The 144,179-nt window shown below is 38.7% G+C and overlaps 4 protein-coding genes and 3 long non-coding RNA genes across 12 annotated transcripts; 4 read left to right on the top strand and 3 right to left on the bottom strand.

Annotated features, from left to right (window-relative positions):
• Nucleotides 1-24,748: 24,748 nt before the first annotated feature.
• Nucleotides 24,749-27,341, bottom strand: LOC145554200 (uncharacterized). Of its 2 annotated transcripts, XM_081613696.1 has the most exons (6): nt 27,205-27,341; nt 27,069-27,119; nt 26,672-26,995; nt 25,469-25,522; nt 25,295-25,383; nt 24,749-24,963 (listed from the first exon to the last, which is right to left on the bottom strand). In XM_081613696.1, exons 1-6 carry the CDS (start codon nt 27,248-27,250, stop codon nt 24,946-24,948), a joined length of 582 nt encoding a protein of 193 aa, XP_081469822.1. In that variant the 5' UTR covers nt 27,251-27,341; the 3' UTR covers nt 24,749-24,945. The 2 variants fall into 2 exon arrangements, 1 of the variants encoding a protein (XP_081469822.1); XR_014090232.1 differs by having other exon boundaries at nt 25,220-25,383; nt 26,672-27,119.
• Nucleotides 27,342-28,068: 727 nt separating this feature from the next.
• Nucleotides 28,069-29,889, bottom strand: LOC145554206 (uncharacterized). Its single transcript, XR_014090237.1, has 3 exons — nt 29,248-29,889; nt 28,655-28,769; nt 28,069-28,560 (listed from the first exon to the last, which is right to left on the bottom strand). It is a non-coding gene; the product is annotated as an uncharacterized LOC145554206 (long non-coding RNA).
• A 16,823-nt stretch (nt 29,890-46,712) lies between these two features.
• LOC145554201 (uncharacterized) lies at nt 46,713-51,244 on the top strand. 3 transcript variants are annotated; one of them, XM_081613697.1, is made up of 6 exons: nt 46,713-48,722; nt 48,803-48,835; nt 48,932-48,952; nt 50,565-50,642; nt 50,771-50,839; nt 51,037-51,244. In XM_081613697.1, exons 1-6 carry the CDS (start codon nt 48,716-48,718, stop codon nt 51,237-51,239), a joined length of 411 nt encoding a protein of 136 aa, XP_081469823.1. In that variant the 5' UTR covers nt 46,713-48,715; the 3' UTR covers nt 51,240-51,244. The 3 variants fall into 3 exon arrangements, with proteins under 3 accessions (XP_081469823.1, XP_081469824.1, XP_081469825.1); XM_081613698.1 differs by lacking the exon at nt 48,803-48,835; XM_081613699.1 differs by lacking the exon at nt 50,771-50,839.
• Nucleotides 51,245-84,195: 32,951 nt separating this feature from the next.
• Nucleotides 84,196-100,652, top strand: LOC145554203 (NACHT, LRR and PYD domains-containing protein 3-like). The gene is given in 10 exon segments (XM_081613700.1): nt 84,196-84,309; nt 84,463-84,573; nt 87,011-87,089; nt 87,250-87,478; nt 87,623-88,227; nt 88,229-89,412; nt 89,860-90,480; nt 99,537-99,583; nt 99,731-99,813; nt 99,816-100,652. Coding segments are annotated over 10 exon segments (3,489 nt in total). The 5' UTR covers nt 84,196-84,220; the 3' UTR covers nt 100,257-100,652.
• A 5,911-nt stretch (nt 100,653-106,563) lies between these two features.
• Nucleotides 106,564-109,977, bottom strand: LOC145554208 (uncharacterized). Of its 2 annotated transcripts, XR_014090240.1 has the most exons (4): nt 109,887-109,977; nt 109,524-109,604; nt 109,280-109,342; nt 106,564-109,112 (listed from the first exon to the last, which is right to left on the bottom strand). It is a non-coding gene; the product is annotated as an uncharacterized LOC145554208 (long non-coding RNA). The 2 variants fall into 2 exon arrangements; XR_014090239.1 differs by lacking the exon at nt 109,887-109,977 and having other exon boundaries at nt 109,524-109,613.
• Nucleotides 109,978-110,573: 596 nt separating this feature from the next.
• Nucleotides 110,574-123,785, top strand: LOC145554194 (uncharacterized). The gene is made up of 8 exons (XM_081613691.1): nt 110,574-110,707; nt 121,047-121,174; nt 121,299-121,742; nt 121,841-122,054; nt 122,223-122,443; nt 122,857-123,001; nt 123,145-123,254; nt 123,350-123,785. Exons 1-8 carry the CDS (start codon nt 110,647-110,649, stop codon nt 123,659-123,661), a joined length of 1,635 nt encoding a protein of 544 aa, XP_081469817.1. The 5' UTR covers nt 110,574-110,646; the 3' UTR covers nt 123,662-123,785.
• Nucleotides 111,297-120,924, top strand: LOC145554205 (uncharacterized). Of its 2 annotated transcripts, XR_014090236.1 has the most exons (3): nt 111,297-111,522; nt 111,555-111,992; nt 118,279-120,924. It is a non-coding gene; the product is annotated as an uncharacterized LOC145554205 (long non-coding RNA). The 2 variants fall into 2 exon arrangements; XR_014090235.1 differs by having other exon boundaries at nt 111,297-111,992.
• Nucleotides 123,786-144,179: the final 20,394 nt, after the last annotated feature.

Raw genomic sequence — 144,179 nt, 5'->3', positions numbered from 1 at the left:
GGCCATGCCTTATGAAGGATCTGACAGAGTTTGAAGCCGATTGTAACCCGTGTTAATTTAACAAACATAAATTATAGCCTGTAATACACTACATTGCCGATAGGTGGCAGTAAATGGTTTCAAGTAGTCTAAAACTACCTTGATATGCTGCAGGATATAGACTAGAATAACCAGAAGAAGAAACGGAAAAAACAGTTTTGTGGTCATTTTATTGACAAAACTCTGTTTTATTTTCAATATTTTTCAATAATTAGTTTCATCGATGGTTGATTTTTGATTCCCGTGTACCCGGACCCGGAAGAACTTTGTTTTTGATATTACATTTATTTGTTTTCTTGATGCGAATCTCCGGTGAGTTCTGTGCTATAATTAGCTTCGTTAGCTATTGATTAGCCACAGTATTTTGCTGTTATGTATTAAAGTTATATTGTAATTTCATTTTATAGTTTAATGTTGAAAGAAAAAAAACAAACAATCGGAGATACTTGTTCATGGGCAAGAATGCATGTTCTTCACATGATATTTTGTATGTGAATTAGCAATGCTTACGGCTAACTCAGAAAGGCTATTCTGCTAATATTGCGCCTTTTTTTCTTTGGAATACTGATACTGATGAAGTATCTTGTGGCAGTGAGTTATTTATTCCACTGTACGGGATTGAAGAATGCTAGAAAAAGATGTCAATTCAGTGAATATTAGGTTGTGATGTTTTGTTGAGCTAAAAGACAAAATTGGTTATCGCAGCTGGAAATCATTTTATCTACATGGAGTGAAAGACAGACTTTCACTGAAGTGATTTAGAATGGTGTATCACACTATAGTAAAATACATTTCTGCTATATGCAGGTTGTTTTTTTTGTTGAGAGACATCGCGTGAAGAACGGCGAGCCAGGATCCAAAAGAGCAGATTGACATTGTGACTACTACGACGTCAAAGAAGAACCTTCTTCTGTTCCACTTGATCGGTGGGATTGCACATATTAACACTACCCGGGTAGCTACCACATAACATTCAGATCTGAAAACTGAACTGAACTGAAAACAAATGAAAGGAAAGACTTTTGAACTTGACTGACTTGACTTAGGACGACTATTTGGTTCTGTTTCATTATTGTCAAAATGTGTAATAAATGTATTTGTTCAACACATTGTTTCCCTTGCTCCTCCTGAGTTGAACCTAATTCTGATGCGCTATCTAATTGTAAAGATTCAAAGTCACTGATTCCCTTGTCACAGGTGACTTAACCAGATAAGTACAAAGTCTTACAAAGTGGCGAGCCAGCCAGGAGGAGCAGTTGAAAAGGGGAAGATACTATGTGAAGTACTTTTAGGTGTTTTGTTTTGTCAGATGTAAAGTACTATCTAATCCATATTTTGTAAGTCTAAAATACCCCCCCCCCAAAAAAAAAAATGGATCTTGTCCAGTATTATGGGATTGATGTAACGAGAGCCATCAGTGTAAATGGAGTCACTGAAACAGATTCTAACCGTGATATTAGGGCTTCCTTCACAAAATATGGAGCAGTAACCAGAATCCTCAGAGTGCAGAACACAGAAGGGGAAGGGGCAGAATCTGCCATTTTAGAGTTTGGCTCACAAACATCCCTGACTAATGTTGGGTCACATTTCCCTAGTGAAATAGAGAATGTTGCCAACCCAGATGTGAAGTGGTATGTAACTTGCCTTAGCATACCTGAATCCGATCAGAATTTGAGCCATGATCCACCTCTGAACGACTCAAGTGACGACACGGACGACAGTTCTTCTGACAGCAGTACCACTCCTCTAATAAAACGCACAAAGCCCATTTTTGTGCTTAATGAAAACTGCGCTTCTCCTCCACCCCCTAAATCAAACAGTTCTCAGACTGACGCGGTTAAAAGAAAGGCTGAGCCAAAACTGACCGGCGATGTAACTAACCCACCTGAAATTCAGCGAATTGTGGTGGAACATGTTATAAGGAATGACGCTGTCCCCTCCCAGAGCCAGTCCAAATGGCTACGTCCATTCTCAGGAAGAGTACCAAAACCTCCAGGCGAAGCAGATTATGAAACATGGGGCCTGCATGTTGAGCTACTGTTAAATGATGGCACTTCAGACGATGTGACCCGGAGAAAAATACTGGAAAGTTTGCTCCCTCCAGCATCTGACGTTGTGAAACAACTTGGTTACTCAGCGCACCCAAGAGAATATGTAAAACTGCTTGATGCTGCTTACGGCCTTGTGGAGGATGGTGAGGAAATATTTGCTAAGTTCCTGAGCACAAACCAAAATCCAGGTGAGAAGGCATCTGAATATCTACAGAGGCTACAGGGTCTTTTGAGCACTGCTATTAAAAGAAATGGTGTGAATGCAGCAGATGCAAATCGTCACCTCTTGAAACAATTTAAAAGAGGATGTTGGGATCCCAATTTGATCTTGCAATTAGAAATAAACAAAGAAGCGATGCATGACTTTGCTGAACTCCTGTTGCAGATACGCACCGAAGAAGATAAGCGATCCTCTAAGCTCGACAGAATGCATCGTCATTTTGGGTCTTCCAAGGCAAAGCCCATTGCAAATGTCAACTCTCTTCATGACCTGACACCTCCTTGTCCTGAACCCGATTCTGAAGTTTTACAGGCATACATCTCTGAGACTGAGAAGTTAAGGAAACAGGTGGTTGGGTTGCAATTACAGCTCTCCACAAAACCCTCCAAAAAGCAGAGGAAAAAAGAACAGAAGGCTGCTGAAAAAAACCAGGAACTGCCAACAGCAGAAAGCCAAGTTCAGCAAGTTGCACGGCAGTTTTCAGAAAGACCTCAGCCTAAAGCTTGGTTCTGTTTTAGGTGTGGCGAAGATGGGCACATAGCAAGGAACTGTGAAAACCCCATTAACAAAGCTGCTGTTGATCAGAAATACAAAGAACTGAAGGCTAAACAAGAAGAATGGAAGAGTAAGCACACCAGTCAGTCGTTAAACTGGAACAGGTTCCAGTAATGGGACATACTGGAACCAGAAATATTCCAAAGAGTCCCACACCCAAAGAACATTGTCAAAATAACTGTCAACATGGTGGAAACCGCCAAGCCCAGCTACCAGGTGGATTAGTTGGCTCAAGATCTGCTGTGGATTTATCAATTGGAAAAATAAAGCACACCTGCCTCATTGATTCTGGGTCGCAAGTTACCACCATCTCAAAATCCTTCCAGGAGACTCACTTGTCTTCATATCCCCTCTTTTCCTTGGATAACCTCCTCGAAGTAGAAGGAGCTGCGGGTCAAATCGTTCCCTATTTGGGGTATATTGAGATCGACATCACTTTTCCTCAGAGTTTCACAGGTGAGGAAAAACTAGTCACAGTCCTAGCTCTAATTGTTCCAGACAACAGAGCCAATTCAGAAATTCCAGTCCTGATTGGAACAAATGCTCTGGATATTTTGTATGAAGACTTCAGTGAGCATATAAATATCCCTGAGGACTGTACTTATGTTTCCCTCATTAGGCAACTTCAAGCCATCTACAAGAAAAAGACAAGACAGAAAAACTATGTGAGGTCTGTCAAGACACAGGGAAAAAATAAGATCATCCTTCCAGCAGGTAAAAAACTCACATTAGATGGTCGTGTGAGAAATGTCCCTGCAGAGCAAGGCGCTATACTCTTAGTAGAGCCTGTCAACCAACGAAGTTTACCAAGCGGTGTGATACTCTGCAGCTACATCATGTCAAGTCCACGACAGACTTCATTTAAAGTCCCCATCCTTCTGAAAAATGAGACTAACCATGACATAGTTGTTCCAGCTCATCAAGTCTTGGCAAAAGTCTCTTTTCCCTCGTCAGTCTCTTCTCCTGTTCCTACCTCTAACAATAAAGGGGGAGAAGAACCTGAAGGACAAATAGGCAGTATTGCCAAATGTTGTACTGCTTATGAAGTGACTCAAAGTGAACACATTCAGTTTGACTTTGCTGATTCTCCACTTTCGGAGGAATGGAAAACTAGGATTTCAAATACTCTTAATTCCATCCCTGAAGTTTTTGCCAGAGGAGAACTTGATTTTGGACACACAACCGCAGTGAAACACAAGATTCGACTTTCTGATCCGACACCTTTTAAGCACAGACCACGACCTATTCATCCATCTGATTATGAAGCTGTGCGCCTTCATTTAAAACAACTATACGACAGCAACATTATCAGGGAGTCTGAAAGCCCATTTGCTTCACCAATTGTGGTCGTGAAGAAAAAAAATGGACAGATCCGCCTTTGTGTGGACTATAGGAAGTTGAACAGCCAGACTATTAAGGATGCATATGCCCTACCAAACATAGAAGAGGCATTTGCTACACTTACAGGATCCAAGTGGTTTTCTGTAATGGATTTAAAGTCAGGCTACTACCAAGTGGAAGTTGATGAGGATGATAAACATAAGACTGCCTTTGTCACACCTATGGGTTTTTGGGAGTTCAATAGGATGCCACAGGGAGTGACTAATGCTCCAAGTACATTTCAACGCCTGATGGAGAAATGTATGGCCTCCATGAACCTCAAAGAGGTCTTAGTTTTTTTGGATGATCTCATAGTCTTCTCTGATAGCCTTGAGGAACATGAACAAAGACTTTTGAAAGTCTTAAATAGGCTGAAGGAGTTTGGCCTCAAACTGTCTCCAGAAAAATGTCATTTTTTCCAAAAGTCAGTGAGATATTTAGGGCACATAGTGTCAGAAGAGGGAGTACAAACTGACCCTGATAAGATCTCGGCACTCACTACGTGGCCCAAACCCCTCAACATATCTGAGCTAAAATCCTTTCTGGGGTTTACAGGGTACTACCGTAGATTCATTAAGGATTATGCAAAGATTGCAAAACCTCTAAATGATTTAACAGCTGGCTTAGGTCCAGTTAGAAAACCAAAACATAACAGACTAAAGTCAGACTGTGACTGGAACCGACCCTTTAAGGAAAAGTGGACTTCTCTATGTGATGAGGCATTTGACACCCTAATACAAAAGCTAACAACTGCACCAATACTTGGATTTGCTAATCCATGTAAACCATATATTCTACACACAGATGCTAGTTTACATGGCCTTGGTGCTGCTTTGTATCAAGAAGATGGAGGTCGGTTGAGGGTCATCGCATATGCCAGCAGAGGGCTGTCAAACTGTGAAAGAAGGTACCCCACCCACAAACTGGAGTTTCTAGCATTAAAGTGGGCGATTACCGACAAGTTTGCTGATTATTTACACGGTGTTGACTTCACTGTCATGACGGATAACAATCCGTTGACTTATGTTTTGACATCTGCAAAACTTGATGCAACAGGGCATCGGTGGCTAGCTGCCTTATCCAACTTCACTTTCAACATTCAGTACCGTGCTGGTAGAAGAAATCAGGATGCAGATGGACTATCCAGACGCCCACATGTCCTTGTAGAAGTTGATGACAGTGCAGCTGCTGAAGATGAAAGGATTAAGCAGTTCATTGACAAGTTTAGAAGGAATGAAGACATCATATCCTTTCCTGTAGAGGCTGTGCAGGCTGTATGTGAGAAACATCAAGTGAACAGCAACTTATCTGTTACGGTGGAGTGTTTAGCAATTGATGCACATGCAATTCCAGCTGAATTTATTGATGCTGACATCACAGGATCTAGTACTCTTCCAAAGATGTCACAGCAAGACTGGGCAGCAGAGCAGAGAGAAGATTTTGCTGTCAGCAGAGTCATAGATCTTGTCAGTACAGGAAAACGCCTCTCCTACAGACTGAGACAGAAAGAAGAAAGGCAAGTCCAGCTAATGCTGAAAGTTCAAGATCAGTTGTCCTTAATTGACAATGTTCTGTACAGGAAGCGCATATATCAGGGTCAATCCATTTTCCAGCTGGTTCTCCCTGAGAGATACAGACAGATTGCCTTTGAAAGTCTCCACAATGATGTTGGTCATTTGGGAATTGAAAGGACTATGGATCTCCTGCAATCCCGGTTCTATTGGCCAAGGATGTGGCTAGATGTTGAACAGAAGATCAGACAGTGTGAAAGATGTGTGCGCCGCAAAGCCAGAGCTGAGAAAACAGCACAGCTTGTTAACATCAAAACAAGCAGGCCACTTGAGCTAGTATGTATGGACTACCTGTCTCTTGAACCTGATAGTCGAGGGACAAAGAGCATACTAGTAATCACAGATCATTTCACAAAGTTCTCTGTTGCAGTGCCTACTCCTGACCAGAAAGAGAAAACCATAGCAAAGGCTTTGTGGGACAAGTTCATTGTATATTATGGTCTACCAGAACGACTGCATAGTGACCAAGGTCGCAATTTTGAATCAGCGGTCATTAAAAGTCTGTGCCAGATGTTGGGCATAAAAAAGACGAGAACAACCCCATACCACCCACGTGGAAACCCCGTAGAGAGGTTCAACCGCACTCTACTAGGGATGCTGGGGACTCTTCAAGAAGATGACAAGGTCAAATGGCGTGATCATGTGCAGCCATTAGTCCATGCTTACAATTGCACTAAAAACGACACAACTGGGTATTCTCCTTATCAGCTTATGTTCGGGAGGCAGCCCAACCTACCGATCGATGTGGCATTTGGACTAATTCGTCAAGGAAGAGACACAGTCACTCACAATGAATATGTGACGAGACTTAAAGAAACTCTCCAAGAAAGTTACAAACTTGCTGTAGAGCACAGTCACAAAACTGCTCAGCGCAATAAGGCCAGATATGACCTCAAAGTTAGAGAGTCAATTTTGGAAGAAGGAGATCATGTGCTTATACGAAATGTAGGGATCCAAGGAAAGCACAAGCTTGCAGATAGGTGGAGCAAAGCTGTATACAAGGTTGTGAAGCATGTCAATGACTCACCTGTGTATGTTGTTGTTCCCCTCAACTCTGATGGTCCTGAGAAAACTCTCCATCGAGACATGCTTTTGCCTTGTGGGTTTCTGTCGTCCTCTCTACTGGAAGATTCCTCATTTCAAGATGATGTGGACAAGCCCAAGTTAGCTCCAATTCAGGGTCCATCATTGTCAGAAGATGGAGAAATACTCCTGGCAGACTGTGATGATGGTTCATGTCGTGATTTTTGGCCAGTGATTCACGAGGAAGTCACTTACCCGCCTTTCACTACCGTGCATGAAATTCCCATCTCCAATGATCAAGGCTCAGCAGACCACAATACCAAACTTGGCTGCTCGAGTTTGAATCCTTACGCAGATGTTTTTGCGCCAGTACAAGCTGAATCAAGGAAAGAGCAAACTCCAACTGAACCTGTTGGGTTACAACTTGAGGAAACTGCCACGGATCAAACGAATAACTATCCTGAGGCTGAAATTCACCCACTTGAAGAAAAGCGGGATTTGGAAGCTAACTTTCAACCTGTAAACGACAATCCACATTCTGAGATTGAAGTTCAGAGTAGGGACACAGCGCTGGATGTGCAAATGAACACTGAAAAGGTGGATGTGGAGGAAAATGACAATGTTGATGTCGACGATGAAGCAAGAATGCAAAAAATGAACCTTGAAGAGAAAGAGGGAGAGAACGTTATGTCCGAAGTAAGGCGATCAGAGAGAAAGAGGTCAGAACCAAACCGATTAATGTACAAGACTCTAGGAAATCCACTATCCTTAGTGATGCATTCTATTCTAAGCAGTCTTGACATGGTTGTCACTCAAGCACTAGATTCAGTTACTCCCCCAGTTTTCGGAAATCTGACCGCCATTTGAATAGATTCCTGTCATGCGAGGATGCATGCCACGTCAGGGAGGGAGGGATGTAACCCGTGTTAATTTAACAAACATAAATTATAGCCTGTAATACACTACATTGCCGATAGGTGGCAGTAAATGGTTTCAAGTAGTCTAAAACTACCTTGATATGCTGCAGGATATAGACTAGAATAACCAGAAGAAGAAACGGAAAAAAATGTTTTGTGGTCATTTTATTGACAAAACTCTGTTTTATTTTCAATATTTTTCAATAATTAGTTTCATCGATGGTTGATTTTTGATTCCCGTGTACCCGGACCCGGAAGAACTTTGTTTTTGATATTACATTTATTTGTTTTCTTGATGCGAATCTCCGGTGAGTTCTGTGCTATAATTAGCTTCGTTAGCTATTGATTAGCCACAGTATTTTGCTGTTATGTATTAAAAGTTATATTGTAATTTTTCATTTTATAGTTTAATGTTGAAAGAAAAAAAACAAACAATCGGAGATACTTGTTCATGGGCAAGAATGCATGTTCTCCACATGATATTTTGTATGTGAATTAGCAATGCTTACGGCTAACTCAGAAAGGCTATTCTGCTAATATTGCGCCTTTTTTTTCTTTGGAATACTGATACTGATGAAGTATCTAGTGGCAGTGAGTTATTTATTCCACTGTACGGGATTGAAGAATGCTAGAAAAAGATGTCAATTCAGTGAATATTAGGTTGTGATGTTTTGTTGAGCTAAAAGACAAAATTGGTTATCGCAGCTGGAAATCATTTTATCTACATGGAGTGAAAGACAGACTTTCACTGAAGTGATTTAGAATGGTGTATCACACTATAGTAAAATACATTTCTGCTATATGCAGGTTGTTTTTTTTTGTTGAGAGACATCGCGTGAAGAACGGCGAGCCAGGATCCAAAAGAGCAGATTGACATTGTGACTACTACGACGTCAAAGAAGAACCTTCTTCTGTTCCACTTGATCGGTGGGATTGCACATATTAACACTACCCGGGTAGCTACCACATAACATTCAGATCTGAAAACTGAACTGAACTGAAAACAAATGAAAGGAAAGACTTTTGAACTTGACTGACTTGACTTAGGACGACTATTTGGTTCTGTTTCATTATTGTCAAAATGTGTAATAAATGTATTTGTTCAACACATTGTTTCCCTTGCTCCTCCTGAGTTGAACCTAATTCTGATGCGCTATCTAATTGTAAAGATTCAAAGTCACTGATTCCTTTGTCACAGGTGACTTAACCAGATAAGTACAAAGTCTTACACTCACAAATTTGATAACTTTGAATCGGCCATGCCTTATGAACAATCTCACCGAGTTTGAAGCCGATCGATCGAAATCCCTAGGAGGAGTTCGATCAAATGCGACGTCTGTAAACGGCCAAAATGGGCTCAAAATCGGAACTTCAATCCAAAATGGCCGACTTCCTAGGATAGTTGCACTATGACATTAATTGTAAATTCAGAGTGTCTTGGGGAGCTCTACAACTGTACCGAATTTCAAGTCTCTACGATAAAGTAAGTGAATAGAAAAGGGTCTTTTGAAAGTTGCTAGGGGGCGCCCTTGAGCCGTTTCTTGTGCGATTTTTTCGAGGACCTTAAAATACGTAAATTTTCACCGGGCACTATGCGGCCGCCAAGTTTGGTGAGTTTTTGAATATGATAAAGCCCCCAAAAAGCCAATTTATTTTGCGGAAGAATAATAATTTACAGCACGATTTCAATAGGCCTTCGCAGCGCTTAGCTGCTCGGGCCTAATAATAAACAGCACGATTACAATAGGCCTTCGCAGCGCTTAGCTGCTCGGGCCTAATAATTTACAGCACGATTACAACAATAGGCCTTCGCAGCGCTTAGCTGCTCGGGCCTAATAATTTACAGCACGATTACAATAGGCCTTCGCAGCGCTTAGCTGCTCGGGCCTAATAATTTACAGCACGATTACAATAGGCCTTCGCAGCGCTTAGCTGCTCGGGCCTAATAATTTACAGCACGATTACAACAATAGGCCTTCGCAGCGCTTAGCTGCTCGGGCCTAATAATTTACAGCACGATTACAATAGGCCTTCGCAGCGCTTAGCTGCTCGGGCCTAATAATTTACAGCACGATTACAATAGGCCTTCGCAGCGCTTAGCTGCTCGGGCCTAATTCGCAGCGCTTAGCTGCTCGGGCCTAATAATAATAATTTACAGCACGATTACAATAGGCCTTCGCAGCGCTTAGCTGCTCGGCCTAATGAAATGAAATGGTAAGAAAAGCTTAGAAGTAATGAATATGGAAAGACACAGAACATACAACTAACACTAAACAGCAAACCAATAAATCAGGATCAAGGCAGCACAGTCAAAATTTACTGGTTTGAATGAACTATGATGAGGAAACAAGTAAAAATGCTTTCTAAGTAAAATGTAATAGTAATAAAGTTTAATCATATCAGTCTCTCTATAGCGAGACCTATCAACGTCAAATCAGTTTATACGTGTGTCCAGATGTTGAGCCAGCGCAGCTCGATGGGAAACCCCGACAGGCCAGCGAGGCTTCAGTGGCGTTTCAGCTGTAAATTGGTCCACCAATCGTGGAAGGCGCCCGCAGTCTCACATCCTGGCACACCCAGAAAGGATTGGACTTCATTCTGCAACACAAAAAACACAACAAAAAGGGAAATCAATGGATTATATAAAGAAAATTAAAGTGAAGGAAAGCATCTATTTTTGTCACTAGATACTAGTACTGCCCTTAAACTCTGGAAAGCTGGAGCTCCACGGTCGTCTTTCGGTTCTGGGAAACCATCTGATAGGCAGGTGGGGTTCTATTGGTACCACTGCTCTTCTCTATGTTGGAGGTGATGCACTGAACAGCCAAGGACCTCAGGCAGGGAGCAGCAGCATCCACAGGTGATGAGGAGAGCAAGGAGGACGATTCTTTCAGATTGTGCATCATCATGTTTTTTCTTTCTTCTCTTTTTTAAAGCTGCTCCTTGAAGCTGAAGATCAGGTAGTTTTTAAAAAAATATATATACTAAGCCAATAGAGCATCAATAAATCAATGACATTTGTTATTTAAGTTCTCCTCTTAATAATAGTTAAATAAATGCTTAAACTAAGTAACATTTCAACCTTCAGAAATAGCTTTGCCTGTTTTAAGTGTTGGATATTCACAGGATCAGACAAAATCAGAAACAAACAAAAATCATGTAAAGATCAGATTATAAAATGTGCAAAACTGCCCACAGTCATGTTTTATCAAAGGAATATCATTAGAAATGTGTATAAATTATCCCTAATAGAAACTTTACCAGAAAATTTAAACCATATATAAATGTTTTACTTTTGTTATTTTAATCAAGTTCAATCAAATAGTCCTCATTTAATAAGAAGTAACCCGCTATACTAAAGGCTTGTAACATATTGTCAATAGTGTGAAAAGTTAATGATACGTGTTAATTTAAGATCCTTTGTAATATATTCCATTCATGTCATAAAAGATAACCCTGTTTTGTCTCAAACCAAAAACTGTAAATTATGATTATGAGAAATGTTTAGACATTTTAGACAGACCTTGAATCAATAGTTACATATTGCACTAGATCTTTAGCTTAATTCTGTCAATCTGTTTGACCCGCTTTAAGCAGTTCCATAATTGCTCATTTGTAAATCCCAATTTAGACCAATTTACTTTGAATCTTCGTATTTTTCTTCTCATTTTAAAACCTCATGTAATTAGCCTGTTTTTTGTTTTTTTGCTTGTTTTTTTTTACAAGAATAAAGTTAACCCTGTCACTCCATATTAAAGTGACTTTATGGTTTTAAATTCCAAAAGTTCAACACTTTTATCTTTTGAATAATTTGTTCTTTCGAAACCCTTCTATAAAATATTTATTTAACTGAATTACCCTCTTTTGTAGTGTTTATCATATTTATCAATGTTTTTGGCAGTTTTGGGGAGAAATTTGATACAACTAGATTTATTAAATTATATAATTTTCAGGTTAGACCTTTCTGCATTACTTGGTTAAACAAATTATTTTGAATTATAGCCAGAGAGAAGCAAACAATTTATTCCCTGTTTTAAACATCTCTATTTTGTAGAAATCTATTTGACACATGACATCATTGTTAATTTTAATGTATTCAATTCAGAATATTCAGTATTACTTTAGAAACTCATTTGAATAGTTAAAACATTTGTGAATTTTGATTTAACCTCTTATATTTTGCTGAAGCCCAAAACTGAAACATTTCTCAATAGATCAGATTAACTCACAATTTGTAGATTAGATTAATTCCATGCATCTTCCTGTTTCTGTATTGAAACACTGTTTAGTGTTTTGGTACAGAAACTCCTAAGAAACCCACTCAAATCATTTAGCCCACATTTCTTTCATTGCTAACTATAACAGTTGGGTTTAATTTAAACAGGGTGTTTACACCTCAGTGAAAGAATTGAATATTTGATTGACAATATGTGCAGTAAACCCATCATTTGATTCAGTAATTTTCTGAAGAGTAATTTTCCTAAGATTTGAAATGGATTCAAATAAACTTAAATCAAAACTTGAGATACTAGTCCTCATATTTGTAGCCACTGTAATTTGAGCCAAATAGATTTTAGACTATTCTTTTTTGTATTTGAAGTGTGGCTGGTTGTGTTTTTGTAAATTAGGAAATTAACATTTTTTACCGTACTTTTATCCTTTTTCAATCGTTGTCATGCTGGAGGAGAAAAACACATTAGCCAGATGTTGGACAATCAGAGTTATAATCATTCAAGCAAACAAAATATTTCTGTAACCTGCAGAGAGTTCTAACACCCTGCTGCATCAAGCCTTCACTTGTACCGTTAAACGTATCCTGGGGGTCATATAGCAGAGGTCAGAATGAAAAGACAGTAGACCATGAATGTGCTGTAAATTAAACTAAGGTGAGAAAAAGTGGCATCACACAACTCGAAAATTCAAGAAAAACCATTAAAAACTACCAAGTTTTGTTGGCAGCCATTTTGTCTCCAACCTGTAGACTCAGTGGAATCTCAGGGGCCCCGGAGTCCAAACCACATGACCAGAGACGTACAACCCAGGACCAACCATGGCAACAGACAAGCAGGACCGCCTCTGAGTCTCAGGATGACTTTACATGTGATGTTCCATTTGCCCCATCAGAAGCTGTTCAGGGCAGCATTCAGTCCCGCTGTGCAGAAAAATCTGGACAAAGTGTGTGGCCCCCCTTGAGAGAGCGAGGGAGAGACGGAGAGATACAGCATATCATTGTTTTCAAACCTCCATATCACGTCGGGCAGAATCCGGTGGTCTTTTCTGCCATAGGAGACCCTCACAAATCACGCCTGGGTCTCGTCCTGTAGCCAGGTGTGTCCTCAGAGATCACAGTCAAACATCCAATGCGAGATCCTGCAAGCTGCAATTCGTCCTCATGTGACAACAGGAAAAATCCAACCTCACTGACCTCTGTAGAAGCTGTAGGAATCGTCCAAAAGGTCTTTGCCCTCAAACAGCAGTCCAGTAGAAGTTGGTACAGTTCATAGGTGTAGAAAGTGCAAATGTCCAAGTCAGCACAGCTAAGAACAGCAGAGGGCTGATGCCTTTTCTCCTCGCATGGCCCTGAACCCGCAAAACCCGGCCCCCATGGTCCCCGTCAGACCACAGGAAGCAGAACTGCTAGAGTAAAAACAAAGTAAATTAAGAAAATAAAAGTGTGTGCCCCCTTTTGCTCACATAATTATAAATTAACTGTCTTTTCTGTAGCTTGTGATGTAGATGAAGAGTTGCCTCTTTTTTTGTTTCTTTTCTTTTGTTTCAGCCAGGCTCAGGGTCACTGGAGCGGCTCAGATAACGTCCACTGCCTCAGTCTGAGCTCAAAAGATAAAATAGAAATGCATTAAGATGATTCACCCTCGGATGTTTCAGAATTAACCGGTTGTAGAACCAACTCCTTTCAAAAATCAAACTAAGAAATTATTAAACATTTTTGACAAAATTTAGTATTTCCAGCTTCATACACTTTTCATCTATTGGTTATTCAAATGCATATGTAAAATAATTAATTCAATATTGTACAATTTTACACAAAAGCATCCTTGTGATATTGCCACACTTTAAGACAACCAGTTAAATTTCCTTAATAATTTAGGTCAAAAGAAAACTGTAATCAGTTATTCTTTATTCCATTAATGAAAATATTACCATTATCCTGATATTTTTCAAAACTGCTGAGTGTTGTATTTATGTATTGTTTTCTTTTTAGAATTAAAAAATTGTTCATATTTTGTCAGAATTTTTCTCCATGTCCCCTTTGGGGCTCCGTAGAATTTAAAGTACTTTTAACCAAAATGTTTTCAATTATAACAATTAAATCCAACTGTAACTTTATACAATTAAAATTAGAGGTGATGCAGGAAACCCATCAATCTGAAAATAAACATGGCATAGATATTGATTGAAGCTATTCAATTTTATATAACCAATTGTTAATTTAGTAAGAGCTTCTCTATAACTCTGTATTTCAGTCATGCAGGAAGGCCCAGTATAAGAGCTCATTAAATGAACTCACAATATACCAATGTCAAATGAATACATTCATAATTAACCGTATCTTTAAACCAACTAGGAATTAGTCTATTTCTTCTCCACCCCCTGTTGATATAATTTAAAAATTTGAAAGCGATTTTGCATTTACTTTTCTCCAAAACAAAAATTTTACAGGATTTCACAAGTTTTTCAAATCATCTATCTAGAATTGAAAGTAGACTATCAGATGTGCTAAATGTAAAGTTTTATCAGAAATGTTTTATCTTTATTAAGTTTTATGTTTATCTTTTACCATTTCCCCCTTTTGTTTTCGTATGTAAATGGAAAACAAACATTTCTGACAACATTTCTATTGTTCTCAGAAATATTTTTCAGAGATTCTTTTTCTGTACATATTTCTAAAATGTCCAACTGAAACTGTACTGCAAAGGCCAAAAGTTTTATTATTTTAAAGAGTTCAGATCAGAATTTGGATTGCTTTCCTAAAAGGCCGTGTCAATGTTTATTTTGAACTGACAAAAGAAAAATTAATCAGATTTTTCTTTTGTGGCAGAGGAGAAAAAAATGTAGACAAATATTGTGCAGTACTGTAAGATGTCATTGCGTTTCAAATCAAATGTTCTGTTGGACTTGAATTTATGCATCAATTCAATCAAAATTTAAGGCACACAAGTGTTGTGAGCCCATTGTTGTCCAATCAGTTTGTTTTTACATAATCAATCATATCCACTTTAGAAGTTTCATCATATCCAATTTGTGCCTTTCTACCAAGACATGCATGTGTTTCGAAAGCAGCAGTTAGTTAGTAAGTTAGTTAGTTTTGTTATTAGAATATAAAAACAACAATCATATTGATAAAAATGAAAAGAAAATAAAACACGTCAAACTAAATGAAACAGTCTCGTAATAAATGCTATCTGGTTTTAAACCAAAGCTGAAATGTGATTACTCCTTTTCAAACATATTATTTCCCACTTTGAAGTGAGGTAACCGAATTATTTAGATTTAGAATCATTAATTGTCTTTGAGACAAGAATATGTTGCAACCAATGTAATTGAATCTAGAGCTGTTTCATAATCACCCTTTGAATCAAACACATACTCATATTTATTTACCAATTCAGTTCCCTCTTTATGTATTTTAAGGTGACCAAGTTTCAAATGAAAAGAAATCCTGTTTTTGATAAGATAATATATATATATATATATATATATATATATATATATATATATAATATATATATATATATATATATATATATATATATTCATTTAATCGCTGAATAAGTAAAAGTTGAACGTATGAACACAGAGCATGGTCATTGCTCATTGATTTCGTCTCCTGTCATGGTGGCAAACATGGCAGTGGGAGGGAGGATGAAAACAGTCATGATGCTCATTCTGCTTGGTTACTTGTTGCGCCGTTGGACAGTGTTCATAGTTGAACGTTATTTACCGTTAATTGCGATGTTTCAGTTGTGGTTTCTGACATGGGCAACCGCCCAGGGCGTTATTTTTCTAGGGATAGCAGGAGACCTCTTCGGATTGTAGCACAGCGATGAAAGCAAAACAGAATGAAGTGAGTTTTAATTGATACTGGTTAAATTCATTTCAGCTCTTAAGTATTTAATATCTAGGTGTTTTTATGGGAATGTGGATCTTTCAGATCAATCTGAAAACCAATTTTGATAGGTAAACTTAATGTTATTGTGTCATTTAGCGCGGGGTGCTGGTCTTGGGTTCGATGGTCTTGACTACAACTCTGCTACATGGCTCCTTGGTTGCATGTCCTCCACCTCGCCTGCACCTTCTTTACATCCCCTTTCAGTTGGATTTCTTTCTAAATAAATGTGACTAATGAAGTTCATGCTATGTTAAGAGACAAAATGTTTCCATCCCTGAAATTATGATTCATAGAATCACATATCTTAGTCTAAACTGTTACAGAGAATAAACACAATAAGAACATGTTTAATCTGTGGTAGTGTTAATTAAAATGGCACATTTCTGATGTATTAAAATTAAATACGATCGGCACACTTAATGATATTAGCGACTGGGTAATGCATTCAGCGAGTACTTTTACTTTTAGTACTTAAGTAAATTTTTTGAGTACTTTCTCCACCACTGCATGCGGGACACTTTCAGGTCGTTTGCCCGTTCAGACTGCATAACACATACAGGTCGCATTTACTGGCAGTGTGAACAGCTCGGCAAAAAAATCGGAATTGGGTCACTTCAGGCTGCAGTGCGAACGCACCCTAATGTGGTAAAAATATGACTTTGAAAAAAAAATGAACATAAATAAAAATAATTGCTGTTATTTTTTATAATGTAATGAATGATTTGTAGACAGATTCAAGTTTTACTTGTTACATTTACTCTTAATCAGTTAATATATTATTCCAGTGTCTTGTGATAAATAACTATGTGCTGAAGGTCAGTGTGAGGTCAGGGATGTCTGAGTCCAGGTGAAGGTTCGTTCCTAAAAAGTAATTTTGTGCTTCAGCTAGAAAACAGACATTTCACCTGCAGCTAAAGAGGGAAGAGCTGAACAGAGTCTAGGGAAAAGTTATTGTGTGATGATTTGTTATTGGTAATTGCTAATTAGTTATTGTATTTGGTCTCTGGATGATGTTCTGAGATCCCAAAGATATATCTTTGTATCCTTGTATTCAATAAATCAGACTAATTTTACCTCACTGACTCTTTGTGCTGCTTTAATCCTTTGCATAAGGATGTAGGGGAGATTTACTGATCTTAACAGTTTGGTGTTTCCTCCCGGTTCCTGTGAAGGATTTATGGATTTGCAGTCCTGATCACTGCAGATTCACCTCTGAGGGTCGACCCGATAAATCAGGAGAGCAGAAACCTGTTGCAGTTGAAACTAATTCTGCAGGTTGAGCTCAATAAAGCAAGAGTTTTTGTATCTGAAGCAAGCGTCGTTCCTGAATTCAGAGTAATATAAGCCCCATATAAACCTGTATTGCCTTTATTATAAGCCTTATATAAGGCTTTTAATTTTTTGCAGCTCCAGATAGATTAGTTTTTTGGTCCAATATGGCTCTTTCAACAGTTTGGGTTGCCAACCCCTGTGGCGACCCCCACCGCACTCAGACTTTGTTGCTGAGCCTGTGGGCCGCTGGGTTGGAGAATCGGGGAGATGAGAACCCCCGAGCTTTATTCTGGGACAAAAAGCCCTGAAATGTACTGAAGAGAAAACCCCCAGAGAAACAGAGAACAACAAATCTAGCAGTAAGCATGCTAGACCTTCAAAAGCAGCCCTGTGGCTGCAGCTGGATGTCAATGAACTGATCAGTGCGGAGTGCTTTCATTGTTCATTAGTTGGTTTGTGTGTTAAATATGAAGGGGAGTGGAATTGAAAGATGTATAATGAAGGGTGGGGCCCAGGACAGTGGAAAACCTGGGAGAGCAAATCCAAGTTTCGGTCAATAAATAAAAAAGATAAAACAAAATAAATACAGAAAAGAAATGGCTTACTAGAAGGAACGGAGAAAAGAAAACCGATCTGCCTGGTTTGATGATGCTGTGAGAAGAAACACTGCAAAGAGACAAAACTGGAAAATCTGCTTCTAGCACTCCGTGTCTTCCTGCATGCTCACTCCTCCGCCTCCAGCTCTCAGACTGGAATGTTTCCCACCACAGAGGAATGCTGCATGTTAGCTCACCTCCCATTGTGATGGATATCAACCTTGTAGGGTGTGAACTCAACAACATAACACTCCTACAGCTCCTTTATCACCGGCTGGTGACGGTACGAAACATCATCATGATTATTAATACAAAATAATAACCATGTAAACAGTGACATGTAGAATATTGAGTAATCACACTCAAATTATCATAAATATTAGCTTGTATGAATGAGGGATTTATTTGTAGATGTGATTTTCCATAATGACATATAACACTTTTAAAGAAACCAATTGTTAGGTCTAAAACCTTACATTTGTTCACCAATCTGCAATAAAGAGACACAGACAAATATGAGCTGTATACTTGCAAGGAGAGTTGCTCGGAGACTGCTCAGTTACAATCCTCCAACCCAACTCTGAAGCAGTCTCCGCTCTCCAGGCTTTTTATTTAGTTTAGGAACGCCCTAGTTACATGAGGTTCAGTTACTAAAGGGGGTAGGGGGAAACACACCAACTGAAACCTATTCAAGCTTGCTTCATATCGCACAATGAACTCCTAACATAATATTCTATAGGAAACGGTCTGAGGGGTCAGAGGGGAAACGACCCCCTCTGCATTTCTCCTTTTCAGCGCTGTTGCAGATTCACTTGAGGGTGCGATCAATGCTGACAGTTGTCTCCTCCAGTCACGAGCAGTTTGTTGCTGTCAGTTATCTCCTTAAGTCACGCGCAATCAGTTTCTGTAAAACAGCATAGTCTACACAAGAAGTTCTAAATACACACACACTTATAAAGATGAGATAAATTATATACATTTATTCCAACATTTCCCTCCTGTTTATCCATCTTTAATGAACAGAATTTTATCAATACCCTATTACTTTTTCCAATTTTCAACAGGGAAATCATATACTGCATCAAAATGTTACACTCAGAGTTTAAAAGCCTGTGTCATTATCATTTGGATCAGGATACAGATTAGGAAAATGGAGCGACAGGTCCTCCTCGTCTCCCTCATCCTCATCGTCTCGGTTGGGGGCCTCATCAGTGGGAAGAAGTGCATAAACCTGTTCCTTCATGGGTGTAATGGCAGTAGTTATCAATCTGTTTAATAGAGCTCGCAGACAAGGAATACAACAACATCCACACAATGTGAGTATAGCTGCGAATACAGCAATAGACAGTAAAACAGAAGTCACCAAGTTTTTTTATTTTCCAAACACATCAGCCCATGCATCCCACATTTCAGTGTCAACTCCAGAATGGTCTTTCATTTTGCCATTTAGGGCCCTTAAGCCGTCCAGCGCTTTAGTGAGACTCCGCCCTTTCTGCTAGAATCATGTCTACGGCAATTCTGTTCTGGAAAGCCATTAGAGAGGTAGCTGACAGTTGCTCATGCACGGCTCCAAATCCTTCTGCAGTTTTATTACCAAGACTCTGAACATTATAGTGGATGTAGTTGATTCTGTCTACATTTTTGTTAATTGTACACCACCAGCAAAGTGTTGCTCGAAACCTGCCATTACCTGGTTGACTAGTTTATACTCATCTGGAACTCCCCGTGGTACCCCAATGCTGTCAATATAAGTGGGATCATTAGGATCTTTATTTAAACTGCATTTCATTTTAGTTTGCCATTTCTCTGGCAAAACACTTTGTGTATTTGCAATTAGTTCTTACTGAGACTGGTAAAAGGAGTGTCACTAAGGCACATCTTCCTGTGGTATTAAAACATCTCCCCACTCATTTGTTCTGGTGTTATATGTGGTAGGGTCTAAGTAGAAATCTGTATCTTTATATTCGCCTGGATCACGTTTCCAGTATCGCAGAGTTGCGAAAGGAATCGTTACTACTCCCTGGACTCTAGTGGAGTTATAGCACAGATAAATCTCTCTCTCCCAGTCTGCTTGGCTGAATTTTTTTCCACATGGATGGGCTGGTTTTACGTTGTGTGTCACTGTGCCAGTTCCATCTAGACCAGCGTCTTGTGCTAAGCAGGATATTCCTATCCATGTCATTATGATCAGAGATGCTCCTATCACTAGGAGTACTTTATTTAGTTTTGTCAACATTTTCAGGATTTGGTCATTTTCCTAAGGGTCTCTCGGCAGAGTTGTGGGCTATCTTCACCGGTTTGAGACAACTGTATACTAAAAATACAGTTCCCTTTGTACCTCGGGCTTCCCTCTGGAGACCAGTGAAAACTTCCTAATTCAACTTGTCAAATTATTTTATCTGTATTCTATTCTGTTTTAACTTGGCTGTCATTAAGAATACAAAAAAGTAAAATCACTAATACACAGAGTGCCACTGTAATGCACCAACAAATGATTGCAAAGGTAATTTTACTCATCTTTCATTATTACTAGTTTACAATGTGTTAAATGTATCCAAGTATTCCTTTCAGCTATTTTTAAAGCTGCTCTACAAAAATATTTTTATTTTTTTTTAAAAATAAGATTTAAATCCATATGTAGTAATATGGTTATTTACCAATCCTACCATAAAATGGTTATTTACCAATCCTACCATCCCTCCTGTTGAGACATGTGTATTACCATGACTCAATATTGCTGCCCATTTGTATAAGTTTTTTGGTAGGATAGGTTTCCCTTCAGGTCAGATATAGGTTCCGTCTTTATTTGTTGCACCTTTTTTCAACCATAAATATTTTTCTTGTTTTGGAGCTTGCTCTTGCATGTCTCTCAAGGTTTCTGTTGTCAATTGTTCTCCTGTTGCCCATAATATTTCTAGTTCTCCCATTGCTGCTTCTTTTGCTGTTTTATCAGCAAAAGCGTTTCCTAGTGAGATTTTGTCAGTACCTGAAGTGTGTGCAGTACATTTGCATATTGCGAGACGTTTTGGTAATTGTACTGCTTTTATTAATTCTTTTAACAATTCAGCATGTGTTGCTGGTTTTCCTGTTGAGGTAACCATGCCTCTGTTTTTCCAATACTGTGCAAAGGTATGTGGCGTCGCGAATGCATATTGACTGTCAGTGTATGTTGTCATTTCCTGTCCTTTTGTCAGTTTACAGGGTTCAGTTAAAGCCACAAGTTCTGCTGCTTGTGCAGAATAGTTCTGAGGCAATGATGCAGCTTTTAATACTTTTGTGGCTGTTACTACTGCATATCAAGTTCTAGTTTTTCCTAAAGAGTCTTTCTTTGATGACCCATCTACATACAACACTATGCCTGTCTCTAGAGGTGTGTCAGTGAGGTCTGGTCTACATTTTGCATTTTCTGTCTTGCTTCTTAGCTTTTCGACGCAGGCTTGAGACTAGAGACGCATCTCTATTTTTAAATGTTGTTGTGAGAGTGGGTTGACATGCAGGACAAATGTCTAGCTGGTGACAAAAATGTCATGTTTGTTTGCAATAGCAGAGCAGAAACTGCATGTGGAACTCTCAAAGTTAAATTGTGAAACAACACTATTTCAGCACTGCTTGTTACAGCTAGTGACGCAGCCACCACAGCTCTGATGCAGGGTGGTTGGGCGCACGTTACGGGGTCTAATTTTGTAGAGTAATATGCTATAGGTTTCATTTTATCTCCATGCATCTGTGTCAGCACTGATGTCATAAATTTGTTTTTACAGTCTACCATTTGTATGAAAAGTTTCTTGTAGTCTGGTAGTGCTAACGTTCCACTATTCACTAGTGCTTGTTTCAATGTACAAAAAGCCGCTTCTGCTTCTGGTGTCCATTTTAATTTGTCTGACATTTTTAGTTCCAGAGTGTATATTAATGCACTCAGTGGCGCAGTTATTTCTGCATAATTTGGTACCCAGCTTCTACAGTAATTTGTCAGCCCTAAAAATGACATAATTTGTTTCTTTGTTTGAGGTTTAGGTGCTTGCAGAATAGCTATTTTTCCGTCTTGTACCACTGTTCTTCCTCCCGCGGTAAGTTGATGTCCTAAATATTTTACCGCATCCCTGCAGTATTGCAGTTTATTTTTACTGACTTTATGTCCTTCTTGGCATAAGTGTATTAAAAGTGCCTTAGTATCAATTTGACAGCTTTCCTCATCTTTTTGCTGCTATTAATATATCGTCCACATACAGCAGTATTTGACTTCCTCTTGGAGGTTCAAAGGTGGACAGACTTGCTGACATCACTTGTGAATATATAGTTGGGCTTTCACAATACCCTTGAGGCAGTCTGGTATATGTGTATCTTTTTCCTTCAAAAGTGAAGGCAAACCAAAACTGACTGTCTTTATGTACAGGTATAGAAAAGAATGCATTACTAATATCCACCACTGTGAAATATTTTGCTTCTGGGTCCATAGAGTTTAATAAGGTGTGTGGATCCGGTACACAGGGTGCTCTTTGGATCACAGCCTCATTTACAGCTTGTAAATCTTGAACCATTCTCCATCCTATTGAGGGTGGTGCCTTTCTAACTGGAAATATAGGTGTGTTGCAGGGTGAGTCAGGACATTCTATCAATACTCCCGCTTGTAGCAGATCCTGAATTACAGGTCTGATTCCCTCCTGTGCATCTGGTTTCAGGGGGTATTGTCTCATTCTTGGTCTATATTCTGTTTTTGGTCTTATTATGACAGGGTTAGCATTTTTTATTAGTCCCACATCAGATGATCCTTTGGACCATAGTTGTTCAGGTATATTTTGCAGAAGAGTTTCCTCTTCTTCTGTTAACATCAAATGTCAGTCTTGTTCTGGATCTATGTGTGTTCCAGCTTGAACTGTCGTAGTCCAGAACAAGGCTTTCCTGGTTAAATCTGTGGACTGGCTATACCAGGTGTTTACTCCCGTTTCCCTCCAGTCTCTTGCTTTTTCTCCCCTTTCAACCATTTTTCCCAATGATGCCCATGTCTCATTTTTCTTTTTAAATAGGGAGTTGTGTGGTGTCCAGATCATTTTATATAATGACTGTAACTCATCTGGCAGAATTACTGCTGCAGCTGATGTGTTTGTCATATTTGAATAGATATATGAGATAGTTATTTTTACTGGGGTTATTTTTCTAAGTTTGTCTGCATAAGATTGATCTGGACCTGGAGCGTTTTTATACCACATGGTTAAATGTAGGTCATCTGAATTTATGCTATCCTGGATTTCTCTGATAGCTTGTTTTCCTTCGTTAAGGAGTGAGGTTCCAACAGAAGTGGGTGGTTTGTTTGGCACATCCAGGGTGTAATAATAATGCACCGGACCTGTGCCCTGTACTACCATTAGATCCTGTAGACTTTCATGTCTTCTCATCACCCTCATTCCCTCGGGCGTTGGAACTAAGGCTAGGCCTAAAGCTACCAAGCCATCTCTGCCCAGTAAATTTACTGGACAGTCAGGTAATACTAACATCCTCATCTGGCATCCTTCTCCCTCAGGATCCATTACCCAGACGGGCTGTGTTTCTGGTATATGTTTCAGTGCTCCCTGTGCTGCTCTTACTAGCACTAGGTTTGGGCCTGCTTTCATTCCTGGGATTATTTTCTGAATGGTTGTTCTGCATGCTCCTGTGTCACATAAGAATGTGACTTTTTGTCCTCTGATTATTAAAGTAACTTCTGGTCTATATTTTTCTTGGAAGAATAATTCTTCTAGGTTTAGAATTTCATCTGGTTCTAGTTTTATGTTTGAAGTTTCTTTTTCTAGTCATGCAAAATTTTCTTCTCTAGGTCTCCCTGGCCTGCAATCTTTGGAAATGTGGCCCTCTTTTCCACAGGTCCAACAGACTCTTTGTCCTCCTTGGGACCAGGAATGCCTTCTACAGCTTTCCTTATGTCTTCTTGGGTCCATGTTCTGTAAACCCTGATAATCTGAGGTTGTCTGTTTTGTCCATCACCCTGGCCTGCCAGGGGATTGGATAATTCAATTAGTGGGTATATTTGTACCTCATCACTAGTGCTCTGTAGGACTGGGATAGTGGGTGAACTGGGTGAAAGCAGTCCCCCAACTCCACTCACTAGCCTTTTGGACCAATTTCCTACCGTTCCCTTAGATCGAGTCTGTTTTGGGGACCCCACTGTGAGACAATAGTCTGGTGGCGGCGCAGAGGGCACTCCTCCTACAGCTCCTTCCTCTGGGCAGGAGGGTTTTGTATTTGTTGCATTAGGGCTGAATAAGGCCCAGAATATTCATTATCCTCCTTTCTATTAAACTATTTCACTTTCTTCCTTATTTTCCTCCTGCCTAAGTTTTTCTTTTCTTTATTTTTACATTTAGTTTTTATCCTCTGTTGTAGCTCTTTTATTCCGGTAGTGCTCAATTTACCGTTAAACTCATAATTTTTTATCCAATAACAAAGTGGTTCTACTGCTGTCGGATCCTCCTTCTCTACTGCTTTCCAATCTTTACACGAGAATTCTTCCAACAATTTTTGTTTTTGTTTGCTTTGTCCCTTTCCCATTTTGAACTAAATTTAGTCCAGTGTGGTTTTAACACCTGGTGTGTTCTAAACACTGGAAAATTTCAACAGGATGGTGATAAATAGATTGTGGTAAAACTCACTTCAACTCAGAGAGCGGAGTTTTCTTGTCTACAAACATCCACAAAATCTCACCATTTGTTTCCCGTTGTTTTGGTATAAAACTGTTTATCTAGTGATAATCAGTTTTCATTTACTCACACACTTTCACACTTTTAAGTAGGACGTTCCCGCCCTTCACGGAATTTAACTACCTAGTAGAGGACTCCGCCGTCCTTTAGCAGGGGACGCCGCCGTCCCACACAGAATTTAACTAACTATTATAGTTAGAGGAGTCTGCCCTCCCGCGGACTTTAACTGGTTTTATTTTATTTTATTCTCTTCATTTTATTTTTTTTAATTTTATTTTATTTTTTAATTATATACTGGTTTTTAATTTGAGTTCTACTCACAGTTTGTCGTGTCTCGGGAATCCGTCAACCCTCGGATCCCAGTCCGCGAGAGACGACCAGTCCCGGAAAGGGTCTTAATGCTGTAGCCACAGACTTATCCTGGATCTCTCTCGCCCGCTGGAATCGTCAGGTATCTTGGACTCCGGCTCGAAGGACCAAGTAAATGTTAGGTCTAAAACCTTACATTTGTTCACCAATCTGCAATAAAGAGACCCAGACAAATATGAGCTGAATACTTGCAAGGAGAGTTGCTCGGAGACTGCTCAGTTACAATCCTCCAACCCAACTCTGAAGCAGTCTCCGCTCTCCAGGCTTTTTATTTAGTTTAGGAACGCCCTAGTTACATGAGGTTCAGTTACTAAATGGGGTAGAGGGAAACACACCAACTGAAACCTATTCAAGCTTGCGTCATATCGCACATATCGCAGAAATAAGGTACACCTTTAACAATCACCTTTTACATTGCAGGAAATAACCGTATCAAAATCTGACTTGCTTCAAGAAGAGTTGTGGCTCTGGCTTTATTAACCCGATCTAGACGACGTGTCCGGATTCTTCTCCCACTCCTGGAACGAAAGCTGCCACTGGCTGGGGCTTGATTTATGAACAGCAAAGCCTCTGAAAAAGATAGAAAATAGAAATAATTTTTTTTATATCTATAGTTGATAAAGAAGTTGAAGAAAAATAATACGGTAGAATGTACCTGAAATTAATTCATCAGCGAGATAAGCTCTGTCCCGTGTTCGTGGAGATATGGCTGTAAAACAGAAGTAATACCATTCTTATTACATTCTAGGTAATGGTATATTATTATTTTTATACAGGTTGAAAAATTAAATAAATTTACAGGTGTTATGCCCAGAAAAGCACGCCTGCACAAATTTGCATCCCCTGTCGCGGGAGCGCGTATCGCTCTAAGCTCTCGCATATTGACGAGGAAACAGATAAAAATATGACCGAAGAGGAAATTTTAAAGATAATTGTAACATTAACATAATAGCTCAAAAGCATTACAACAGAGACAATATTTGAGGGGAATAGAGAAGGGATGCATATTGTGGCAGGCTCAAAATCTATATTGCCAAAACATGCATCCCTGTGCTAATTGGGGGAAATAAAGAGCTGAAATGATTTAATCTCTTCTACGTAATGACTCTTGTTCTCTGAGCTAATGCTATAAGTTTCATATCAACAAGACGAATGCTAATATTTTCAGGCTCATAAATTAAGTTGCATTTCCTCCTACATTAACAGACTAGAAGTGAAGCATGATATAAAATGTTCTACATAATGGTTCTCTGTTGTAATGCTTTTGAGCTGTTATGGTATCAAAAGACAAAGCAGAGAATTTCAAACCATTTGCGGAGAACGTTTACAACACATAGACTGAAAAAAAAGTTCGACTCATTGTGTCAATAAAAGTGTAAAAACCGTATTTATTTCAAATAATTTGCGAAATAAAACCCACCGTATTAGGGATTACACGGTTGAGAAACGTGATAATGTTACAATTATCTTTAAAATTTCCTCTTCGGTCATATTTTTATCCGTTTCCTCGTCAATATGCGAGAGCTTAGAGCGATGCGCGCTCCCGCGACAGGGGATGCAAATTTGGGCAGGCGGGCTTTTCTGGGCATAACACCGTCGGTTGCACTAGGGCAGGGGTGTCAAACTCCAGTCCTCAAGGGCCGCTGTCCTGCAGTGTTTAAATGTGCCACAGGTACAAAACACTGGAATGAAATGACTTAATTACATCCTCTTTGTGTAGATACGTTCTCCAGAGCCTTGCTAATGACATAATTATTCTATTCAGGTGTGGTGCAGCAGAGGCACATCTAAAAGTTGCAGGACACCGGCCCTCGAGGACTGGAGTTTGACACCCCTGCACTAGGGCGTGAGCTAGCACCGTTAGCAGCGTTGCGATGCCTGGTAGCCCCTGGAGCAATCCGTTGTCTGTCGGTAGCGGGGTGTGTGTTACCCCCGCTAGCTGCGTTGCGATGCGGGGTACGCACTGGAGAGCGCCGCTGTCCGTTGTCGGTTCTGGAACGAACGCGCTGTTGAGCAGGCAGGAAGTTGTCTTCTGAGTCATAGACGGTAACCGTGGTGCTGAGAGGAGTGTTTGTTAGCTTGCTAAGAACTCGCCCCTGAAGGCTTGATCTACTTAGTGACAGGCGGTTCCTGGGTTGAACTCCCGTCTCATCCTCGGTAACAGCCCGCTTGTCTGGTAAATCTATATATTATAATTATTAGTTATCTTATTTAAGAGCTTGTTAAAAAGTAAAATAGAATACAGATATACTGACTGGAGAGAAATTGGGTTAGGAAGGCATCATCCGGTACCTCTGCGGGTGTATCTGTAGACAAATTATGACATGTGATTGTAACATCCAAACACCCCCTGCTTTAAGAAAGAAAGAAAAAAAATGTTCAGCTACTTACCGTTGCTGAATATATCGTTGAACTGGGAATCAGAAAGCACTGCCATTATTTAGATTTTTTTCTTAGAGTGAAAATAAAATAAAAGAAGACAATTAAAACTCAAATGTATCTTCAGCAGGATCTCGTTGGTAATCTCACACTGCAAAAAGTCCCCTTTCAAAAACAAGAAAAAAAGTACAAAAATAAGGTACAATTTTCTTAAAATAAGAAAAATTATCTGCCAACAGAACAAGAAAATTTATCTTGTCAAGATTTTCTAAAACAAGAAAAAATATCTAACCAAGATAAACCTACAATATCTTAAAATTAGTGTATTTTACTTAAAACAAGCCAATTTTACTTATACGAGTAAGATATATTATCTTAAGAAAAATTATCTCAAGTAAAGACAATGTTACTCGACACTGAATTTCTTGAAATAGCGTAAAATTTCTTATTTGAAGAAAAATGTTCTATGTATTAAGAAAATAAATCTCATATATTCTATTTGTATTAGTAAAATTGGCTTGTTTTAAGTACAAATACACTAATTTTAAGATATTGTAGGTTTATCTTGGTTAGATATTTTTTCTTGTTTTAGAAAATCTTGACAAGATAAATTTTCTTGTTCTGTTGGCAGATAATTTTCTTATTTTAAGAAAATTATACCCTATTTTTGTACTTTTTTTCTTGTTTTTGAAAGGGGACTTTTTGCAGTGATAAACCTAAATCTAGTTTATTTTTATTGTTGCATAGAATTAAAATATATATTTTGTCATAGCCTTACTCAAGGTTCTTATGCTAAGACAAAAATACAAAAATTGATCCTGTGAATACTGGAACAAGAGATGTTATTGGCTTGCTGAAATGAAGACATGAGTTCAATTACTTTTAACATATTTATTACGTTTAAGTTTCACATAAGCACAATAAAACATGACTACTGGTCAGAATAAAGTCTGGATGGGCATCTGATTCTGAAACAATCCTGTAAAATGACAGAACAATGAAGATCTGACACATCTGCCGCACTCATAAGATGCCCTAAGAGTCAAGCAAACCAAATTGTCCAAAGCAAAAAAAAATCTTGGGATTAGATGTCAACAATAGGAGCTTCCTCCGCAATGAACTTCTTCCAATAAGCCATAGCCTTTTATATGTGGAAGTCTTGCCTCAGTTATGGACGCTGTTCTCAAGACGTCTGTCAGCAGCACAGAGAGGAGTGGCCCCACACACGGATGCTGAAAGGTGTAGTAGCTGTGATGTCCTCCTTTCAGAAGATCAGGGCAGGCATGGTTCCAATGGCCAGTAGAAAGTTGGTTTCACGATCACCACAGAGCTGAAAAGTGGTCTTGTTTGAAGTTGTTGGGTCATCTGCTAATTGGAGCACAGACAGAAAAACAATCACAAAACAAACCACGTTTTAGGGTCTAATCAGTGTAATGATGAATCAGTATCATAAATTTCTTACCTTGAGAATGTGAAGGATGCCGTCACTTGCATTTCCCAAAGTTTCTTGTAGATGGTGCAATAAGTGATTGGAGATGTGTCTGGCATAGGCTTCACCATGGCAACAGTTTGGTTTACTTGAAAAATAAAACAAGTCTTATTTTAGTTCATGTGCTCAATTACAATATTACATGAATTCAAGATGGCAAGAAAGTTATTTTAATTAAATCAAACAAGGACTACTTAAATTCACTAATTAAAAATAGTGTTTAAAATATCCTGGTAACAGTGTGGAATATCTAACCTTGTAGACTCATTGCATTTAAGTTTTTAAATTACAGCACATAAAACACCCTCAAAGTTAGTGAAATACTAGGCGGAATTGCCCTTTAACCATTTCCCGAATGAGAAGCCACCTTAGCTATGTTAAAAAACGGAAGCTACCAAGAACCCGTGTCGATATTATTTTTAAGCCACAGCTATTGTGGTTAATAACTGTTCAAAGCTCATATTCACAAGAGCGGCTGTTTAACCGCGGATGAAAATTGGCATATCACGACATGCTAACTAGCTTCAGTTAGCTTATCTTAGAAAGACAGACAACTTTAAACTTACCTCTGAGTACAGCAGCTGTAGGGTCTATACACGTAAAAAAGTCCTCCATCTTCATCCATGTCCAACCGAGATTAGAAAATTTGCCAAAAGAAAATCTTATAAAAGTACAGTAGATAAAAGCTTAGTTAGGCTGTTACAACTGAATTAACCGTTAATCAGGGCAGTTAAATGATCTCTGGCGTTGCCGTTAGTGATGTGCGGATTGATACTGAAATATCGATTCTTTCGATACCAGAACTTAATTCTTTAAAATCTATTGTCAGATCCAAGGATCAATACTTTCAACACTTTAGTAATTTGAGATAATGTAGATTAACAAGAGCAAGTTAGAAAGTAACAAAATTATTGAGATCTTGCCTAAATGAAACGTTGTTAATGGGAACTACTTTTTCTTCCGCCTGGTAAGTATGTAATGTGTAAGGACGTAATGCCCAAGCGCAGCGTGCTGCTGACGCTCACTCACTCAGAAATGAACATGTTGACAGATTATAAAAAAAGTGACACGGAGCTATTTCAGCTGCCATTTTATAGTAGTTTTAATAATTAAACAATGATGTACACTGCTAAAAAAAAAATAAAGGGAACACTTAGACACTTAAGTGAACACTTAAGTGTTCCCTTTATTTTTTTGAGCAGTCTATTTAGTAGGGTTATTACTTTACTAATTTAGTTTTTTTAGTTTGCAACTCCATTTTCACATGTTTTGTATATTTCTGCTGAGTTAAAATAGCTTATAGTAAACGAGATTGTTGTCTCAATGTACTTCTGAGTTTAAAATGAGTGCATCAGAGTACATTGTGTTCTTTTTATGAAGCCAAGATATGGATTACATTTATTTTTTATTTAATTAAGAAACAAACTAACTGTCTTTGCACAAAGTATGGGATCTGTATTGCCAATACCAGCTTAAATTTTACTCTGTATTGGATCGGAAAGAAAATCTGTTGTATCGAACATTAATACTATCTCACTGACATTTTGGGCGCTTTCCCATTTGGATTGTATGATGTCATAAAACGGGTTACAAACATGATGAATAAAATATTGTTCAAACTAATATTAGTAACTTATAAAGTAAGAATTTGAAATATAAACCAAAAGTTAAAATATTTATCATGACATTGAGCTAATCAATATTGTTGATTCTAATTTCATTGTGTGGAATACCAGCCATTTCAAATCACACATCAATTGAACTATCATGACATGTCAGTAAGAGCTCCCACATCTTGCATCAAGAAGATTAGATTAAGAAGGTCCATAGCAGATGGAAACATGCCAAGAATTATCTTGATATATAAACTGATATTGTCTCTGAAATTGTTGTGTTAAATGTCAACCGTTTAAATATTAAATTATAATTTCCAGTACACTCTGCCAACTTATACAAGAATATAAGTTCATGTTTTTTTTTTTTTTTCATTGACAATAACACAAAGGATTCCATTTGGACATAGTCTGTTTTAATTATCTGAAGACATTTCATTAAGTATGTGATTTCGCTTTCTGTGCTTGAAATAAGAAATTTTACTTATATAAAATAAGTTCTAGACTTGAAGTTTGATAGGTAAATATTGATATTCTAGATTCTAGCACATATTTACTCATAATAAGTAATATTTTCTTAATATTAAGCTTTTATATCTTACTGAGATAATTAAGTACAAAAACACTTAAAATAAGAAAAATATTCTAACATAAATCCCTCTTGGTGAGAAAAATTATCTTGTCAGAAAGAAAACAAGAAAAATCTCCTTAATTTAAGATATTTAATCTTACTAAGATTTTAGTTTTTGCAGTGGAGGGGGTTCAGTGAAAGAAATGAGAAGCGGAGCATCCATTTTAAACAGGAAAGTTGTTGGGAAACACCCTCCATCTTTTGTCAACCTATTAAATCACATCACATAATGCTTCACCACAGCCTCATGAGCTGTGGATCTGCTAGGAGTGGATTAGCAGTATATCACTGACTGAATTCTACCAATCAGAGCTAAGGAGCCAGCTAGACTGGAGCAATACAGGCAATTTGCCGGCTGTGTACAAACAATCAGATTGACAAAAGGAGCAGGATACAGGTATATAACGGAATTCATTACTGTGTTTTGAGTGAGAATCAGCCTAAAATATTTGTGACAAGTCAAAATAATGTACAAAATAATGTACAAGCCATAAAACTTGCAAGATTTTTTAAAAAATTATGTGACAATTCTATTTAGGAGCTGAGAACCAGCTCACTATTACAAATCACTTTGTAAAAAATAAAGATATAGGAGTATAAGGCTTTATAGTCATGAGGTGGGGGAAAAAAGGATACATGAGTTTTTTCTTTTTTTTAAAAAAAAAGCTTTAACCAACATTCAGTGTCTTGAGTCAATACCTTCTCCCTGAGAACAGAAAGTTTCATGTTTTACGCTGACAGGTTGCTACATATTTTGGTCTGAATTCCACAATTATGAATTTAGCTGCACCATACTCACTAGGAATGATCATGATCTAACCCAGGAAAGAAATCCAGTGCAATATTTTCTGGGTGTGGCCTATTGTCTCAACAGCCCCTCCTGTAATACTTTAAATGATCAGCCCCAAGCCTTGCTTTATCTCAGAATTATGAAACTTGATACATATGTGTATCTTGTCAGGACATCAAAAATGTATCTTGGAGCCATGGTAAAACCCAACAGGAAGTTGGCCAATTTGGATTGAAGTTGCGATTTTGACCCTATTTTGGCGTTTTAAAGCCTACACATTTGAACAAACTCCTCCTAGGGATTTTGATTAGAATGCTGATGAAAAGAACAATGATGACTGTTTAAAAAGATTAGGCTGAATAGCAAATGTACAGGATTGGAATACAGCAGAATTGTTCACTTTTGCTAACTTGTGTATTAAAAAGTTAATTAGAAGGAATTTACATGAATAAATGCTAAATTGTCATGTTGAAAAGCTAAAACCATCAGTAGTGTACAAAAATATTTATTTGTTCAGCTTACTAATAAGGATAGCTGTTAAGAATATAAAATATAAAAATTTCCGAACACTTATGCAACATTTTTACAGCGACCGAACAATGCCATGTGCTTAAGTTATTTGTATTTACAAATAAATAATTCAGCAGTTGTGACTTTATATGTGTAGACATACCATACTGCATTTTAAAGTTTCCAGTCAATCAGGCTTTCCAAATCAGAATTCAGTCTTTAACATGAGTTGGTGTGTGTTTATTGCTTAGCTGTAGAGTTATATTGGGCAAAAGTTCAAGGATTTATGCTACAAAAACTATCTTTGCACAGCTGTAGAGCATTTTTGGTATTAGTCTCACTGACTTTGCTTTATAGCAAGCTGGAATCTTGACAAACTTCTTTCTATTGGCTGCCAAGAGCTGTGCCAATAAAATCAACTGCACCAAGAAATCTATGTGTCTAATTAATTAGGAGCTAATTATCTTGTGCTATCACACAATCCTTAGTAGCATCATGACCAGATTTGATCCCAGCATTTTTAACTTTCTTTGGCTTGTAGGAGGAAGACATTAAACCTGAAAAACATGTATGAGTAGGGGCAAACATGCTAGTTTCACTGTCAAACGCTTTGGCAGATCCATCCATCCATCCATCCATCCATCCATCCATCCATCCATCCATCCATCCATCCATCCATCCATCCATCCATCCATCCATCCATCCATCCATCCATCCATCCATCCATCCATCCATCCATCCATCCATCCATCCATCCATCCATCCATCCAGGTAGCCAGTTCATTACAGGACAACACAAAGATACACAGGACAAACAAAAGCATACTGGTGTCAAAAAGTGATGTAGATTAATCAATTGAACTAACTGTGATGTTTTTGGATTGTGAGGTTGAAGAACTTTGGAAAAAATGGGCATCCTCCTTCCAAGCCATTATGTTACATCTTTAAAAGAAACAAAAGGTTGCAATGGAAATGATGAGTCTTTATTTTTATCTAATAATCTGCTGCAACACAAAGGTCAGCAGACACACTTCTTGTAACTGAAAATCTGTGTACAGAAAATCCTTGTTTTTGTCCACTTAATCCAACCAATTACATCTCCAAGCAGCTGTTTTCCTTCCCACACGCCCACACCGGCTTAAGTGAAAATTTTAATCAGTGTAATGCACTCTCAATGTTTTCTGGCACCTGTGCTGTTCAAGGACACAAGATTAAAGGTATCAGCTTTACCCTGAAGCAAAAAGAAAGCTATGACTTGCTTATCAGGAATTTTCACAAAAAATTATGTAAATTTGTGAACATCCTGTTAGAAATGTCCCACGTTTTATTGTGTACCCAAAATATATAGATTTTGTTACTGAAAAGAAAAATGGAAGAAAAAAGTTAAATTAAAAAACGAGCTGTGGGAAGCACAGCATATCAAGCTATCAAGGATAATGCCTTTCATTCGCTCTACGGCATAGTTACGGCATCTCGGGAAGGGGAATGTTGGCAAGAAGCCATAATTATTGCTCTGCTGCAAAAAGCGGAAGATTCACCTCAAGCTGCGTATTGATTTTCCAAGCGAATAAAACTGAGACACCAACAAGCCAACATCAAAATGTCCAAGAATATAAACATCAATTTACAAGTAAGACTGTGAAAGGAGATGTGTGTGAATTGGTCTCAGGGCGGCAGGTCGCGCTAGACTTTTTTAGTTATCCGTTATCTTGACCAACAACATGTAATATTTTTACCCGTGAAATAACAATCATATTCAAATCGGCTATTGAGCCGCATTTTATGCAGTTTAGTTAATATTCACCATGAATCCAGGTCCCATCACAAATTAAGCAGATAAATTCATCTACATTTTCTCCATGGTGACAAAAACCACTGACTGAGGCCCCAATAAATTTTAATAAATTAAATTGAGCGACTTTACTTAAATTTCCAGCTCTTCAACCGCTGGGGTCTGAATGCACTTCCTCCTGGTTCCCATCTGCAGAAAAATATGCGCTAATTCATCAGTCAGTTGGATCCAAACAGATCAATTGAACTCTATGAGTGTTTTACCCGGCGCGGTCCGGTGTGCGCTTTTACCAGGATATAGTCAGGATATATATATATATATATAAATTTTATTTTTATTTATAATTTATTTATTTATTTTTGCGCGGTTTCGCTTCTCCAAAACGGACAGATGTTTCGTCTGCAGCTCCTCCAGAGCGCCGCTCTCCTGGGTAACTTGCACCAAGAAGACTCCATTTGTTAAATCCGCTGGATGAGTTACTTCCAGCAGTTTTTAATTCTTCACAGCGGCGTAGCCACTTCCGCAGTGGTTGAGCAGCGGACTGCGCATGTTACAGTCTAATTAACTTCTGTATCGTCATTTATTTCCTCAAGATAAACTGCCGGCTCCTCAAATGGATTAACACAACGTTGCATTCTCTTTAGTTTTCTCTGGTCTGTAATGGAGACTTGAATTTAACGCACCATTTTAACCAAAGGTTTTGAATGCGCTAACTAACCAGATGCTACAAAGCGTTATTTAACAATATGAGGTGTTGTTTAATTTATTTTTAACATTGTATTTTCATACATTTATGCTAGGGCTGCCCAAGTCTAGTTTTCTAGAGCTACCAACTGCAACTTTAGATGCGTTCCTTCTCTGAAGCACCTGGATCATTGACTCATTATAAGTTCATTATAATTCTTGGCTGATTTTATGCTCCGTGTGTCAATACAAATTATGATTCATCGATTGGGATTTCCATTCCCAACAGTTGGTAGCAGTGGATGGTTTTGTGTTGACACATGAGCGGAGATTGGACTGGCCGTTCAGGCGTAAACTTTCCGGAACAGTACTATGGTGTAGGGCCCACATGAAAGGTAAGGACATTTGTTCCTTAATATACACCATTGTACTGTTACTCAGGTCTGTATAAATTTCAGTTATCAGCCGTTGTCTGTACTGTAAGCCAGGTTTGTCTAAATTTCATACATTTCTGTTCAAATTGCGTTTCACTGGCCTGTCTACATGTTTAACTGTTCATAGGAGTATAGACAAGAAAAAGTAGATTTAGGTGTGATGAAATAAAGTAGTTTTTAGGTGTGAAGATTTAGGTGTTAAGGTTGGTTGGCTTGCAGTGGGAACTGGCCGTCCCCAGCTTTTCCTGGACGCGGGAAAGGTTAAGGCTAGGTTTTGTCGGTTTTATCCTTGGGGAGTACTGCCCTCGGAAAAGAACTGGATAGCCAATCTGAGACTTATTCAAGAAACACAAAAGTGTTGAGAGGGTCCACCATAGGATAAGAATGAGATAAGGTCGATTGCGATCTGATCCTCTGTAGAGTAATAAATTAGTTAAAAGAGGACAAAAATAGGAGCTGTAAAGCGTGGATCCATTTCTGTGTGTCTGTCAGCTGTGTGTGTAAGCTTCTGCCGCTGAGCAGACGTTATGTGTTTAAATGTACTCTTCTGTTTATTGCAATGTGTTTTGAAACCATGGTCAACATTGGGAAATTATAATCTGTGGGAGGCTTTTGATTTTCTGCTGTGTTTGATTTCCTCGCCGCCGTGCGAGCGAAACTGCAAAGAAAAAGAGAAAAGAGAGAAGAAGTGATTTTTGAGTCTAAATTTTGAGCCTAAACAGATGGAGGGTGAACTTGAAAAGGAAAAAATACGATCCAAAGTGGGGCATCAGGTCATAGATTACACTCTGAGAGCAAATAGAAGCATTAATAACTTATTTGGCAGAGCATGATGAATATCAAAAAACAAAATAAAAAGGAAAGAATACCTGGTGCAGATAAAAGGAGGCGACCTGTTAAATAGACAGCCCTCGGGGTAAATACCAGCTGGAAGGAATAAATGACGCTAAGGAAAAACTGATTGGAACTAAACTAATCCGGCACAATTCATTATTTTCACATGTGGTAAAATTAACTATATGAAAGATGAATGAAATTACATGACAGGTAAAATTATAAACAAAATAAAGTGACATCTAATGTGTTAAAGTTTTTGAAACTCAGCTTAGCTGTAGAGGGGTTTAAATTTAAACTTAATGAAACTTGAAAAATTGAGATTTATAGCAGACTTGAACTTTATCATGGACTAAACAATATTTTCTCTCTTATTATCTTATCATAAACAGGATTTATTTTCATTGGAAACTTGATCACCTTAAAATACATAAAGAGGGAACTGAATTGGTAAATAAATATGAGTATGTGTTTGAGTCAAAGGGTGATTATGAAACAGCTCTAGATTCAATTATGGTTCATTACATTGGTTGCAACATATTCTTGTCTCAAAGACAATTAATGATTATAGATCTAGATAATTTGGTTACCTCACTTCAAAGTGGGAAATAATATGTTAGAAAAGGAGTAATCACATTTCAGCTTTGGTTTAAAACCAGACAGCATTTATTACGAGACTGTTTCATTTAGTTTGACGTGTTTTCTTTTCTTTTCATGTTTTATTAATATTAATGTTGTTTTTATTTTCTAATAACAAAACTAACTAACTTACTAACTGCTGCTTTCGAAACACATGCGTGTCTTGGTAGAAAGGCACAAATTGGATATGATGAAACTTCTAAAGTGGATATGATTGATTATGTAAAAACAAACTAATTGGACAACAACTGCCTCACAACACTTATGTGCCTTACATTTTGATTGAATTGATGCATAAATTCAAGTCCAACAGAACATTTGATTTTAAACGTAATGACATCTCACAGTACTGCACAATATTTGTCTACATTTTTTTTGCTCCTCTGCCACAAAAGAAAATTCTGATCAATTTTTCTTTTGTCAGTTCGAAATAAACATTGACATGGCCTTTTAGGAAAGCAATCCAAATTCTGATCTGAACTCTTTAAAATAATCAAACTTTTGGCCTTTGCAGTACAGTTTCAGTTGGACATTTTAGAAATATGTACAGAAAAAGAATCTCTGAAAAATATTTCTGAGAACAATAGAAATGTTGTTGTCAGAAATGTTTGTTTTCTATTTACATAAGAAAACAAAAGGGGGAAATTGTAAAAGATAAACATAAAACTTAATAATAAAGATGAAACATTTCTGATAAAACTTTACATTCAGAACATCTGATAGTCTACTTTCAATTCTAGATAGATGATTTGGAAAACTTGTGAAACCCTGTAAAATATTTGTTTTGGAGAAAAGTAAATGCAAAATCGCTTTCAAATTTTTAAATTATATCAACAGGGGGTGGAGAAGAAATAGACTAATTCCTAGTCAGTTTAAAGATGTGGTTAATTATGAATTTATTCATTTGACATTGGCAAATTGAGTTATTCACTGAGCTCTTATACTGGGCCTTCCTGCATGACTGAAATACAGAGTTATAGAGAAGCTCTTACTAAATTAACAATCGGTTATATAAAATTGAATAGTGTCAGGTTTAAACCCCTAACATCTGTATGCCCACTGCAAAGGAAGACAGAGACAAGTCAGTTAAGTTTTTACTCGCGAGGAGAGTGCTCAGAGACTGCTTCAGTTACAATCTCCAAACTACACTCTGAAGCATCTCTGCTCTGCCCCGCTCTTTACTAAGTTTAGGCACGCCCTAGTCACACAACCGTTACAACCACTAAAGGGAGGTTGGACCAGTAAAGTTCAAACAACACATCATTTCAAGTTTCTTACAGCAACAGTTCTGCAGAGATAGGGTACGGTTTGTGTGCAAAGAGGCCAAGAGGAGTATTCTGTTCCTCTTATCTCGTGTTGCAGCCTCCCCACCTGAAAGCACCTGCTGTCTCCTCCCACCTCCTCTGCTGGTCTCAGGCCTCTCCAGTCATACCATAGCAAACAACAACTTATACTTTAATAAGTGATAAAACCTAAATACCTATTTTGGGTTAAATGTATTTACACTCTAACAAATCTTGTGGTCTGACGGGGACCATGGGGGCTGGGTTTTGCGGGTTCAGGGCCGTGCAAGGAGAAAAGGCATCAGGCCTCTGCTGTTCTTAGCCACGCCGACTTGGACATTTGCACTTTCTACACATACAAATTGTATCATCTTCTGCTTGACTGCTGATTGAGGGCAAAGACCTTTTGGACGATTCTTACAGCTTCTACAGAGGTCAGTGACGTTGGATTGTTTTTTTCTGTTGTCACATGGGGACGGATTTCAGCTTACAGGATCTCGCATTGGATGTTTGACTGTGATCTCTGAGGAAACACCTGGCACACCTGGCTAAAGGACGAGACCCAGGCGTGATCTCTGAGGGTCTCCTATGGCAGAAAAGACCACCGGATTCTGCCCGACATGAGACGAATGTTTGAAAACAATGACATGCTGTATCTCTCTGTCCCTCCCTCACTTTGTCAAGCGGGGCCACACACTTTGTCCAGATTTTTCTGGTCTGAATGCTGCCCTGAACAGCTTCTGGTGGGGCAAATGGAAGATCATATGTAAAGTCATCCTGAGACTCAGAGGCGGTCCTGCTTGTCTGTTGCCCTGGTTGGTCCTCGGTTCTTCGCCTCTGGTCATGTGGTTTGGGCTCCGGGGCCTCTGCGGTTCCGTTCAATCTACAGGTTGGAGACAAAATGGCTGCCAACAAAACTTGGTAGTTTTTAATGGTTTTTCTTGAATTTTTGAGTTGTGTGATGCCACTTTTTCTCACCTTAGTTTAATTTGCAGCACATTCCTGGTCTACTGCCTTTGCACTCTGACCTCTGCTATTTGACCCCCAGGATAAGTTTAATGGAACAAGTGAAGGCTCGATGCAGCGGAGTGTTAGGACTCTCTGCAGATTACAGAAATATTTTGTTTGCCTGAATGATTATAACGCTGATTGTCCAACATCTGGCTAATGTGTTTTCTCCTGCAGCATGACAATGATTGAAAAAGGATAAAAATACGGTAAAAATTGTTAACTTCCTGATTTACAAAAGCACAAACAGCCACACTTCAAATACAAAAAAGGATAGTCTAAAATCTATTTGGCTCAAATTACAGTGGCTACAAATATGAGGACATAAGTTTTGATTTAAGTTTATTTGAATCCATTTCAAATCTTAGGAAAATTACTCTTCAGAAAATTACTGAACCAAATTATGGGTTTACTGCACATATTGTCAATCAAATATTCAATTCTTTCACTGAGGTGTAAACACCCTGTTCAAATTAAATCCAGCTGTTAAAGTTAGCAATGAAATAAATTTGGGTTAAATGATTTGAGTGAGTTTCTTAGGAGTTTCTGTACCAAAACACTAAACAGTGTTTCAATACAGAAACGGGGAGATGCATGGAGTGAATATAATCTACAAATTGTGAGTTAATCTGATCTATTGAGAAATGTTTCAGTTTTGGGCTTCAGCAAAATATAAGAGGTTAAATCAAAATTCACAAATGTTTTAACTATTCAAATGAGTTTCTAAAGTAATACTGAATATTCTGAATTGAATACATTAAAATTAACAATGATGTCATGTGTCAAATAGATTTCTACAAAATAGAGTTGTTTAAAACAGGGAATAAATTGTTTGCTTCTCCCTGGCTATAATTCAAAATAATTTGTTTAACCAAGTCATGCAGAAAGGTCTAACCTGAAAATTATATAATTTAATAAATCTAGTTGTATCAAATTTCTCCCCAAAACTGCCAAAAACATTGATAAATATGATAAACACTACAAAAGAGGTTAATACAGTCAAATAAATATTTTATAGAAGGGTTTCAAAGAACCAATTTTTCAAAGGATAAAATTGTTGAACTTTTGGGATTTAAAACCATGATGAGAATAAAATAAGTCAGTTAATTATGGGGTGTCAGGGTTAAATTTATTCTTGTAAAAAACAGGCTAATCATTATATAAAGTTTTAAAATGAGTAGAAAAATGTGAAGATTCAAAGTAAATTGGTCTAAATTGGGATTTACAAATGAGCAATTATGGAACTGCTTAAAGCAGCAAACAGATTAAAAAAATAAAAATAAAACTCTAGTTCTAGGTGTAATTATTGATTCAAGGTAATGATGTCTAAACATTTTCATAATCATAATTTACAGTTTTTTGTTTGAGACAAAACAGGGTTGTCTTATGACATAAGTGGAAAATATTACAAAGGATTTTAGTTTAACACAAACTTTTCACACTATTGATAATATTTTACAAGCCTTTAGTATAGTGGGTTACTTCTTATTAAATGAGGACTATTTGATTGAACTTGATTAAAATAACAAAAGCAAAAGATTTATAGATGGTTTAAATTTTCTGGTAAAGTTTCTATTAGGGATAATTCATATATACATTTCAAATGATATTCCTTTGCTAAAACATGACTGTGGGCAGTTTTGCACATTCATTACATAATCTGATCCTTTACATAATTTTTTGTTTGGTTTCGGATTTTGTCTGATCCTATGAATATGGCTACACTTAAAACAAGCAATGCTATTTTTGGGGATTGAAATGTTACTTAATTTAAGCATTTATTTAACTATTATTAAGACGAGAACTTAAATAACAAATGTTATTGATATATTGATGCTCTATTGGTTTAAATAGAGCATTTAAACTCTATTTAAATGCTCTATTTAAATAGACCTGGCTAAAGGAAACGTCCTTTAGCCAGGTGTTTCCTCAGTTGTTGTTGTTATAAAAAAAACAACAACCTGATCTTCAGCTTCAAGGAGCAGCCTTTTTTTAAAAAAGAAAGAAAAAACATTATGAAGATACACAATCTGAAAGAATCTTCCTTGCTCTCCTCATCACCTGTGAATGCTGCTGCTCCCTGCCTGAGGTCCTTGGCTGTTCAGTGCATCACCTCCAACATAGAGAAGAGCAGTGGTACCAATAGAACCCCACCTGCCTATCAGATGGTTTCCCAGAACCAAAAGACGACCGTGGAGCTCCAGCTTTCCAGAGTTTCAGGGCAGTACTAGTATCTAGTGACAAAAATATATGCTTTCCTTCACTTTAATTTAATGATGAGTCTTTATTTTAATCTAATAATCTGCTGCAACACAAAGGTCAGCAGACACACTTCCTGTAACTGAAAATCTGTGTACAGAAAATCCTTGTTTCTGGACACTTAATCCAACCAATTACATCTCCAAGCAGCTGTTTTCCGTCCCACACGCCCACACCGGCTTAAGTGAAAAGGTTAATCAGTGTAATACACTCTCAATGTTTTCTGGTGGTGCACTGTTTCCTAAAACATATTACTAGACCTTCACATCCAGCTGGCATCCAGTTGGCACCTGTGCTGTTCAAGGACACAAGATTAAAGATATCAGCTTTACCCTGAAGCAAAATGAAAGATTGGTCTTCTTTTATATTAAAGTAATTAAACCCGCGTAAACAAACACAGAATAGCTCATGTTACACGAAGAAAACAATGAATATCATAATATCCTCACATTTTTACATTATTATATTTTCATATCAGCCAAATCTGCCAGGTTCAATCAGTTTCTATATTTTATGTTGCACTTTACCTGCTTTGCATGGATCCTTGTAATCGATCACATCCTCTGGGCTGAAGAAAATTGCGCCCGCAGCTTCTGCAGCAGCCAGACAGACGCTCAGACCGCACAGCAGGAGCAGCAAGGCTGGTGCCGAGTCCATCATTACTTCGGACTAAAAGGAGAACGAAGATTGAAAAAGAAAATGGAGTAAAACCTGGAGTTCCTCAGTGGGATTGTTCCCTGCTGCCGCTGACATGCCGCTCCAGGAGTGAATCTGGGCTCAGCGCGTCTAAGTAAATGTTAAATGTCACTTATTTCAGTCAAAGTCCAGGAATGAGTGTAAATGGAAAACACACTTTTATTGCAGTCAAATCCAAAAAACAAAAAGAAAAACAACACAACAACAAAAATAATCAATTAGCTAAACTCAAACATGAAATGCATGTTCAAATCCTGTCTAGAGTCATGAAAGCAGAAAGGCAGGCACGTGCAAAGGGGGGCGGGGGTCTGGGGGTGCTTGAGCACCCGCCCCTCTTGCTACTTGCCCCAAAGTGCCCTTTTGTTCAATTTTTATTTTTATTTTTTTGGTATTATTATTTTCTAAGCCCTCTTCTGACACATAATTACATGTACTAAAATTATTTGTTTTTTGTTAGGTTTTTGTGTACAACATAATAATCCCTCCCATCACCTTGTCAACTTTGACCTTTTGCCCGTCATGCATGACGCAGTTGCCTCTCTGCTTTCCTGCAAAGTTTGATGCAGCTCTGTTTTCCTGAATGGACCATCTTCACCTCCGCTGCAGCAAACAGGCAGCTCTTTTTATAGATTAAAGTCACTAAAAGGTTGCATTGTGCTTTGTTTATATTTTTATCATTATTTATTTATTTATTTATTTTAATTTGTATTGTGTGTTCTTTGACAAATAAAATCCCTCCCACCACCACCACTTAGGGGATTAATATAAACACATAATGCCCAACATCTGTCTTCTGACTTTTATTTCCATTTATTATTGAAGTTAACTTTCTAAGTGCCATTTTAAATAAAATGCATATTTTACAAAAAGGGGGAAAAAGCACTTTTGACATTGTTTCAGAGGGTCTCATTTCCCCACTATGCGTGGAGTCCGCAAATACCGCATCTCTCGCGAGTTTCTTTCTTCACTTCCTGGAAACACAAACCTTCATTCACTAAGATGGCGACTTTGATTATGAGCAGACCTCCCGTGGCGGGTATCACTTTCAAAAATGGTAGAAGGTAAACGGTTTTAAATCTATGATAATTATTTAAGATTTATATACAACACATTTAATCCTTCGAGCACTAGGCTTATTAGACGAGTTTTGTTTTTTGTTTGTGCGTGTGTGTGTGTGCGCACGTGCGCCTTTGACCCTCTAAAGCACCCTACCTATCCCGGACAGACAGTGTAGAGCAGTGGTCTCCAAACTACGGCCCGCGGGCCGGATTCGGCCCGCCTCCGCATTTGGTCCGGCCCCCTGAACAATACCAGAGAGCATTTAGATTTTTTTCATATACCGTATTTTCCGGACTACAAGCCGTTTATATGCGGATTTTTCTTCAACCACCAGGGGGCTCTTTAGCAGGAAGTGAATCATTGGAAGTCTGGTTACTTGCGCGCCAACACTGAGCCCACAAGCAGCAAAATGAGTAAGAAACACATCAGATGTCTTTGGGAAGTTTCTTTGTAAAGGGGAAAAGGCTGAGAGAAGAGAGGAGAATGGATTTATCCAGGACCGGTAGGTGAGTCCAACCCCGCTCTGCGTGACATGCTAATGAGGCAATGAAGCTTCAATCTGCTTTGCCACGTAGAGACCAAGCAGGCTGTACTCAAGCAACACACATCGGGTGTCATTGTCTCTCATCATCAGTGGTGGAGAAAGTACTCAAAACATTTACTTAAGTAAAAGTACAAATACACAGTCAAAAATGTACTTAAGTAAAAGTCAAAGTACCACATTAACATTTTACTTAAGTAAAAGTAAAAAAGTCCTGGGTTTTAAAAATACTTAAGTATTAAAAGTAAAAGTACTCGCTGAATGCATTACCTAATCGCTAATATCATTAAGTGTGCCGATCGTATTTAATTTAAATACATCAGAAATGTGCCATTTTAATGAACACTACCACAGATTAAACATGTTCTTATTGTGTTTATTCTCTGTAACAGTTTAGACTTAGATATGTGATTCTATGAATCATAATTTCAGGGATGGAAACATTTTGTCTCCTGTCCTCACATAGCATGAACTTCTTTAGTCAAATTTTTTTAAAAAAAAATCCAACAGAAAGGGGATGTAAAGAAGGTGGGGGGGGGGGGGGGGTGGAGGACATGCAACCAAGGAGCCATGTAGCAGAGTTGTAGTCAAGACCACCGAACCCAAGACCAGCGCCCCGCGCTAAATGGCACAATAACATTAAGTTTACCTATCAAAATTGGTTTTCAGATTGTTCTGAAAGATCCACATTCCCATAAAAACACCTAGATATTAAATACTTAAGAGCTGAAATGAATTTAACCAGTATCAATTAAAACTCACTTCATTCTGTTTTGCCTTCATCGCTGTGCTACAATCCGCAGAGGTCTCCTGCTATTCCTAGAAAAATAACGCCCTGGGCGGTTGCCCATATTGCCCATGTCAGAACCACAACTGAAACATCGCAATTAACGGTAAATAACATTCAACTATGAACACTGTCCAACGGCGCAACAAGTAACCAAGCAGAAGGAGCACCGTGACTGTTCTCACCCTCCCTCCCACTGCGATGTTTGCCACCATGACAGGAGACGAAATCAATCAATGAGCAATGAGCATGCTCTGTGTTCATACGTTCAACTTTTACTTATTCAGCGATTAAATAAATGTATATATATATATATATATATATATATATATATATATATATATATATATATATATATATATATATATATATATATATATATATATAGCTACCGCAGTGTACACAAGAACAAAGAACGGCTCTAAGTGAAGCTTCAGTCCTTAGGACTTAGTAAAGATCCGTCCAGAAGAATCGGATCGTTCCTGAATGTCATATCACTATATCGCAGACTTTGGTCACAGCGTTGTCCCATATTTGCGACACCTCAGTCAACACCTCCACACAATAATTCAGCGCATGAGTGACTTTTTTTCATCAGATGCAACATGTGTCTCAGTACAGCTAACTTTGCTAGCACAGATCTTACCTTTCTTTAAGCTTTCCTTTTAATGTGACGCTAAAAGTTGGACGAAGTCCCACCGTCTGTGAAAGCGAAGCGCTGCTGATTTTACATGTCGCCATATCTTATGATTTATGCAGCGCTATTATATTATAGACAAACATCTCCTCCCACTCAGAGGATACCACTGCGCATGTCTGGAGCTCCGCGTGCGAGTAAAGGTGGAGGCGATGGGTGACAACTGACACTAAGTCACGTTATTGCTCTGATTTTACGGTGCCACCTTAAGTCCCTGAACTTCACATTTTAAAGGAAAAAAAGAGAAACGCGACTTGGATGTAACGAGTAAGTTTTGTAGAAATGTAGTTTTGTAGAAATGTAGTGAAGTAGAAAGTGCAATATGCAATACACTTCTCCAGGTCTTCATAGCGCGTCCTGTCCGTCTCCTGCCCGATCTCTAGGGGTTCATAGTAACTGCATGGAGTTTGCATGTTCTCCCCATGCATGCGTGGGTTCTCTCCGGGTACTCCGGCTTCCCCCAAAAGTCCAAAAGCATGACTGTTAGGCACCTGATGATCCTACCCATGGGATCACTAATCACATCATTAATCACGTGTTTTGGAGCTGCTTCAGACCAGCCACAGAAGCAGCCACCAGTATTCAGACGCGAGGTCGGAAACTTCTCCACTACACTTTTGAAAATGCAATATGCAATACACTTCTCCAGGACTTCATAGCGAGTCCTGTCGCTCTCCTGCCCGATCTCCAGGGGTTCATAGTAACTGCATGGAGTTTGCATGTTCTCCCCATGCATGCGTGGGTTCTCTCCGGGTACTCCGGCTTCCTCCCAAAGTCCAAAAGCATGACTGTTAGGCACCTGATGATCCTACCCATGGGATCTATGACTAATCACATAATTAGTGATGTGATTAGTAATCACATCACTATATATATATATATATATATATATATATATATATATACAAAAAAGCACAGTGTATGTGCTTTTTTGAGCACATACACTGCTCAAAAAAATAAAGGGAACACTTAAACAACACAATATAACTCCAAGTAAATCAAACTTCTGTGAAATCCAACTGTCCACTTAGGAAGCAACACTGATTGACCACGGGGACCCTCGTCGGCTTCAGTCCTTAGGACTTAGTAAAGATCCGTCCAGAAGAATCGGATCGTTCCTGAATGTCATATCACTATATTGCAGACTTTGGTCACAGCGTTGTCCCATATTTGCGACACCTCAGTCAACACACAATAATTCAGCGCATGAGTGACAACTTTTTTTCATTGCAGATGCAACATGCGTCTCTGTGGACGTCCACAGCGCTTACCTTTCTTTAAGATTTCCTTCCAAGTGACGCTAAAAGTTGGACGAAGTCCCGCCGTCTGTGAAAGCGAAGCGCTGCTGATTTTACATGTCGCCATATCTTATGATTTATGCAGCTATTATCGATTAAACAAACATCTCCTGCCGCTCAGAGGAAACCACTGCGCATGTCTGGAGCTCCGCGTGCGAGTAAAGGTGGAGCCGATGGGTGACAACAGACACTAAGTCACTGTTATTGCTTGGATTTTACGGCGCCACCTTAAATCCCTGAACTTCACATTTTAACTTAAAAAAAGCGCAGCGCGACTTGGATGTAACGAGTAACGCGACAGTTTTGTAGAAATGTAGTGAAGTAGAAAGTACAGATACTTACTGTAAAATGTAGTGGAGTAAAAGTAGAAAGTACCCATTATTAAATCTACTTAAGTAAAGTACAGATACACGAAAACTCTACTTAAGTACAGTAACGAAGTACTTGTACTTCGTTACTTCCCACCACTGCTCATCATTCCCAGATGGGACCGTCTGGTTGCAGAGAAACAAGCTCATTGCTCCCGTTAGTCATTATCGTGAGTTAAAATTTTCACAAAAGTAAAATGTTCGTTTTTTTGGCGCTTCTGTATCTTATTTTAGTGGGATATATAAACGTTACCATAGCGACCAGAGTCGGAGCGTTTGGGCTGCGGTCGAGAGGAGAGGAGTAGAGCTTCGGCCGATTCTCCAAACCTCGGTGACTACAGAGCTGATAAAAGTCCAACAGGTTGGATCGGTTCGTGATCAGCCAAACGGCAGGAACCGATTCCAGTCACGAACATTCCGATTCCAGAGGATAATCCAGTAAAACCCCCAACATTGCGGGAATTTAGAATAACCAAACACGGATGACGATGTAGAAGCAATAGTGATAGTTTGTGGAGTCATTTTAGAGATAAAAGACGTAATAAAAAGAAAAGGCGGTGGATAAAAGACACGGGAGCAGCCGCTCTGTTTGCTGCACTGTGATTTGGAGGTGACTGTTTTTTCATACATTCAGGTAACATTTTTCCTGAATAAACATAATAATGACTTTTTAGATTTAATAATAAACATTTCCACATATCATCTCAGTTGCGCTGTGTCAGCTGTTTGGGATTCCCCTCTGTTCTGACGTCACTGTGCTTTTTGATTGGCTACCTGTCACATTCAGCAGGTTGCATTCTCGTTCCCAGTCAGGGAAAACCCCACAGGCTGCGAGAAAAGGGCCAAGACGACCCAAATAGGTCATATTCAGTATTTAGTGGGAACACCAACATGCAGAAGCCTTATCTGACTGTTCATCCCCCCACCCTCTCTCCACCCGGGCCGCAACAAAATGTCCAAGTCTTGACCAGTCCGCGGTAATAAACAGGTTGGGACCACTGATTTAGCACAGACTAGTAGCAACACGAAGGATCAACACTTTTACTGTTACAGTTACCGTTCGGAAACTACCGTAATCAGTTCAGTTAAATCTAAACTGTTATGACTCAGATTTTGGCTGTCCGCCCCCTCTGTTGCTGCTGCGTCGTTGTGGAAAACCGGCAGAGATATCTGAGGCTTAGATGTGCATGTTTACTGATTTTAAAAAAAACAAAAAGCTTTGGGGTTGTGGCTTATAGTCCGGTGTGACTCATAGTTCGGAAAATACAGACTATGATCCTTCCTGGATTTTTTCTGTGAAGAACCCAGAAAGAATTATTTGATTGTGCTTTCTGGAAAACAATATAGTTTTTACATTTAGGTACTCCTGCAATCGTCTTTTTCTGTTTCATTTTTCTGTTACAAACTGACTCCGGCCCCCCACCAGAGAAGGAAAAAGTTAAGTGGCCCTCACAGGAAAGAGTTTGGGGACCCCTGGTGTAGAGCATAAGCAATTAATCAGAATTTCCTTTCTAGTGGAAGCTACAAACTATAAATGTATTTTACAATACTTAAGCCATTGGTAATTGTAGTGTTTGTATATTATCCATGCATAACCTTAGCATTTATGTTTACCAGGGAAATTTATGTGGAAAACGTGCGGATTTAAAAAAAAAAAGTTTTTTTCCCCACCAGTATGATATGATCAGATTTAAGTACTCCACCAATCGAAATCAATTTAAGTTTAATCAATTTATTGATTTAAATATCTATTTAAATCAATAAATACATATTTAAATATCTATTTAAATCAATAAGACAATCAATAAATATTGATTTAAATAAATCAATATTTGTTGTCAATACTGATTTATTGACAATAAATCAATACAATTATATTGCAATAGATCAGGATCAGTAGAATATTTAATAATTTAATTGTACTCTTACCCAGAACCCCTCAGCATTCTGGGAGATGTAGGCAGAGGGAAGGGTTTCGCCCCTCGTGACTTAAAGAGAACCAACTGCTCACTAGTCATCAATAAAAGCCGAGCTGCTCACAGCTTGAAGCCAGACCTCATAAACACATCTGACTGGCCACCTGGAGTCTCTCCTCTTCATCAATCAAAACCATGTCTCGTGAGTACTAATTTATTTATATATTTATTTTGCAAACAAAATATATAAGATAATTATTTTCTACGAAATTTTGCTTACAGATGAACGTGAAATTTACGCTGATGTTGAAATAAGTACATACAAACCACCTTCTTTTTCTTAACTTGCTTGTCTTGATTTATTTTAATCTTCTTACTTATTTGCCTGGTTTTTTTTAAATTTCATTTCAGAGTCTGAGCCTGAGAACATAGGTATGTTATATTGCATTATGTTTATTTATTATTATTATGTTTATTTATTATTATTATTATTATTATTATTATTATTATTATTATTATTATTATTATTATTATTATTATTATTATTATTATTATTATTATTATTATTATGTTATTAACCCTCAATGGCATAACTTTTTATTTTTTGGGGGAAAAAATATTTTCCTGCAACCTGACACCCCCCCCACCCGGAATCAGATTTGGGTTTGTTGACTCAGGGCAACATTGCACTACTAGGGGTCTAGAAGGGCAAGTTTTCTACAGTGATTATGAGAATTGAAATACAAATCAAACAAAAACTATATTCACAAAAAAACATTTTTTGACAAAAATAAATGACATGGTTCCAACTCACCAAATATAAAATAAACAACTAACTTTCATTACTGAATGGTACATTTGAGCAAATTACTAAAACAAGCATTTGTGTGTTTGTACATGTGTATGTTTGGCAGAGCTAGAACCACTAAGGATGTTGAAATCAGTCTTTTTCCCTATTATATGTTAAACATCAGGAATAAATTGCTTACTGATGTAAAAACAAAGTGTATATCACATTTTTGGCACTTGATTATTGGCGTACCAGGGAATCACAGGTATTATCTGATTATCTCTGGGTTGTAGCTGCCAGACTCACAACAGTGACTCTAGTTAGGGCTGCAGGTTATTTTTGTAAGAGTTTGTAGTTCTGATTCTTTGTTAGAATTTGAGCCAAGCAAAGGATAACATTTCCATCAGCTCCCATATCTGGTAGATTTGGTGGTTGCACAGCTCACCCTGTATAGGTTGTAAGGAACACCATCTACACCAGCAATATAAAGTAGCCTGCAGACCAGTATATTTGGGTTTGGCAGGTGTTGCTTCAGTCTTTGCCTGCCTTGGAATGGGGCCATTTGTTCATTGATGACCAGTTTATCACTCTTTGGGACTGAAGTCAGTTTTGAGGATGAACAAACAATGAAATAATGGTTGTACAGTGGATCCTCATGTTTTCATCAGGAATGACCCCAGCTTATGAACCATGCACCTTTTGTCCATGAAATGACCTTGCATCCATCTCCTATTGCTGTTAGTCAATAATAAAGTAAATAAATTGGCTGTGATAATTATTTTGTAATCAGTTGAATATCATCACATTAGAATAATATTGGCTGAGCAAAAGGGCCCTAACTGCGCAATGCTGCCCTGAGGCAACAAATAAAAAAACACACTTTTAGCATATAAAATGTAAAAAAAATTGTCTTGAAATGATCTAGAATGATTCTTTACATACTCACACATATGAAAATATTTTTAGTTGGAGTGACCCAAATTTAAACATGAAGAAAAGTGATGCATAACTTACAAGTAGGAGGCAAGGTGTAGCATGCACCTCTGCTTCATAAAAAGGACTTCTCCTCTTCTACATAAAAGGTTAAATGAACCTCAATACCTTTTTATTTGGACAAAAATATGTCTGGAGGTATTTTAAATTATCAACCCCCTAAAATAAAATGAAGTAGCAACGTGAGGTACAGATATAGGGATTGTTGCCTCAGGGTAACGCCATACCATAGAGGGTTAATTTAATCATTTCCATTTCAAGCTGCAGCTCAGGATGAGTGTCCTATCGAGTCTGAGCTGGACCAGGAAGAGTTCTCGGGACAGACCTTCATCCATCACAGTAAGTTGATTTAATAGGAGATTAACATTATTTTGTTTTTGGTGTGCTGATCCTAACCAAATAAGAAATGCTCTTTTTTTGTTTCTAATTAATTGTTTTTTTTTTGTTTTGTTTTTTTTTTAAAAAAGCTCATTTAACAATACATCCCGTCACCATGGTGAAGATATCAGATGCAGGTCTAGAAACTCCAGAGCCAGGTAGAAAGATAATCCTTAAAAAAAAAAAAAATATATATATATATATATATATATATATATATATATATATATATATATAATATATATATATATATATATATATATATATATATATATATATATATATATATATATGTTTATACATTTTAGATTAGGTATGTAAATTTGTCTTTGTAATTAATTATTTCTTTCCTCAGTACCTGAGCAACCTGAGCGGGCACAGAGACCATTTCGAGTTCCTAGACCCGCAACTCCCTTCCCTTCTCGTACCAGCTTGCCTGAAGGACCTGTGTTGAGCGGAAACATCCTGGACCGTAATTCCCAGGAGCTGAAGCTTAAGACTCTGTCTGTCCTTGACCGCGTCTCCAAGACTTGCTACCTTCTCTTAAAAAATCAATAAAGTTGAATAAACTAACTAAAAGTCACGGTGTTATTATGTCTGATGAAAGTGTTAACGATTTAGATCAGAGTTTTTCACCTACAATACATTATTTTGACAAGTTCTCCCACCAGAAATACAAGAGCAAATTGAAACTTTTTTTAGATCATTAGACACAGTCTTATTTTATCTTGGAAGAGCAACAAGACTACTCCAGGCTGCCAGAAGTGTGTCTCCAGACCCAGCCTTCTCTCAGGGCTCGCCCCTGTGCGCACCTCCTAACGCACATACAACCACGGCTCCCACCTCGCCTCCAGACTCAGCTTCCTGCAAGGATCCGACCCCACCTCCAAGCCCCGAGTTGAGAGCCAGTACAAGCAGTGGCGGAGCTAGACTTTTAAAGTTGGGAGGGCCAAGGGGGGGCCAGGACTACCTCTGGGGGGGCAAAATTTTAAATGTGTGTGTGCACATATATATAATTTTAAAAAATAACCAAACTGAATATTTAGTTATTTTTTAAGCCCCTCTGTCATTTGACATGTTATAATTAACACCTTTGACTGGCGCACATGGAAACATGATAGACTTTATGCAGAGTTCATCGCAGAGGAAACTAAAATCAATCAAATAAAAGATCCTTTCTGAATATAATCTCATGGACACTGAACTAAATGCGTCTTTCTGACCGGGAGCTGACAGCTTGTTGAAGAGTTATGGACACCTTGGCTAGGAAGCTCTGTTGTGACTAGTAATTTGACAGCTAAAAATAGTCCGGGTCGGACCAGAATTATTTGCCTGATGGTGGTTCGGGCTTCTAATAAGTTTACATTTAATGAGTTTGGAGCACACAGAGAAAAGCTAAAGAGAATGTGATCTACTTATTGTAGTTTAAGTAGAGGAATAACAGCTGACTGTTGAGAGAGGAAAGAAATTAAAGTGCAGATCCGTTAGGCAGAAACAAGCGCAGAGCGCTGGGCAATAAATGCTCCAATTAATCACACATGAGATGACAAAATGCAAAATATACAATATATAGTTACACTGCTTACGTTAATGGTGTTTTAAAAACAAAACCAGTAAAAACTTAACCTAGTTAATATGCCAGATTCCCTCCTCACCTCGTCTTGATAAGAACAGAGAGCAGTTCGCTGGTTTCTGTCCAGACTGTGATGAAGCGCAGCTGACCACTTGGTGCTCAGACAGTTTCAACTTTACGCACAGAGAACATCGTGGAGCTCATTATTAATCATACTAAGAACAATATCTGTCAGAGAATCATCTCTGATCTGGTCGCTTTAACGGACCAGAGGCTCTGGAGCGTCCAGCAGCTGATCTGCTTCTGCTGGTTTTTCTCCCGCTGAGGGAAGTGATGCGGGATCAGGAAACGATCAGAGTTCTGCCGTCTTCTAATCACGTCATTTCGTGAAATCTTACCTGATTTTAAAAACGTTCTAGCAGAGAAATAATAAATGTTTTGTTTGATCACTACAAATTGGAAATAAAATTATTTTTTCCTTGACGGACAACGAAAAAAACTGTAGCGCCACCTCTGATCCAAACTAGGAACATTGTCGGCCCCTCTTCGGTTTTTTCTCTTTTTTGCTGAGGATCAATAAATAACTTATTGGTGTTTTACAACCACCAGGTATGAAGGGCTTTAGTCTTTGAATTGCACCACAGCGCAGCACAACTGAAACACCCAGGAGAAGAATATCAGCTTGTTGTTATGAGTATAAAGGAGGCTGGTATCGCGCCTGATAAAAATCTATTTATTTATGTCATCACATGGACTTATATAAAGTTTTATACATTTTCTTTTGATATATTTATTATTGTTTTTCTTCTTTAGATATTAGGTTGACTTAGAATGATTCCAAATAATGTACAGGAATAACCTGGTGCTGTTACATGTCAATCATCTGGGGGGGTCACTAGGGGGCCAATCAGATGACAGGGGGGGCACTGGCCCCCCCTCTGGCTCCGCCATTGAGTACAAGCTCTGATGCACTTCCTTCCGTGACTCAGATTGGTGGGGGAGAGCAAGGCGCCTCTAATATTCCAACAGCAACCCGTCCAAGGCAGTGTAGTACTGGAAATCGGTCTTGGTCTCGAGACCATTTTTTGATGGTCTCGGTCTCGTCTCGGACTCGACCGCATTTGGTCTCGGTCTTGTCTCGGTCTCAGGCACTGAGGACTCGGCATTTTATTTTAAGACCAGTAAAGACCGCAACTGTGAAAATATCACTAAACATACAGCATCCTGTCCAGTTTATTTGTTAACATTGTTGTTTTCAGTGGATGCAAAATGCACCAATAAAAATCCAAGCAATTAAGTGTTTCTGTTACTCCCCCCCTGCTCTCCCCACCTTTCACTCGCACGCGGCGCTCCAAGACATGCGCAGTGGTTTCCTCTCGGCGGCAGAAGGTGTCTGTCTAATCGTCAGTAATAGAACAGCGCTGCATAAATCATAAAAAAATCCGATGGCTACAGCTAACTCAGCAGCGCTTCGCTTTCACAAACAGTGGGGACAATGTCTAACGTTTTTTGTTTCTTATAAAACTAGCTCAAAGAAAGGTAAGCTCCGTTGACGTGATGTTAGCAAAGCTAGCTGTACAGAGACACCTAAGCATTTGCGATGAAAAAAAGTCACTCACTGCGCTGAATTATTGTGTGGAGGTGTTGACTGACTTGTCGCATATATGGAACAACACTGTGTCCAAAAGTCTGCAATATAGTGATGTGACATTCAGCAACAGTCCGATTTTTCTGAATGGCACTTTACTTAGAAGATAAGACTTGAGTGTCACTGAGAACCGTTCTAGCAGATTACCATACGCTGTCAGAATAGCATACATGCAGTGAGTACCGAAGTCCCACAGTCAGAGTTGTCAGTTCACCATGCGCAACAAGTTATGACAAAAATAAGTCATTAAATTGTTTTCAATGATAACTATATAGATATACGTTGTCGTGGTTTCAAAGTGTATTTAAAGCAGTGGTTCCCAAACTTTTTCTCCTGGGCCCCCAGTGGTTTTCAAACTATTTCTATAGCTTACAAATAGCTGTCTGGTTGAACGACGTGTGTGAGAACGGGGGGATGGATTCTTAGAGTCTTCCCTGTTCTACTCAGCCTCGTCTCCAGATGAACAAGACGGGGGAATCAACTTTTTTGGGGGCAAAATAAATTGTAGCTGAACATAGACAACAACCCCAGTAGCCTACAAGCTACTTGTTAAGTTTAAGGTGCTGTATTGATATTAGCTAGTCATTTTTTAGCTAACTTTGCCTGCATCCAACAGCTTTACTCATCTCAGAACTGTGAAAAGTTCTTTGTTTTGCTGCCAGGATTCTAACACAAACCTGCGTAGCTCTGCACAGCCGCAGCAGGTCTCCTTCACTGCCGCACAGGTCTAAACCCAGTGGGAGCGTTGTAGCGCTCATGTTGCGTTTAAAGGCAGCTCGAAAAAAAAGGTTACGACATGTTAACAAAGGATTAAACAGTTTTAACTGCTGATAAAAGTCACATAGGACACAGATATGGGAAGTGCGGAAGCCCCTACTGTATCAAACTGACAGAGGAATAACAGAGTTGCCCATTCTAAGGTAAAAACCCAGCGCATACAGCGTTCCTGTTTTATTTTTATTTTTTACATCCAGACGCCTTCCCGCTACAACACACACCGTGTAAAACTCATTAACCTACTTAACCGCTAAGTCAGGATGCCATATAACTGTTAATAACAAAGTGCATGATGATCTACATCACAATTCTATGTTGCTGATTAAATAAAATCATATGGTAATGACGTGTCTGACAGATATAGCTGTGAGTTTGTGCTAAGCGTATGACGATCTGACAGTGTATGCTGACCTGACAGATTACTGTTCTTTGCTCTTGTAATGCTCAGTGTACACTGCAATAGCTATTATTATTTTATTCAATTATGTACATTGATATTTTTTAATTAACAAATAAGTAAAACACATGAATGAAAGAGCATGCAGTTTGCTCTTTGATTATTTTTGTTCAAAGTGGCAGCTGTAATGTCTGCCATGGTGTCAGACTGCCTGGCTTCATATAGCGGGAGAGGGGGAAAGAATAGTCACGGTGAGCTTCTTGTGGTTGGTTACTTCTTGCTTGTTGCTCCTTGGTCAGTGTTCATAGTTGGGCATTATTTACCGTCATGGCATTGCCTCAATTGCTATATTTAATGGTGCAGACAGTGGTGGTTTCTGAAATGAGCAATATGGGCGCCCAGAGCGTTATGTTTTTAGGGATGGCACGAGACCACCGCAGATTGTAGCACAGAGATAGAAGCAAAGCAGAACAAAGTTTGTCCTGCTTTTAATATTGGTTAGATTTATTAAGTATCTAATATGGAAATGTGGGAATATGGATCTTTCAGATCAATTTGAGAAACAATTTTGATCATATTTCTCATTTTGTCGTGTCAGTTAGCGCAGGCCGCTGGTCTTGGTCTTGACTCGGTCTCGACTTCCCTCGGTCTTGGTCTTGACTTGGTCTCGGGTTAGGTGGTCTTGACCACAACACTGGTCCAAGGTTAATAATGTTGAAATTAGAGAAACATTGAGACTAACTCCGCCTCAAGGTCAACCAGACCATAAGTAAATTGATCAAAATGTATGGATTAGTGGATAAGAATATAGCTCAGTTTAATTGAATTAGTGTTATTCCTCCATGGCTATTTCTTGAGTTAAATGTAGACATGAGACTTCTTAAAATGAAAAATGATTGGAATTTAAATGAAATAAGGGTAAAAACTGATGTATATTTAAGAAACTCATATTATAATTACCTCAAAATTTATTCAGATGGTTCTAAAAATCTTAAAGGATGTGTGGGAATAGGAATAAATATACCAGAGTTTGAAATTCACATATCTAAAAGATTATCAGGCCACCTACCTATTTTCACAGCAGAAATGATGGCAGTCATATTAAGCTTACAGTATGTAGAGGAGGTTCGACCAGACAAGGTGGTGATATGTACAGATTCTAAAGCAGTATTAGAAAGTATTCAGGCAGAAGGAAATAATAGGAAAGATTTAGTATTAGAAACTGCATAGTTTACTTAGACTACATAGAGGTGGCATTGATGTTTGTTTCTGCTGGGTACCAGCTCATGAAGGGGTTAAAGGAAATGAAAAAGCAGATAAATTAGCAAAAAGGGCTTTATAAATGGCAATAACGACTATAATTCCTTTTGGGAAAGGGGAAGGGAAATCATTTATTAAGAGTAAAGAAATGGAAAAATGACAAAAAAGGTGGAATGAAGATAAGAAAGGGAGAAGATTATATAAAGTACAAAAGTCAGTATTAATTAGAAATATTAATGAGAGAAACAGAAGGGAAGAAATAATAATAATCAGATTAAGAGTAGGACATACCTATTTAAATGATATTTTATATGAATAGGGAGGAAAAATAATGATAAATGTGAATGATATGGAGAGAAAGAAAATGTAGAACACGTACTGTATTAATAAACTAGAACATATGAATCTGAAAGAGAATGTGAACAGAATGGTTGGAAGGACAGGTCAAGAATGGAGTCTTAAAGAAATATTAGGAAATGAAGGAAACATAATGAATATTTATAGATTAAGAAAAGCATTATTTATTTTTCTTCAAAATACAAAATTAATAAATGGAATTTAATAGATGTAAAGAAATGTTGCTACACACTCATGTACAGTAGGTGGCGGTATGCATCTTAAAGTTGCTTGCGCTCCGCCTAGAATAAATTGAATTTTATTTGTAATACTCTGCATTCATGTGTCTTTTTTTCCCCTTTTTTCAGTGTTTACATTATATCAAGTATTTGCCTGTTGATCAGGAATTCAAGTGGGATATTAAAATGCAACACTTCTACATAATGCCAGCAAAGAAATGTGGATTTTAAGTCATTAAGTTATAAATTATAGTCATATAATTCAATATACTGAATAAGGCTGGATTATTCAGTAATCCAGGTATAATTTTTTTTTTCATACCAGTTTGGATTTTAATATATTCCTCTTGTCCTCAATTTCTATTACAAAAATATAGAAAATACTTTCAAAAAGTGCTTTTATTTTAATAATCTCTTCTGTAAATAGTTTAAGGGAGTGTTTTGGCCGGGTTGCAAGAATTTTTAATTACAAAAATGCAGTCGTGCAAAATTGATAACCATCACTTGGGTTTAGCTCCTGTCATTGCACTCTGGCGGTGGATTGTGTTGAGCTCGTTCTGGTTCATGCCAAGGACTGTCAGATCAGCATACGCTGTCAGATAGTCGAACACTTAGCACAACCTCATGGCTATATCTGTCAGACACGTATATGCTGTCATTACCATATGATTTAATTCAATCAGCTACATAGAATCATGATGTAGATCGTCATGCACTTTGTTATTAACAGCAGTATGGCATCCTGTCTTAGTGGTCAAGTAGGTTAGTGAGTTTCGCACGGGCGTGTGTTGTAGTTGACTGCAGCTGCAGCTAGACCCTGCTTTAAATACACTTTGAAACCACGACAATGCATGTATATCTATAGTTATCATTGAAAACAATTTAGTGACCTATTTTCATCGTAACTTGTCGCGTATGCTGAACTGACAACTCCTTTGAAGGTCGGACTTTTTAATGCGCATGCGTACTCACTGCATGTATGCTATCCTGCCAGCATATGGTAATCCGACAGAACACCGGCTTCCACGAACTTGTTAAGCGTCAGAATGCTGGGTCCAAACCCATGCGCACATTTTTGCCAGACCCCTTTTTTCTGCTTACGAGAAATCCAGGTTGGGTTGATCTCTCTCCAAATCACAAAGGCATTGTAGGATCACACATCAATGATGTTGTGGAAGATGACCAGGGGCCAGCGGGCGGTCATTCTTCTGCAGATATATGTTCCAATCACCTTGTCTAGGTTGTCCACACCTCCTTTGTTGCGGTTGTATTCCAGGATGATGAGTGGCTTCCTGTCCTCACGATCACTAATGTCGCCGTCTTTGTGCAGTGTGCTCAGGAGAACTACATTCTTGTTTTTCTTTGGGAGGTAGGAAACTAGAGTGGTGGTGGGCGTGAAGGCAAACTTTGAGGAGAAGACCTCTCTCTCCTTTGACGCAAGCAGTGCAGGTGGGAGCTCAGGCTTGTTCTTTCGAACTGTACCAACCATGGTGATCTTCCTTTTCAGGAGCTGCTGTCCGAGTTCATAAGAGGTGAAGAAATTGTCACATCACATTGTGACCCCTCGCTCCCTCTGTCACAGCTAGCTGCAGCCTCACCTCGGGACCTGTATACACCTGCTAGGATTAGCAGCCCTAAGTAGGCCTGCAGGTCAATCTCATCCATCTTTTTCCAGCTGTCTCCATATTTGCGAAAACCCTCCAGATTTGTCATCTCCAGGATTATTTTTTCTATTGCTGGTGTGATAAACAGGTAGAATGTAGAAACAATATCATGGGCATGAGAAACGGCATACCTTGTGGGTCCTGGGGTCATCTTTATAATGTTTTGTTCTGCATGCCTGCCGTGTTGGTCATATGCCGCTGAGGACCATGTTATTTTGCCAGTTTTTGAAAAAAAAGTCTCACTTTCAGCTTCAGAGTTTTCTTCTTCTGAAGATGATTCATCATGCTCTGGGTTGTATTCCTCTCCTTCCATCTTCTTCTTCGGATACACTTCCTATTCCTCTCTTATTCCTCTTCATAATCAGAGTTGACTTGCTGGAGAAAATCACCTCTAAAGCCTCTTCAGTGTTATAATGCACACTCATGACTTCAGCACAGACACAATTCGGGGTCCTGTTATGCAGGACCTTTATAACCTCTGGAAATAACAGGTGTTCTTAAATTGCAAAAGAAACGGCTCAACGGTGCCACCTAGCAACTTACAAAAGACCCTTTTCTATTCACTTACTTTATCGTAGAGACTTGAAATTTGGTACAGTTGTAGAGCTCCCCAAGACTCTCAGAATTTACAGTTAATGTAATAGTATGACAGGAAGTCGGCCATTTTGGATTGAAGTTCCGATTTTGACCCCATTTTGGCTGTTTACAGATGTCGCATTTGATCAAACTCCTCCTAGGGATTTCGATTGATTGATGTAGTGACCATTTGTCCCAAAACTTAAAATTCAAAAATCAAAAAACTCAAAACATGAAGGTGATCAAATCAAAAGTGAATGGCTCAAATAGTCACCTGATGCACCGTGGATTCTGGTTTACAGAGCAAAAAAGGATCAAAAGTCAAAATATAGTTCTTTGGTTTTATTTTAAGATCAGGCAAAAGGTTACAGGCTTCTGCTCCTATTCCTGTACCTGTTCTCTGACTGACAATAGAAACCGATGTGAGTGATTGGCTGATTCTGTAGGCTGGTAAAAACCTACGTGTATTATAAGCTACCGAAGACCCACCTATTGTACCGTGAAATACCCACATCCCAACCTGAAATTAATTAACTAATTAAGTGAATTCCTATTCAAAGAACTTATTCTAAACAGCAAATTAAACAAAAATTCTAATGAATTTTTATTTGTTTATTTCAACTAGGAAATAAACAAATAATATGAATGAGCTAAACAATTTAAATTCTAAGATTTAACCAAAAAAATGGGAAAATAGCTCCTACACTCCAGTCCCTAATTGTTCATTAAATCACAATTACATCTATCAGTAAAGGAGCTATTCTAACGACAACCTGAATACTATTCTATATTAATGCAAGGACATTAAATTATTCTTCTGGTTCTTCATTTTCTTAATGTTGAACCTGCAAAAGAAGAAAGAAGAGAATAGAAGGGATAGAAATGTCTTTAGTCTGCTGATGCCTCCAGAAGCAGACAGAGCTTTGTCACTGGCCTCTCCAATGCACTGGTTTTGGTCTGAAGTTGCACTGAATGAACCAGACCTTGTGCATCAACTTTGGCTGCCAGGACTCTCTCCATCTGTCAACATCCTCTTGGTGCTGCACCATCTGCAATAAAGACAATGTCTCCAAGAGAGACATTTCTTCTCTGTCTCATCCATTTTTGTCTTTCTTGCATTAAAGGCAGATACTCAGAGATCCATCTTTTCCAAAAGAGTTCAGCCATATACTGTGCTTGCTTCCATCTGCGTCTGAGGTACAGATCTTGTTTTTGAAACAGTCCTGGTGGCATGACAGGTTTGCTCTTTAACATCAGGATGTGATTTGGTGTGAGGGCTTCTAAATCATTAGGATCATCACAGACCAAAGTGATGGGCCTGTCATTCAAAATGGCTTCAGCCTCACAGAAAACAGTTTGCAGTGTTTCATCGTCCACAACCTGCTGCTTTAAAACAGAGGTGAGTACATTTCTGACTGAACGAATCAAGCGCTCCCAGATGACACCTTGATGTGAAGCTGCAGGGGTATTAAAATGCCAATTTACGCCATCCTGGACCAGAGCCTTTTGAATTTCACTCTGGTTCAAGACAGCCAGACTTTCTTTTAGCTCTCTATTGGCTCCCACAAAATTTGTGCCATTATCTGATCTGATGGAAGAGACTGGACCACGTCTGCAGATGAATCTTCTAATTGCATTAATGCAGAAATCAATGTTGAAGGCATAAGCCACTTCCAAATGAACAGCACGACTAGTTGGGCAAGTAAATACTACTACATAACATTTAAGAAAACTTCTGCCTCTCTTCACATCAATGGGACCAAAATAATCAACACCAACATCTGTAAATGAGCTTTGTCTGGCAATACCCTTTCCTGTGACTGGCAGGTCAGCCATTTTCTGACCTGCCAGAAAGTGGCAGGTCAGAAAGAGAAGAGGTAAGCTTCTAAGAAATAGAAGCTTACCTCTATTTCGTCTGCAGGTGACACAGTCAGACAGGATTTTTCTGGCAGCAGAGTTTGCATTGATTATCCAGTATCTCTGATGCAGTCTGGACAACATGTGGTTTCTTCCTGCATGACCAAGCAGATTGTGAACGCAGAATTAATGTTGCCACAGGCAAGTCTTTACATAGGATGACCGAATGCTTAATTTCAGATGGCATAGCAGCCCTTTTGAGACGTCCACCCACTCTGAGGACTCCTTGATCAACCACTGGATCGAGAATATACAGCTGGCTGTCTTTAGAGATGGTCTTGTTGGCTCTGAGTGAGTTGATCTCTGGTCCAAACCTGTGATGTTGTTCAAAGAGAATAATGGAATGCTCTGGTGTAGCCAGATCTTCACATGTCAAACATTAAATTTTCAGCACAGCTTTAAACTAATGCATCTTTTGTGACACCTTTTGCTTTTTAATGTCTGCATCTTCTGTAGACTGATGCATCGTGGCATAAAACTATTTTCTTTTCTGGGACAGCTTAAAGAGGAGTTTTTTGAGCTTTAAAACCCAAGCTATGGATGTTTTTAGCTTCAACCAGGATGAAAAGTAGGAGATTAAATAACTGGTAGGGTCTTTAGCCTCCTCAACAACAGCATTAACAGTCACATCCTTTTTAATTTCAGGATCATCAGGAGGAAGTGAGTCATACTTTACCTCCAGCTTAGGCCATTTATTTTCAGACTAGCAGAAACTCAGGACCATTAATCCATTTGCTGTGCTTCAAGAAGTCCTCTGCTTTCATCCCTCTTGATGCTTCATCTGCTGGATTATCTTTAGAACTCACATATCTCCACTGGTCAGCTTGTGTTGCGTCTCTGATGATGGACACCCTGTTTGCAACAAAGGTATGAAACCTCTTTGTTTCGCTGCAGATGTATTTTAGGACAGTGGTGCTGTGGGTCCAGAAAACTAATGTCTCCAGTTCAAGATATAATTCTCTGTGAAGCAGTTGGTCCATTCGAACAGCAAGGACAGCTGCAGTAAGCTCCAGTCGAGGGATGGTCATCTGCTTAAGAGGAGCAACTCTGGCCTTTCCTAGGAGGAATGACAGATGCACATGACCTTATATATGATACTGTACCGTATCCCACTTGGCTGATATCAGAGAAATGGTGGAGCTGAGCTGTAACTGGACAGAAATCTTTAGGTTTAATGCAGTGACTCACTTCAAACTTTGAGATCCTCTTCAGGTCATCCAGCCTCTTGAAGTGCAGCTTTGAATTCAAATGAGTCACTTTGAATGCACCACTGCAAGCCAAGCGCCCATTCTATTGAAAGCTCCTGTCATTTCTTTGCTTGGATATTGTCTGAAACAGTTTGCAGAACTGCAGGACTATTACTAAGCCACTTTTAGAGCTTAAATCCTCCTTTACTGCAAAGAGCTGTAAAATCTTGGGCAAACTTTATTGCCTTCTTTTGTGTAGGCAGAGATTTTAAGCAATCATCTACATAGAAATTATGTTTGATTGTATTGACCAATTCAGATGGAAACTGCTGGGCATTGTCTTCTGCTGTTCTTCTTAATGCATAATTTGCACAGCTTGGTGAGGACACTGCTCCAAACAGGTGTACTGTCATCCGATATTCTTGTGGAACTTGTGAGGTGTCACCATTGGGCCACCAGAGGAAACGAAGATAGTCTGTGTTTCTCTGGAACATGAACCTGGTGGAACATTGCTTGAATATCTCCCATAACTGCGATTGGTTCTTGTCTGAAGAGCAGAAGAACTCCGACAACCAAGTTGGTCAGATCAGGTCCTTGTAGCAGCTGGCAGTTCAGAGAGGTTCCCTTGAATGTTGCAGCACAGTCAAAAACAACTCTCAGTTTGCCTTTTCGGGAGTGATAAACACCATGGTGGGGTATATACCACACCTTTCCATCAATGCCCATTATTTGATCAGGTACAATTTCCGCGTATCCATTACATAACATATCATTCATAAATGCAATGTACTCTTTCTTGAAAGTGCTGCTTTTTTTAAACTTTCTTTTCAAACTCTGAAGACGTTGTTCTGCAATACAACGGTTCATAGGCAAGATGGAGTTTTCAGATTTAAAAGGCAAATCAATATAATAATGTCCATTTTTTAATCGTGCTGAATTGTCCATGATATTCATAAATTTGACATCCTCTTTGGACATTTCAATCTGCTCTTGAGATGTTTTTTCATTGAAATCATGATTGTATTGTTCAATCAGCATTGTTTCCAGATGTTTAACAGAAACCCTGTTTGTAGTGAAAGAATGGCAGCCTATTTTGTTCCTTTCACTCCGGAGTGGACCATTGATGACCCATCCAACTCGGGTCCAAACTGCATATGGGCCTTCATCCTGACTGTTAATCAGCTCCCATGGCTCCATTACTTTAGGTGCGTCTGTGCCAATGAGCAGATCTACATCAGCATCTATGTTGTGAAGCTTGATGCTTTGCAGGTATGGCCACTTATCAATGTCCTCCTGTTGTGGAACATTTTGCTTTGAAACAGGCATTAGTTTCTGTGTTATGACATCTGGAAGGTCAATGAAATCATTTTTATCAAGTGCTGCTACTTGGAGTCCAGAGATGAGGTTTGTACTCACAATGTCTTTATCTCCCATTGTTTGCTGCTGGATACTTGTTCTTTTACCTTTCAATTGCAGCTTCTGGGCAAAACTTTCAGTGCAGAATGTTCCTGTGCTGCCCGGGTCCAAAAATGCATATGTCCAATGCATTGGTTGCGAGGGCCACTTGAGGCTCTCCGGAGCTTTAATTCATTTCCATTTAATGTGTTGAACCAGGGACATTCCTGAAACTTGCAGGATGCTGGACTTTGAGGATGAAGCTTGACAAACATAATTTGTTTTACAGTACTCCCACAATTATTTGGACCTTTTCTCATCTTTTAAAGTTGTAGAAGAGACCAACACTTATGTTAGGAAAAATCTAACTTTTTCAAGTTATTTATTTAGTTGAGTAAACTCAAGTAAGACAGAATTACCTGTCTTACTTGAGAGTTTTTTGCATAGTATGTTAATGTAGTTAATGATAAATATCATATATTAGCTAATTTAATCCCATGGCAATGGATCATTTTTCCACTTCTGAAAGTTCTTTAAAAAAAGGGAAAAAAGGATATATAAAATAAAAATTACAAAATGTAAATAGATTGTTAGAAATAACTACTACTGATATTGTGAGAAGATATGGCTACATGAATATTTTGATTTAAAAAAAGTATAACTAAGCAACACTCAGACCTTGTGTTTGGTTTGGTGTTTACGGTTTGGCTTTTTATTCTGCTTCTTTTTATGTAGCATAGGTTTTGTGTATCCTGGATGTAAAGTCAAGTGGAAGAAAAAGTGCAGAAGAAACTGGTTCACTTGCAGCAGTAAAAACTTGCACTGACTAAGAAAATTCAAACCATAACCACCTAAATCAACAGAAATAAACTCCAAAGGTTCATCGCTTTCAAGATGAGTTCCACCTATTCAAATGAATTACTGAAATAAATCTCGTTTTGCTCATTTGTTAAGATGCACCTCATTGGTACAATTGTAAAGGTCTCCATTACATCAGGCCTACCAACATGTTCATGCCGTTATTTTTTTTAATTTTCTTACCATTTGTTTTTATATGTAGGTCAAATTATACAATTATTGCCAAGATATGTTTTTTTTCCTCAACATGAAATAAATTAGGCATATTGTGTATCAAAGAGGTTCAGTTATAAAATAAATACAACCATTTTGCAGGGACAGGCATAGGTCTAAATGTGACCTTTTCTCCTGGCGTGACAGAAATCCTCCACACACAGTGAGTGTATGCTGAGTATCCATTTGGAAAACCAGGAGAAGAAAGGTTCCAGCACTGTCATGCAGACTTTCCCCACATCCTGACAAAAAAAGAAAATAAAAAATTGTACAAAGAGGACAAGTCACGGACAAAATTATGACTTATGGGACATTATATCTTATTTATTTATATCCTACTTGCACATTTGTAGAGTTTGCGGGCTTGAGCGACGTCTCCTTCTCTAAGCCTTGTCCTCTGTCTAATGGAGGGTCGAACACCATTGACATCGTAAAGAGGAAAGATGGTGTCCACAAAAATGCTTCTGTTTGGCACAAAGTACAAATCTATTCATGCTTGCAGAGTTTTAAAACATAAGAACCATGTAAAAGTGAATAATTGCCCAAAAAGCACAAAAACTATAACTATGACAATAAACATATGGATTAGCTGGGTTGTTGTTCAGCTTGTAGAGGTTCTCCTCCATTCCAGTATTTAAATAAATAATTTGAACTGAATCAGACATTGTAGCTTTGAATTGTATTTTGTAAAGTTGTAAAATAGAATTGCTTTGTATCTGTAAAAAGACAAAAAAGAGAAGCAACTATTCTTTATACACATAAATCCTTATCAATGGCTACGTTCACATGCTGACGTTTGCTGAGAAAACACCTGGAATCTGATAGCAGAAAATTATTACATTTGTCTTTTTAAAATACATATCTATGTTAAAAAACATTCAAAACATAAAAATACCTGTTTATTTGATGACTGCCAAGATGAACAATATGTGAAGAGAAGGAGAGAAGATCTAGTTTTGCTAGATCTAGTTTTGCTAGATCTACGGCAACAAAAGGACAAGTAGCATCTGATTTACTAACTACATCAACCTTTGTCAAAAGTGCCAACATTGTGTAAAATGTGTTCAAATCCTAACTGAGCCATTAAAGACAGAGCAATGCTAGAGCATCGCTGTCTGAGCCACACAGGAACCCTTTCAAAATAAAGGCCCAACAGCTTCAACCATCATCACACAGCAAAACTCACTGAAGCAGTGGCTGGTGAAGAGGAGAAACCAGACTAATGTCATCAAGTCAGAGACATCAATTCAGTCTCATCTCCAATGAGACGTCGTTAACTCTAACTGGTTACATTTTGGCATCTGGGGACAACATGGGACATTTTGGGGAGCCTTTAATTGTCCCCAGATTATCCAGCTGTGGCTCATTTTGTCTGCCCCACTCAGGCACTGAGTAAAAACCAACTGACTGAGTAAAGCTCACTGACAGCATGTTGGATTAAAGATTACAGAGAAATATTACTTTTGGAGAATAAATGTCAGCAGATGCTCATTTACAGCTGTCAGCTTCACATGGCAACAATATGTCCATGTTGTCCAGCTTCACATGGCAACAATATGTCCATGTTGTCCACAGATGAAACCAGCATCACCAGTTCAGACTGGTGTCTTCTCCTCTCAGCTCTGAAGCAGGCTGATCTTTTCTCTCTCTGCTCTGATCCTGGACAGCAGACCAGTGGAGGTGGTTAAAGCTCAGTCACACACAGTTTCAGTCCAAATGTCCAACAGGAGACAGACAGTCGTCCCCTGAATGGAAACGTCTCATCGGTTCTCTGGTGTCAAATAAATCAGGATCAACAGAAACTTCAGAGCCTGGAGGTGATGAAGGTTTCCACCTTCACTGGATGAAGGTGATCCAGTGATCCAGTGATCACTGGATCACTTTGATCACTGGATCAAAGTGATCCAGTGATCCACTGGATCACTTTGATCAGCTGGTGGTGTGAGAGGGACGTCAGAGACTATAGGTACACCCTTACCTCTCACTCAAATTTTGACAGTTAGTGGTCACGGTGGGTGGTCTTGGGGGAGGGGGGAGGTAGGGGGAGGGGAGGGGGGCGAGGTTGGTGAACACCCTCATGTCAAAATTTTGACAGGTAGTGGTCACGGTGGGTGGTCCTGTTGGGGAGGGGGAGGGGGGCGAGGTTGGCGAACACCCTTATGTCACTTGAATTTTGACGGGTAGTGGTCTAGAGAAAACAGGTGTTTGAGGTTGGCGAACACCCTTATGTCACACAAATTTTGACGGGTAGTGGTCTAGAGAAAACAGGTGTTTGAGGACATTACGTGTTATGGACAGCAGCAGATGTAAAGGTGGGTGGGGGGGAGTTTTACTGGTATAAATATTGATTCAGAATATGGTGCTCTACTCCTGGCTGTGGTCTGGTTCTACTCGCGTCATCATCATGTTCCTGCAGAACACTCCGACAAAGAATGGATCTCAACTCATTTCTCCTATTACTGAGGGTCAAGGATCAGCCACTCCAGGACCGCCTCTTGTGTATGAGATTCCGATATCAGTGTACCCTGAATCAACCGTTGTTCCAGACGCCGAACATCATGAGGAGTGCACCGCGTCTGATGCAAAGGTTTTGGGCACCCCAGCGCCGAGAGGGCTAACGATGAGCGGGAGTTCTATTCTGTGTCAGACCCCAGTATCGATCTATGACTACTCACCTCGCCTGGAGAACGCTCCAAAGAAATCAACGTTCTATGTATGTCGTGTGCAGAGACTGGCTACATTTTCGCGGCTGAAACGAGAATGGTCTTTGGAACCGCACGGATTATGGGGGGCTTTTGGGTACGTTTTTCAGGTTTAAATACATTTGAAACATATAGATTTTTTTTCTGTAACACTTGCTAGTGTGATACATTTCAGTAAAAGTTCCCCGAATATGTGACAGGGACTAAACAGGTCCATGTTAGGCTACTAATATTTATCTTTCAGTTTTCCCCAATGTTTAAAGTTTTTTACAGTGCACAACCACACTCCAAGAGTTGCTCCAACATGGTAAATTGTTTTGTCACCTTTAAAATTATCTACAGCTTTTGTCTCTGACTTATACGCAGTTTGTTTTTTTGGCCCAATGATTTCTTTCACTCCATCCGTTATCTTACATGCTTCAATGTGTTCACCAACAAAATATAGTACACCCGTAGTTGTTAAGGTTCCAATACTAAGAACTTATAAATTATCAATGTGAACCATCAGTCTGTATTAAAATATTTAGTACAATTTGTATTTTTTATTTAGATTTGAGGTTTTGATGTGAGCATTTGGATTTCTATCAATTTATTGAATGATGTTCTGTGTAAATATTTAACAAACTAAATGGTCATTCAGGTTTTATATAGTTTTTTTTCTCTTCATTCATTGCATGTTGCAGAAATTCAAATATATGATGGCTATCGACCAACAATTCAATCAGTGAATCTTTGCTTTTTTTTTTTTTTTTTTCAAGTAGCCCCTCTCACGGAGACTTACATCTTCTGACACCTGGCCCGGCTTATAATAACATTAGCCAAGTTAGCTGTTGGTACACTTACCTAAAGAATAAATCACGCTCGCTACACAACCAGGCTCCAAAAGTTGGTCACAACATGGTAAATCGTTTTGTTACCTTTAAATTATCTACAACTTTTTTTCTTGGACCTAATGATGCTATCTGCTCAATAATGTTCACTAACAGACAGCACACCTCTTGTTATTGATAAGCTTATAAATGATCAATGTGAAGCATCAGTATGCATTCAAGAAGATCACATCAGTCAGATTTCGTAAAATATTATGATACTCAAAGGAATCAAAATTATAGTTCGCAAAATTATATTTTCAGGGAGCTTCAACTGTATGAAAGGAATGATTGAAATATACTATGAAATTATTCTATTTGCAGAATCCTGATAATAAAACTTCAAATGTGAACTGAATAATTAGATTGCAATTAGACACAAAGAATCAACTGTTAATTAGTAATCAGACTATGGAAATGACTAGCAAGATCTCAACGAACAGGAAACTTGACTACCTCAAGAGATTTCACTCGTAATGAACCGTCTGACTTTCTTTAGCCGACTAAATTTAATCTTACCAAATTTTTGCCAATGAGTAAACAGGTACCGAGTTTGAAGCGGTTCAAATGCCTCCAGCCATCTGCTAAAGCTAGACTCCGGCCTTCCTCACTGTAAAATAAACATTCTGCTTAATAAAAGAGTTCAAGTGAACATCACTTAATTCTCATCAACTTGTTTGTACTCATCTTAAACAAGCGGCAAGAACTTTTGGATTTAAAAAGAAAAAAAGATGCCTTCCAAGTTTATCTAATTAAGTTGAGTTTGCAACAACTAGAATAAAATAAAAGTGAACTATTTGAAGTATCGAGGATTTTGGGTGGTAAATGATGAGTTTGAGAATATTGTTTGTCAAAATCACACAATGTAACTACACTGATCTCCCTCAGAAGATGAAAAGACATGGTGACTGAGTTTTAGACACTAGTAGACAGCTCATGCAGCTTTTTACTAAATGGCAGCCCTAAAAGTATATATCTTTAAACTATGAATAAATACGCAGAATTTCATAATTATTTGATCCAGTGGTTATAGAAGTTTGATAATAATGCAATTTGGGGATTGTTATTTCTTAATGTCAGTGTTTCTGCTACTGGAGTGAGACAGTAAGAAGACAAGGAATAGGGTTAAACGAGGATTTAGAAATACAAAGATGATAGTTGTATTTACTGGGAGAAAGACTATGGCTAGTTATCAGGACAGAATGAGACCCGTAAAACTGTGGGGTCCATGCAGTTATCTGCAGTCACCTGCTCCAACAATTTATTACCCTTTAGGAACCATGTCTGGACACAAGGAGCAGGAACATCACAACATCCTTATATCAGATATTTTTCATCCTTCTATTAGTGATTTAAAACTATTTCTAATTTTTGATGCCATACGACAGAAAGCAAAGTTGTGCATGAATGTAAAAGTCAATTATTTTCTTCACCGACAGAAAAGTGTAATGTGTTTATTATGAGTAGGATTAACTGAGCTGAAGGAAAACAAAGGAGAAAATAAATATTCATTGATACAGAAGCGAATCAGCAAATATGAACTTATGAAACTATTGAAACCTTCAAGAATCTTATGTTGTGTACAATATTTAAGAAAATAATACTGAAACCGCACTGATGAATTTCTTTATTTGACTGTTATCTCTAAAATATGTTACTTTTTAGGCTGAACACCAGACACATCTCACCTCTTTCCCACAGTTTTTCACTTAGTCCCACGACTGCAGTGGATTTTATAGTCAATTTTAAAAGCCAGCAGAAAGTCTGAAGCGATGGAGGAAATTTACGTCAACATGGAGCCTGTTAGACAAACTGCATCTAATCACACAGGTAAGAATAAAGTTTCAGATAAATCTAGTATGTATTTAATTACATTTTGCTAAGGTTCAGGTTTTTGTTAAGGTTCAAGCAGCTACAAAGAGAGGCTCTGCCTCTGTGTGGCTTTGGGAATCCTGAATGTTTTACTTTTGGCCGAACTCATCGCCATCAGTGTACGCAGTGAGTCTTGTTCTAGTCATCTTAAAGATGAGTACATTTTATGTTACTGTAATAAAAAATGTCATCGGCTCTTCTGAAATCAAACTGACCAAATAGCAACGGTTTGGAAAGCGTAAAGCTTGATGACTCAAAGTGTTGCAAAGAGGTGAATCATTACACTGTTACATGTGTTTGATTCATTTTCAACAATGGATGCATTTGCAGCCATTTAGGTTACCACGTCTTTAATATCTCCTGTTTTTCACACTATCTACCCAACAATTTATTGTTTAGTGTTACCTCAGTTTAAATTCTACAACCATAACCAAAATCATAAAACAATTTTTTAAGTCTTAACTGAAACTACTTCTATTTTTGCAAACATGCTTGTTGATTTTTTTTTCCAGCTCGTGACATGACAGCAGATTTTTCTGACGTTAGTAACTTTCTGACTGACCAGAACAGCGACAGCAAGTTTCCCTCCATGAACGCTAACTTCACTGAAACAACTCCACGAGCTGAAGAGACTTTAAGGTTTGTCAAAACTTTGAAAAAAATTGGATCTCATTAACATGTCTAAAACCTTTTCCCCTCTGAATTGTAGAGTATAACTAATAACTTTCCTTTTGTGGCTAAATGAATATAATGTAAATGAACAACTTTCCTTTTAATTTATTAAGTACTGTATCATGTGTGTGCTCTAAAATCAGCAATGTAAAAGAAGCAAAAATTTGTTGTTTTTTTTTCTTACAGAACGAACAAACATCAGTTGTTCCTGTTAATTCAGGGGCTGCAGAAGAAGAAGAAAGGAGCAGATACAATAGAGATTATTGATTAGGATTTGTGTTCAGTGTGACATTATTTATGTATATTTTCCTGGTATTTGCGGAATATTTTTCTTTTAATTTTAAACATTACAGTCGGTGGATGGTGCCTGTAAAAACCCTTTGTCCAGGAGCAGAACTCAATACATTATAATAGTTTAAAACAATTAAAGAAATACTATAATTATATATTAGGACAATTAAGTATAAATAGTCATATAAATAATTATAAAAGTATCAATAAATTGAATTAAAAATCATTTTATATATTTTCCAACTCCATTGAAATTTGTCCCTAGTTTTTGTCAACACTGTCAGACATGAAAGAATGTAAAAAAAAATAATCAAGCATTATTGAGGGGCACCAGAACTTCTGAGGACCCCATGACCACTTCCTTTCTCTTCCTTTGCTAAGAGGGTTCGTTAGCTTCTTTTTTTTTGTTTCTTTATTACTGGACACAATTGGAGTTCCATAAAGTCTCGTAGTAAAAGTCACATTAAGATACAATCAGAACCCTCGTGCTGAACCAATCCTCAACACAACCATCCTCCAACTTTTGTTTAACATGTCAGAGTTTTAACAAGAAAGAAAAACACAGAGTACAACCGGTAAAATTGTTGCTTTATAAATCACAACAACCACAGATCCTGTGGCAGTCGTGGGACTAAGTGAAAAACTGTGGGAAAGAGGTGAGATGTGTCTGGTGTTCAGCCTAAAAAGTAACATATTTTAGAGATAACAGTCAAATAAAGAAATTCATGAGTGCGGTTTCAGTATTATTTTCTTAAATATCGTACACAACATAAGATTCTTGAAGGTTTCAATAGTTTCATAAGTTCATATTTGCTGATTCGCTTCTGTATCAATGAATATTTATTTTCTCCTTTGTTTTCCTTCAGCTCAGTTAATCCTACTCATAATAAACACATTACACTTTTCTGTCGGTGAAGAAAATAATTGACTTTTACATTCATGCACAACTTTGCTTTCTGTCGTATGGCATCAAAAATTAGAAATAGTTTTAAATCACTAATAGAAGGATGAAAAATATCTGATATAAGGATGTTGTGATGTTCCTGCTCCTTGTGTCCAGACATGGTTCCTAAAGGGTAATAAATTGTTGGAGCAGGTGACTGCAGATAACTGCATGGACCCCACAGTTTTACGGGTCTCATTCTGTCCTGATAACTAGCCATAGTCTTTCTCCCAGTAAATACAACTATCATCTTTGTATTTCTAAATCCTCGTTTAACCCTATTCCTTGTCTTCTTACTGTCTCACTCCAGTAGCAGAAACACTGACATTAAGAAACAACAATCCCCAAATTGCATTATTATCAAACTTCTATAACCACTGGATCAAATAATTATGAAATTCTGCGTATTTATTCATAGTTTAAAGATATATACTTTTAGGGCTGCCATTTAGTAAAAAGCTGCATGAGCTGTCTACTAGTGTCTAAAACTCAGTCACCATGTCTTTTCATCTTCTGAGGGAGATCAGTGTAGTTACATTGTGTGATTTTGACAAACAATATTCTCAAACTCATCATTTACCACCCAAAATCCTCGTTACTTTCAAATAGTTCACTTTTATTTTATTCTAGTTGTTGCAGACTCAACTTAAATAGATAAACTTGTAAAGCATCTTTTTTTTTTCTTTTTTAAATCCAAAAGTTCTTGCCGCTTGTTTAAGATGAGTACAAACAAGTTGATGAGAATTAAGTGATGTTCACTTGAACTCTTTTATTAAGCAGAATGTTTTATTTTACAGTGAGGAAGGCCGGAGTCTAGCTTTAGCAGACGGCTGGAGGCATCTGACCCGCTTCAAACTCAGTACCTGTTTACTCATTGGCAAAAATTTGGTAAGATTAAATTTAGTCGGCTAAAGAAAGTCAGACGGTTCGTTACGAGTGAAATCTCTTGAGGTAGTCAAGTTTCTTGTTTGTTCAGATCTTGCTAGTCATTTCCATAGTATGATTACTAATTAACAGTTGATTCTTTTGTGTCTAATTGCAATCTAATTATTCAGTTCACATTTGAAGTTTTATTATCAGGATTCTGCAAATAGAATATTTTCATAGTATATTTCAATCATTCCTTTCATACAGTCGAAGCTCCCTGAAAATATAATTTTGCGAACTATAATTTTGATTCCTTTGAGTATCATAATATTTTACAAAATCTGACTGATGTGATCTTCTTGAATGCATACTGATGCTTCACATTGATCATTTATAAGCTTATCAATAACAAGAGGTGTGCTGTCTGTTAGTGAACATTATTGAACAGATAGCATCATTAGGTCCAAGAAAAAAAGTTGTAGATAATTTTAAAGGTAACAAAACGATTTACCATGTTGTGACCAGCTTTTGGAGCCTGGTTGTGTAGCGAGCATGATTTATTCTTTAGGTAAGTGTACCAACAGCTAACTTGGCTAATGTTATTATAAACCGGGCCAGATGTCAGAAGATGTAAGTCTCCGTGAGAGGGGCTGCTTGATATATATATATAAAAAAAGAATAGATTCACTGATTGAATTGTTGGTCGATAGCCAGCATATATTTGAATTTCTGCAACATGCAATGAATGAAGAGAAAAAAAAATTATAAAACCTGAATGACCATTTAGTTTGATAAATATTTACACAGAACATCATTCAATAAATCGATAGAAATCCAAATGCTCACATCAAAACATTAAATCTAAATAAAAATACAATTGTACTAAATATTTTAATACAGACTGATGGTTCACATTGATCATTTATAAGTTCTTAGTATTGGAACCTTAACAACTTTGGGTGTACTATATTTTGTTGGTGAACACATTGAAGCATGTAAGATAACGGATGGAGGGAAAAAAATCATTAGGGCCAAAAAACAAACTGCGTATAAGTCAGAGACAAAAGCTGTAGATAATTTTAAAGGTAACAAAACAATTTACCATGTTGGAGCAACTCTTGGAGTGTGGTTGTGCACTGTAAAAAACTTTAAACATTGTTTCTACGCTCCTTCGTGGGGGAGCGCCGATTTATGTTTTCGCATCCACCTGAATAATGTGTACCCATGGCACTTCAACAATATCATTTTACCTTTTATCTGAAATAGTTTCTGTTTATTCTTGTCATACAGTCTCTGTATTAATTATTGCTCGAAAGGTCTTGCCATACCAGTTTATTCCTCCGTATTTACTTTAGTTTCTTAGTTTATTCTTGAATTTTGTTCTTCATTCATTTCCATTTAGTTTCCTTTGATTAATATTATCCTCTGTCGGTTTATTGCTATGTTCACTTTAGTTTCTTTCCTGTTGCTACATTTATTTGATCGTTTATTGACCACCAATAATTTTCACTCACCTGCTGCGCCGCCTAATCGTCCACATCATGTGTTGATTTTTCACTGTTCAGCGTCAGATTCTCTGTTTTTATGCCATAACTCACATCTAGTTCGTCGCTCCGTTTTGCCCGCTTCTCATGTTTCAGAATTTTGCGCAATGTGCGCGGCGTTTTTTTTTAAACCTCCCTAAGGTGCAGGGCGGTCGGGAAGCGTATCGATGGGGAAAAGGCAGACCGACATAAACCTTTTAAAACAACGGAAACAATTTCGGTATTCTGATTATTGAAATTTAAAAGTGCTGTGGTACCGTTGTTCCATCACACCCGTTTCATGTCGGACCACTTGCAGCTCCGGTGTTAACGCTATAAAATGAACGCTCTCTATCGTGGTATCACCCATGGAAGGATTTCTTTATTTAAATGGGTTCATTTTTCAGAGGGATACAAAGTGAGGGTATCATGATTTTAGTAATTATATGTTTATAAGAGCGATTTTCTGTTGTCCTACCATAGAAGCGGGCAGCTTTCAAACGGAAATAAAACACTTTTTAATATAAATTGCTGCTTTGACATGATCACAGAACTGCCAAAACATATGTACAAAAATACCAGACAAAGTGAATCACAGCAGCGTCATCAGCCGGTGTAACGCTGAACTGATGCGGAGCGGAGCTGCACCATGAAGCTACAAACACTGAATAGAAGAAGAGCTGCCATCGTTACAGTTGCAGCTAAGCATGGTTTAATGTTACACAATACAGTTTTACCAAGTTGCTCAAAGTCTAAACTGGTATTGTTGTGCATTTAAGGTGTAAAGTTTAACTTCGACCAAACGCCCCCCAAAGGCATCCCAGCGCCCCCCTTTTGTAAAAATGTCCGCCAGCGCCCCCTGACATCCTTTGAACGCCCCCTGGGGGGCGGTACAGCCCACGTTGAGAAGCGCTAATATAACATGATCAGCTGATGGTAACTTAGGAACATTTCCCACCACACAGACAGACTTAGTCTGTAATTTTATTTCATATTTTTTCCTTAATGTGGCCCTAAAACTCTGTTGTACCAAATAAAACTGGACATAAGTTTATAATTTTCTACACATTTTAATCTAAAGGTTATAATCTTTACATATGTGGAATACAAGATGTTAGCTTTGTTAGCTAATATGGTTATAAATAAGATATGAATAGTGATTATCTTGACTGAGGCATGTTTGTTCTTCCATACATCAGTTTACTTTATATTAGTTTGCCAATAACATTGTTAGCAGAATCGCTTTTCGGCACAGCGTTCAACGTGACATCATGAGACTCAAACCGTTTTGCTTTCGTGTTGTTCCCCTTCTTTCAGTTGTTTGAAGGACACACCCTTTATTATACACGAGTGTGTTCAATTAGACAGGTCACGTGATGTGACATACAATAATCCAATAATGAGAAAAACAACAACAAATGAGAGCACAAAAACATTCATAATGTCAACACCCCCACTTGCTCACATTTGGGTAACTTCCTGACCCTTAACATTTCAACCCAAATACATTCATGATACACCAAACATAAACACTTCATACTTCTTTAACTTAGTCTTTGTTGCTGGTTTCGTTAATACATCTGCAACCATTTCATTAGTTGGACAGTACTCTAGAGAGACTTTTCCTTCATTTACAACTGATCTGACAAAATGATATTTAATATCAATATGTTTACATCTTTGTCTATACACTGGATTTTTGGCTAAGGATATGGTACCCTGATTGTCCTCATAAATCTTAGCTAAGTAATCCATACCATCCATGTTGAACAACAGTTGTTTCAAGTATAAGCATTCCTGTACAGTAGCAGCTAGTGCCATGTACTCTGCTTCACATGTAGATAGAGCTACTGTAGGCTGTCTTTTAGTCTTCCATGAGACTAACGGACCGTCTTTATTTAGACTCATACAGTAACCTGTTGTACTTCTTCGATCTGATGCGTCACTTGCCCAATCTGCATCACTGTATGCATGTATAAGGTTATCACAGGCACCCCTTTTAAAACATAGTTCTTTATCTTGTGTGCATTTTAGATACCTGAAAACATGCTTTACAGTATTCCACTGCTCTGTGGTTGGGTTTGCAAAGTACTGTGCCAGTTTACTTACTACATAGCTTAAATCTGGTCTTGTACATGTTGACAAATAGATTAAGCTTCCTACTACCTCTCTGTATTTTCTGGCATCACTCATTATTTCAGCATTATCAGCATAGTTAAGTTTCTGCTCACAAGGGGTAGTTCGCGGCTTACAGTTCTGCATGTCAAACTTTTCCAGTATTTTCCTCACATACTTCGATTGTGACATTTTAATACTGTCAGCATTTTTCTCAAAATCAATGCCAAGAAAATGTGTCAACTTTCCTAAGTCCTTCATCCTAAATTTGGATGCAAGTTTCTCTTTTACATCTCTAAGGATATTCGTATCACTGGCAGCAATAATCAAATCATCGACCCATATAATGATAAACACAGTTTCAGTATCAGTAATCTTTGTGTAAACACAATGATCAGCAGGGTTTTGAACAAATTTGTTTTCACATAGGTAGTCATGCAGCATTTTGTTCCAGTTTCTGCCTGACTGTTTAAGTCCATAAAGAGATTTTTGCAGTTTATACACCAGTCTTTTTTCTTGGGATTCCTTCTTGTAGCCCTCTGGTTGTTCAATATAAAGTTCACATTCAATTGGGGCATGTAAATATGCTGTCTTTACATCCATCTGGTGAACAAACATGTTCTCCTGTGCCACCTTTTGCATCAGCACTCTGATGCTCGTCATGCTAGCAGTTGGTGAGAAGGTTTCATCATAGTTCACACCTTTCTTTTGACTGAATCCTTTAGCAACATATCTAGCCTTGTATTTGTCTGATCCATCACTGTTCCTTTTGATTGCATACACCCATTTACCCCCCACTACAGCTTTACCCTCAGGTAAGTTGGTCAGGGAAAAAGTAACATTGTCCTTTAATGACTGCATTTCCTCATCCATGGCTGTAACCCATTCTTTTGCATTCACAGATGTTACAGCTTCTTTGAAGGTTTGAGGTACTCCACTTATCAGTCTGTAACAATAATCAATGTTACCCATCTGCTCTTCATCAATGCTACATACATAGTCATCTAAATAACCAGGTTTCTTTCTCTCTCTGACAGGGCCTCGCCTCTCAGGTTCTTCACGTTTTGTTGTTTGACTGGTACTCGCTATTGGTTCTTCTTTTGTCCTCAGTTTATGGTCAGAAACATTTACTGGATCAGCATCTGAACTTTTGGTTGCTCTAGAACCAATTCTAATCATATCATCATCATCATCATCCAAAGTTACACCCGTCTCATTTTTCTCTTTGGATACAAATTCCACAAGCCTGTGTTTCAGGATTTTCCTGCTGTTTGGATAGTAGACCATATAGGCTGGACTATTCTTGTCATACCCTATAAAAATGCCTTTTTCGCACCTTGAATCCAGCTTCCCTTTCTCTCGTTTATAAGTGTAACAAACACATCCAAACTTGTGCATCCTAGAAATGTTAGGCTTCCTGCCTGTCAACATAAAGTAGGGCGTTTGCTTTGTGCGATTATTAAAACATCTGTTTCGCACTACAGCAGCTGTCTGAACTGCATATGGCCATAACATTTTTGGTAACTCACCATCGATCAACATACATCTAGCCATGTCAAATAGAGTTCTCCAGTTTCGTTCTGCCGTACCATTTTGATGTGGAGAATATGGTGCTGAGGTCTCGTGTCTGATACCATTTCTGCTCAGTAATGACTGGTACTCTTTTCCTGTGAATTCTGTACCATTGTCTGACCTCATGCATTTAACCTTTCCATGTGGGGCCATGTCAGCAATAAACTTTTCAGTAGCTTGTACTGTGTCACTCTTGTTTTTCAAAAAGTATACAAAGACTGCACTGGAATAATCATCTGTGAAGGATAATGCATATCTGTGACCACCTTTAGACATTGGGTCTATAGGTCCTGCTAAATCTGTGTGGACCATTGCTAGTGGTTCTGTAGCTCTTGCATCTGGTCCCTTATTCCTAGTCTGAACAAATTTTCCTTTTGTGCAAACTTCACAATATGGCTCACTTCTCCCTTTAATTTCCATGCCATGAACGACATTTTCTAGCTTCAGTACATCTCTGTAATTGCAATGTCCAAGAATCTCATGCCAACTTTGTAAGTCATAGCATTTTTACACTGATCACCACATTCATTGTCCATCGTTTGTAAGTAATACAGTTTGTTACATACGTGAATGGGGAACTGGGTGTCGTCTCTGAGAAGAACGTTCTTTCCTTCTTTGAAAATCACCGTTGCTCCGCTGGATGTTGCAGCTTTCACTGAGAAGATGTCTTGCGGGTATGAAGGGATGTACAGTGCATTTAAGTGCACTGTTTTAAGACGTCGACCTCTGCTGTCGATCAAACACACTTCCGCGTCTCCTCGTTGCTTAGCAACTCCAAAACACCTGGATCCATCAGCCAATTCCACGCAGTGCGTCTCGGCCTGGAAACTTTCATCAAACTTCCGAAACTTACTGATGTCAGTGATTATGTGCGATGTCGCACCAGCGTCCACCATCAGACCTCTCCTCTTGATGCCGTCCACTCGCGTGTCCGCGTCGCTCACCCGGAAAGCAAACTCTTTGTCGCCGCCCGTCTCTTCGGCTACTTTCCGCGCGTTGTCCCGTTGTTTTCTCCGTCTGCAGGTCGCGTTGCTGTGACTGTTATTCTTACAGTAACTGCACCACTGCTTCCGCTGGCAGGTTCTGCTTATGTGGCCTTTCATCCCACATTTAAAACATACGATCTCAGAACTTCCTGCTCCAGGATCATTTACGCCTCTTGGTGCGCATTTGGAGCCAGAATGTGCTTTAGCTTTCATCACGTTGTCCTCAGATACTGTGCCACGCATATTTTCAATGTCTTCAAAACTTCTGAGTTTAGTCTTAAACTCTGCAAAAGTCAATTTATCACCATCTTCGCTTTGAGTAGTATAAACAGCAAATGGCTTAAATGTCTCTGGAAGTCCTTTCAGAACCATGGCGATCAGAAGTCCGTCGCTCAGCTGCTCACCTGCACTCCTTAAAGCGGTGATCGCGGTTTCAGCTCTGATGATGAACTCGGTAACCGACTCACAGGGTGATTTCTGCAGTGAAGTCAGCTCAGTATACAGGTTAATCACTCTGGGCTTTCCTTTGCCGGCGTAATGGGCCCGCAGGATTCCAAGCGCCGCACGTCCGTCATCTGCCGCGTCATGCATGACTAGTGATAGACTCTTGTCATCCAAAAACTGAATGAGCTCTGCATAAGCCTCGGCGTTTTTCTGTGCGTCTTCCTCTTCATCGTCTTCATCAGAGGGGCTTGTCAAAATTGTCTGTTTCAGCCCTTGCAATCGAAGGTGTCCTAGAAACTTTGTTTCCCACAGTTCGTAATTTTTCTCGTCTCCATCAAAGATAAGTCTTGACCAGCGGCTGTGTGCCATGTCCTTTTCTCGTGTGGTCATTTTCCTTGTCTCATAATTAATTCTGGGCCCATAACCTGTTAGCAGAGTCGCTTTTCGGCACAGCGTTCAACGTGACATCATGAGACTCAAACCGTTTTGCTTTCGTGTTGTTCCCCCTTCAGTTGTTTGAAGGACACACCCTTTATTATACACGAGTGTGTTCAATTAGACAGGTCACGTGATGTGACATACAATAATCCAATAATGAGAAAAACAACAACAAATGAGAGCACAAAAACATTCATAATGTCAACAAACATAATTAATGAATTAAACTGATGGTTGTTGCTTCAAAATAATAAATCTGATCAGTTTGATTTGTTATAAAGAGTAAATATTTTTATAAAGTTTTTCAGATGAACAAATCACAGCATCATGAAGCTTCTTTTCTAAATGTGACAGATTTCAACATCTCAACTCTCTTAATCCCAGTTTGTGACATTTTGGTCTCCAAGCATCAGATTAGTGGAGATTAATCTGCATGGCAGGAAAACTGGGATGATGAATGGATGAATGCAGCTCTGCCACTAAATAAAAACAACTCATCGGCTCTCATCCGGTCTCAACCCACTGTCCTAATGTTTGAAAGGCGTTGCCACGGCGACTCCAGTCGAGACGTGGAGGTTTGGTTTCCTGCAGGAGATTAAAGCCGAACACAGACTGGAGGAAACGCTCACAGTTCTTAGTGGAAACAGACTTTACTCAACTAACAGCAGAAGGGTTTGATTTTATTATTAACACTTTTAATGGACCAAATTCCTGATGTTTCCAGCTGATTTAGTTTTTATAGTTCAGAACCTGAACATCACTGAATGGGAGGAGTGAAGGTTTCCCAGCATTCAGTCTGAAGAAGCTCAGCTCTTCTCAGCTCTGAGACATTTTCTGAATAAATCCCAGTCAGTGAATCTGCAGACCTGATCAGATCCAAACATCCATTTTCCAGGAGTCTCTGGTTTCATCTGTGTCGTTGTTCCAGCTGCTGAGGTCAGAATCCAGCTGTAAAACCTGGAGGTTCAGGTTCTCTCCTCCAAACATCCCCCCTCCCTCCCTCCAGCTGTGGAGAACAGCTGGAAAACAGCTGCATCATGTGTAAATAATGAGTCTGGAACAAGCTGCCACCTCTCTGCTGCTGATCTGACTTTAGATTCAGGTTGATGATTGAAATGAAATCAGGGTTTCAACCTGGATCAGCAGAACCTGCTCAGCTGATCCTGGTTTAACCAGAGACTGTCCTCACTCTGCTCACCTCACTGACATGATGATCAATGGTTATATAGGAGCTATATTAATAATCTATATTATAACAATGTGTGGTTTCAGCTGCAGTAATGTGGTGATGTTAAGAACTATATTTAAGTTTGTTTGATCTTTCTGATTTTTTTGTTTTATTTTTGTTTTTATAATCTGAGCAGCAGGTAAAATCCGGCTTTTCCATTTTCTTGGCTCACTTCTTCTCATGAAACATTTTCATCAGAACTTCTCTCATTAAGACTTTATCAACATTCCTCTGATTTCACTGCAGATCTTCTGCTGATCTGAAAGAAGAAACTATAAAGCATGTGATTTATGATGTCATCAGTCACATCCCTCACATTTACTTTCAGTTTTTAAGTCAGTTTGTTGTTCTGATGTTTTCTCTTCTTCATCTCTTTGGATCGTTTGAACAAACTGTAAGTTTGATTTGTTTCCTACTTGAACTTTGTCTTCAGGAACTTTCCTGGTTGTTTTTTCTCTCTGATGTTTGGAGACATTTTCACTTCTGATTTCAGCTCAAAGTTTAATCTCTGTTCTGTTTGAAGGTTAATCTATGATTATCAGATTAATGATGAACTGGAATCAAACATTATGTACAGTTGATGCTTCTTTGTTTCTTTTTTCTCTGAACAAACTGCTTCATGTTTCTATTTCCTGGATTCAAACTGAGTGCTGTTTTACAAAACTAGGATATCAGATTAGGCCAGGATTTTAATTAAGCTTTGATAAAGCAGTAGCACACAGGTTACCATGGCAACATATCCTGTGCAACTAGCCTGGTCCAGACCAGGTGGTTCAGCCTGTTGCCATCAGAAACTAATGATTGTCACTGATTCCACCTTCTTATGTAACTGTTTTGGTCTTTGTTTTCACCCTGCATTAAAATGCTGCTAATTTAGTTTGGTACTATTGTTAATTAATATTATGATGGTCGAAAATATCAATTTTAAACGATCCATTTGTTACTGTTCGATTGTTTAGTGGAGAGTATTGTTCTAAGTTTATGTAACTAGACAGTGTGAGGTTGGAAAAAGCCTCTGCACATGAAAAGTAACAACATAAAAACATGATATGTGGTATGAGAGAGGGAGAAGTGAGAGAAGAGAGGGAGAAGGTTGTGGTGGGAGGAAGGAGCCAGAACAACCTGCCAAAGTGATCAAAGCAGCTACTGGTTCATTGCAATGGCCTGGTCTGCTGTAATGTGGGAGAATGAGAGAGGAGGGCCTGCAAAGGCAGTGAGTTGATGGTGTGTTTGTTTATAGCTATTCTCACATGTGTGTGTGTGCCTCTGTGTTTGTAAGTTCATGAACACTGTCCATAAGTGATGGATCGTTTTGTCAGCTGATCTCGGTAGAGATCAGATCCAGGTCCATAAATTTCATGGCTACAGGGAGAAGGTAGTGGGAGCAGAGCGTCTTGTTCATATAATATCCAGGAGAAATAGAAATAGCACAGCCTTCCATGACTGACACAGGGAGAGCAATATCCAGATTGTTTTGGATCAGGCCAATCCTTTCATTTTCCCATCTGTCTTAAATTCTCACTGTTGCATCTCAAGGTGACAACAAACAGCCAAACTCATGATCAATCCCACAAAGCTGAGCTTTCAATTTATCCAATGTCTTTATAAGAAATTGAAACTGAGCTGTAACTCTCAGCAAGAATCACTTCCAGTTTGAGGTTCTGCTCACTCAGCATCTGAGTCTGAGCGTTCACCGTAAGTTATAGTCCCTTATACGAGCCAGGCAGTCTCTCAATGGCCAGAACAGTGGCCAACGTTTTCTGAATTTCACAATATGCCAGGTAACCTCCAAGTCCAAATAGTCATCAGAAATTCAATTGTGTATGCATTTTAAATGTTTCTGTGGACAGACACAAGGTCTCTCACTTCTTCTCATAAAGATCAGATCCATAGTTTGCAATTCAAAAGATGTGGAAAGAGAAACTTCAAAAAAGAAAGCACAGGACACAGAGCAAAAAACAGAGCAGATGAGAGAAGTAACAGGAGAATAAAAATCATCCGACTTCACTGAGAAAAGAACAAGAAAAAAAATCCACTATCAGGTTTACACGTTGTAATATTGACTTCCACTGTTAATTCATAAGTTGAATGTTCATTTGAGAAAATCAAAGCCAAACTTATGAAGCTTTTTATTAATAATGGTTTGAAAATGTATGTTTTGAACTAATTACACATCTAGTCAATCTACTATTCTTTACTATTATAATTATCATCTTGAGTATAATGTGATTTAATTCTTCATAATTCTTCATCAAATGATGTTTCTTAGGTGTGAGGTATGGCGTACACAACTTATCTAGAGTAGCATCAGTGAACATGTGATGGATCTCATGGTGTCTTGAATAAATCTATTAAGGCGTATTCACAAGATTTATTTAAACCTAAGTTAACATAGATGCACCTCCTGATGTTGGTTTGGTCTTCGTGAAACGGATAAAGTCAGGAGGAACTGATGGTGCTGTCAAACCCGGCTTTATCTTTTATCCAGGATTTCTGAATCCTATTTTTGTGAAAGAACCATCCACTATTACAGTCATACACAACAGTTTAATGACGCTTCCTTTCAAAATAAAATATTTTTGTTAAAATGTGTTTGATTGAGTCTGATTATTAAGTAGTTAATCTTTGATGGAGCAGATAATCCACTTGTAGAGTTTTAATGATTGTGAACTAAAATCCTTCCTGTTGTTCAGGTTGAATCAGTGAATGTAAATGTTGCTCCATGTCTCCATCTAGTGGACTGATAGTAGAAGTGCAGCAGCTGATGGCAGCTTCCTCTGCCTCTCTGCTGTCTGACTGCTTTCACCTGGCACTGATATGTAGCAGAGAAGAAGAGCCAATCAGAGGAGGAGCAGCTGATCTTTTTCCAGCACTAATGATGTAAAGGATGATCAGAGTTGATGTGCAGATGAATGATGTGTGTTTCCTCTGCAGGTGAAGCTAGAAAGTGTGCGAGAGCTGATGTGAATTCAGCAGCATGCATCAGTGTGACGACAGAGAGGAGGGAGTCCCTCCCTCTAAAACCACTCTGTGTGGGGAAGATGAGAGCCAGAGCAAAGGTCAGAGGTGAGGTCACCATCTCTAACTGTCCACAGCCCTTTTCACACAGCGTTCACTATATCAGGCCAAAACAGACGTGGTGATGAAGCTGCTGCTGCTGCTCTTTGCTGCTTCATCCAGACTGAAAAGATTCAGTTTTAATCATCATGTTTCTATCAGGATCCATCAGAGACTCACAGAACCAGAACCCAGCTGTGTGTCCTTTAAGAGCAACAGGTCAAAGGGTGAACCCATTAACTTTAAATCTCCTGGATCTCCACCATCAGAGAGGTGAGCTGTTTCTAACTGCTGTAAACTGAACCAGTAAGTTTCAGATGTTCCCAGTTATATTTACAGAGTTTTGATCCATTATCTAAACCAGCTGCTCTGTTCTAATGAAAACACCTTCATATCTTCATCTCTGGGTGATGATGATGATGTTCTGCTGCTTCCTGGCTCCATGTCAGACTAACAGTGGGACACATTTCCACCACCCACTGGGAAATACCTGGTAAACCAGTCTGGTCCATCAGGACTTGGTTCCTGTGTGCATTGTGAGATCAGTTCAGCAGGAAGGAAAGCTTCATGATGTGGTTGGTGAGATCTGCTGGAACTCAACCAGACTGAGCTGATGTGGACCATCAGAGGTTCTGCTGGTTCTTAGTGGGATCAGCAGGAACATTAAATCTTTACAGCTACTTGGCTCATCTGGTTCACTGCTCATATCCAGATATCACTTCATGGACCTTTACTTTCTGATTGTCTCTGTGTGGACAGATATAATGTGAGCTCACTGGCTTCCAGGATCTACAGGATCTATTTTTAATCCTCTATAACACATTTGTCAAACTCAAGGCCCGCGGGCCACATGTGGCCCGCCACATCATTGTATGTGGCCCCCAGCGTTTTATAGGCCCATGATTGACTTAAAATAGGTTTTGAGCATGAATTGACTACAAACTACAACTCCCATAATGCATTCCGATTGTTACCAGCCAAAATTGTGGTTTCTCGCCACTAGACAGCAGCAGAGTCACCTCAAGCTGCTTATTAATTTTCCCAGTGAATAAAACTGAGATATCGACAAGCTAACATCAAAAAGCAGGGCCGTGCAGAGAGCACCAAAGGGGCAGGTGCTCAAAAAAATGCACATCTAACCGCATTTTAGAACAGAATATTAACAAAGCCACACAGCTTTCAGAGTTTAATAAACAACGATAAATTACAAAATTGTGACATATACAATCAAAGCTGAAGCAGAAACGATATGTTTAATGTTTTCCATCATCTGACAAGTAGCAAGTCTACTCCACTTTATTCACCAAAAACGTTTTTTTTTTAAATTCACCAAAAACTGTTCTGTAATCTGAAACTTTTGCTACGTTGAGCTCCACAGTTAGCCGCCTTATCTCACTGCACGAGAGGCATTTGCGTCATACGTCACGGGCAAAATGTCAAAGGTAACAAGGTGACTGGCTTATTATGTTGTACAAAAAAAACACAAGAAAAAAACAAATAATTTTAGTACATGTTATGTGTCAGAAGAGGGCTTAGGAAATAATAATATATAAAAAAATGGACCGAAAGGGCACTTGGGGGCAAGGTGCAAAAGGGGCAGGTACTTAAGCACCCCTAGTCTCCCCACCCCCGACCCTGCACGTGCCTGTCAAAATGTCCAAGAAAATAAACAGTCTTACAAGTAAGACTGTTAATGGAGATGTGTGTGAGTTGGTGTCAGGGCGGCAGGTGGCGCTAGACTTTTTTTGTTATCCATTATCTTGACTGACAACATAAAAAAATTGGTCATGTACTATTTTTATCCATGAAATTACAATCATATTAACGTGCTATTTTGTCACATTTTATGCGGTTTAGGTAATATTCACGGTGAATCCAGATTCCATCTCAAATTAAGCAGATAAATGTATCTACATTTTTCTCCGTAGTGACAAAAATCTCTGACTGAGGCCTCAATAACTTTTAATAAATTAAATTAAGCGACTTCACTTAAATTAGCATCACTTCACCCGCTGGGGTCTGAATGCACTTCTTCCTGGTTCCCATCTGCAGAAAAATATGCGCTAATTCATCAGTCAATTGGATCTGTCTGATCCAAACAGATTAACTGAATTTTGTGAGTGTTTCACCCTCTGCGCGATCAGGTGTGCGCTTTTACCAGGATTTGTTTTGCGTGGTTTCACTTCTCTGAAACGGACAAATGTTACGTCTGCAGCGCTCCTTCAGAACGCCGCTCTCCTGGGTAACATCTACCCTGCTGAAGGCTCCATTTGTTAAATTCGCTGGATGAGTTACTTCCAGTGGAAGTAAACACCCACGTATCTCAGAGCTCCTCCATGCCCACATCACCTCAGATCCAGTCATCAGAACCTGATGGATGTCCCACACTGTCCTGAAGACCTGTGTGGACAGAGCCTTCACTTCCACTGTCCCCAAGCTCTGGGACTCTGTCTCCACCAGCATCAGATCAGCTGACAGTGTGGACAGTTTGAAGTCCAAGTTCAGCACAAACTTTTTAAATGTCTACTGGTGATTCTGGTGTTCCTGGTCTTCATCCTTGTAGTTCATCTTCTTCTTTCTAACTTCTTTGTATTGTCTTCATGTGATGCTCTGTTTTCTGCTTTTAATGTGACACTCTTAGTTATTTTATTAGTAAATATTGCTGGATGAATATTTCCTGCCTTCCTGATTGTTCCTGGTTCCTCCACAGAGTGGACCAGCAGAGCTCAGAGGTTCCCAGTGGTCCGTCTGCCCAGCAGCATCAAACACAGCTGGACTCCATATTTATGGTCTGTACATGAACAACAACTACTTTTCCATGGTTCTGTTCACAGTCGTCTCCATGCTGCACTTTGTAGACCAGAGGACTGTCAGTCTGTCCAACATCCATCTGGTGTTTGGCTCCATGATTTCAGTCTGATGTTTCCTTAATCTATTATTCTGTTCCAGCTGCTGGAGGAAAACATTGTCACTTTTGTGAAGAACGAGCTGAAGAAGATCCAGAAGTTTCTGAGTCCAGATTACACAGAATGCTCAGAGAGTCAGATAAAGGATGATGAGGTGTTGAGAGGTGATGATGAAGAGTGGAGGAGAAGCAGCAGAGAGGCAGTGATGAAGATCACACTGAACTTCCTGAGGAAGATGAAGCAGGAGGAGCTGGCTGACCGTCTGCAGAAGAGTAAGAGGATTTCTATAAAGATTTAACCTGATGGATAAATATCACATTTACTGATGTCTGACGAAATGAAATCACATTTATTTAAATCATCTTCAGAAGGTATTTTTTGTTTCATCTCTGATATTCCTATTTCTGTTATTTCAGAATATCTTACTGCAGTTTGTCAACATCGTCTTAAATCTGGTCTGAAGAAGAAGTTCCAGTCTGTGTTTGAGGGGATTGCTAAAGCAGGAAGTCCAACCCTTCTGAACCAGATCTACACAGAGCTCTACATCACAGAGGGAGGGACTGGAGAGGTCAATGATGAACATGAGGTCAGACAAATTGAAACAGCATCCAGGAAACCACACAAACCAGAAACCACAATCTGACAAGAAGACATATTTAAATTCCCATCTGGAAGAGATCAACCAATCAGAACAGTGATGACAAAGGGAGTGGCTGGCATTGGGAAAACGGTCTTAACACAGAAGTTCACTCTGGACTGGGCTGAAGACAAAGCCCACCAGAACATCCACTTCATATTTCCATTCACCTTAGAGCTGAATGTGCCGAGAGAGAAAAAGTTCAGCTTGGTGGAACTTGTTCATCACCTTTTTACTGAAACCAAAGAAATCCGCAGCTTTGAACACTTCCAGATTCTGTTAATCTTTGATGGCTTGGATGAGAGCAGACTTCCACTGGACTTCCCCAATATGGAGATCCTAGCTGATGCTACAGAGTCCAGCCCAGTGGATGTTCTGTTGACAAAACCTCATCAGGGGGAAACTGCTTCCCTCTGCTCTCCTCTGGATAACCACATGACCTGCAGCAGCCAATCAGATCCCTCCTCAGTGTGTAGGCATGGTGACAGAGGTCAGAGGGTTCACTGACCCACATAAGGAGGAGTACTTCAGGAAGAGATTCAGAGATGAGCAGCAGGCCAGCAGGATCATCTCCCACATGAAGACATCACAAAGCCTTCACTTCATGTGCCACATCCCAGTCTTCTGCTGGATCACTGCTACAGTTCTGGAGGATGTGTTGGAGACCAGAGACGGCGGAGAGCTGCCCAGAACCCTGACTGAGATTTACATCCACTTCCTGGTGGTTCAGACCAAAGTGAAGAAGGTCAAGTATGATGGAGGAGCTGAAACAGATCCACACTGGAGTCCAAAGAGCAAGAAGATGATCAAGTCTCTGGGAAAACTGGCTTTTGATCAGCTGCAGAAAGGAAACCTGATCTTCTATGGATCAGACCTGACAGAGTGTGGCATCGATATCAGAGCAGCCTCAGTGTACTCAGGAGTGTTCACACAGATCTTTAGAGAGGAGAGAGGGCTGTACCAGGACAAGGTGTTCTGCTTCGTCCATCTGAGTGTTCAGGAGTTTCTGGCTGCTCTTCATGTTCATCGGACCTTCATCAACTCTGGTCTCAACCTGATGGAAGAAACACAAACATCTAAAAAGTTTTCATTATTTAATAAACCTAAACTAAAGTGTCTCCATCAGACAGCTGTTGACCAGGCCTTACAGAGTCCAAATGGACACCTGGACTTGTTCCTCCGTTTCCTCCTGGGACTTTCACTGCAGACCAATCAGAGACTCCTACAAGGTCTGCTGACACAGACTGAAAGTAGCTCACAGACCAATAAGGAAACAGTTCAGTATATCAAAGAGAAGATCAGTGAGAATGAGTCTGCAGAGAAAAGCATCAATCTGTTCCACTGTCTAAATGAACTGAATGATCGTTCTCTAGTGGAGGAGATCCAACAGTCTCTGAGTTCAGGAAGTCTCTCCACAGATAAACTGTCTCCTGCTCAGTGGTCAGCTCTGGTCTTCATCTTGGTGTCATCAGGAAAAGATCTGGATGTGTTTGACCTGAAGAAATACTCTGCTTCAGAGGAGGCTCTTCTGAGGCTGCTGCCAGTGGTTAAAGCCTCCAACAAAGCTCAGTAAGGATACACATTGTTACTGCAGTTATTTTTGATAGGTAGAAATCTGCTAATTATGAGGTAAATATTCATGTTTCAGTTTATATATTGGTGCTTTCTCTCTTCAAAGTGACCCACTGAGGGGCATGTGCAGCAAAAAACAGGCTTTCTTTAGCAGCTGAACATAATGTTACATAGTCAAGCAGCAAAACTCCTCCACTTTATGTTAACATTGAAACTGGATTAATATAGTTAATTGTGTAATTTTATAATTCTCTTTCCAACCTCCATGTGTCCCATAGTTCTGTCATTTAAGGCCCAACTATAGAATCAACCAGTTCACAACAAATACAAAGGTTGTGTAAAATAAGATGGTTCCTTCTCTGTCCAATAAAAACATTGTTTATTTGAAAAAACATGAATTTAGAAGAATTTTTTTATTTCAGATTTTCCTCCCTGTCTCCTTAGACTGAGTGTCTGTAACCTCTCAGAGAGAAGCTGTGAAGCTCTGTCCTCAGTTCTCAGCTCCCAGTCCTCCAGTCTCAGAGAACTAGACCTGAGTAACAACAACCTGCAGGATTCAGGAGTGAAGCTTCTCTCTGCTGGCCTGAGGAGTCCAAACTGCAACCTGGAAACCCTCAGGTAAGTCTGGGCCCTTGAGAAATTGTTGCATCATTGGTACAAAAAGAAGAATTATTACAGATCCCAGCAGTTGCTTGGCTGTCTCAGCCAGCCAGCCAGCCAGCCAGCCAGCCAGCCAGCCAGCCAGCCAGCCAGCCAGCCAGCCAGCCAGCCAGCCAGCCAGCCAGCCAGCCAGCCAGCCAGCCATCCAGCCAGCCAGCCAGCCAGCCAAGACCTTAGGCTCTACCTCAATCTTCTCATCTTCTCATCATGTGATGAATTGTGTGTCTGCAGCTTATCAGGCTGTTTGGTCTCAGAGGAAGGTTGTGCTTCTCTGGCTGCAGCTCTAACCTTTAACCCCTCCCATCTGAAAGAGTTGGACCTGAGCTACAATCATCCAGGAGACTCAGGAGTGAAGCTGCTGTCGGCTGGACTGAAGGATCCAGACTGGAGTCTGGAAGCTCTCAGGTATGGAGGAACCTGCTGCAGGAGCAGAGAAGGTCTGATAGAGGAGGAAGAGGAGAAACGTCTTTAGTCAGTCTGATGGGAAATGTTTAGTTTAAAGTTGAATATTTAGTTTGATAATGAAATATTTAGATGCCTCATCTGGAAGCAGAGGTCATTACCCAGTTTTCTGGAATATTTTCCTGACTAAGAACGGCTCACAAGGAAAATTAAAGAGTGGGATGGATTTAATAGAGTTTAATAGGGACTCTGACTAAATGAATAAAAGTGAAGTTCAGTTAGATTTCCATGATGATCTACTGATGACAGAAAGGACTTTAAAACAATATTTGATGGAGCTCCAGACCAATCAGCCCCAAGGAGCAAAGATGAGAAGAAAAGTAACTCCATGTTGGTCAGATGGATGTTTAAAAGTTCTAAGAAAGAAAAATAAAGATTTTTAACAAAACTCACAACTTTCAGGATTTAATAAAAATATAAAATAAATGTAGTAGTTTGTTCTCCACCAGGGGGCGACATCTGGAAAATGATCAAATGAATGAGAGGAATCAGGACAGAATTTAAATTCCTTGTTTTCCAGATAAAATGGAGATTTGCAGTGAATGATGAGGAAAAAGTAGAATTGTGCTCTGTTGACTGCGGTAGAAATTAAAAACAATAATCAGACCTTTTAGAGTTCAGCTCCAAGAAAAGACTCATGTGTTTAGGTTTTCAGTAGTTGGGAAATCTTTTGGGATTGTTCAATAAAGTTTGGGAAAAATTTACAACCTCTTGGAAAAAGGCAGAGACCCTTCATGTTGGAAAACCAGGGAAATATCCATCCGACCAATCAGATTCCAGATCCACAGCTCTGATGTCACATTCAGGAAAAATAATGTAATTGTAATAAGAGAAAGAAAACTTTTTATTTGTAAATTAGAGGGATGATATCAGCCCATCAGATGGTTTAGAAGAGGGAGAGGAAGCATCATGGACTGCAGAGGTCCTTCACCTGATCCTGGTTGTTGGGACAAGAACTTTGTTACTGAACTTAAGGACATTTTTCATGGATCTGTAAGTAGATTTTTTTCCAGACAATACAGGAACACAAAACACACAAATTACTAAAGTTTTTTTTGTACTGTTGCAACCATTAAACAATCTCCCCTTCAGTTAACCTTTATAAGTGGAGACACATTGTTGATGGTACTATTATAAAATAACTTAAATTAAGTTTTAGCAAATATCAATGTAATTCACTCAGGTGGTGGAGCATTGATGTTAGCAGCTGCTGAAAGTAACTAAAAAGTTACTTTTAATCAATCAATCAATCAATCAAATTTTATTTGTATAGCACATTTCAGCAGCAAGGCATTTCAAAGTGCTTTACATAATTAAAATAAAAACAGAAATAAACAGTGAGAAAGAGAGAAATTTAAAAAATAAATAAAAATAAAAAAAACAAACTCCCGTTGTCCTTTGCGGAATTTAACTAACTATAGAGGACTCCGCCGTCCTTTGCGGAATTTAACTATTTCATAGAGGACTCCGCCGTCCTTTAGCAGGGGACGCCGCCGTCCCACACAGAATATAACTAACTTAGAGTTAGGGGAGTCTGCCCTCCCGCGGACCTTAACTGCTTTTATTGTACCTGCCTTTGCGGAATTTAACTAACTATAGAGGACTCCGCCGTCCTTTGCGGAATTTAACTATTTCATAGAGGACTCCGCCGTCCTTTAGCAGGGGACGCCGCCGTCCCACACAGAATTTAACTAACTTAGAGTTAGGGGAGTCTGCCCTCCCGTGGACCTTAACTGCTTTTATTGTACCTGCCTTTGCGGAATTTAACTAACTATAGAGGACTCCGCCGTCCTTTGCGGAATTTAACTATTTCATAGAGGACTCCGCCGTCCTTTAGCAGGGGACGCCGCCGTCCCACACAGAATTTAACTAACTTAGAGTTAGGGGAGTCTGCCCTCCCGCGGACTTTAACTGCTTTTATTGTACCTGACAGTGCCTAGGATTCTCAGGGTTTAACTTCCTTTGCGGAATTTAACTAACTATAGAGGACTCCGCCGTCCTTTGCGGAATTTAACTATTTCATAGAGGACTCCGCCGTCCTTTAGCAGGGGACGCCGCCGTCCCACACAGAATTTAACTAACTTAGAGTTAGGGGAGTCTGCCCTCCCGCGGACTTTAACTGCTTTTATTGTACCTGACAGTGCCTAGGATTCTCAGGGTTTAACTTCTTACCAGAGGACGCCGCCGTCCCACACAGAATTTAACTAACTTATAGTTAGAGGAGTCTGCCCTCCCGCGGACTTTAACTGGTTCCATTCCATTTCCATTCCACTTTAATTTTCATCGTTTTCCACCCTCATTTTTCACTTTCTTCCCCATACATAAAAGAAAGAAGAAAAAAAAATTAAAAACATTAAAGACATAAAAACATGGAAGACATCAAAACCCGCACTCTAACCCTAATTTAGCCATAAGCAACTCTAAACAGGTGGGTTTTAAGTTGAGATTTAAAGGCACCCAGTGTTTCAGCTGTTTTACAGTTTTCTGGAAGTTTGTTCCAAATCTGTGGTGCGTAGAAACTGAATGCTGCTTCTCCTCGTCTGGTTCTGGTTCTGGGGATGCAGAGCAGACCAGAACCAGAAGATCTGAGGGGTCTAGATGGTTGGTACAGTAATAACAAATCTTTAAGGTATTGTGGTGCTAAACCGTTCAGAGATTTATAAACTAACATCAGTATTTTAAAGTCTATTCTCTGAGCTACAGGGAGCCAGTGTAGGGACTTTAAAACTGGTGTTATGTGCTCTATCTTCCTGGTTTTAGTGAGAACCCGAGCAGCAGCATTCTGGATCAGCTGCAGCTGTTTGATTGATTTATTAGTCAGACCTGTGAAGACGCTGTTGCAGTAATCAATGCGGCTAAAGATAAATGCATGGATGAGTTTCTCTAGATCGTGCTGAGACATAAGTCCTCTAATCCTAGAGATGTTCTTCAGGTGATAGAAGGCCGACTTTGTGACTGTCTTAATGTGGCTCTGAAGGTTCAGGTCAGAGTCCATCACTACTCCCAGGTTTCGGGCCTGATCGCTGGTTTTTAGTTGTAATAACTGAAGCTGTGCATTGATTCTAGTTCGTTCCTCTTTAGGTCCAAAGATAATAACTTCAGTTTTGTTTCTGTTCAGCTGGAGAAATGTAACTTAGTTGCATTGCAATAATAATAATAATAATAATAATAATAATAATAATAATAATAATAATAATAATAATAAATTTAATTTGTACCGCACTTTTCATTAGAAAAAATCTCAAAGTGCTACACAGTGCAACTAAAATTGTAAATAAAATCAATATCATAAAAATCATGTGGAGGCATTGCAAATCAAGTATCCAGTAATCTAACTAAGTTACTTCTTCTAGTAGTAATCAGTAATCAGATTAAAATTACTTTTTCAAAGTAACTATATCATCACTGGTTAAAAAATAGGGGTCCACAAGGCTTTTAGCGTCTTTTTAACATGTCTGATTTGTGACGGTGCAGCAGCAAGACTCCGCCTCCATCAGTCTCACTTTCACCTGGTGCTTAAAGTGAACATTATAAACTACACACCAGTTTTTAAATTGTTAATAGGCCAAGTAAAACCGGAGTTATGCAAGAATAAGTAAACCATATTTTCCCGAATGTCAGAGAAATGTCAAAAACCAGATTTTCCGGTTATGTGGAAGGGAATGAGCTTCCAAAGGTAAAAAACAAAACGGGAAACCCACAGCCGGAGTCTGGGCGCAGTGAGGATTTCCATGGTGATGATGGCGGATCGATCATTATTATTAGTAACTGATAAAGTGGATCAGAGACTGAGAGGACGATGAGATCCTGGCTGTCTGAGAGGCAGCTACTCAGAAATCCAAGCAGGGGAATGGCAGCGCTGCAGCTGCCAGGAGTCGATCACTACGGGGTGAGGTGGAGCCACTCCCCCAGCAGCTAGTAGTAAACAGCTTACAGCCACGGCTAACTCTGGGAGCCAAGGTAGAAAAGCCTTTTCTCTATAGTCCAAAAGACTTTTTTACTCCAAAATGCAGCCACAGTGTCCAGAAGAAAAACATGAGAGCATCATTTGCATATTGAGAGTCTACAGAGGCTGATAATCTCCCCACTCTGCTCCTGGATCAAACTTTGAGTTTTATGTCAAATCCACATGAATTAAATGACAGAAACTAATTTTCTCACTAATCTGTGGTTCATTTTGTCCAGCTGTAGACTGTTAGACTCTGTCCAATCAGAGTCAGGTATTGTGTAGTTGGTGCTTTTAATCAGTTTTCAGTTAATTAAATCCAAGTCTATGGAACACAAAATGTCTCTAAAATCACTCTGTCCTTCTAAAATTTTTCAGAAAATCGTAAAAGTGCATTGAATCGTATCAACTTGTATCGTTTGCCAAATAATGTGATACCAGTGACGTGCGGTGAGGTCCATAGCTGGTCAGGTAATTGTCAGAGTAAATGACCCTACATAGACTTCGTCTTGTGATGAATCTCTTTAAGGCCAATAAGAAATTCTCTGTAGTCTGATCTGAGACCAACTCTAAGTGTACTGCTCTTGTCACTGCACATGTATACAGTGCTATGCATGATTTTACAGACCCATTCTGTAAAATCCAGCAAAATCTACACAAGTAACTTCAATAGGAGGTGATTCTGTTACTCTCTCCAGGTAATGGAGCAGTGATCTGTTGTGCTGCCTTAACCTTTAGTTTTTTTGCAAATGTAACATTTTGAAACAATGTGTCTTACAAGCTGTCTGCCTCTCAAAATCCCATATTGTTCTCTAACTTGAGTTAATGTGTCTCTTACACCAGAAGGCATCACTCTTTCATGACACGACTGAACTAATAGTTCAGATTACTTGTGATTTGTCGGTAGTATCCAAGGGTGTTGTTCTCTGAAACTAAGATCTGAATTCTGCAGTCTTCCCCCAACACTTAGTGGACCATTTTCATCTAAGAACAGTTTCAAATCTTTGATGTTAGAATCTACCTTCACATTTTGCTTTGACCTTAGCTGCGATATTTCAGAACTAAATCAACTCTCTTGTGTAGACTTAATCCAGCCAGTACATTTCAGCTGCACCAAGTTGTACTAACTCTCCCGGAACCTTCAGACAAGATATTGTGCTACTAACAAACCGCTTCACCCATGCAGTGATTCTTCACATGGTCTTAAGCTTGCTGTACCTTCAAAAGGTACAGCAACCTGTGCCTTTAACAGAGGTTCAGATTTAATTTTGGAGATAGTCCTTTATTACATCGTTGTATTTGGCAAATAAATTAGGATCAGTCTTCAGCCTTCTTGTTAGATTCTCAAAGCGTTTCTTTGTCTGGAAGCCGGTTTTTGTCACATTGCCAGTGTTACTCAACTTGGTACCTTCCGTTTTCAAATGTTGTTTGTTCAAAATGTTGCATAATTTCTGAGTCCTCTGGACTTTCTGACTGTTTATTTACAATACACAGGGACTCCACCTTCCAGAATGCATGCAACTGCTTAGACAGCTGGGTGTCTTCGGTCAAACTAATGTGCGAACATGTGGTGTCTGTAACACTGGAGGTCGTCACGGGTCCCTGTAAAGCCCATCCAAAAAGGGTTTCAGCTGTCACTAATGAATCTGTAATCCTTTGGACCTTCCCAGTAACATCCTGCCAGTAGTAATCTGCTCCAATTAACACCTGCAGCTCCTGTTCATTAGTGCCCTCTAGTGGAAAGTATCCAAGCTGCAGCTTCTTTTCTTAGTCTCTGCTTGAATGGGCTCACTTGGTACCTTTACTACAGCAGTGCACACCTCGGGGGTCTCTACAGCATCTATTTCGATTTTCTGTTCAGTGTTCCACACATTTTCAAGTTGAACTCTCACTATGTTGCGTTACTACAGGAGAGGTGGAACCAAAAACATGGAGGTTTAGTGTCTCTTGCCTCACAACTGGCAGTCCTGGGGCTCAGACAATGTATCTGTGAATGAAACTGCGCTGGCGGCCTCCATCTAACAGACAGCAAGTTATTTTTCTCTCCTTTGGTCCTACAGCATAAACTGTTTGGAGCAAAACTGTGTTTTGAGTATTCGTCTTCACTTTGACTGAGCTGGTCAACGAAGACAACACAGCCTCTGCATTTCCACTATTGCTGGTACTGTTGACTTCTGCTTTAGCTTCAGATGCTCACACACTGACAAGTGGTGTTTTCCATTGCACTGCCTGCACAAAATCTTCACTCTGCAGTATTTTGCAATATGTTTTGGGCCAAACCAGACAAAACACCGTCCAAGCCTTTTCAGTTTCTCCCTGCGTTCACTTATTGTAAAACCAGGACCGTTCTCTGGTTTATGGTCATTACTGCCACAAAACACACAGGTTTGTGGCCCGACGCTGGCTGTGTGCAAAGCAGTCGATGCTCCACTTTCTAGGTTGATCGCAGACATAGAATGGCTTACCCACATGCTTGTGTTTTGGCTCGGGTTCTTCAACATGTGGCCTGGTCTGGTCGGCTGAAGCGCCCGTTCTCTGTTTTGAACTTCATTTTGCAGAAACTGAATTAATTATGGGACTTTCCATTCGTTGGTTGAGTTTTGTTGCCGTGTATCAGCAAGTGTAGCACCTCAAACCACTCTATGAGGAAAACTAAAATGGTGGGTGCTTGGGTTCGACCAGGTACACCTTTATGTAGGCAATATCACTGACTTAGTTAATAGCAAATATGACCCGGAGAAACAGAATTTCAGGCAAAATCATTCAGCTTGACTTCATTAACTAAGGTGAGAGGGAACCCTCACTGTTAATCACCAGTTGAACGATAAGCTGTAAACACTAGATTTAAGGAAAACAAAAAGGAACAACAACATATACTTCTCACATAAGGCAGACCAACTAAACTAATAATGTGCACAATTCCCTAAGGCCGGGGCACCCTAAGCAATGTCCAAGCTAGTATGTCGTCCTGAACAAAGTCAGTTCTACTCACGACCTCCAAATAAAATACATATATATATATATATATATATATATATATATATATATACACTGCTCAAAAAAAATAAAGGGAACACTTAAACAACACAATATAACTCCAAGTAAATCAAACTTCTGTGAAATCAAACTGTCCACTTAGGAAGCAACACTGATTGACAACGGGGACGCTCGTCGGGTAAATCTGACTTTGATAACCTTAGCATGTGCTGCGCAGTTCGGTGTGTTTTGGTTCCGTTGGCACTAAAACAGGTCAACCCGCCACCACGTCATCAGTAGAGCAGCTGTTTATTAAATCAGCTAATCAACCGCCGCTGTGCTCAGGCGAAAACTTATTAATAATCCAAATGTAGACATTAAGCCTGACAGCATAATGTAACAGACTGGATGTTCTGTTTCAGTGTTTTTGCTACTTTTTTGTGTGGGAAATGTTTGTTTTTTGGTGCTGATTCCCCTGATCGGTAATCTCTGCTCTATGTGCTCGTTGAGCTGTTGTCTGTCGGTTGCCATGGCAACAGGTCCGCGTAAAGCGACACACCGAGCGAGAAAAGGCAGAATAAAAGTTGTTGGAGCTATTTTTTCTTTATTTCTTTATCCATTTGAATTTTATTACTTCTTAAATTTCTATTTTTTGTATTATTTACAGAGTTTATTTGTAGGTTGATAATTGTTGATTTTATTTATTATTTTCTTATTTATTTTCTAAATTCAGACAGGAAGTAATGTGGGTCAGTCCACATAGATCAGTGCAGGGGCCTGGAGAAGGACCAGCAGGCATTTGGGTTTGGGGCCGATGGTTTTTAAGAGTGGTAGCATGAGAACAAATGAAAGTTTGATGTCTGTAATTGTTTTGGTGAAAGAGGAAAATAAATCACCAAGAACAATCAATAAGTTTGGACATTGAACCTTGTTTTGCCCGTGTCTAGAATCATGACCCCAGTGCCTCAGTAGTGGCTTGGTGGAACTTTTACTGGATGTTTGGCTTTGGAAACAGTCAGAAGTGGTTCTGTTTGGTTCTTCACCTGTTTATCAGCTTTATTGTACCTTTATTGTGGCGCCACTGCAGAAGCTGCAATTCCTAAAACAAGCGACAAAAACTGAGCTAATCCCCTGAGTTCTAAAAACATGGTGATATTTATAACAGTCGTCAAACTACGGCTCCTACAGCATATTTAAAATAAAACGATTGACCAATATAAGTAGATATTCACCCTTTCTTGTATCTTGACAGAACTAACAGAAACTAAACTGTTTATAGATTTATATCATGGAGAATTGATCTGACATCAGTTTTCTAATCTTTATTTTAAGTCATATTTCATAGATATATCGAATAACAAATGATGGAGCTACTAATATTTTTGTGACAGATTTCTGCTTGTCCTGTATAAAATGGTTTTCTGGACTCAATGCATGTCAATTGATATGCATATCAATAATGAATATCAATTATCAGGAGAATGAAAGATGTGAAAATAATTAACTACAGTAAGAAATTGGATTTAACCCTCGGTGCTACATGAAGCTCATTTTGAAACAATGCAAGTTAAAAACAATATTTCATATTGTTTTTAATATGAAATATTAAAAACAATACATATATAAGACTTTTATTTTGAAGTCTTTTATTTTATACAATCATGTTCAGTTCAATTAATAATAATCATCATGTAAATTATGCTTAACATATAATTGTAAATCAGCCACTTATGAAAATAAACTGAACACAACATGGATTTTAATGCTGATTATTAAATCAGGTTGAGCTTCCAGAAATGTTTCCTTAGTTTCCTGATGTCCTTTTAGGCTTCAGTGAGTTTCTTCAGGTTGTTACTGAGGGATTTCCTTTCTCCTCTCTGTTGGAGCTTTTCCTGTGTTTGGAGAAATGAGTTGTGCTGCAGCAGCACCAACTGTCCTTCCTACATCCACTGCAGTTTGCAATCCAAATGTTGGACTGTTCCTGTCTCAGTGGAGGACAATGTGTGTCTGAGAGACATGTAATGTCCATGTTTGCTGCTGAAAGAGACTGATGGTCTGACCCCCCTCCTCCTTTCAGGGTGGAGCCTGCTGGAGGCCGATTCTTGACACCAGGTCTGAGGAAGTGTAAGTGTGTTTTTCATCTGATTCATGACAACAAAGCAGCTCACATTCAACCATCTTCAAACTGTCACATCACTCATTCAGGATCATCATCAAAGATCAATAAATGATCAATAACTGCAGCTGGATTGTGTTTGTTCTCTCCATCAGATTCCTGTCAACTCACCATCGACACAAACACAGTGAGCAGAAAACTCAAACTGTCTGAAGACAACAGGAAGGTGACATGTGATCGTGTGAGGAGCTTCAGTCATATCCTGATCATCCAGACAGATTTGATTATTATCCTCAGCTGCTGTGTAGAACTGGTCTGACTGGTCGCTGTTACTGGGAGGTCGAGTGGAGAGGAAATGTTTATATATCAGTGAGTTACAGAAGAATCAGGAGGAAAGGAGACAGTAGAGACTGTTGGTTTGGATATAATGATCATTCCTGGAGTCTGAGATGCTCTGATGATGATGGTTACTCTGTCTGGCACAATAACATAAAAACTCGTCTCTCCTCCGTCTCTAACAGAGTATCAGTGTATGTGGACTGTCCTGCTGGCATTCTGTCCTTCTACAGAGTCTCCTCTGACTCACTGATCCTCCTCCACACCTTCAACACCACATTCACTGAACCTCTGATTCCTGGATTCTGGTTCTGGTCTTATGGTTCTTCAGTGTTTCTTTGCTGATTTGAGTCTAAATATTTTCCTCCTGTCAGAGAAACTCTCACTGTTGAACAGATAGTTCATCTCTACAATCTATTTCTTGGTGAAACTTTTCTGATTGAGTCCTTGGAAACTTTTTCTTCTTCCAGTCCTTTAAAGATGGAAGCTGGGATTATTCCAGGATTATTCCAGGATTATTCCAGGATCCTCATGTTTTCCTGTTTGTTTCCAGTCAAAGCTTCACACTGAATATCAAGATGTTGTTTCTCTTATTTTTTCCTCTCATTCATCAGATTTCATTGAAATGTTGATCAGTTTTTCTCAATCACTGAACATTTTCTGTTTCTGTCGGCTCCTATTTTTCTAAACTCGTCAGATTTGAATATTAAATCTTTTTGTTTATTTGCTTCAGTTTTTCTTCATGTGTTTCAGAGAAATAAAAATATTTTTCTTCTTCTGCATTTGGTTCATTTGCTGCTCATTCTGTTCTTTTCCTGTTCAAATTTAAATATTTGCATTAAAAATATTTTTCATCAACTCTGCCTTTCAGAAAGTCCTAGTTAAAGTAAAACATTCCCATCCCATGAAGGTGAAAGATGAAAAAATATAATCTACAACATTGGGTCATTTAAATACAGGTTTGTCTCACCAAATTAGTTTCCAGCAGTTAATTGTTTATTGTAAAATTAAAAGATGACACTTTGTCTATTCCCTCAGAATAAACTCTGGACTCTCAGTGCAGAATTAGTAGTTTGAACAAATTCAGGCATTTATAGCTGCAGTGTGTAACTTTTACTAAAAATATGTTTTTTTACATATTTGTGAAAAATGTTACCGTGTCATGACTGTATGGCATAAGACAGATGAAATGTGAACAGATCAAACTCCTCCATGAGCTGCTATTGAGGTTTGAAGAAATACACCAGGTTGGTGTAGCGCGTTAGCATTAGCTCCTGTTAAGTACTATGTTATTGTAGTGCTTTAGCATTAGTTTAAGATAAATGCCTTAGTGTAGCGATTTAGTGTTAGCTACTGCTAAATACCATGTTTGTGCAGCATGTTAGCATTTGTTTCCGCTAAATATAATAAGTACAATTTTAGTATTGTGCTGTAGCATTAGCTAGTGCTAAATATCATGTTGGTGTAGCGCTTTACAGCTAGCTACTGATAAATACTGAGTTGGTGTAGCGTTTGGCAGTAGTTGCTAATAAAGTGCTATGTTGGTATTGTGTGCTAGTGTTAGCTAGTGATACATACCAGTTTGGTGTAGGGCATTAGTGTTAGCTAGTGCTATATACCGAGTTACCCTAGTGCTTTGGCATTAGTTGCAAATAAGTACTATGTTGGTATAGCACTTTACAGCTAGCTGCTTAGAAATACTGAGTTGGTGTAGCACTTTGGCATTAGTTTCTAATAAGTATAATGTTGGTATTGTGTGCTAGCGTTTGCTAGTGCTAAATGCCATGTTGTTGTAGCACTTTAGAGCTAGCTTCTGATAAATACTGAGTTGGTGTAGCGTTTGGCATTAGTTGCTAATAAAGTACTATGTTGGTATTGTGTGCTAGTGTTAGCTAGTGGTACATACCAGTTTGGTGTAGGGCATTAGCGTTAGCTAGTGATAAATACTGAGGTAGTGTAGTGCTTTGGCATTGGTTTCTATTAAGTATAATGTTGGTATTGTGTGCTAGCGTTTGCTAGTGCTAAATGACATGTTGTTGTAGTGCTTTAGAGCTAGCTTCTGATAAATACTGAGTTGGTCTAGCACATTGGCATTAGTTGCTAATATGTACTATGTTGGTATTGTGTGCTAGCGTTTGCTAGTGTTAAATACCAGGTTTATGTAGGGCTTTAGAGCTAGCTTCTGATAAATACTGAGTTGGTGTAGCGCTTTGGGATTAGTTGCTAATAAGTACTATGTTGTTACTGTGCTGTAGCATTAGCTAGTGCTAAATGCCATGTTGTTGTAGCACTTTACAGCTCGCTACTGATAAATACTGAGTTGGTGTAGCGCTTTGGCATTAGTTGCTAATAAGTACTATGTTGTTACTGTGCTGTAGCGTTTGCTAGTGCTAAATGCCATGTTTTTGTAGCGCTTTATAGCTAGCTACTGAAATACTGAGTTTCTAATAAGTAGTATGTTGATATTGTGCGCTAGTGTTACCTAGTGCTAAATATTGGGTTGGTGTAGCACCCTAGCAATAGCCAAAGCTAAATATCGGGTTTGTGTAAGGCATTAGCGTTAGCTAGTGCTATATACCAGGTTTGTGTAGCGCTTTACAGCTAGCTACTGATAAATACAGAGCTGGTGTAGCACTTTGGCATTAGTTGCTAATAAGTACTATGTTGTTATTATGCAGTGACGTTAGCTAGTGTTAAATATCAGGTTGATGTAGGGCATTAGCTTTAGCTAGTGATAAATACTGAATTGGTGTAGCACTTTAGCATTAGTTGCTAATAAAGTTCTATGTTGGTGTTGTGCACTAGTGATTAGTACTGAGTTGGTCTAGGGCGTTGGCATTAGTTGCTAAAATGTACAATGGTATTTAGCTAGTGCTAAAAGCCGTCGTCGGCCGCCTCCTTGTCCTCCATGATCTCCATCCACTGATCCTCTTCCTCCAGGTCGACCAGGACGGTCAGGGACTGACCGGACCGGCTGTAGAGGTCCTCCATCCCAAGGAGTTCTCCTGCAAGAGAACCTGGTCCAGAACTGGAACCAAATAAGTGGCAGAACAGTAAATCCACTGGACTTAAGGAAACTTTCAGATCCTACATGGTGAAGCTTTGAAGCAGCATCACTGCCCTTTGTGCCAAAAACATTTTCATAAAAATACATTTAACTGTTTCTGAAATAAGTGTAGTTTTTACTGACAAAGTACATTTAAAAAGTGTTATTTGAACACTTTGCGTTTTGCTGCCATGATTCTAACAAACCTGTGTAGTTCTGCACAGCAGCAGCAGGTCTCCTTCACATGTGTAAATCCAGCGCGAGCGTTGTAGCGCTCATGTTGCGTCTAAAGGCGGCTCGGAAAAAAAAGTTACCACATGTTAACAATGGATTAAACAGTTTTAACTTCTGATAAAAGTGACAGAGGACACAGATATGGGAAGTGTGGAAGCCCCTGCTGTATTAAACTGATATAGGAATAACAGAGTTGGCCATTCTAAGGTAAAAACCCAACGCATACAGCGTTCATGTTTTTTTTTCATCCAGACAGCTTCCCGAGCTCCCCTTGCAAAGGCACGGCGCCCCTCCTAGGGGGCGCACCCCAGAGTTTGGGAACCTCTGGTATAGCGCTTTACAGCTAGTTATTGATAAATACTGAGTTTATGTAGCGCTTTGGCATTAGTTGCTAATATATCCTATGTTGGTATTGTCTGCTAGCATTTGCTAGTGCTAAATGCCATGTTGTTGTAGCGCTTTACAGCTAGCTACTGATAAATACAGAGTTATTGTACCGTGTTGGCATTAGTTGACAATAAGTACTATGTAGGTATTTTGCACTAGCCTTTGCTAGTGCCAAATATTGGGTTGTAGCGCTTTAGCAATAGCCAAAGCTAAATACAGGTCTAAGGCATTAGAGTAAGTAGTGCGATATACCAGGTTTGTGTACCACTTTACTGCTAGCTACTGAGAAATACTGAGTTGGTGAAGCGTTTTGTTATTAGTTGTTAATAAGTACTATGTTGATATTGTGCGCTAGCGTTATCTAGTGCTATATTCTGAGTTTTTTAAATTATTATTATTATTATTATTATTATTATTATTATTATTATTATTGATTATTGTTTTTTATTCAGAAAACAGAAGCTATTTCTCATCAGCTCAGTGAAACGTCTTCTTAGTTTGCAATAATTTTAATTGTTAGCCTTTGTTTACATCTGGATTTTACTCCTCTGTCTTCTTCTGGTGCAGGATTACGACACATCTCACGTCAATGATGTAAAAGTTAGATAAAAATGAGTCCAACTTCCACTTATTTGGAGACCAAAACAGAGTTTGAAATTAACCAAATATTCCAGGAAGAGATTCTTATACTTCAACTGGAAACCCCAAAGATTATGAGAAATTAGTTCCCAGAACTATGGAAGCCCATTTCCGCAATGCATAAAAAAATATATAAAGAAGTCATAATTATGACTTTGAAGGTCATAATTATGAGATTTAAAGTCATCATTTCGACTTCCAAATTATGACTTCCTGTTTATCTTTTTTTTTGCATGGCGGAAATGGGCTTCGTAACAGAACCATCCGGTGTGGCCGATACAGAAAAAGTCCCACAGATGATTTAACATTTCAGCTTAAACATAAAGAAAACCTGAGATTTTCTGAGAACTTTACTTTTTAAGCAGTGAATTAAACCCGAAGCGTTTCTGCTTCTGGATGTCTCTTCATCAGACCGGAGCTACGTCGCTACGTCTCTGTGCTTCTCCTAATTAGCAGCAGCCTGTGGAGAAGCGTGAGGCGGAGGTGACTCTGCGAGATGATGGATCACAGGAACCGATGCCAGCCCAGCAGAGCGGTAGAACCTGGACTCGCTGAGGAAAAGGCTGTAAAATCCCTGCAGTTTAGATGCCAATTCATTCATGGAGCGAGTCATAAAGACGGAACTACGTACAGCTCGAGTGTTTCCGCTCGATTCTTTATTGAATATTGTTTATAGCAAAATGAACAGACATAATGGTTAATGGTGCAGTTAATTGGGCTTAATATGGAGCATTTACATTTGTTTTTCTCTCATTACAAACTGGGGCAAAGCTAATTTTTGTTCTTTATCACTTTATAAAGCATTACTTTTGGAAAAAGTCAGACAGACAAAGGAGAATAAGACAAACTGCTACAGAGTGTTTCCTAAGAAATAACACATTTTGTATTTTTTACATCATAACTGTTGATTTTATTGAATGTTTTTCTGAAAAAAAAATCTGCACAACAATCACAATCAGCTAAAACACGAATAAATATAAAGTTTTAAGGAGATAATTTATAAATAATTTACATAAAAACTGAGATTTCTTATTTCTTATATTATGAAAATTAACTTTGGGCTTGGAACTACAAAATATGAATAGATAAGAATTAATGAGTAAAGAGAAAACAGCCTGCAAAGAACTGTGCTAGCTTAGCAGCTAGCAGACAATTGTAGCTAGTAATAGCTATGATCCTCACTTGCTATATATCTTAACAGCAAACTAGCTAGCTAATTACAGCTTCTTACAGAAATTCAGCAATATATCCAATGTGTTGATAAAACTTAGCTAGCTTACTAACTTCCTGAAAAGTTACTACCCTGGACAGCTAACTAGCTAACCTGAAAGCTAGCAACATGCTAATAAATCCTGCTTAATAAACCTGCAACCCAACAATCTAGGAAGATTTTTGCACCAATATAACTAATTTCACCCCACATTTTAAATCAATCTTGTTAAAACATAGACTTATTTACAGCCACTGTTAATTCTGGTAATTTTATGTTTTATCATCACTGTCACTCTCTGCAGTTTGGCTCAGTTGTCACAAAATAAGTAAAATAAATAGAGAGCAACAAAAAAACAAACAAAAAGGACTTAAATGTTTTTGGTACTAGCTGCCAAACATTTCTACCTGTTTCTGGTTTTCAGATTATCTGTTTCTGGTCAGAGTGATCTGACTGAAAATAGAGGAAGCAAACGGTAAAAGTCTCAGAGTCAAAGGTCAAACAGAAGACAGCTGCGTCCGATGAAAACAGTTGCACTGCAAAAACTGAAATCTTAGTAAGATTAAATATCTTAAATTAAGGAGATTTTTCTTGTTTTCTTTCTGACAAGATAATTTTTCTCACCAAGAGGGATTTATGTTAGAATATTTTTCTTATTTTAAGTGTTTTTGTACTTAATTATCTCGGTAAGATATAAAAGCTTAATGTTAAGAAAATATTACTTATTATGAGTAAATATGTGCTAGAATCTAGAATATCAATATTTACCAATCAAACTTCAAATCTAGAACTTATTTTATACAAGTAAAAATTTCTTATTTCAAGCACATAATCACATCACTGCAAAAACTGAAATCTTAGTAAGATTAAATATCTTAAATTAAGTACATTTTTTCTTTTTTTCTTATTTTCTTTTCGTAAGATATTTTTTCTTATTATATGTTCTTTCTATTAGAAAATGTTTCTTATTTTAGGTATTTTTTCCTTAAATATCTTAAGATTTTAAGCCTTGATATTGAGAAATTTTTACTTGTTACAAGTAAATGTATTATTGATATCAATACTTAAAAGCACTGCAACATATTTTAAAGAAAAAAATTCTTATTTCAAGAAAAAGAAAGACTTCATGACTTCAATCTCTTTAATAAAACAAAGTATTTTTAAAATTGTTTTAGTGACACAATGTAAACAAAAAACATATCATTTTACATTTTGCAAAGTTGTGTGAATTAACATTTGATATAACATGTCACACTTTTCACAATTTTCAGAAACATAAATTGTTTATCATTTGCATGTTTCCCTTGCACCACAGTCACAAGACTACAAATAAAATGATCAAGACCTAATTTAATTGTATGAAAAAAAAAATTACAAGGTGTGTTAATAAGACATTGTATTATTATTTTACCATTTATTTTGGAGAGTTTGCAAGACAATGCATATGTGCATCTGATAAATGATATAGAGATTGTGCATTAAGTAACACTAATTATTTTTGAAACTGTAAATGTTGATAGACATATTATGACACTGATTAATTTTCATTTATATACAAATCAATTATATCGCCAAGATAATATTTCACCAAAACAAAGGTTTTGCTTTTGTTGTTGAATGTATAATATGGGGTAAAATCCACCAATTTTTCGGAATCCACTAATTCATTAGCCTGTGCAAGGTCTGGGACTTTGACTTGATATGCCATAATATGTCTTTCAAAATTTACAGTTTCAAAAGGTTGGTACTCAAAACAATACAAGGTTGAGTCAACTAAATATATGTTTTTTATGAGACCAAATTCTGGCAAATTACCGTTTATTTTGGAAATTATTAAAGATTTCTGGGCAATATATTTATTGCCATTTATTACAATCCACTTGACCGATACAGCAAGGTGTAATTCGTCATAACCAATGAAGTCTCTCAGTTTTCCTCGTAAATAATGCAGATCTTTCACCTCAGATACAGGCCCCATCTCCCTTTCATTTAAAAAGATAGGGTGAACGGAAAGGTCAACATTTTGACAGCTTTCATATATTTGGTTTTGATTAATAAGGGATTTGCAAATATTTTTAAAATTTAATTTTGAAGCCCATTGTTTAAAAAAACGATGTTTAGACTCAAATCGCATGCACATATGTCTAACCATTGGTCCTAATGATTCAATTTGTGATGGTAAATGTATTAGATAATGCTGTTTAGGTGTAATATTGTGCTCTGGGAAAAGCTCTCGCCAATGTTTCAAATGATTTTCAATAAGAGACTTCAATCTGGAGACAGATGCAATAGCAAGAACAGGTGCAAACACTAAATGCACAATCTCTATTAGCTCATATATCAGATGCACATATGCATTGTCTTGCAAACTCTCCAAAATAAATGGTAAAATCCTTAACAAGACAAGCATTTGTCCAGATGACTGTTTTAATTTACCATCACTTGCCATAAATGTACTCAGAGAAATCGGAGATGGCCGATCTCTAACATCTTGAGGTGAATAAGGAAAACCAAGAATCTTAGAATTTACAGAGTCCAGATCTATCATTCCTGACTGAATAAGATGATTTAAAACAGTCTTGATTTCCAAAGGAGCAGTACCCTCTAGAATTACGTGCATAATATCTTGTGGAGTTTGTTTTATAATGTCAAAGGCAGGAAAATCAACCAATGTGCTTCGTCTGTTGATCCCATATGTTGTTTTCAGTTGGTTGCGAAGTGAGTCTGTATCTGCTTTTTCTATTTCATCAATCTGTTTGATATGTCCCATCAATGTCCTTTTAGTAAATGAGTCCTCATTAAAATATGACTGCATGTCTTCAAAAGAACACTCACAATGTCTACATTTACTGTAAGCAAAGCCTACACCCTCTTTGAACCCAGCTAATTCATGCTGTGCCAGAGTATCTCCACAAGCAGAGACCATAGCACCATAAATAATTTTCTCTCCTTTAATAGTTTGCATTTTAACACCGCTGTATAATGCATCCATATCTTCTTTTATCCTCTGCAATATTATATTTATGCCACAATCGCGCAGATCTACTGATCTAGCCATGGCAACTAACCTAATAGCAGCAAGTTTAGACCTGTATTTTGGGTTTATGTTTGATAGGGTATAATATACCATTAAAAGTTTATTTTTTGTGCTGACAGATCCTAGTGGGTTACATATCTCCATTTCATCTGTGTACAAAACTATTTGCAGTGCATTTGGTATTTCTACAAATAAAGGATGTGATTTTAAAAGGCAGCCATCAACAATATCCTGAAAAAAACCTTCCATGCACCTCCGTGGGCCCTTTTCAATCATAAGAAATATCTCTGGGTGTGATAGAAATTGCTCTAAGCTTCTGACCAATGGTATGTAATGAAATACTTTATTTTTAATGAACATTTCTTTTGATGGTCCATGTTTATATTTGCATACGGTTTGAGTAATAAGAATTTCCTCTGTATCCAAAATGCATAACTGCTTCTTCATCATACTGTTCTGTCGAAATGTTGTTGCAACACTTGCAAATGGGTCAACAAAACCATCAAATACATCCATTACGTCTTTTTTAAGATGCTCTGATGTGCTTTCCGAATGCTTCTCCAGCACCTGCTCAATCTGGCTTCTAAGGTTGCTCAAGAGTGACGATTGGTACTGCTGCACTCCAGAGACAATGTCATTCATTCCTCTCTATAAAGAAAAAGAATAACACAAGTTCAGATAGACAAAACGCACGATTTTAACTATGATTTTGATATTAACATAACATACACTACAAGCCAGGTCAATCAACCTTCACTGTTACAGCAAAGACCAGTAAATGAAACAAATTATCTGTTTTGAAATAGATATTTTACCTGTGAAACATGATGCTTGGCCCGTGCATTTATCACAAAGGCAGTGGCATATGTTGTCAAATCCTGAAAAAGTGGAAGCTGTATTAAATATTCTGATCTGAGCTGACAGTCATATCACATGTCAAGTATGTTAGTTACAAAGAAACATCCTGACAACAATGTGATGGACCTCAACTCGTTAGCCTACGACAGCTAATATTTTTTCGCCAATGTTCTGTTAAGTAGTATGTTGCTGGTGACTTACTGGTTGTGTGACTACTCTAGGTTGGATGAGGGCCATGTCTGAGCCAGTTGTACAAGGCTCTTGACTGATGAAGATGGAATCCTGTAGAAGTTAATCAGATTGATAATTAATCTGTCAAACATAGCAGAAAAACATGACCTTACATGTACAATTCTAGCATCTTCTATCATTAATATTATTTTTGGTGTGTGTGTGTGCGCGCGCGTTCGTGTGTATTTTGGAAGTAGTGTGAGGAGCTTGTGGAGTAGTACTAAAAATATGTTCAGACAAACAAATTTATTTTCAATATTAAATTATGAGCACATAATGTGTTCCTTTTTAACATTTAAAATAAACAGGCGCGTAGCTAAGTAATATACTCACTTGTTGCTGCAATGGTCCTGGACTTTCTTCAAACAAATGTTCGACCGAAGGGTTGCCATCTTCTCCGGGGGGTTCCAAAAGATGTTGGAGGTGTCTTCTTTTTACATGATGATAAAATGAGTTATACACTCGATATTCATCAGTACACCCATCAATACCACAGAGCAACCTAAAGTTAGGACTGCGACTGTGCGTTCGATTGATGTGGCTCAGTAAGAGCTTCAAGGAAAAAGTTGTGAAAACAACGCAAATAACACAGCGCCAAATCATTTCTGTTCGAATTAATACGAACACGAATGAAAAAGTTTTTCCCTGGTTCTTCGTTTTCTTCCTTTGTATAAATGTAAACCGGTCAATGAAACAATGTTGCTACAACGGTCCTGTAAATGTAGAACTACTTAACTGGCGGGTGTGGTTGACTCCATTGTCTAAAAGTATAGGGTAGTTCAGCGGAATATATATTTTAAAATGATTATTTTTGATTACCTAAATTTTAATTTCGGATTAAACTAATCAATATTTTAAATTAATATATGTATTTTGAAATCCAAATATGTCTGTTTACTTATATTCGTGGTGTCTAACATTATTAATATTGCGTTCACCCCTTTTTTCGTTATGGTACGATCCCAATGGGAACGTGCGAAACTGGGTTTCAGTTAATTACGGTTGGTTCGACTCGACAGATGCGGCTTCTCTAAGCAATCTTCTGCGGTTTTTATAACATTGAAGCTTTGCAAGTCATCTAAACTCTCACACCATGGATGAACATGACATGACATTTCCTAGTTTGGATCCTGCAACAGTTGAGGTATTGAGAGGTAAGCTTAATATATTTTTGTTCGTTTTTCTTTTTCAGTTTAGCTTATCGTAAAGCTAGCCAGCATAAACTGCCAGTTTTCACCAAACGGTTAAAATTGCTCGTCAACAAGTGCACTTGTTAACGTGAGCTCTGAACAGTCAATAAATATACTAAAATAGGTTCTTTAAATATATTGATAATGGATTTTACAAGTTTTAATTTCTGTGTGTTTTATGAAGCAGATGTTTATAGGACATATAGTGTAAATCGGGTATACCCTTCAGCTAGCTGTTTAGCCTTCACCTCAACCTAACTTATGTTGCCTAGCAACCATGACAACAGAAAGCTCAGAATGGTGAAGAGAAAAAAAATGGAGCCCGAGGTTCTGTAGCCACGTAATACTCCCGAGTCTTGTGTTGTTGTACCTCTTTCGTAGAAAAAAAATCTTTAAAAAATTTAAAAGGCCAGAGCTTTAATTTTGAGTTTTTTTTTTTATTAATGTATTTATTTTTGAACTACTTTTATCACGTTGATATGATAAAATTCACCTTAATTGTAAATTGCCTAAATGTTGGTAGTGATTCAAGCAAGTATCATTTGGGATACTATTTTAGTTAGAGATTTTTTGGTATTATCATTTTGTTGTTACTTTAGTTCATATTCAGTCTAATGTTAGAGCAGTTTAAAATGTTCTCTTCTTTAGTGTGTGTATTAACTGACCTGGGGGTCACAGCTGCCTGTTCATCTTCAGGTGAAACAGTTTGACCGAGTTTTGAACCGGGCTCAGGCCGTAAATCAGATATCGCATCTGGAACTGGGTTGCTAGTTGTTTAGGTAAATTGTTTTACGACCTTTGCTGTGTTTAGGTAAAATGTTTTACGACCTTTGCTGTTTTTTCTCTGCTGTCTATCTTGCCTATCCTCGATCTTTGAATTTTGAAAATAAAAGACAAGCTCTACTCAAAGATCTTGAGAACGCTCTGTGAACAGCTCGGAGGAGCCGACAGAGTTTTTTCTCCTTCTGCAGAAGCTTTGTCATAAAATTCATATACGTTGTCTGTGGTTCTTTTATGTAGGTTCTAGGAAAATACCTATCAATTTTGGTGCCGAAACCCGGGATCTCTCATACCGACCGCTGTCAGGCAGAGGAAGACACGCTGAATCCGTGCATGGCCAGAGTCAACTGGACCTGGAAAGAAAGACCCAGGAAGCAAATTCTTCGCTGGGCCGGCGACACATGTCCGACTTTGTCTGCCAACGGCGGAGTGACGAGATCCAACCGGACAGTGCGAAAACTACAGAAACGTAAGTGAATTTTAAAATGTTTCAAACGAATGATACTAAATTAAAGTCGACATAAATAAAGGGTTGGAGTCCCAGTTGCAACTAAAATGCTAAGAATTGAGGTTTGGAATCCCAGTTGCAACTAAATGCTACTAAATTGAGGGTTGGAGTCCTAGTTGACATTGACACTTGATTCAACTAAATGCTACTAAATTGAGGGTTGGAGTCCCAGTTGACATTGGCACTTGATTCAACTAAATGCTTTTGGGTTGAAGTCCCTGTTGACGTCGTTTCAACTAAACAAAGGAAAGGCTCTCAGAGCCTCCTGTTTTTGGGAGACCCCTTAAGGGTAAGTCCTCAGGCGGATAGGAAGCTTGTCATTGCTGTGTGGTTTTGATTTTTTGATGGGTAAATAAAATGATTGGTGCTGAGTTTTCTGACAAGGCAAAAACAGATAATGTTGCGCTAAATCGTAGTCATTACTGTGCTGGTATTGCTGGTTTGCTACTGCTGCTTTGATGTGTGTGTGCGTGAAAGATTAGTGTGAGAGTGGTTGGAGGTTTAAATACCGCTTTGTATTTTACCTCATGTAAAACAGTGGAATTAAGCAGCAAACCTCTTGTGGATGCAATAGGCAAGATTCTCCCACTCGAAAGAGTCGAAGCGGGGAATACCACAACAAGGTATTTTAATTGCTGGCCCACTGAAAAGATCTCCAGTTCATAGGACTCCCTAGGAGTCAACGAACCTGGACCAAATTTAAATAAATTCAAATAAATAATATTTTCAAGCTGAAATTGCAAGTGTTTTAAATATGGGAAATAAACATTCTTGTAATTCCTTACTCGCTGAGGGCCCCGATGGGGATGAAAAGTACATGCTGTCCAGGTTTCCTGGTAGCACTGTACACATGAAAAAATGGAGAAAGAAATATAAAATAGACGGAAAGCTAAAAATCGATAAATGGCAAACAATTGTGAGAATTTTGGAGAATAGTGTAGCAAGAAAAACGGGGATAAAAAAGATTAAAAAGGAGGATGAGTTGAGATGTGCTAAAATATGGTTAAAAGCAGCCACAGACCGGAAAGAACAAATTAAAAAGATTAAAGACAAAAAGCTTGTAGAATCAAATAACTTATTTGTAAGACCAGAAGACAATGAAATGGTGCTATCCAGACGGAATGCTCCAGTGGGGCAGGGAGAGCAGGTACGGCCGACTGCTCCACCCCAACCGCTGAAGCAAGCTCGTCTGCCTCTGTTCCAGTAGCAACAGCCCCGGCAGACAGTCTTCCGGACGCGCCCGCTACTGGCAGTAAGGAGCCCCAAAGTATTCTGTATCCCTCACTGGAAGGTTTAGATCCACCCCCGTATGTGGGAGACAGAAGTCAAACAGAACATATGCCAATTGAACAGCCACATTACAATTTAAGGTTAAATCCTAAAAAGAAGATCCAATATAGTCCTGATTTACACGGGGGACATGTTGAAGAGTACCCCATGATACAGGTACCAAACCCTAATGCTGGTGAGGATGATTCACCACATACATATGTTTTTAGACCCTGGACTTTAGAGGAAGTCCAGAAAGCTGTGGAAGGAATAACACCTGCAGCAGAGGATCCCAATAAATGGATAGAGGACATGACTGGATTAATTCATTCTTATAGACTGAACGGAGTTGAAGCGGGGGTAGCAGCCATGACCTCGCTAGGAAAAGACTGGGCAAAAGTAAGGGGAAACTATACGGGAAAAAATAGAATAGGCCCAATAATATACCCTGATGGAGAAAACCCAGAGCTGAGTGACGCATACAAAGCACAATGGGATCCAGTATGTGAAAGAGTTAGAACAGTTTTCCGTAAAAAGGCAAACTACAATCACTTAGCGGGGATAAGACAAAAAATTGGAGAGGACGTAGACGACTTTCGTCTGCGGTTTGAAAAAGAGTTCAAAGTTCACAGTGGGATTACCTATGATGAAGGGCCCGACAGCGTATATCAACAACAACTGAAAAACGCTTTAATGTCGAGTTTCCGCCCTGAAATTGAGGGCTGGATTAGAAAACACCTGGTCGAATATGACGCTGCCTCAGTCCCACAACTGATGACATGGGCACGTCATGCAGAAAAAGTAGTTAAAAAACCAAAAACAGGGTCAGATGTTTTTCATCTGGAGGATTTTGGAGAAGTAGAAACCTCTGCCTTTTTCCGCAGCCTTTCCAGAGGCCGAGGGAGAAGCAGAGGCAGAGGAGGTCACTATGAGCAAAGACTCCGTAGTTATACCCCACAAAAGGCACAACATTCAGATGAATGTTGGAATTGTGGAAATCCCAATCACTGGGCAAGAAACTGCCCAATGAACAAAACAAATCAACAGAGACGTGGCAGATGGGAGAAAAAACAAAAGCCTAACTCCTCAGTATGACTAGATTCTGCCACACCCAAACAAAACACACCACCAGATCAATTTGGTGTAATGGTGGACATATGTGCAGCTTGGGATATGTTAAATGCATTAAAAGAAAACCTTACATCACACTGAATGTTTGTGGGGAAGAAGTTGAATTTCTATGTGACACCGGTGCATGCAAAACGGTTCTTAAAACTAAAATAAAAGGTGTAAACCCACAAACGAGTCTATTTGGGTAAAATCTGCCGACGGACAAACGCATAGAGAAAATATGTCAAAAAGTACATTTTTTAAAGACCCTGAGACAGGAATTAACGTAAAAGTTTCTGTTGTGATGTCATCTAAATGTCCAATAAATCTGTTAGGTAGAGACCTAATGACAAAATTAGGAATAGCAGTAGTCCCTGTACAAGATGGGATGAGAGCTGTCAGATTAAAACATTCTGATATGTACACAGTTCAAAAAAATGAACAAATCTACTGTTCATATGATTTAAAGCCAGCTGACAATCCTCATGTCCCAGGAAAGCTTCTTAGAGAAGCTCGTGAACAGTTGGACTCACCTGAAACGGAAATGAACTACAATCAGTTGCATGTAACAATGAACATCCTAAATGATCCACAGGATGATTATGTTAAAAAGTTTTTAGAAACAAATCCCGTGACACTGGCTGTGACCGAAATGTTCACAGACCGACGGTCTTATGCAGCTGTGACTGTGCTCCTTCCGACTAGCCAAACAGAGCTGTATAAGTTACCGGCTAATCCACACATTTCATTATTCAAGCCGCATAATATCACATGGGTAGATGTGGGTAATAGAACTAAAATAGCTGGTGAAGCCGCTGATTTCAAAGAAGGTGAAGACGGTTGGAGCTACAGCCCCAGCTGTGACGTCTGGAAACAATCACTATGTGAAGTAGTCACAGGCACAGCTCAAGTCCACGCGTTTGAGTGACACACGAACATATTTTTTATGGAAAAGGATGTAGCTGAACTAGCTGAACTTCCAGAAAACTTGTGGACAAAAGGTCCCTCTGATGTCGGGTTACTTGATTCAATTCCCCCGGTGCAAATTAAAGCAAAATCTAGCTGGAGGCCTAGAGTAAAACAATACCCTATAAAACCAGAAGCACTAAACGGGATTAAACCAGTAATTGAAGGTTTGTTAAAAGGAGGAATCATAAAAAGGTGTTCAGATTCTCCTTGTAACACACCTATTTTTCCTGTTCAAAAAGCAAATAAAAAAGACTGGCGTATGATTCAGGATTTACGTTCAGTAAATGAAGCAGTACAAACAAGAGCACCTAATGTGCCAGATCCACACACGCTGCTAAACTCGCTTAAACCAAGCAATAAATTCTTCACAGTAATTGACCTCAGCAATGCATTCTTCTCTGTACCCATTCACCCAGATTCACAGTTCTGGTTTGCTTTCACCTACAGAGGTCAGGGGTATACTTATACCAGATTACCCCAAGGGTTTGCAGACAGTCCAAGCATATTTTGTGAGGCAATTATGGCCTGCTTATCTGATTTCCAAATGTCAGACAAAAGTCAACTTTTGGTGTATGTTGATGATCTGTTAATAGCATCAGAGAGCGAGGAAGCCTGCAGAACAGACTCACTTGCTCTGCTGCACCATCTCTGTCAGACAGGGAACAAAGTAAACAAAGATAAGCTGCAGTGGGTGAGAGAAGAAGTAAATTATTTGGGACACACACTGTCTGCTGAGGGAAAGCAGATACAGAAAGCGAGAAAGGAGACTGTTTCTGAAGCACCTAAACCAGAAACTAAAAAACAAATGATGTCATTTCTTGGACTTTGCAATTACTGCAGAGCCTGGATTCCACACTATGCTGAAAAAACTCAGGCTTTACAGGATTTGATTCATGGCACCCCAATGGCCATGACTGATAAAATAGCTTGGAATCCAGAAGCTGAAAAAAGATTCACTGAACTAAAACAGGCACTAATGCAGGCAACAACTTTGATTCTTCCTAACTATGAAAAAACTTTTATTCAAACTGTGGATTGCAGGAATGGTTTTATGACGTCTGTGTTACTACAAAACCATGGTGATAAGCTAAAGCCGTTAGCTTTCTACTCAAAGAAATTAGATCCAGTAGCACAGTCTCTACCAGACTGCGTCCAAGCAGTCTGTGCAGCAACATTAGCAGTACACATGTCGGCTGACATAGTTTTGTTTCACAAGATGGAGCTGTTAGTTCCACACGCTGTAGATGTTCTACTTCTGCAGAGCAAAATGAATTTGCTCTCACCAGCGCGACATCTTTCATACACAGCAACGCTTTTGTCACAGCCACACATTGTAATAAAGCGGTGTACGATTCTAAATCCAGCTACTTTGCTTCCATTACCAGATGATGGAACGCCACACAGCTGCATAGAAGCTACAGAGCACTTGCAGCTTCCAAGGCCAGACCTACAGGACACCCCATTAGCATTGGGAGAGGTCTGGTTTGTTGATGGGTCATGTTCAAAGGACCCTACGGGTAAAAATCAGACAGGTTATTCGGTTGTTGCTTTGCCAAATGAAATAATAGAAGCAGGAAAAATTTCCAGCACTCATTCTGCACAGGCAGCAGAATTGATTGCTTTAACAAGGGCATGTGAACTGGCAGAGGACATGTACTTGACGGTGTACACGGATAGCCAGTATGTTTTCTCTACGCTGTTTTATTTTGCAAAACAATGGGAGCGTAGAGGAATGACAACATCAACTGGGAAACCAGTAACACATGCATCTTTACTTAAAAATCTTTTGCAAACAATACAACTCCCAGCTAAACTAGCTGTATGTAAATGCACGGCTCATACAACAAGGACGGATGAAGTTTCAAATGGGAACAGACTAGCTGACAAAATAGCTAAAGAAGCTGCAGCAGGGAAGCATGGGACAGGAACTTTCTCAGCACAGACTGACGGAGAACAACAAATGATAGACAAAACAGTGCTGAAAGACATGCAGGACAACGCACCACAAGCCGAAAAACGGATGTGGATAACTAAGGGTGCGAAACTTAATGATGGGAACATTTTTGAAGTTAAGGACAAACCAGTTCTTCCTAAATCTTTATTTAAAGCTGCAGCAATTGTGACGCATGGGCGCTGCCATGTGTCAACAGGGGGGATGGAAGCCATAATACAGCAACATTTCACAACGTATGGTTTAAATTCCTACCTAAAAAGTTTTTGTACTGCATGTCCAGTCTGTGTGAAACACAACCCACAGGGAAACATAAGGCCAAAACGAGGCAGGTTCCCAAAACCATCTTATCCATTTCAAACTATGTATATGGATTTTATTGAACTTTCACAAAGTGGGCCATACAAATACTGTCTGGTGATGATAGACGCTTTTTCTAAATGGGTTGAAATAGTTCCAGCAAAGCATGCAGATGCTTTGACAGTAGCTAAGGCTATTTGCAAAACTATTATTCCAACGCATGGCATCCCACAGACTGTTTACAGTGACAATGGACCACATTTTGTAAACCAAGTGATACAAAACATGGCATCTCACTTGGGAATGACATTGAAAAACCACTGTGCCTATCACCCACAGAGTGCAGGGCTTGTGGAAAGAACAAATGGCACGGTGAAAAGCAGATTAAGAAAGTGCATGGCAGACACTGGCCGACCCTGGCCAGAATGTTTAGACTTGGTGAAGCTCTATATGAGAATCACCTCAACAGCAGATGGTCTAACACCTTTTGAAATAATTCATGGGAGAGCTTACAGACTGCCTCTGTTTGCTCCTGACTTACAGAAAGCTGATGAAGAACAAACATTAGCAGATTATATGATCAGGACTCTTAAACTGAAGGAAGTGTCCAGTGCGAATTTACTGCCTTCTGACTCTTCTCCTCCACAGGAGGCACCTCCCATTAAGCCAGGTGACTGGGTCTACATAAAGGTCATCAAACGAAAGAACTGGACAAGTCCACGGTGGGAAGGACCGTTCCAGGTGCTGATGACAACACTAACAGCTGTAAAAATCGCTGAAAGACCCAGCTGGATTCATCTCAGCCACTGTAAGCTGCAGAGAGTGTTGGACCCCTAATCCGGAGTAGAGAGGAAGGTGGGCTTTATTGCCTCCGGGCTGCAAAGGGGTGCTACTTTTAGTGTGGTTCGTCTCAAACCCGGTGAAGAAACGCTTAAGATTCTCACTCCTTTAGTTTGGGGGTTCTGACATCTCTGTGTGCCGAGCAGCAATGGGGACTCCATATGCCAGATGGATTTTCTACTGCGCTGTGACTGCAGCATGTTTGATGTTTGGAGGAAGTAGTGAGCCTGAGTTCCACAAACACGACTACAGCACCAACCTGTGGTGGAAACTAATGAATAGAACCGCGTATGAGGGACATGCTGTGAACTGCTACGTGTGTGCGCAGCTGCCGGTTTCTATTCACAACTCAGGCCTCCGACCAGGTGACATTACTGACAACAAACAGATGTGTCTCTATGTTCTAAGCACCAGACCACGGCGCGTCCCACCCCTAAGGGGAGACAGAGCGCGCGAGAAGGACTATTCAGCTGACCTCCGAATGGGAGAGGCTGTGCAAGGTCTGTTTGGATTTTTAAATTGTTCACTCGCAGACGATGTACTTCCTTTTGCATCATCTCAACAAACTGTATGGAAGATACCAGAGATCATTTCATTAGCAGGAGCTAAACCAGGATCTCTGGGGAACTGTGTCTACAATAATGGACATGTTATTCTAGGGACGTTACCTTGGAACTTGTGTAACAGAGTTTACACCTACTGCGAACCGACACAGGATTTCATCGACTGCACAGCCTGCAGGGGTCAAAGGATGACTCCACACTGCAAAGTCTGGAAGGACAACCCAGACTGTGACAACTTGTTTCAGGAGAGGAGTTTCAACATCACGCATAAGACAAAGAGGAAACAGGAGACAACGCTGTGCAGTGCCATAGTGCCAGGAGACTATGGTTCACGTATGTTGGCAGATTGGTACTTCATATGTGGAAATGAAGCGTACATGTTTTTGCCGAAAAATTGGGGAGGACTGTGTGCTGTGGTTCCGTTAATCAACCCAATTGCGTTCATCAGGAAAGCACAAAATGATCCACGTACCCGCTCCAAACGAACAGTTATGTCAGAGGTCAAAAGATGGGGAGGCCTAACTACACATACTGGAGTTCCATGGGAATTCAGGATTTGGAACGGCGGAGAAAAATTCATGCAAGGTCTGTTTCCGTGGGTTGGAGTAGGTGAGATTCGGGACCACGTAGAGATAAACAGGTACGGATTACTGCGACTAATCAACATCACATACCAGCTGGCCAATGGCACTGCGAAAGAGCTGACTGAACTGAGAAACATGGTTATGCAAAATCGTGTTGTTCTGGATTTCCTCACTGCCCCTCAGGGTGGGGTCTGCAAAATTATTGGCCCGACGTGCTGCACTTTTGTGCCGGATGAAACAGGAACTGGAGGAACTATTTCTGATGCTCTATATGAGCTGGAGGATCTTAAAAAAATATGTGGAGAGTGGAACACGCGGCTCATCCTTTTTTGATTTGTTTTCATGGCTCACGTCTGGTCCATGGTGGACTTTACTGTTAAAGCTCGTGACACCTATTCTGATTGTTTTGGTTCTGTTCTGTCTTTTTACGGGTTGCATTATTCCTTGCCTACGAAGTATGTTGTTTAAAACAATTAACACAACTGTTGTCAGTTATCAGCTAGCAAAGGCATCCTATGAGACAAATGAAGATGACTTGTTTCGAGGTTCTGACGATTTTCTGAACAATGATGATGTTCTGTAATCAATAAACAGATTAATTCATTTGCTGAATGATTCCTACACCGAAAATGTGAAAACAAGTGGTGTTAGTGATGAGAAACCTGCATTTGATTTATTTTGCTGTTTCTTTCTTTTGTTTTTGTTCATTTCATTTATTCATTATATTAATTTAGTCATTGTGTCATTTTTATGTTTAGACTAGGAAAAAAAAAACATTCTTGCATTTATTGGTTCTATTTTATTTCTTTTCTTTTCTATGCTTGGCTTTTGAATAGGGTTTACACACATGGTAAAATGATAAAAAGGGGGGAATGTTAGAGATTTTTTGGTATTATCATTTTGTTGTTACTTTAGTTCATATTCAGTCTAATGTTAGAGCAGTTTAAAATGTTCTCTTCTTTAGTGTGTGTATTAACTGACCTGGGGGTCACAGCTGCCTGTTCATCTTCAGGTGAAACAGTTTGACCAAGATTTGAACCGGGCTCAGGCCGTAAATCAGATATCGCATCTGGAACTGGGTTGCTAGTTGTTTAGGTAAATTGTTTTACGACCTTTGCTTTGTTTAGGTAAAATGTTTTACGACCTTTGCTGTTTTTTCTCTGCTGTCTATCTTGCCTATCCTCCCTCTTTGAATTTTGAAAATAAAAGACAAGCTCTACTCAAAGATCTTGAGAACGCTCTGTGAACAGCTCGGAGGAGCTGACAGAGTTTTTTCTCCTTCTGCAGAAGCTTTGTCATAAAATTCATATACGTTGTCTGTGGTTCTTTTATGTAGGTTCTAGGAAAATACCTATCAATTTTAGTGACAGCATTCATGTATTACCCTTCTAAGAACACATTTTGACTTAACTGTTTATTTGTTTTGCAGCAGCAAATATCAGCCCAGACATGCTTCCCAGTCTTTCCAAGGAGGACCTACGTGATCTCTTTCCAGGGCCAGAACACTTATTCAGAAGGATAGCTATTTGGAGGACAACACATGCTGAAAATGAAGTGGTAATAAATTTTTATGTAGAGATATTTAGTCATTAAGTATTTTATAAGATAATTGCAATCTTTACTTTTCAGTCATTTTGTATGTAGAAACATTTTTCATTCATAATTTCTGTCATATTTTTAGGGGGAAAAGTCAGACAATCTTCGACCAAGCACCTCCATGGGAACCACACATGGCAGCTCTATTCCCACTACTCCAGCCACTTCACCAATCCTTTCTTTCTCCTCTACCGCTGCTCCCTCTTCTAACCCAGGAGACCAACATGGCATTAAAACTGTACAGCTTATAAGTCCACTATATGTGATATACACAGACACAGAGCTGGAACAGTCAAGAGTCAACTACTTGGAGAAACAGCGAACTGGGCAAGAGGGAGACTGCAGGCTCTCCAAAGAACTTCGCTGTCGCTTAATAAGGAACACAGTAACAAGCATGATGGCAATCAAAAGAGCTGTGGGAGGTGATTTCCAGTGTCCATGCAGCCGTGAGCTAACGGTGATGGCTAAGCGACTCATTGAGTACTATCCAATGTTACGGGACATATCTGCAGCAAATGGAGCTGAATGGGTATGCCGATATATTTTATTCAAAGTCAGTCTGTGTGGCTTAATTTCATTTTGACTAATATTATTTTGACACACTATTTTTGTGAATGTTTGCATTAGGAACCTGTGAAAAAACAGCTTCTGAAAAGGGTCCAGAATGTGACGCCGACTGTAAAGAAGCAGGGACCAACTCCTTCCAGAAAGAGAAAGCAAGGAGTTGCCTTTTGCAGCCAGGATACATTGGCTAATGATCCAGAGTCTATTGTTCCAACCCCGATATTGGACAGATCGCCACCACAGAGAGGCAACTCCACAGAGGCCGAACATTTGGATGGTAGGAGAATTTCACTTAAAAATTGACTATGCTAATCCACCTTTTTGACACTTAAAATATTTTTTAGAATGTTTCTGTACAACACTAAAATGTGTTTAGTGTCTGTCTGTCTGTGACTCAAAAACAATGATTGTACAAACAGAAGCATTGATCATGTCATTTCAACAGGGCATGAAGGATTTGACAGCTTGCAAAATCAGGCAAGACATTATAAAATTCTACGCAACCTATACAAATCCAGACCCAGACCAAACAAGAAGGATGTTGCCCAGCTGTTGGATCTTGAATATCAAGCCAGACGTGCTTACATTGATGGTGATGTCATGAAGAACCAGGAAAGACCAAAAAAGATTCTTCAGGCATATCCCTGCTTCAAAGAGTTGGATCATGTAAGAAAGTTAAATTGCTTTGTATCTGATAAAATTGTTTCTTAAAATGCATTTTAAAAACATTCATACAAACAATTGTATCAAAAAACACAAACAGATTGTATCAAACAATTGAATCAAAACATTGTATGCAACTACTGATAAAACTTAGATTGTAAATTGTTTTACTTTTTTTTTGTTGAAAGTGAGAAAATATTGTTTTGTTTAGTTTTGGACAGATTTAAAATTTTCAAAATTATGGTTTTAGAGAAATTGTGGAAAGATTTTGACTTTATTCAAATTCATTCTGTAGTGCACAGTTCATCATTCTATATTATATTTTTAAAATATTACAAATTGAAATTTATATAATTGCAAGTATTTGCTTGAAATGTATAATTTATTCAGCACATTCATGTGTCTTTCTATGGCAGCTAATGGATGAACTGCAGCGGATTCTCAATAAAGGACACTCTCACTTCATACCTGATCTGAAGAACCGCTGGCAGACCTTTAGTGAGAAGGCTCAGTTTTACGGAGTTTTCAAAAAAGTCTTGAAGCCTCCATCGGCAGATAAAGGTGATTTCAACTTTTATTGTGTATTGAGTTGAAAGCACTGACATTGAATTAGTGTAACTGTTGTAAAGCTATGCTAAAACTAATGTTTTATATAGATGTAATCTTATTGACCACCATAAATGAAATTACTTTTATTTTTCAAGTAAACAACACCATCGCCATGATCAAAGCTCTCCCAGACATGTTCCCTTCAACTTTTGCTCCACCTAAAAAGTTGGGACCAGCAAGCGAGGGAGTGCTTCACATTCTTGAGGTGAAAAATGTGACACTATTTAATATTACGGAACCGTTTAAAAACACAGATTTGGGGTTTATTTGGTGTTTATTATTTTTCTTTTTGTTTTTCAGTGTGCAGAAGACCCTAACACCTTTCTCCAGGCACGACCGTTGTTGAGCCCTGTGGTGGTCATCTCTGAGACCAACTGTGTCCTGGCCATTGGAACTATGCCGGTCGTAATATTTCCAAAGGAGGACATTTGTTCCTCTTTATTATATATTATGGCATGCTATTATACTTTCCATCTCACATATCCAAAATTCATCTCCACTCTTTTATTGATTGTTCAGACAGAAGTCCTCATGGACAAAATTCATGACAAAGACATGACAACGTCATACAAAAAAGCAATAACTGAGTGGAAAAAATTTATTACTGAGTAAATGTTGAAAATGTTGTTACTGCAATGGTCATTTTGCACTACAAAAATGACCATACCAACATAGAATGAAGAAATTGTAATGTTTGATTTATGTGCAACTTCTATAATAAAGCAGTTAAAATGAATTGAAGTTGTATTTTTATTTTAAGTAGACATATTTTGTATGTTGGTAAATTATTGGACTTTTGCCATTCTTTATGAAAACGTACAAAAAATATTAAGACTTTGTATCAAGAAATGTAATCTAGTTTTTAGTATAACTATACTGGTTTCAAGAAAAATTAATATTTGCAAAAACAGATGATATCTGTAAATTGTTCTTACTTTAAGAAAAATGTTCTATGTATTAAGAAAATAAATCTCATATATTCTATTTGTATTAGTAAAATTGGCTTGTTTTAAGTACAAATACACTAATTTTAAGAAATTTGTAGGTTTATCTTGGTTAGATATTTTTTCTTGTTTTGGAAAATCTTGACGAGATAAATTTTCTTGTTCTGTTGGCAGATAATTTTTCTTATTTTAAGAAAATTATACCCTCTTTTTGTACTTTTTTTTATTGTTTTTGAAAGGAGACTTTTCTTATTTTAAGAAAAATGCTCTATGTATTAAGAAAATACGCAGTTCCTGCAAGAGAGGGGAGCGGCTGTGTGCTGTATAAAATCAGTGGGTTCACTGTGCAGCAGTGTGTTCACCCACTAATCAGCCGTGACTGATTCGTTTTTCAGGAACAATCTAAAACATGACTTAATCAGTTATTAAATAACTTTTTTTCCCATTTCATATTGTTTCTGAACTGTTCGTGCTGTAGAGCAGGGCTGCAACACGTCGATCGCTGAGGGTTTTGAGTCGATCTCAGCATGAGGTGACAAACTGAACGGCGCCAGGAGGCTGAGAGCAGAACGTCGTCCTCTGGGTCCTTATCAAAACGTTCGTAACTTTATTAAAGAACAAAAAAAAAATCAACAAAACATGTTCAAATTAATGATATAATCTCAGTGATTATTGTTTCAACAAGGTGTTGCGCAATTCTGTGCGTTTCTGTTGCATTATCAAAATAACGAGCAGAGCAGGAGTTTAAAATTAACTCATCAACCACCTCTGTGTTCATGAGAGGCTTATTAATGATCGCAAAATAAATATCAAGCCTGCAGACCTGATATAATGGACTGAACGTTTTTAACATAATCTCGGGTAGGCTTTTGGAGCGCAGGAGGTTGCCATGGCAACGGGTGTGCTTAAATGACAGAGAGAGACGGAGAGTAAAAAGGTGCGAGTGGTTTAGAGTTGATCACCTGTTCGGGTCAAACACAGTAAATATGTTTCATTAGGTATTTAAAAAACAAATGGCTTCTACCGCGTTAATTATGTGAAATTAAATTAATTGTCTAATATAAAAAAATAGTTTGGTGCTTTGAGCTCAGAGGCTTTTCCTTTATCAAACAATTTGTTTTTTGCCTCTTATTTAGTGGAAATATTGATGTTGATGAGATTTTCTCCAAAATGATAACCTTTTTCAACCTTTATAGCTCCACTGTTGAAAATGAGAAACATTCACAAATAACGTTGTTAGGTATTTTCTGAAACCTACATAGAAAAAGAGAACCACAGACAACGTATATGAGTTTTTAGCCAAACTTCTGCAGAAGGAGAAAGCACAGTGAATTGCTCCTCCAAGCCGCTCACCATGTGTTCTGAAAACCTTCAGTTTGTTTGTCTCTTTTATTAGCAGGGGAGAGAAAGGAGTGAACAGGAATGGAGGGGGTGAAACCCACATCCTATCTTCACAGTAGGATGTGAATTCAGACAGATAGAGGGGAGACAGAAACTAAATTAACACATAGATAGGTTTTACAGCTCAGGACTTTCCCAGGAAGATCTAAGTCACCATCTGTACATGCTTGATTAAGGAAGATTTAATTTTGTCTCCCAAGTTTCAACAAATTTGAACACTAAACCTCTAAATAAAAACTAGTAATATAAAATTATAAATGTAAGAATGATAACAAACATAATAATTCTAACAAACGTTGAAATAAATCCAGTCCAACATCTGGTTTGAGGTGATTCCTCTGGAACCTGTTGGAGGAAAAATATCCCAACTTCAGAAGCTTTAACCTAACAGAGCTCTGTGGTTCCTCCTGTCAGTATGAGAGTCAGGGTGAGGAGGCGTCATGTTAGGAAGAGTAGCGGCTGGATCTTCAGAACAAACAGGTCATGATGCTGGGCTACTGATTATCCCTCTGTCTGGACACAGGATCAATATAACCAGTTTAAAAGCTAAAATTAATGGTTATATGCCAGACATGGAAAACTGGGATGAACTCCATGCCATGATGTTCAGGATTTAGGTCTCATGGCATCTCAAGGTGTCAACATTACAGCCAGTGGGGCTGAAGGAGGAAATACAGCTATATTTTTAGCAATTCAACAGTTTTAAAGTCCCTACACTGGCTCCCTGTAGCTCAGAGAATAGACTTTAAAATACTGATGTTAGTTTATAAATCACTGAACGGTTTAGCACCACAATACATTAAAGATCTGTTATTACTGTACCAACCGTCTGGACCCCTCAGGTTCTGGTTCTGGTTCTGCTCTGCATCCCCAGAACCAGAACCAAACAAGGAGAAGCAGCATTCAGCTTCTAGGCACCACAAATCTGGAACAAACTTCCAGAAAAATGTAAAACAGCTGAAACACTGAGAGCCTTTAAATCTCAACTAAAAACCCACCAGCTTAGAGTTGCTTATGGCTAAATTAGGGTTAGAGCGGGTTTTGATGTCTTTGATGTTTTTATGTTTTTACCTTTTTAATTTCTTTTTAATTCTCTTTCTCACCGTTTACGTTTAATGATGTAAAGCCCCCGGAAAACGTCCCAGTTAAACGATGTTTAACTAAAGTTCTACAGGGTTTAGAGTCCCAGTTGACGGCGTTCAACTAAAAACCTAGAGGTTGGAGTCCTTGTCAAACAGTGTTTTTGACTAAAGTCCCTGAGGGTTAGAGTCCCAGTTAAACAAAGTTTAACTGAAGTCCTAAAGGGGTTTTAATGTTTTTATCTTTTTAAAGATATTTCTCACTGTTTATTCTGTTTTTATTTTTATTTTAATTATGTAAAGCACTTTGAAATGCCTTGCTGCTGAAGTGTGCTATACAAATTATATATATATATATATATATAAACTTAATGTAGAAAAGCACCAGTTCTCTGTTTCGTGACATGTTTTTTTGTGTTTAAACAAGTTTCTCGATCTTTCTTCTGGTGCGTGTCTCTTTCCGTCTATATATATATATATATATATATATATATATATATATATATATATATATATATATATATATATATATATAAGTTTTTTTATATATGTCGGATATGTATTTATTCTTTTATTTACATATTTAGGCCCGAGCAGCTAAGCGCTGCGAAGGCCTATTGTAATCGTGCTGTAAATTATTTATTAGGCCCGAGCAGCTAAGCGCTGCGAAGGCCTATTGTAATCGTGCTGTTTATTAGGCCCGAGCAGGATAAGAAGTCTTCCAAAACTAACATCTGACATGGTGCAAAAACTGAATATAACATAAAATGTTTTAAATCACTAACATTTAATTTGTAAGACATTTTTCTTAGTTATTAATAACATGTTTTGACTAAAATTCTATTATCTTGTTTTAGAATTAATTTAGTTAATGATGAATGTATTTGAAATTGTATTATTTCTGACTATATTAGAATCACATGAAAATGTTTTGTTTAGTATTAGAAAATACTTAGGTTTATGGTGAATGAATGTCTTAATTCTTATTTGTTTCTAATTCCTAATTAGAAACAGGAATTGTACTTCATTATTTTCTGTTTATTATCTATTGCTTTTGGTTTGATATCAGGACTAAACTTTGGAGATGCTGAGTGCAGAAGAAAAAATTGGGTTTTTGGAGATAACTTTTCATTGAATTAAAAGTACAGAATTAAAGGTTTGTTCCTGGCAGAGCAGAAGAGAAACCAGAATTTCACAGCTACCTGTGAGGTTCCTGCATCTGTTTCTCTTTGCCCAGATGGCTGTAGAGCCACAGGAGGCCGGATACTGTTAAGAAAATAAATTTAAAATAAGTTAGTTTTAGAATTTATTATGACTTGATTGAAATACCATAATTATAGTTTTAAAATTTATAACATATTCTGACCTATTGATCTTTATTTTACTGTAGTTAAAGCAGATTGTTTGCCAAGATCTTCTGATCTGCTCTTTGTCTGTCGGGGAAACAATCAGTAGGAAGTTCTAGCTTTTCACACTGATCTGTGAAAAGCCATAAACCACCATGAATTCGGAGAGTCTGCTTCTACCTTATTTAACAAAAGGTGTTTGATCTTGCGACAGAACTGCGGGACTTTTCTAAATTTAAAAGGGCCAGAGATGCCTTCCAATTGGTCAAGTAGAGATACGCCTTATTTGAATACATTAAAGAGGAAAACACACCTACAGGTATAAAAGTTTGTGCACAAGGGAAACAATTCAGAAAAAAGCTGATTTATTTTACTTCTGCACCAGCTCTTTCTCCAAGGACGTCCTTGATATTTCTTTGTCTTCTTGTCTCAGGTAACAATGTTTGTATCTGTGTTTCTTCAGTTTCTTGTACTATCTTATTAGGCCCGAGCAGCTAAGCGCTGCGAAGGCCTATTGTAATCGTGCTGTTTATTAGGCCCGAGCAGCTAAGCGCTGCGAAGGCCTATTGTAATCGTGCTGTTTTTATTATTATTAGGCCCGAGCAGCTAAGCGCTGCGAAGGCCTATTGTAATCGTGCTGTTTATTATTATTCTTGTGCCAAATGAATTGGCTTTTTGGGGGCTTTATCATATTCAAAAACTCACCAAACTTGGCGGGCGCATAGAGCCCGTGTGAAATTTACGTATTTTAAGGTCCTCGCAAAAATCGCACAAGAAACGGCTCAAGGGCGCCCCCTAGCAACTTTCAAAAGACCCTTTCCTATTCACTTACTTTATCGTAGAGACTTGAAATTTGGTACAGTTGTAGAGCTCCCCAAGACACTCAGAATTTACAATTAATGTCATAGTGCAACTATCCTAGGAAGTCGGCCATTTTGGATTGAAGTTCCGATTTTGCCCCCATTTTAGCCGTTTACACACGTCGCATTTGATCGAACTCCTCCTAGGGATTTCGATCGATCGGCTTCAAACTCGGTCAGATCGTTCATAAGGCATGGCCGATTCAAAGTTATCAAATTCGTGAGTTTTCGAGCATGCTGAAGGGGTCGTACCAGGGGTCAAAGTTCACCAACTCACCAGAATGTAATAAACTGTTATATCTCTTACAAATAAACTCACAGAGCCACCAAACTTTCTGTGTGTGATCACCTTTGGATGACCTACGACACCCAGTTGTGAAATTTTGAGATTACCTAAGCCACGCCCCCTTAGAACAGGAAGTGTCATGTTTTACTGCGAACGTTCACTATCTGACCCCTTTCACCTAATCAACATGAAACACTGTCGACAGACAGAAGACATGTTGGTGTGTCAGGGTGTCCAACCCCGTTTGGTTTGGATGCAGCAGGTGGGCGTGGCGGCGTGGCGAAGTGACCTTTAACGCCGTCTCCTTACGTTTGGCCTTGAATTCCACAGTTTAAAGCCCAGCTGCACCAAACTCACTTGGTTTGATCCTTGTGGGCCCATCAAGCAGAATCCAGTGTTATTTTTTGTGGGCGTGGCCTAATGTCTCAACAGCGCCCCCTTGAAGATTTTAAATAATCAGCCCCAAGCCATTGTTTAACCTAGAATTATGAAACTTGGTACACTTGTGTATCGTGTCAGGACCTACAAGAAAGCCTCTTGGAGCCATGGTCCAAACCCAACAGAAAGTCGGCCATTTTGGATTAAATTCGCCATTTGCTGTTTTTCACAGACGTCGTATTTGATCGAACTCCTCCTACAGCGTTTGACATACAGACTTCAAACTCAGTCAGCAGAGAGTTGAGACATTAAAGGTCTAAAGTTATCACAGGAATTTTGTATGTCAAAGCATGTGGGCGTGGCTAAGTGCAAAACTTTAAATATTTGCCATAAAACATTAAAGTGACATAACTTCCACATATAAGGTCACAGCTGCTTCAGACTTCCTATGTCTCACTACTGACCAACCCTCATTAGATTCTCATGGTAAGATGATGACGTAACCTTAGCTCCGCCCACTTTTAACAGGAATTCAGCTGTTTTTTCTACTGTATGTCTTATTTTTACTGAGTAATACATATGGAATTAATCATCTACCACCTGACATAATATGAGCTCATGATGAACTGTGAGGATGAACTCTTACTCATGGGGGCGTGGCCAACTGTCTGTCCATCGCCATATGCAGACAAGTGAATCAGAATAACACACACATCTTCCGATTGGCACCGAACTGGATACGTTTGACCTGTGCTAAATGCTAAAGAGCCCAACGGCTTTGAATTGTGGTTTTACTCTACAGCGCCCCCTAGACTATCCCATCATCAATATCTCCTCTCTACATCGACCGATCTGCTCCAAATTTGTGGTGTGTCCTCAGGGAACCATGCCGAAGTAAACAGTGCGAACTGCCTGGCGGATGCAAGGATCAACTGTGCGAAAGGGTACGCGGTGGCAGGCGGGCGGCGGTGCTGGGTCCCCCGCGGTGGCTATAGGCCGGAGCGGCGCTTGGCTGCTCGGGCCGCTTGAGGCTCCGCGGAGCTTTAATTATTATTCTTGTGCCAAATGAATTGGCTTTTTGGGGGCTTTATCATATTCAAAAACTCACCAAACTTGGCGGGCGCATAGAGCCCGTGTGAAATTTACGTATTTTAAGGTCCTTGCAAAAATCGCACAAGAAACTGCTAAATGGCGCCCCCTAGAAACTTTCAAAAGACCCTTTTCTATTCACTTACTTTATCGTAGAGACTTGAAATTCGGTACAGTTGTAGAGCTCCCCAAGACACTCTGAATTTACAATTAATGTCATAGTGCAACTATCCTAGGAAGTCGGCCATTTTGGATTGAAGTTCCGATTTTGAGCCCATTTTGGCCGTTTACAGACGTCGCATTTGATCAAACTCCTCCTAGGGATTTCGATCGATCGGCTTCAAACTCGGTCAGATTGTTCATAAGGCATGGCCGATTCAAAGTTATCAAATTCGTGAGTTTTCGAGCATGCTGAAGGGGTCGTACCAGGGGTCAAAGTTCACCGACTCACCAGAATGTAATAAACTGTTATATCTCTTACAAATAAACTCACAGAGCCACCAAACTTTCTGTGTGTGATCACCTTTGGATGACCTACGACACCCAGTTCTTAATTTTGAAAACACCTAAGCCACACCCCCTTAGAACAGGAAGTGTCATGTTTTACTGCGAACGTTCACTATCTGACCGCTTTGACCTAATCAACATGAAACACTGTCGACAGACAGAAACATGTTGGTGTGTCAGGGTGTCCAACCCCATTTGGTTTGGATGCAGCAGGTGGGCGTGGCGGCGTGGCGAAGTGACCTTTAACGCCGTCTCCTTACGTTTGGCCTTGAAGTCCACAGTTTAAAGCCCAGCTGCACCAAACTCACTAGGTTGATCCTTGCGGGCCCCTCGACAGGAATCCAGTGTTATTTTTTTGGGCGTGGCCTAATGTCTCAACAGCGCCCCCTTGAAAGTTTTATATAATCAGCCCCAAGCCATTTTTTAACCTAGAATTATGAAACTTGGTACACTTGTGTAGCGTGTCAGGACCTACACAAAAGCCTCTTGGAGCCATGGTCCAAACCCAACAGAAAGTCGGCCATTTTGGATTAAATTCGCCATTTGCTGTTTTCACAGACGTCGTATTTGATCGAACTCCCCGTACAGTGTTTGATATACAGACTTCAAACTCAGTCAGCAGAGAGTTGAGACATTAAAGGTCTAAAGTTATCACAGGAATTTTGTATGTCAAAGCATATGGGCGTGGCTAAGTGCCAAACTTGACTATTCGCCATAAAACATCAAAGTGACATAACTTCCACATACAAGGTCACAGATGCTTCCGACTTCCTATGTCTCACTACTGACCAACCCTCATTACATTCACATCGTCAGATGATGACGTAACCTTAGCTCCGCCCACTTTTAACAGGAATTCAGCTGTTTTTCTACTGTGTGTCTTATTTTTACTGAGTAATACATATGGAATTAATCTTCTACCACCTGACATAATATCACCTGATGAGGAACTGTGATGATGAACTCTGACTCATGGGGGCGTGGCCAACTGTCCGTCCTTTGCCATATGCATAGAACTGTCTCTGAATCACACACGCATCTTCCGATTGGTACCAAACTGGATACGTTTGACCTGTACTCAATGCTAAAGAGCCCAACGGGTTTGAATTGTGATTTTACTCTGCAGCGCCCCTAGACTATCCCATAATCAATATCTCCTCTCTACATCGACCGATCTGCACCAAATTTGTGGTGTGTCCTCAGGGAACCATGGCGAAGTGAACGGTGCGAACTGCCTGGCGGAGGTGCGCCTCAACTGTGCGAAAGGGTACGCGGTGGCAGGCGGGCGGCGGTGCTGGGTCCCCCGCGGTGGCTATAGGCCGGAGCGGCGCTTGGCTGCTCGGGCCGCTTGAGGCTCCGCGGAGCTTTAATTTTTTTTATTTTTTTTTTTTTTTCCCCCCAATTGAATTGCCTTTTTGGGGCTTTAACATATTCAAAAACTCACCAAAATTGGTGGGCCCATAGAGACTGTGAAAAATTTACGTATTTTAAGGTCTACGCAAAAATCGCATAAAAAATGGCTCAACAGCGCCCCCTAGAAATTTTCAAAAGACCCTTTCCTATTCACTTACTTTATCGTAGAGACTTGAAATTCGCTACAGTTGTAGAGCTCCCCAAGACACTCAGAATTTACAATTAATGTCATAGTGCAATTATCCTAGGAAGTCGGCCATTTGGATTGAAGTTCCAATTTGACCCCATTTTGGCCGTTTACACACGTCGCATTTGATCGAACTCCTCCTAGGGCTTTTGATGGAACGGCTTCAAACTTGGTCAGTTGGTTCATAAGGCATGCCCGATTAAAAGTTATCAAAACGGTGAGTTTTCGTGCATGCTGAAGGGGTGATACCAGGGGTCAAAGTTCACTGACTCACCATAAAATAATTAACAATTATATATCCTACAAAGAAACTCATAGAGCCACCAAACTTTCTGTGTGTGATCACCTTTGGATGACCTACGACACCCAGTTGTGAAATTTTGAGATTACCTAAGCCACGCCCCCTTAGAACAGGAAGTGTCATATTTATTGTGATCGGTCCCTATCTGACCTCTTTACATAATCAACATGAAACTGTGTCCACAAACAGAAGACATGTTGGTGTGTCAGGGTGTCCAACCCCGTTTGGTTTGGATGCAGCAGGTGGGCGTGGCGGCGTGGTAAATATACCTGTCCTTACGTTTGGCTCTGTATTCCACAGTTTTGAGTCCAGCTGCACCAAACTCACTGAGATGGATCCTGATCCAACTCCGGACAGTAATCCAGTGCAATATTTGGTGGGCGTGGCCTAATGTCTCAACAGCGCCCTCTAGAATATTTTAAATCATCAGCCCCAAGCCATGCTTTAACCTAGAATTATGAAACTTGGTACACATGTGTACGTTGACAGGATGTACAAAAAAGTCTCTTGGAGCCATGGTCCAAACCCAACAGGAAGTCGGCCATTTTGGATCAAATCCGCCACTTCCTGTTTTTCATAGACGTCGCATCTGTTCGAACTCCTCCTACAGCTTTTGAGATACAGACTTCAAACTCGCTCAGCACACACTTAAGACATTGAAGGTGAAAAGTTATCAAAAGAATTCTCGTACATCAAAGCATGTGGGCGTGGCTAAGTGTCAAACTTTGGCTTTGTGCCATGAAATACTAAAATGCAATAACTTCTACAGGAAAAGTGACAACTTCATCAGACTTTCCATGTCTCATTATTGGCCAGCCTTGATCACATTCACAAGGTCATATGATGACATCACCTTAGCCACGCCCCCCTCCAACAGGAAGTCACCTGTTTTTGTCTGCCGGAAGTCTTTTACTCTGACTCAAATGGGTTCAATGCTGTGCTAATTGATATAAAATGACATGATGATGATGAACTCTGAGTATGTTGGCTGCTAGCTGAAGCATGTGGGCATGCCTTATTAGCAAATAGCAATGCCAGCCATGTCTACAATCGTCTCTAAATCAACCAGGCTTCATGTGATTTCCACCAGATATTTATGGCTGACTTCAGTGATTCTCTAAAGGACCCAATAGCATTAGATCATAACTTGACTCCACTGCATTCCTAGGTTAATGAAATAGCTGCATCTCCTCTCTACATTGGCCAATCTGCATGAGATGCTGCGGGCTGCACCAGAGAGCGCTGCTGTAAACACAATGCAGCTAATGTCAACACAAGTGACAAGATAAAGTATCAATCAAGCTGTTCAGATGCACATACATTCTCCCAAAACTTAAACTGTCATGATTTGTGGTTGTTGGTGGTGAGGATGAACACTGAGACCCAGGTGATGATGATGACGATGATGATGTTTATTATAATTTAATAAAGAGAAGCTCAAACACAGTCCAGTACGGGCAACACCGGCAGGAAAACTTGCAAACAGCTAATACAGGTAGCCACTGAAACAACTGAAGACTGAATGTGAAAGCTACATTATAACTTGATTCCACTTAGCCCTGTAGGTTAAGTGGAATCAAACCAAACCAACTTTATTTACAAAGCACTTTAAAACAACCACAGCTGATACAAAGTGCTGTACATTAAAACACAACAATAAAAACATTAAAACATACAATTTAAAACTAGATCCCGCTGGTATTGAAAGTAAAATAGATGGTGCAGTGGTGTATGCACAGCAGCTATGAAGGTTACCAGCCTGTTTGGTTCAACCTATCTCTGTGAATCAGCGTTTTCTGACATGAACTTCATCAAGAACAAAGAACATGTCTCATTGATGCAAATCTGAAAGATGCACTCGCAGTTGAAATTTCAAGTTACACACCAGATTACAGAGCACTGGTGAACAGCATGCAATGCCAGTCTTCTCACTAATAAGAAAACCAATACCAGATGTCAGTAGCAACATGGCGGTGTCATGGCAAAGTTTAATTAAAATATTGAGGAATTGTGTTCAATTTAAAAGTGTGTTCATGACATGTTACAATTTTGTTAAAAATGCAGCAGATTTGGTCATGAGTTCAAAATGTGATAAGATTTATTTAAAAATATGTAAGTTGATTCATTTTTTGCAGCAACATTCCATGTCCCCATGTTTTGCTTACAATTATTTTTTGTAAAATGTGCCAAATATTTACAACAAAGTATTTTAATTATACATTTAGATGTTTTCACGCCAGCTGGAGATGGGCACCAGCAACCCTTCCCTGCCCACTAAGGGAACAGGGTGCAGAAAAATGGATGGATGGATTGAGATGTTTGCCATTATTCAAATATAAACAAAATGCCTTTTAAATATAATTTTGTTCTTTACACACCTATTTGTTGATGGACATGTTCAATTTCATGTGTCCCCAGTAAAGCGTAATTAACTTAATTATGAGATTTAAACTATAAAATATATTTATATTTATGTTTTTCTTCAATAAGTTGATTGACTGGACTACACCTTATTTTAATATGCAATTTAAACTACTGAAACTATTTTCTCATTTGATATTTCTCATATTACACATGTGCCAGTACTAACTTTCCACCCTGTTAGGATGTTTCAATTCTGCCTTCAAAAAGTCTAAAATTCCATAAAAACTATTTAATGTAAATGACATCAATTGGTTCTGATGTGAATTCAACCATGGAAAACAAAGTAAGCTTCAACTGTCACCATCTCTGTACTTTTCTTATTTTAAATATGTTAAATCTGTATATGTAAAGCTTAAAGTTCCACCCTGTTAGCAAAGATTGTGAAAAATGTTTATTCAGTAGAATTAAAAAACCTAATATTATAATTAGTCATTAAAGGTTTGTTATTTTGTTGAAGTTTAGCTAGCTAAATATTGACCACATAAAGAGTTACAGGTAGATTAGTTAGACATCTACCTGTAACAAGATTTAGTGTTTGAAACATAACAGAGTGTTATGTTCCACTCTGTTATGTTCCACACTGATAGGAAAGATTGTGAAAATGTTTATTCAGTAGAATTTAAAAAACATAATGTTAGATTTAGTCACTAAAAGTTTGTTATTCGGTTGAATGTTAGCTAGCTAAATGTTGACCACACAAAGAGCTACAGGTAGATTAGTTAGAAAAGTTCCACCATGTTATGTTCCACCCTGTTATGTTCCACCCTGTTAGGAAAGATTGTGAAAAATGGTTATTCAGTAGAATTTAAAAAACATAATGTTAGATTTAGTCACTAAAAGTTTGTTATTCGGTTGAATGTTAGCTAGCTAAATGTTGACCACATAAAGAACTACAGGTAAATTAGTTAGAAAAGTTCCACCCTCTTATGTTCCACCCTGTTATGTTCATGAACAAAATAAGGAAGAAATTAGGGTGAAAAGAAATAATTTTAAGTCATATAGATATCACATGTTCTTTCCAAATAGAGCCAGGACAAATACTCTACCTATACTTTGACTTGAAAAAGCCTTTCCTGCAACTAATAATGAAAATCATCAGATTTTAAAATCAAAGACTTTGATTTTCCACCCTGTCATGGGACAATCCACCATGTTATGTTCCATTCCACACATTTTAATTAAATATTGTTACAAAAACATTAAGTACTGTGGATTTTTCTGAGCCATGTTGGGAGTTGAAGACCAATAAATGCAAATATTGGTATGAGTTTTTAAAATTACCAATATTTTCAATGCTGTCAGTAATAATGAAATAAAAAACAGATTTTTCTTTACAATACAGTCAGAAATGATTTGTAACTTCATGATGTGTTACACTTTCTAGAATAAAACATATTATATAGTAAAAGGGACACACTCTTTGTAACCATTGTCTCTCAATGTGTGGAACACATTGAGAGACAATGGTGAAACACACCCACATATAATTATTAATTTATCTAATCCTGAGCTTGCCCAATATTAATTTTAGGTTGTTAAACATGTCAGTGTTGTAACAAAATATGTAAAACTTAAAACAATATATTTTTTTCAAAAATCCTGAGGCCGAAATGTTGCCGCAAAAATAGAATCACCCAATTACTGAGATTAAGAGATAAAGTGCTGAATATTGATATCTGTTTCCCACCGAGTTTTCAATGCTAATTATTGTGAGAAATCATTAACGTGATTGGTTTCTACCCATAGATGAGAATCATTAATCATTAATGATAATGTCTAAGGTAAACTGAGTTAATTTGTTATTTCAGAAGAGCGTGTAAAACTGGTAGTCTTTATATGACTCGGTAGCCTCGAAGTAGCTCTCAGTTTCAAAAAGGTTGGTGACCCCTGATCTACATGCTGCAGCCAATCCTTAACAGATTTTTGTGCTTTTTCTGTGAGCAAAGCCAAACATGACACACTGAGTAATTCAAGGAGGGCGGGTTCGGCTGCTCCGTCAGAGCATCAGCGGTGGCTGGGGGAAGGCGGTGCTGGGACCACGCGGTGGCTATAGGCCGAGCGGCGCTTGGCTGCGAGGGCCGCTCGATGCTCCGCGGAGCTTTAATTAGGCCCGAGCAGCTAAGCGCTGCGAAGGCCTATTGTTTTTCAAATGTTTATTATTTTTATTTTTATTTTTTTTTTTTCTCGCCTCAAATGAATTGCCTTTTTGGGGGCTTTAACATATTCAAAAACTCACCAAAATTGGTGTGCCCATAGAGACTGTGAAAATTTACGTATTTTAAGGTCTCCGCAAAAATCGCAAAAAAAAATGGCTCAACAGCGCCCCCTAGAAAATTTCAAAAGACCCTTTCCTATTCACTTACTTTATTGTAGAGACTTGAAATTTGGTACACTTGTAGAACTCCCCACGCACTCAGAATTTATAATTGTTCTCATAGTGTATGTCAAACAGGAAGTCGGCCATTGTGGATTGAATTTGCAAATTTCACCCCATTTTGGCCGTTTATAGCCTTCGCATTGATCGAACTCCTCCTAGGGCTTTTGATGGATCGACTTCAAACTTGGTCAGTTGGTTCAGAAGGCATGCCCGATTAAAAGTTATCAAAACGGTGAGTTTTCGTGCATGCTGAAGGGGTGATACTAGGGGTCAAAGTTCACTGACTCACCATAAAATAATAAACAGTTATATCTCCTACAAAGAAACTCACAGAGCCACCAACCTTTCTGTGTGTGATCACCTTTGGATGCCCTACAAGATCCAATTGTGAAATTTTGAGATCACATAAGCCACGCCCCCTTAGAACAGGAAGTGTCATGTTTTATTGTGATCGGTCCCTATCTGACCTCTTTAACCTAATCAACATGAAACTGTGTCCACAAACAGAAGACATGTTGGTGTGTTCTGGTTTCCAACGCTGTTTGTTTTGGATGCAGCAGGTGTGCGTGGCGGCGTGGCGAATATACCTGTAACGCCGTGTCCATACGTTTGGCTGTTAATTCCACAATTGTGAGTCCAGCTGCACCAAACTCACTGAGATGGATCCTTATCCAACTCCGGATAGTAATCCAGTGCAATATTTGGTGGGCGTGGCCTAATGTCTCAACAGCGCCCCCTAGAAGAGTTTAAATCATCAGCCCCAAGCCATGCTTTAACCTAGAATTATGAAACTTGGTACACATGTGTATCTTGTCAGGATGTACAAAAAAGTCTCTTGGAGCCATGGTCCAAACCCAACAGGAAGTCGGCCATTTTGGATCAAAGCCGCCATTTCCTGTTTATCATAGACGTCGCATCTGATCGACCTCCTCCTACAGCTTTTGAGATACAGACTTCAAACTCGCTCAGCACACACTTAAGACATTGAAGATGAAAAGTTATCAAAAGAATTCTCGTACATCAAAGCATGTGGGCGTGGCTAAGTGTCAAACTTTGGCTTTGTGCCATGAAATACTAAAATGCAATAACTTCTACAGGAAAGTGACAACTTCATCAGACTTTCCATGTCTCATTATTGGCCAGCCTTGATCACATTCACAAGGTCATATGATGACATCACCTTAGCCACGCCCCCCTCCAACAGGAAGTCTCCTGTTTTGTCTGCCGGAAGTCTTTCTTTTACTCTCACTCAAATGGGTTCAGTGCTGTGCAAATTAATATAAAATGACATGATGATGAACTCTGTGTATGTTGACTGCTAGCTGAAGCATGTGGACGTTCCTTATTAGCAAATAGCAATGCTAGCCATGTCTACGATCATCTCTGAATCAACCAGGCTTCATCCAATTTGCACCAGATTTTCTATGATAGACTGTGGTGATCCTCTAAAGATTGGATTATAACTTGACTTCACTTCACTCCCTAGGTTAATCAAACAGCTGTATCTTATCTCTACATTGGCTAATCTGCATGAGATGTTGTGGGCTGCAGCAGGGAGCGCTGCTGTAAACACAATGCAGCTAATGTCAACACAAGTGACAAGATAAAGTATCAATCAAGCTGTTCAGATGCACATACATTCTCCCAAAACTTAAACTGTCATGATTTGTGGTTGTTGGTTGTGAGGATGAACACTGAGACCCAGGTGATGATGATGACGATGATGATGTTTATTATAATTTAATAAAGAGAAGCTCAAACACAGTCCAGTACGGGCAACACCGGCAGGAAAACTTGCACACAGCTAATACAGGTAGCCACTGAAACAACTGAACAACAAAGTATTTTAATTATACATTTAGATGTTTGCACGCCAGCTGGAGATGGGCACCAGCAGCCCTCCCAACCCCACTAAGGGACAAGGGTGCAGGAAAATGGATGGATTTAGATGTTTACCATTATTCAAATATAAACAAAATGCCTTTTAAATATTATTTTGTTCTTTACACATCTTTTTGTTTACAGACATGTTCAATTTCATGTGTCCCCAGTGCAGTGTAATAGACTTTCTAATCACTTTTAATATATTTATTTATTTATTTATTTATTTATTTATTTTTTTATTTATTTATTTATTTATTTATTTATTTATTTATTTATTTATTTATTTATTTATTTATTTATTTATTTATGTTTTTCTTCAATAAGTTAATTGACTGGACTACACCTTATTTTAATATGTAATTTAATCTACTTAAACTATTTTCACATTTGATATTTTCTTCATATTATACATGTCCCAGTACTAACTTTCCACCCTGTTATGATGTTTCATTTCTGCCTTCAAAAAGTCTAAAATTCCATAAAAACCATTTAATGTAAGTGACATCAATTGATTTTGATGTGAATTCAACCAGGGAAAGCAAAGGGAGCTTCAACTGTCACCATCTCTGTAGTCTTACATTTACTCTGACTCAAATGGGTTCAATGCTGTGCTAATTGATATAAAAAGACATGATGATCAACTCTGTGTAAAACTGAGTCTGTGTAAAACTCAGTTTTACACAGACTCAGTTTTGAGTCTGTGTTTTACACAGACTCATTTTGCGTAAAACACAAACTGAGTCTGTGTAAAAGACTCAGTTTTTTATTGAGTAAAAAACTGAGTTTTTCACTGAGTTTTTTACTCAGTAAAAAAAACCCCCATCTCTAATGGTGATGTCACCCCCCGTTTCCAACTGCTGATTTCAAGTGTGCTTCAGCTGAAGCGTGCTGAAGCATGTGGCTTCAGCTAGCATTCTTCAGCACATGCTAGCTGAAACATGTGGCTTCAGCTAGCAGCCGAAGCCACATGCTTCGGCTGCTAGCTGAAGCATGTGGGCGTGCCTTATTAGCAAATAGCAATACCAGCCATGTCTACGATCGTCTCTAAATCAACCAGGCTTCATGTGATTTCCACCAGATATTTATGGCTGACTTCAGTGAACCTCTAAAGACCCCAATAGCATTAGATTATAACTTGACTCCACTTCCCCCCTTCGGTTAATCAAATAGCTGCATCTCCTCTCTACATTGGCTAATCTGCATGAGATGTTGCAGGCTGCAGCAGGGAGCGCTGCTGTAAACAGTGGTGGGAAGTACTGTACTTAAGTAGAGTTTTTGTGTATCTGTACTTAAGCAGATTTAATAATGGGTTCTTTCTACTTTTACTCCACTACATTTTACAGTAAGTATCTGTACTTTCTACTTCACTACATTTCTACAAAACTGCAGCGTTACTGTTACATCCAAGTCGCGTTGCTCTTTTCTTCCGTTAAAAAGTGAAGTTCAGGGATTTAAGGTGGCGCAGTAAAATCCCAGCAATAACGTGACGTAGTGTCTGTTATCACCCATCGGCTCCACCTTTACTCGCACGGGGAGCTCCAAGACATGCGCAGTGGTTTCCTCTGAGCGGGTGAAGCTGCCTAATCATCAGTAATATAAAAGCGCTGCATAAATCAAAATATATGGCGACATGTAAAATCAGCAGCGCTTCGCTTTCACAGACGGCGGGGACTTCGTCCAACTTTTAGCGTCACTTGGAAGGATAGCTTAAAGAAAGGTAATATCTGTGGACGTGATGCTAGCTAAGCTAGCTGTACAGAGACAAATGTTGCATCTGATTAAAAAAAGTTGTCACTATGCGCTGAATTATACGGTGTGACTGAGGTGTCGCATATATGGGACAACGCTGTGACCAAAGTCTGCAATATAGTGATATAACATTCAGGAACGATCTGATTCTTCTGGACGGATCTTTACTAATTCCTAAGGACTGAAGCCTCACTTAGAGCCGTTCTTTGTTTACATATATATATATATATATATATATATATATATATATATATATATATATATATATATATATATCAGATATTATATCTGATAATATATATGTATATATATTATCAGATATATATATATTATATACACACACACACACACATTTATTTAATCGCTGAATAAGTAAAGTTGAACGTATGAACACATAGCATGCTCATTGCTAATTGATTTCGTCTCCTATTATGATGGCAAACATTGCAGTGGGAGGGAGGATGAAAACAGCCACGATGCTCCTTCTGCTTGGTTACTTGTTGCGCCGTTGGACAGTGGAAAGATTGTTAGGAAAGATTGTGAAAAATTTTTATTCAGTAAAATTTAAAAAGCATTAAAGATTTGTTATTTTGTTGAAGGTTAGCTAGCTAAATGTTGACCACATGAAGAGCTACAGTTAGATTAGTTAGAAAGTTCCACCCTGTTATGTTAAACCCTGTTATGTTCCACCCTGTTAGGAAGATTGTGAAAAATGGTTATTCAGTAGAATTTAAAAATATAATGTTAGATTTAGTCACTAAAGTTTGTTATTTGGTTTAATGACCACATAAAGAACTACAGGTAAATTAGTTAGAAAAGTTCCACCCTCTTATGTTCCACCCTGGTATGTTCTTGAACCAAATAAGGTAGAAATTAGGGTGAAAAGAAATAACTTTGTCAATTAAAAAAATTTGAGATGATGGAATAGAGTTGCAGAGTAGTCTGAGGTATTATCAGATGACTTTGCCATTTGTTTGTTTTCATTTAACTAGTTACCCCCATTGACTCTTGTGAGGGGAACATGAGTACCTGTCATGGAAAAATCCACTACAGGGATATCACATGTTCTTGCCAAATAGAGCCAGGAAAAAATCTCTACATATACTTTACTTCAAATAGCAAATCCTGCAACTAATAATGAAAATCATCAGATTTTAGAATCAAAGACTTTGATTTTCCACCCTGTTATTGGAGAATACACCATGTTATGTTCCATTCCACAAAAGTTTTTATTAAATATTGTTACAGAAACATTAAGTACTGTGGATTTTTCTGAAGCATGTTGGGAGTTGAAGACCAATAAATGCAAATATTGGTATAAGTTTTAAAATTACCAATATTTTCAATGCTGTCAGTAATAATGAGTAAAAGAACAGATTTTTCTTTACAATAGTCATAAATGATTCGTAACGTCATGATGTGTTACAATTTCAAGAAGAAAACATATTTTATAGTAACAGGGAAATACTCTATGTAAGAAATGTCATTATTTTTCAAAATGTAAATGTTTAACTATTTGTGGTCCATATCTAAATGTTCATAACAGGGTGGAACACATTCAGAGACAATGGTGAAAAACCCACATGTAATAATTAATGTATCCAATCTTGAGCTTGCCCATTATTAATTTCTTATTGTTAAACATGTCAGTGTTGTAACAAATATTTAAAACTTAAAACAATACTTTTTTTTCAAAATCCTGAGGCCGAAATGTTGCTGCAAAAAAGAATCACACAATTACTGAGATTAAAAGAGATAAAGTGCTGAATATTGATATCAGTTTCCCACCTTGTTTTTGTTGCTAATTGTTGTGAGAAATCATTAACATGAACAGTGTATTCTCATGGATGAGTATTCTCATGGATCAGTATCATTAATCATTACTGATAATGTATAAGGCAAACTGAGTAAATTTGTTATTTTAGAAGAGCGTGTCAAACTGGTTGCCTTTATATGACTCGGTACCCATGAAGTAGCTCTCAGTTTCAAAAAGGTTGGTGACCCCTGATTTGCTCGCTGCAGCCAATCTGCAACAGATTTTTGTGCATTGTCTGTGAGAAATGCCAAACATGACACACTGAGTAATTGAAGGGGGGCGGGTTCGGCTTCTCCGTCAGAGCATCGGCGGTGGCTGGGGGAAGGCGGTGCTGGGACCACGCGGTGGCTATAGGCCGAGCGGCGCTTGGCTGCTCGGGCCGCTCGATGCTCCGCGGAGCTTTAATTAGGCCCGAGCAGCTAAGCGCTGCGAAGGCCTATTGTTTTTCAAATGTTTATTATTTTTTTTTTTTTATTTTATTTTTTTTTTTTTTCTTCCGTCAAATGAATTGCCTTTTTGGGGGCTTTAACATATTCAAAAACTCACCAAAATTGGTAGGCCCATAGAGACTGTGAAAAATTTACGTATTTTAAGGTCCGCGCAAAAATCGCAAAAAAAATGGCTCAACGGCGCCCCCTAGAAAATTTCAAAAGACCCTTTCCTATTCAGTTACTTTATTGTAGAGACCTGAAATTTGGTACACTTGTAGAACTCCCCAAGCCACTCAGAATTTATAATTGTTCTCATAGTGAAAGTCCAACAGGAAGTCGGCCATGTTGGATTGAATTTGCAAATTTCACCCCATTTTGGCCGTTCATAGCCTTCGCATTTGATCGAACTCCTCCTAGGGCTTTTGATGGATCGGCTTCAAACTTGGTCAGTTTGTTCATAAGGCATGCCCGATTAAAAGTTATCAAAACGGTGAGTTTGCGTGCATGCTGAAAGGGTGATACTAGGGGTCAAAGTTCACTGACTCACCATAAAATAATTAACAGTTATATCTCCTAAAAAGAAGGTCACAGAGCCACCAAACTTTCTGTGTGTGATCACCTTTGGATGCCCTACAAGACCCAATTGTGAAATTTTGAG

The sequence above is a fragment of the Poecilia reticulata genome, chromosome 12 (assembly GCF_904066995.2).
Source record: "Poecilia reticulata chromosome 12, P_reticulata-male-v2, whole genome shotgun sequence".
Taxonomy (NCBI): domain Eukaryota; kingdom Metazoa; phylum Chordata; class Actinopteri; order Cyprinodontiformes; family Poeciliidae; genus Poecilia; species Poecilia reticulata.
The sequence above is the reverse complement of the archived record's forward strand: the minus strand, read 5'-3'. Positions and strand labels throughout refer to the sequence as shown.

Excerpts from the sequence above, each read along its gene's own strand:
- LOC145554200 (XM_081613696.1), bottom strand. The coding sequence starts at position 27,250 with ATGGCAGTGCTTTCTGATTCCCAGTTCAACGATATATTCAGCAACG. Across the intron at positions 26,996-27,068 it reads CCTAACCCAATTTCTCTCCA|ATTTACCAGACAAGCGGGCT; the intron begins GTCAGTATATCT and ends TATAATATATAG. Across the intron at positions 25,523-26,671 it reads GCATCGCAACGCTGCTAACG|CCATATCTCCACGAACACGG; the intron begins GTGCTAGCTCAC and ends TCTGTTTTACAG.
- LOC145554201 (XM_081613697.1), top strand. Across the intron at positions 48,836-48,931 it reads TTACGCTGATGTTGAAATAA|AGTCTGAGCCTGAGAACATA; the intron begins GTACATACAAAC and ends ATTTCATTTCAG. Across the intron at positions 50,840-51,036 it reads TCTAGAAACTCCAGAGCCAG|TACCTGAGCAACCTGAGCGG; the intron begins GTAGAAAGATAA and ends TTCTTTCCTCAG.
- LOC145554194 (XM_081613691.1), top strand. The coding sequence starts at position 110,647 with ATGGATGAACATGACATGACATTTCCTAGTTTGGATCCTGCAACAGTT. Across the intron at positions 110,708-121,046 it reads AACAGTTGAGGTATTGAGAG|CAGCAAATATCAGCCCAGAC; the intron begins GTAAGCTTAATA and ends TTTGTTTTGCAG. Across the intron at positions 121,175-121,298 it reads CACATGCTGAAAATGAAGTG|GGGGAAAAGTCAGACAATCT; the intron begins GTAATAAATTTT and ends TCATATTTTTAG.